A 144,179-nucleotide genomic window follows, 5' to 3' on the forward strand; every position below is an offset into this window, starting at 1 on the left:
TTGTTTGTTTCTACATTGATTAGCCTAATCTCACTTATTATGCATAGGGAGAGATTTTCTCTTCCTTTCTGGTAAACGATAGGCTGGCTGCATATATTCGCTGAAGGGTGGTATGTTCAGCATAAACCTACCATAGATATTTGCACACATTGTGAGATAGCATTTATATATATCTCCTCCACCTGTGTCAGTCTGACTAAACAGTAAGACATGCTCTACGCATACTCTTGCTGAAATATTGTATTCATGTATTCTTTCTGCACAGTTTAGGTACTTATTCACAGTATGAATATAATTTCCTCTCATTGTGATCTTTCTTCCCGTATGTAATATGCATGCCAATAAAGTTGGATTATGAAAGTTGGCATCAGATCTATGTCCTTCCTGTGCACTTATGGTAATTGAATATGATACTTTGACATGCAGGCTTTTTATGGTGTAACATTACCTTCCCTGTACAATTGACTCAATTTTGTATATATAGGCCTGATAAGCAGATCTACGGTGGTACAATGCTTATTGTTGTTGACATAACTGATACATATTATTTGCACAAGCAAAACAAGCTTTGAGTCAGATGAATATGTTTATGCGTAAACAGTATACTATGATATGATCAATATTTGGAACCAGCTGTAAAAATGCATATGCTGGAATACAGTACAATGACATTTAATGTGTGTTCAAATATTTTCTGGACATTAAACTACGCTTATGCACTACTTTTTGTTGAACTGTGCGTTATTTAATAAAGTGGACTCCTTACGCAAAGTTAGTCCTACAAATACCTCTGTACTGTGTATACCAGGGCATTCATACTCCCCTATCCCAGACAGATATACCTACAATCATACCATACCGGATATGCCCAATCTCGTCTGATCTTGGAAGCTATACGGTTATGGGCCTGGTTAGTACCTGGATGGGAGACTACCAGGGAATACCAGGTGCTGTAGGTTTTACATATAGGAGGTGGATTGGGAGGGATGGTAACACAGCAGAGGGTAAATTCAGCACAGTATTTGCATAATTTCATTCCCACACATCCAGTGTTTTGTAATGTCAGCAAATCATATTTTGTCTGACATATAACACTGCACAACAATGAAAATGTTTCCGATGTGAAAATAGTTACTTCTAATTGATTTCAGCATGCAAAGAATGAATATGACATTTAAATCTCTCAGTTAGCCCTGAGTTCCGAGATATAGCCCATTTATGACGATGTAGGGGTATTCCTAGTGATGTGGGCAGAATGGAGAGAATCTTACCAGCAATCTGCGTTCCGTGCAGAGGGGGCGGGGCCTAATGACCCAATTAAATGAATCAGTTATTTGCCCCCTCCCCTATTCAAATATATGCGATTCACAGGATTACCCACACAAGATAACTGTGGTGCACTGAGTGACAAGCATAGTGAGCGATTCCACCAAGACATTTCAGCAATGGAACAAAGATATCAGGGTAGGTGATCACTACTGTTGGACAGTGACAAGAGATGCCCCAGAAGAGGAGTACAAGCGACAAGCAAAGAGAAAGCACCCCCATGAATAGGCCACTATATTAGATAGTACTTTCGTATGCTGTTTGTTTGTTTCGTATGCTGTATGTTTGTTTCGTTTTGTGTTCTTATTTGTGATTGATTGAATTAAAACAACTGTTATTTATTTTCTATCACGAAAATATCAGATTATTTTAAAATAGCTTTTCACTATGACTATTACTAATGTACATACAGTATAGTGCAAGTAGTGTAGCTAAAAAAATAGAGCTAGTAAAAACATTCTGAAACCATTTCAGTTTTTCTTGACCTCAAATTAGTAATGTATGACTATTTTTAGAAAGGAAACAAATTAAAAGTATTCATTTGTTGTACAGTTTAATCAGGGTTATTAGGGTATCTGTCTCTCTACGTATTTATGAAAAAGTAGTATTTTTTGTTGGATTTTAATGTTATGTGCAAAAACATTCTTCTTTTTTAAGTTTTGAGATATATTTTCTGTGCAATATAGGTTGTTGTGTCTATATGTTTGCAATTTTTGTTTTGGGCTAGCTTATTTGGTTTATTTTTTTGTCTTTGGGTAATTTTTATAGATTTAGGTAGTTGTAGATTGTACTGTGGTTTCTGTTGCCATGGTTTCTATTATGGAAAGCTGCCGAAGCTGGTAGCGTGTGAAGTCATGACGTGTTGCGTCTGTCATGAGTCATTGACGTCATGATGTGGACAGCATCTTTCGAGAGCTTGTGATGTCACCACTCCATTGGCATTATTGCTAGACTATACAGTAGTCAATTCTGAAATCAAGGTGGCACTACTGCAGCCTTTATAGCAGTCAATAATGACATCAGAGCGGTACTATTGGTTGACTATGCATTAGCCAATTCTGACATCACAAAGGCACTATTGCTTGACTATACATTAGGAACTACTGACATCATAAAGACACTATTGTTTCTTTTACAAATGCAACTATTGACATCACAGAGGCATTATTAGTCTTAACAGTAGTAAGAACTGACAATACAATTTCAGTATTGCAGTCTATACTGTAGTAAATACTGACATCACAAAATAAGTGTGCGGGCCCCTTCCTGTCTCTAGCGATGCCGCAGCGGCCGGCGGGTGCAGTAGATTCTGGCTTAGTGCGCGAGGCATTGGGAAAATGTCCAACGCCATTTTCCCATTGATTTTGCTCGGCACTGCAGAGCAGCAGTCTGAAAACAACGGACGGGTAAGTATAAAGACTAAATGGGTGCAGAGCATACTTGCCGACTATCTGGCTGCTCCTTCCGGGAGGGAGAGCAGGGGGCGTGGCCGGCAAAAGGGGGAATGGGCGGGCAGATGTCATTTGCGGGCGTGATGGGGGGGTCACGTGATCGCATAATTTTGGTCCCACCCCGCTACATAATGCTGATAATACAGGCATTGTGAAGTAGGGGGCGGGGCCAAAATGACGTGATTCAGCATGAATCACATCACCGCTCCCCCCCCTGGGGGGGTTTAACAGGTATTCGCGGTGGGGCCGGGGGGGATTGGCAGCAGTTGGGAGGCTTGCCTGCCTTTTTGGGGGACCGGGAGCTGCACCTGTTTATCGGGAGGCACCCGGCCGAATCGGGAGGGCAGGCAACCCTGGTGCAGGGTGTGCGATGTGGGCCCCCTGGACCCAGGGGCCCTTGTGCATCCTGCACCCATTATAGATACGCCCCTGCTAACATCACAAAGGCACTGTTAGAGCGTTTACAACAGTAATTACTGCCATCACAGAGGCACTATTGCTTGAGTAAACAGTAGTAAAGTCTGACAACACAAATACATTATTGCAGCATATACAGTAGTAACTACTGACATCACAAAGGCACTATTGCTTGACAATACAGTTGTAAATACTGACATTACAGAGGCACTATTGCTTGATTATACAGCAGTAACTAATGACATCACAAAGGCACTATTGCAGCTTTGACTATAGTAACTACTGACATCACAAAGGCACTATTGCTTGACAATACAGTTGTAAATACTGACATTATAGAGGCACTATTGCTCGATTATACAGCAGTAACTGACATCACAAAGGCACTATTGCTTGACAATACAGTTGTAAATACTGACATTATAGAGGCACTATTGCTTGATTATACAGCAGTAACTAATGACATCACAAAGGCACTATTGCAGCTTTGACTATAGTAACTACTGACATCACAGAAGCACTATTGCTTGACAATACAGTAACTAATTACATCACTATGGTAACTGTAACTAATTACATCACTATTGTAAGTGCAGAACAGAAAAGGATCCCTGTTCCATTCAAGCACTATTGAAGCAAGAGCCAAGAAGTACACGCTGGAAGGTCAGGTTGGGTGGTCCTGGCAGACGCTGCACATCAAAAATGGTAAGCCTATTTAAGAGCATTTGTTCACATGTAAAGTTTGTTGTATTTGTATCCTGACGACGGGGTTGCAGACCCCGAAACGTTAATATGTACTTTTTTCCCTAAAACTTTGGAAATAAAAGACTCCGAGTGACGCCTTTTTGGTATGCTATATTTGGAGGTTTAGGCCCCCTCAAGGAAGGCACCAGAGCGAGTTACCCCTTTTGGGGCTCCGGAGTGCCGGGATTATTGGCTTGTGTATATATATATATATATATATACACACATACACAACAGAGATATATACATTCAAATGGGATCATTAGTATAATTTCCATGCATTGGTTACAAGGCACAATGGGGGAGCTGTATTAAGTGCCAAAGCGCTATTAGCACACATTATGTGCGCTGATACCGCTTCTCCCTGATGTATGATCGGGGGGTTTGGCGGTAAATGACAGGGGCGCTATGCGCCCGTCATTATCGGCGCTGCTATCTACAAGATAGCAGCGTTGATCGGCAGGGTATGTATGAACAATCAGTTCGCCTGACCGTTCCACCCGCTGTAGCTGTCACTATCGACAGCTACAGCCTGGCGATGCTCTATCCCGACAGCAGGGACAGCGCTGACCCTGATGTGGTGCTGCTGGCTCCAGGGCTGCACACGGGGTCTTGCGATACTTGCGAGATCCCGCGCATGCTCTGTCTAGCCGGCCGTATCCGGCTGATACCTATGCCCTCAGGCAGGGATCGCCGGAGGGGGGAGTTAACGCCCCCTATCTGGCCGATGAGATGTTCATACTTCTCATCGTTAGTGCTTCCTGCTTCGCCTCGATAAAGAGGCGAAGCTGGAAGCGATATAGCGGCACTTCCCGTGCCGCTATAATACATCTCCCCCAATGATCTCTATTGTTACATGCATTTTCTGAAAAGTATCAGTGTATTTTCATCAACTAATAGACCTTACTAACTGCTTTGGGGCTCATTTACATTTGGATGTTAGTCAATTTTACAACAAACCTCTCAAATGTAGCAGTACACGTCCACTTTACCGCCACACTCATAGGTGTTGCTTTCACAATCTCCCTGAAATGCTTTTTCAAAAGTAGGAAAGGTCATTTCTGACACCACAAAGGCACTGTTGCTGCTTTGACCAGAGTAACTACAGACATCACATAGGCACTATTGCTTGACAACACAGTAGTAAATTCTGACTTCACAGTAGTGATGGGACATCGAAAGAAAACATTGGAAATACCAATGTTTTTAACATTGAATACAAAACATTATTTAAATATAAACATTGGTCCTCTGGAACCGATGTTTTCCAATGTTTCTGTGTTTTGTTTTTCCAGCAAACTCTATACTTAAACATATATTATATAATACACTTTTATAATAATTCTTAGACTGTCTATCTTCATGGAGGCAAATAGTAATTATATATATACAAATGGTGCAAAAATGATAAGGATGTATGCAGTTTTAGAAGTAAAGTAAAACATGTTTTGTGGTAAATAAAACTTGTTATTGAAGGTGTCTTGCAGTCTCAATTTAATTTCTCTTGTTGTTCATTCTTCCAGACTTTACTTTGTCAGCCTGACCCTCCTCTTTCGTTTTTTCTCTCTGTCTCTTCTCCACTCTCAGGGCCTGATTCAGAGCCGGACGCTCTGACCAGAGCACTCGCTCTGAATCAGGGCCCTCCTACCTAAACTTGGAGCGGCCTCTTGGACGCTCGCATAGCTGTGGGTTACCACCCACAGCTTATGCAAGCGACCATCGGGCTTGCGACGAGACCCTGCGGTAGGGTCTCGGTGACCGCAAGCCCTGGAGTGATTTTGGTTCTATCAGAGCCAAAATCACTCCCACTGACATCACTAGTGATGTCAGTGGGGCCGGACCCAGACGGTAGGCGTTCCCATGGGAACGCCTCCGTCTGGCAGCCACGCCCCTGGCACACTCACCAAAGGGGGCGTGCTGTCACTCACCATCGACAGCACGCCTCCTTTGGTGCGAGACCCATAACGGCAGCTACCCCGTCATTATTCGGGTCTCGCACATGCGCACGACGGAGCTCCTCCATCGTGTGCATGCGCACTAGGGCACCATCGACCCGCTTGCGAGCGGGTCTGAATCAGGCCCACAGCTTAAGTCTCTGTCTATATCATCAGTGCACATACTCTCTCTCTCTCTCTCTCTCAGCTCCTCACCAATTATGTCACTCCAGACACCGCTGGCCACACACATGGTGATCTGCACACAATCAGCCGATGTGTACGATTTGTGTACAATTTCTCTTGAAACTCTCCCCGGCAGCTCTGCACACGATCTCCACACAATTTGGTGTCCAATCTTCAAACCATATCTCCTGCAGTCAGACTTTCACAGTGCATCATGTCCTACATTGTCAGATCTGCCCTACTGCACGGCAGATCTGAAGATGCGATGTGCGACCAGCGGGGCCATATTTTACACGATCTGTCGTCCGAATGTGTCAGAATCGGCCAGATCGGGTAAAATATCGCTATGTGTGTGGCCAGTTAGGCCCGCCATACACGGTAAGAATTTTTTATACGATGTGCACGATTTCGATCGATTGTAATGATCAATTGTGCATATCGTGTGTGGTTTGGCATGCTGTACGACGGTGTAACAGGAGTGACAAAAATGGAGTTTTCAAGCCATTTTGATGTTCAGTGCTCTCAGTCGGTTTTGCAATATATACAGATTGTGACACAGTCTAATATATGTCAATATGTTTTAGAATGCTAACTAGTTAGCTATTACAAATGTATTGTTATGAGACAACATATACTTAAGACTGCGTCAACATGGTTTTACCTTCAACTACGCACCATAAATGTACTCAATTTCTAAGACAACAGTGCCCCCTACTGTCTCAATCTACTTGGGTGTATTGCAAAAGATGACCTTTATACCTTTTAAAATGCCTATTCAGGAGTTTTCCCCTCAGCATCTAGCCTATATTAGCTGTACTGTGTCAGTGTGGAAGGAGCCTTATTCCTGGAACCACACTGACTGCAGAAGTGCCAGGAGATCCCGTTTGAATGTAATCCAGTCTCTAGATGCTGAGAGAAAGGCTCCTGGATTTTGCTGATGTGATTGCTGTATCTACTGAATGAATCGACAATTGTAGCTAAGTATATTAAATTTACACTTTATATTCATTTTGTTTGTTTAAGTATCATTTCTGGGAATCCACCCATCTGGGATCTTTTAGATTGAACCCACTTGTAACATTTGGCGAGCCAGGTAGGAGATCCCATTTGGACCCCCAGCAAAGTACTGTATATTGTATTTTGTAACAAAACGTTTAAGCAATTATTCAGTAAGAGAAAGAGGACAAGTTTTCCTTCATGGCTGACTAGATCCGGACCCTGGGCTGACATGATGGAAACTGCCTGTAAATACATGTAACCAATCAGAACTGTAACGCCTTTAGTTAGATTTAACAAGGGAGGTGCAAACGGATAAAAAATCCTCTGTCTCATAATTGAGTGAGGGAGGTGTGACCTGATCAGTCACAGAGTGTATACTGTATGCCACAGTATATCTATATGTTGTCTGTTTACTGTCTTTGTGTTTGTGTAACTGAAACAAACAAGAATAATGCATTTTAAAATTCTTAAAAAATTTTGTAACATTGTAAAACAGAAATTAGAAGTTCAGCTGGCTGAGTTCCAAAGAAAGCATAATGTTGGTTTTTCACTGCCTGAGAGTAAAAATAGTGAAATTTTGCGTAGACCCATAAATGTTGGGAAGAGAGAAGGGAGTATAAAACCTATGCAGAACAATGCAGTGATAAGAAAGCCTGTCTCACAGATAGAGAGAGTAGGCTTGAATTCACATTGTCCCATGAATTCCCAAGGGAGGGGCAGTGAGGGGTTTCATTACTTAGCAGCTACTGAGGGAGAGAGATCAGATGCAGCTGCCTTTGAGAAAGAAAGTTGTCAGGTACAAACTTTGAATGTATCTGAAGATTCTTGTAAAATTGCAGATATTGATAGTCACACATTGTTAGAATAAGAGTTTGATTCTGAATTGAATGGCAACAAATGTGTGCATGAAGTAGCAGAAACTGAGGTTTCTGACAAAATTACATTGGTTTGTGGCACTCCTGAGGTGAAAGATAGTACACCTGAATTACTACATACTGCCCCTGTGTGTGGTAAACTGAACAAGAACCAGGAAGTGTCTGAATGCCCATTAGAAAAGGTTGGGCTAAGTGATGATGGGGGAGTGGTTATGATGCCCAGTGATGATTGGGATTTACCCAGAGGGTGGAAAATGGGCAGGATTGCAGTCAAAGACCATACCCTTGAGACAGAGAACTACCCCCATGATGATCATGATTATCAGAGAGTTACTGTGAAGTTTCACAATAATGAAAATGCATGCTCAGCAAATGATGTTTATGAGTTATCAGCTATTGATGAGACAGTAGTGGTGGGAAACACACTGATACTGATAACCAGTGAGCCATCACATATGGCAATGCACAACAGCTTTGCACCCACAACATACAAACTGAGTGGGGAAATGAAAATGTTGTTTGATAACAGAGAGCAACAGAGAAAAATATGGGATGTAAATAGGGGTGTGCACCGGCCACTTTTCGTGTTTTGTGTTTTGGTTTTGGATCTGGATCTTTCTTTGTGTTTTGGATCTGGATTGGTTTTGCCAAAACCACCCTTCCGTGGTTTGGGTTCTGGGTTTTGTGTTTTGGATCTGTATTTTTTTGAAAAAAAGCATAAAAACAGCTAAAATCACAGAATTTGTAGGTTTTTCTGCTCCTATGCTATTATTAACCTCAATAACCTTAATTTCCACTCATTTCCAGTCTATTCTGAACACCTCACACCTCACAATAGTGTTTTTATGTCCAAAAGGTTGCACCGAGGTAGCTGGATGACTATGCTAAGCGACACGAGTGGGCGGCACAAACACGTGACCCATCTAGGCGTGAAACTGCAGTGGCAGACAGGATGGCAGATTGAAAAACTAGGCCCCAAACTGTACATAATGCAAAGAAAAAAAAGAGGTGCAAGATGGAATTGTCCTTGGGCCCTCCCACCCACCCTTATGTTGTATAAACAGGACATGCACACTTTAACAAACCAATCATTTCAGCGCCAGGGTCTGCCACACAACTGTGGCTGAAATGATTGGTTCGTTTGGGCCCCCACAAAACAAGCTGGCAATTAATGTGTCCCTGCACAAACTGGCTCTACGGAGGCAAGATGTCATCCTCATCCTCCTCATCCACCGATTCCTCACCCTCTTCAGTGTGTACATCCTCATCCTCACAAAGTATTAACTCGTCCCCACTTGAATCCACCACCACAGGTCCCTCTGTACGTTCTGGAGGCTGGTCTCCCTGGAAGAGCTGATAATTCATTTTGATGAACATCATCTTCTCCACATTCTGTGGAAGCAACCTCCTACGCCTTTCGCTGACAAGGTTCCCGGCTGCACTAAACACTCTTTCGGAGTACACACTGGAGGGGGGGCAACTCAGGTAAAATAGAGCCAGTTTGTACAGGGGCCTCCAAATTGCCTCTTTTTCCTGCCAGTACAGGTATGGACTGTCTGACATGCCTACTTGGATGCTGTCACCGATGTAATCCTCCACCATTCTGTCAATGGTGACAGTATCATATGCAGTGACAGTAGACATGTCAGAAATTGTTGCCAGGTCCTTCAGTCCGGACCAGATGTCCAAACTTGGTCCTGCCTGCCCTGCATCACCGCCAGCGGGTTGCTTAGGATACTTAAGTTTTTTCCTGGCAGCCCCTGTTGCGGGAGAAAATGAAGAAGGAGCTGTTGACGTGTCACGTTCCGCTTCAGCTGACAGTGTGTTCACCAGCAGGTCTTTGCACCTCTGCAGGCTTGTGTCGGCCGGAAAGAGAGACACCACATAGGCTTTAAACCTAGGATCGAGCACGGTGGCCAAAATGTAGTGGTCTGATTTCAACAGATTGACCACCCTGGAATCCTGGCAAAGCGAATGAAGGGCTTCATCCACAAGTCCCACATGCTGAGCGGAATCGCTCCGTCTTAGCTCCTCCTTCACTTTCTCCAGCTGCTTCTGCAAAAGCCTGATGAGGGGAATGACCTGACTCAAGCTGGCAGTGTCTGCACTGACTTCACGCGTGGCAAGTTCGAAGGGCTGGAGAACCTTGCACAACAGGGAAATCATTCTCCACTGCGCTTGAGTCAGGTGCATACCCCCTCCTTTGCCTATGTCATAGGTGGATGTATAGGCTTGAATGGCCTTTTGCTGCTCCTCCATCCTCTGAAGCATATAGAGGGTTGAGTTCCACCGCGTCACAACCTCTTGCTTCAGGTGATGGCGGGGCAGGTTCAAGAGTGTTTGCTGGCGCTCCAGTCTTCGGCACGCAGTCGCTGAACGGCGAAAGTGGCCTGAATTTTTTCGGGCCACCCAAAGCGTCTCCTGCACGCCCCTGTCGCTTTTCAGAAAATTCTGCACCACCAAGTTTATTGTGTGAGCAAAACATGGGACGTGCTGGAATTTGCCCAGATGTAATGCCCGCACAATATTGGTGGCGTTGTCAGATATCACAAATCCCCAGGAGAGTCTAAGTGGGGTAAGCCACTGGGCGATGATTTCCCTCAGTTTCTCTAAGAGGTTGTCGGCGGTGTGCCTCTTACTGAAACCGGTGATACACAGCGTAGCCTGCTTTGGAACGAGCTGGAGTTTCTGAGATGCTGCGACTGGTGACGCTGCTGCTGTTGCTGCGTAAGGTGATACATCTACCCAGTGGGCTGTCACAGTCATATAGTCCTTAGTCTGCCCTGTTCCACTTGTCCACATGTCCGTGGTTAAGTGGACATTGGGTACAACGGCATTTTTCAGGACACTGAGGACACTTTTTCTGACGTTTCTGTACAGTCTCGGTATCGCCTGCCTAGTGAAGTGGAATCTAGACGGGATTTGGAACCGGGGACACACTACCTCCAGCAATTGTCTAAATCCCACTGCACTAATGGCGGATACCGGACGCACGTCTAACACCAACATAGCAGTCAAGGCCTCAGTTATACGTTTTGCTTCAGGATGACTGCTGTCGTACTTCATCCTCCTCGCTAAGGACTGTTGGAGGGTCAATTGTTTAGTAAAAGTAGTGGTGTTCCTACTTCCTCTCTGGGATGATGAACGACTCCCAGCAGCAGCAACAGCAGCAGCGGCAGCAGGAGGCGTAGCAATGCAGGATCCTCCGGAGGAATCCCGGATAGGAGAGTCAGTCATGCCAGTGACATGGCCTGCAGGACTACTTCCGATCCTGACTAAGGAGGAAATTGACGAGGAGGGAGTTGACGGTGTGGTTTGCAGGCGCTTGGATACAACAGGACAATGGGATTTAGGTGTCCCTGGACTGCTTACGGTCTTAGCCAAAGTTTCTGAACTTGACAGTAACTTATTATGAATGCGCTGCAGGTGCCGTATAAGGGAGGATGTTCCTAGGTGGTTAGCGTCCCTACCCCTACTTATTCCACCTTTACATAAGGTACATATGGCAAGACAGTTGTTGTCCGGATTTGGATAGAAATATTGCCAGACCAAAGAGGTGGAATGTTTGGTCTTCTGCCCAGGCATGACCGTGATAGGCTTTTTCATCCCACGGACAACAACTGTCTCCCCCGGAGCCTGATTTAAACAAACCACATCACCATCAGAATCCTCCTCGCCAACTTCCTCCTCAGCGCCAGCTACACCAGTATCCTCATCCTGTTGTACTTCAACAGTGACATCTTCAATTTGCATATCAGCAAGTGGACTGTGGGTGCTCCTTTCAGCACTTGCAGGGGGCGTGCAAATGGTGGAAAGAGCCACCTCTTCCCGTCCAGTGCTGGGAAGGTCAAGCATCGCAACCACCACCACACTTGGACTCTCCTTGGGGATTTGTGATATCTTCTTAGAAAGCACAGTTCTTCGCTGTGCTTTTGCCAGCTTAACTCTTTTGATTTTTTTAGTGGGAGGAGGGCTTCCATCGTCATGTGAAGCTGAACCACTAGTCATGAACATACTAGGGATCGACCTTAGCCGTTCCTTGCCACTCCGTGTCGTAAATGGCATATTGGCAAGTTTACGTTTCTCTTCAGCTGATTTAAATGTTTTTTTCAAGGTAATTTTCCTGAACTTTGTCATTTGGGATTGTATGTGCCCTCTATTATGACATTGGGCATCGGCCTTGGCAGACGACGTTGATGGCATGTTATCGTCTATGTCATGACTAGTGGCAGCAGCTTCAGCACTAGGAGGAAGTGGTTCTTGATCTTTCTCTATTTTATTTTTATCGGAGAAAGTTTGGTCCTCCATTTATGTTATATCGATTTGATATATACGTGCGGCTAAACACAGAAAATATTTTTTTTATTTTTGCTGGAGAGTAGTGCACTTTGTGGGTTACACCAGCCTTTAAGAAATGAGCCAGCCGGCTCTTTACTTATGGGACACAGGCGCACGCTTGGCGCTGCTCCTTTGTTGATGCACGTGCGGCTACTGCGCACACAATTCACAAACACAGAAAATAATTTTTTTTTTGGTTTGGACTGGAGTGTACTTTGGGGGTTACAGCACCCTTTAACGGTCAAGCCAGCCGGCCCTTTACTTATGACACAGGCGCACGCTTGGCACTACTTTGTTGATGCACGTGCGGCTACTGCGCACACAATTCACAAACACAGAAAATATATATTTTTTTGGTTTGGACTGGAGTGTACTTTGGGGGTTACAGCACCCTTTAACGGTCAAGCCAGCCGGCCCTTTACTTATGACACAGGCGCACGCTTGGCACTACTTTGTTGATGCACGTGCGGCTACTGCGCACACAGTTCACAAACACAGAAAATAATTATTTTTTTGGTTTGGACTGGAGTGTACTTTGGGGGTTACAGCACCCTTTAACGGTCAAGCCAGCCAGCCGGCCCTTTACTTATGACACAGGCGCACGCTTGGCACTACTTTGTTGATGCACGTGCGGCTACTGCGCACACAATTCACAAACACAGAAAATAATTTTTTTTTTGGTTTGGACTGGAGTGTACTTTGGGGGTTACAGCACCCTTTAACGGTCAAGCCAGCCGGCCCTTTACTTATGACACAGGCGCACGCTTGGCACTACTTTGTTGATGCACGTGCGGCTACTGCGCACACAATTCACAAACACAGAAAATATATTATTTTTTTAGCACTTGGGGGGAGCACCCCTGATGGACAGAGCACTCCCTGGACAACACTACAGCACCCCTTTAGGACTGGGACACTGCACAGGACTTTGGAGTGGACACAGCCCCTATGGAGAACTGACTGCACAACACAGTGCAGCCAGCCCCTATGGACTTTGAAGTAGTGGACACAGCCCCTATTAACAACAGCAGCACAGCACAACACAGCCAGCCCCTATGGACTTTGAAGTAGTGGACAACAGCAGCACTACACTACACTACACTACACAGCCCAGCCAGCCCTAACTCCCACCCTCCCTCTTCACTGTCCACAGCCGAGTGAGAAAATGGCGCCGACGCGGGTACCTTATATAGGTTCCAAAACCCGTGAGACTCGGAAGGCGGGATGATGACGTTTTGCCTCGATTTCAGATCCGAGTCAGGCGGGAAAAGTCGAGCCTGACTCGGATCGGACTCGTATCGGGGGGTTCGGATTTCAGAAATCCGAACCCGCTCACCCCTAGATGTAAACACTGTGTTTTGTATTGCAGAAAGTCTGATTGTGAATGGTAATAAAGATCAGACCCCAGTGTATTCCCTGATAAGACCTTATCAGTCAATTGTTTTAAATCAGCTTACAGATGCACAGTCACCAACAGCAATTACCAGAGCTGACATGTCGATTGCTGAGGAGTTTAAAGCAGAGAAATGGATTGTGCATAACAGCGGCATGCAAGATCAGACTTTGATACATGGACGATGGTACTTACAGGAAAGAATTCGCATGAAGAGACAAGGCCCTCACTTTGTGCCAGTTATATCACAGCCAACTGCTGGGCTTGTCAAGTTTAAGTCATTGTTGCCAACGTTACCAGGACTGGATTATAGTGCTGCCTGCACTGATACAGAACTTTTATGGACTGTTGCTGCAGCAATGCTGCCATCTTTGCAGACTGTCAGGCAGACACGTGAAGAAAAGGAATTATTCCTGCTGCAAATAAGTGCGAGACCAGTACTGGTGGCAGAATCGTATGCCAAATTAAAGGAACACCAGCTGCAACTTGTGTGGTGCAAAGATGGATCAGACACACTGAGAATGAAAGGACATTTTTGCACAGACAGCTGGGCCATGTTGCAAGGCTTCACCACTTGGATGCCGACATGGAATCAGGACTGGCAAGTCCACAGCAAAGTTATCTGGGGTGGCACTACTCTGTGCATTCGTAGGCCTGTGTCCGTGAGCCATCTCAATGCCCACGCTGGACTAGATGGCAATACAGTTACGGATGTACTGGTTCAAGACAGAACAGTGGCGCTTACCCCTGGAGAGCGAAGAGAACTGTACAATCTGGGAGAAATGGCTCATGTGCAGTGTGGAGAAATGGCTCATGTGTGCTGAGGAGCAGAAGACAACTATACCTGGGCCCAGAGAAAATAAATTCCCATGACACAGTTGCTGGCAAGAAACATTGTGGAGAAATGCAAAACTGATCAGCTGTGGAACTACAAGTAAAAGCAAATAAAAGACATGGGCTCTATACACAGAGGAGAAAGAGCAGGACAGGTGTGGCAGATAGCTTTTATTGACCCTGTGCCCACTGGACGTGGGGGAGTCAATTCTGCTGCACTGCGATGGACACCTACTACCTTATGGTGATTGTCGCTCAGCCTCTGTACATGCTAATACATATGCCCATAGTCTGAATGGTGAAATTCATTGCAGACGCAGCACTGACTGTGCAAAGACTTGTGAAACTATGAAGCTGATGTCACATTAAAGCAAAGCCTTCTTTCCAACCATGGACAGAGACAATGCAGAAAACTGTCATGTTTGACAACAAACAATTGAGAAGCTTTAAACAAACACAGCATAGAGTACACTGGAGGGTCATTTGTATTTTCTTACTATCCACAAACAGCAGAGTGTGAATGTGTGAATGTTTTGTTTAAGAGAACTGTACATTTCTATGTTACATATAGATTAGATATTATAGTAGGAAATATACATCTGTTTATTACAGTATAGCAGCTAATTAAATAAAATGTTTATTTCTGTTTATTTAGTTAAGATTAAGTAAGGGTTAAGGTGTAGATTTTGTTGTTAAGCAAATACACTGAGACAGTTAAGTTGAAAGAGTACATCTATAGGACTGATGTATTATATTGTATTAGATATTGAGACTCACCCTGATTTTCTTTCTTTTTCAGGATATGTTATCAAGAAAAATGACGTCCCTCATGTTTATTCCGGGATTTTGATACAGAAGCTTTCTTGTGATATTACTGTATATCAGAGACTATATTACAGTGCCAAGGACAACAGTGAAAGACTGTTAAATTGTATGGATTCATCCACAGTGCAAGGGTGGGGAGATACGGACTTTAAATCCATTGGAATGTGGTGTGATTCTCACACAGGACAATTACCATCGAGGACTCAACATGTTTTATACATGTGTGTTTACCTGATAATGTGTATTACCTTAGTACATTATAAGATAAAAGGGTGCCCAGTAAAAAATACCACAAAAGTATTGTGGTATGTGAGGGAAATAATAAAAGGTGGGCAGAGGAGATTACCTGAAGGATATTATTTTGTATGTGGACATCAGGCATATAAGTTTTTACCATGGGGAGGATCCGGTAGCTGTACTATGGCCCGGTTATCACCTGCAACATGGATTCAGAAGAAGTTAGATGTAAAAATAATGCCCACTCATATGATGCATAAGAGGCTTTGAAACAGAATAAAGAAAGGGCTAATGATTTGGTCTTCATACCTTGGTATAAGAAGATGGGTATGGCTTTAACTCTCTATGGGTTACAAGTTGAAAATGCACATAATATAGAGGCATTGGCCCGGTTATTTGACAATGTAACTGATAACATTTTATATGTACTAGATATAACAGCTGATACTTTACGGTATCATGTTAATTAAAATATTGAGACAACATCAATTGGTTTTGGATTATCTGACAGCAGCTCAAGGAGGTATGTGTCAAATAGTGGGTCCCGCATATTGCAGACAATTTTAGTGACCCTATAACAGCACATATTAAGGAAGTACATAAGTTAAAGGAAGAATTTAGTAAAGCTCATAATGACCCAGAGTATGACCTAGATAGTATAGGATGGCTATCCTGGCTAGATCCAGCTAATTGGTTCTCTGGGATCAAAGGGTGTTTCATGGGAATCTTACATTTAATAGGATATATTTTAATAATGATTTTAGCAATATATTTGGTGAACAAATGTGGTATATGGTTATTAGGAAAATTTTGTTCTAGTGTAGAAAATGTTAAATCATATCCTGTTAAGATGATAACTAATACAGGAGAAATTTGGAAGGTATATGGTGCAATATCACCTGAGAGCAAGGGTGGAGTGTAACAGAAGTGACAAAAATTGAGTTTTCAAGCCATTTTGATGTTCAGTGTTCTCAGTCGGTTTTGCAATATATACAGATTGTGACACAGTCTAATATATGTCAATATGTTTTAGAATGCTAACTAGTTAGCTATTACAAATGTAATGTTATGAGACAACATATACTTAAGACTGCGTCAACATGGTTTTACCTTCAACTACGCACCATAAATGTACTCAATTTCTAAGACAACAGTGCCCCCTACTGTCTCAATCTACTTGGGTGTATTGCAAAAGATGACCTTTATACCTTTTAAAATGCCTATTCAGGAGTTTTGCCCTCAGCATCTAGCCTATATTAGCTGTACTGTGTCAGTGTGGAAGGAGCCTTATTCCTGGAACCACACTGACTGCAGAAGTGCCAGGAGATCCCGTTTGAATGTAATACAGTCTCTAGATGCTGAGAGAAAGGCTCCTGGATTTTGCTGATGTGATTGCTGTATCTACTGAATGAATCGACAATTGTAGCTAAGTATATTAAATTTACACTTTTATATTCATTTTGTTTGTTTAAGTATCATTTCTGGGAATCCACCCATCTGGGATCTTTTAGATTGAACCCACTTGTAACATTTGGCGATGCGCGTCCCCGCCGTCGTACATCGGCATCGTAGATCTTATGGAAAATCCATAAGATCTGCGATCCGTCATGCTGTTAGATAGGGAAACGAAACATCTTGTAAGATGCATTGTTTACCATTCACAGCAGCATGTGATGCATCGGGCTGATTTTTAAAACGTACCAAGGTATAGTACACTTTCAAATCTCCCCGTGTATAGGCCATAGACACCGCTGGGTGTGTCATGAAGTGCACATGCAGTGAGTGCCTGACAGTGACACTGTGAGACTGACTGTACACAGTTACCAATAGCTGCAGCAGCCAGACACCCCAGCAGCCAACCAGGGTTCAGTGAGAGAAGCACCAGTGACAGTGAGCCAGGGGTGGGACTGTCCTATGTATTGCAGCTGATTGGCTGACCAGACTGTCTTTCACTCTGTCAGCCACCACCCCCAGCAGCAGCATGCACGCAGCAGTAGTAGCCCAGTCAGTGTTTTGTACACTCTTCTTAAGTTGTAGTTGAATATAAAACAAGGAGAGAGCCAGCTGGCAGCTCAAAGCAGTGAAAGCACCACACTGTCACAAAAAAAATAAAAAACATTGGAAAAGCATCGGGGGAGAAATCTTGCGATGGTGATGAAACATTGGATCCTAAACATTGCAGGGTTGAACATCGAAACAATTTGACCGATGTTTCCGATGAAACATCATATGATTCCCATCCCTACTTCACAGAGGCACTATCAGAGGTGCCAAGAGAGGGGGGGAGGGATGGGTACTAATTACTTGGGCCCGGGCTTGTTGGGGGGGCCTAGGTCCTATGCCGCCCACCCTTCCTCCCTCCTACCTGTTGTTGCTGTGCTGCAGTGGGAGACTACTTCCACAGAGCAGCAGTCTCCTCTCCTCTGCCTGTGGGGGGGGGGGGAGTGATCACAATGATCGTGCCCCCCCTGTATTTGCGCCGGGCTAAGGGGCTCACAGCGTCCTCCTCCCCAGTGCTGCAATAGCGGTTTATTGTTTTCTAAGGGGATGTGGCCGTGCCTCCAGCAATTAGGCCACACCCCCGATAGTAACGGGGCCTGGGCTGGCTCTCTATGGCTCTGGGCACTATTGCTTGACTACAGCCACACCAAGAGAGTAAGTGAGGGGCGGGTACTAATTACCCTGACCTGTCAGCAGCCTTTCTCTCCAGTCCAACACACACTGCTTTGTGCTGGGCTACAGTGGGGCTAGTGAGGCTGCTGCTGCTGAGCAGCAATCCCCTCTGCCAGCGCAGAGTTTGGGGGGAGCTATCACACTGATCATGCCCCTCCCCTCGATTTGCCCCTGGCTGAGGGGTTTAGAGCACCCCCTCTCCAGTGCGCACACTGCAATTAGTTTTTTAAGAATTTTTTTCCACACCTTCCAAGATTAGGCCAAGCTACCTGAAAATAACCGGGACCATGCCGACTCTCTACAGGCCTGCTTGACTATGCAATACTGATATCACAGAGGCTCTATTACTGCCTATGCAGTAATAAATATTAACATCAGAAAGGCAGTATTGCTTGACGATACAGTAGTAAATACTGACATCACAAAGACACTATTGGTAGACTATACAGTAGTAAATTCTGCCAACACAAAAGAATGTTGCTGCTTTGACCATAGTAACTACTGACATCACAAAGGCACTATTGCTCAACTATACACCCATCAGTATTAACATTATAACCAGGGCTGGCTCCAGGGGTCTGAACACCCTGTGCCGGCCCGTTACTATGCGCCCTTTATTGGGGGCCTCATTACCATATGCCACGCCCCCAAGTGACATTATTTGGAGGTGTGCCCGCATGGCACGCCTCCAAATAACATCAGGCTGGGGATAAAGCCCAGCCCTCCGTCACTGGCTGGGGTTCCCCCAGCCCTCTCCCATTAGTGAATGGATGCCGCGCGCATGCATTCACACTCTGGGGGTCCGACACCGCTGCACAGCTGCGGCGGTGGGGGTCCCCAACCTCCCGACTTGACCACCCGCGGGCCACCTCGGCCCACGGGAACAGCGGGACAGTACTGTCCCGCAGAAATCGGGATGTTGGGGAGGGGTGCGCCCTCTATGGGTGGCGCCCATGTGCCACCACACTGGTCGAACACCCCTAGAGCTGGCCCTAATTATAACCACCAGCCTAGTACTATGTAGGTCCCCCTCGTGCTACCAAAACAGTTCTGACACTTTGAGGCATGGACTCCACAATATGTCTGATGGTGTTCTATGGTATCTATCACCAAGATGTTCGCAGCAGATCCTGTAAGTTGCGAGGTGGGGTCTCAATGGCTCTGGCTTGTTTTCCCAGCACATCCCTCAAATGCTCGATTGGATTGAGATCTGGGGAATTTGGAGGCCAAGTCAACACTTTGAACTTTGTCATGTTCCTAAACAATTATTAAACAATTTCTTTGCAGAGTGTCAGGGTGCATATTCCTGCTGAATAAGGCCACTGACATCAAGGAATACTGTTGCCATGAATGGGTGTAATTGGTCTGCTACAATGTTTAGGTGGGTTGTAAATGTTAAAATAATATCCACATGAATGGCAGTACTCAAGGTTTTCCAGCAAAACATTGCCCAGAAATTATACTGCCTCTGCCAGCTTGCATTTTTCTCATAGTGGCATAACTAGGGGGAGTCGAGCGGGGCACATGCCCTGGGCTCTGGCGGACCTAGCAGCAGGGAGGGTGCTACCAGCCAGGTCAGTGCGGTCCGTGGCACTACACACTAAAACAAACACACCGCTGCCGGGTAGTACATTCACTGACAGTGAGTGTACTACCCGGCAACGGTGTGTTTGTTTTAGCAGCCAATAAGAGTCAGATTCTTATTGGCTGCTGCACCCAGGGCCGGCGCAGGGCTGGAGCTAACTTATGAGCTCCACCTTCCAGCTCCTGCAGTGGTTGAAGGGATAGACATCATGACGTCTCTCCCATAGTGCCGTGTGGGACCGGAGGAGCGACGGCAGCGGGCACTGGAGCGGACATTCGAGTAAGTAGTTTTGTGTTGTTTTATGTGTAAGGAGCACTACTACAGAGGCACTTCATAAGGGACACTACTACTGGGGGCTTTGCCTAATGGGCAGTATTACTTGGGGCATTTAGGTGCATACAGAATGGAATGTTCCCAAAGTGATGAGAAATGGTGGCGTCATGTTGACAGGCCCTTTTTTTCAGTAGCCATGCCCCTTGTGACATGTGACCACACCCACTTAAGCACGCGCACGCAGCTGGGGGGGCGCCATTTTTTTTACGCTTGCCCTGTGCACCAAATACCCAGGATACACCACTGCTCATTCTGGTGCCATCTCATTATTATATATGATCTTTACCATTACAAATTACACAGCACATATGCACGTCATCTATTAACGGCGTCTGATGAGCAGTGCAACGGGTGAGAGGGGGCCACTTTGACATGCAAACTTGTCCCTGCCTCCAGCTCACAAAAGTTAGGAGGTAAGCCCTAGTACAAATTGGGCAGGTTCCCAGCACACAATATCACAAATAATAGACTAGAAGCACCAGAAAACTGCACAGCTAATCGCAGTGAACATAGATCTGTCTTCAAACTCCATGTCATTAGCCACTACTACTAGTCTCTAGTCTAGACTAGAGGAGCGACTGAGTGTGTGACCTTAGACTAGAGAGAAGCCAAGAGCCAACCAACCAAGCCGGCCAGCAAAAGGGCGGCGGTCACATGGCACAGTGATGTCACAGTTGTGAGCCTGATCACGTGACTTTGTGACGTTACGAGGATCGCTTCAAAATAGGAAGTGGTTGCTGCTGCCTGGCGGCGGCTGATGTGGCAGGATGATCGGGGACCTGCTGCTGTTCGGGTGAGAGCACGGGTCCGCCCGGGGGAAAGAGGGGGGTCACGTAGTCACCTCACAGCTTAGCTCCCTGCCAGGCGTCACCTGTGCGCAGCAGCCCCACTGTCGTAGTGGTACGGCCAGTCTCAGTGGCACCCAACCCTGACACCTATACAGCGCTGCTATATATACATGCGTTTCGGTAAATGTGCACCTCCATTCCGTACCGAGCATTCCGGTGGCTGCGTGTGTGTGCTTAGTGCTGCTGACAGTGTCCGCATGACCCCCCCTATCTCCCTCTTTTGCAGGATGTGGCTGTTTACTTAAGGTCACAGTAGTCAATATAGTTGTTTTCCATCTGTTTTACCTTTTTTATATAGTAATTGTAGTTAGTGTTATTCAGTAGCTTACAGGATAATCATGACGTTTAGGGGGCTATTCAATTGTTTGTTTATGTTGCAGTAATTAATGGGCGCCCAATGTTGCAATTCAATAGTTTTGGGCGCTCATTATTGCACTCTTCGCAGGTATTTAGCCCGGGTTTAGCCATATAAAATGGCTAAACCAGTCTAAAGTCCAGGTTAAGGTGCCCAAAATCTAAGCCTGATCTGTTAAATGCTTGGATTCAGTGGGCGGAATTCAATTGTTTTAGCGTGCCCGATCTCCCGCCTAAAGTGTCGGGAGATTGTGGGGCGCTATTCAATTGATGATGTTTATCGTACTGATTGCGCCCTTAGAAGTCAGGTTTAGCCACGTAAAACAGCTACACCTGACCAAAGTGCTGGGCGCAATCGCGAAAAGTGCTGTTTTGGCACCCGGGTAATTTTTTCGCCTGTTTCAGCTCTCATCCCCCTGGGGGTGCGAGCTGAAATGGTGCGCCAGCAGCTGATCGCTCCTGACAGGAGCAACAATTAATTAGCTCCAAACAAAAAAATGGCAGCTGCTCAATCAATCTGGTAGCACTTTTACAGGTGCATGAAAGGGAGGGATCATACCAAGTAGAAAAGAGAGGGGGGTTTAACCCCCTATTGTTCCTCAGCACACTGAATTATACTAGCAACAATATATGAACACTATATGGTAATAGAATTTCAGAGGTATTAGTTGCATGCATTTGCAAATACATGGGATGCTGCTAGGCCTCGTCAAGGCTTCTCTGTCACTAGCAGTCCCTACACTAAACTGTTCACGTCCGGGGCGCAGAGCACCCCAAAATAACGTCCAGCCCAGGACCCCCCAGGGCATCACACGAAAAATGGAAAAAGAGTCACAGTGCAGTGTAAAGTATAGAAGTGTGCAAGTAATTACTAAGTGTTAAGGGGTTAAAATGTATGTGAAAAATTACATGAATAATAAACAAACATAAAAAGGTGATGTGAAAAGTAACTATGTGTATTAAGTGGTGATGCCCTCAGGAGGCCCAGCCAGAGCAGCCTCGGGGGCCCTACGCCCAAACGCTCACCCCAAATGTAATGTATGCCAATTAAAGCCTCATAATAAAGGCACATATATATTTTTGGCAAATGTAAGGCCTCATGATAAAGGCACATAGATAAATGCATCTGAATTGAGAGCCAGCTTACCTGGGAGTCACCCCTGGGAACTCCAACTAGCACTACTAGAACCAGCATGCCCTGCTAATGGTGCAGTGTAAACGGTGCAACCTGGGTTATCTGACCTGGGTCATGCCTAAAATGAGCTGATTGGTGGTTGTGGGGCATTCACCTCCCACTTTTTATGACCTCACAGGTTTAGCAGGGCAGACCTGAGTTCAGTGTGAACAGAGCTGACCTGGGAGTTACCCAGATCGAAAGTGCAGTGTAAATGGGCCTGACCTGGGTCTGACCAGGGTTGGAACCATGTCCAAAATCCCAGGTCGGACCTGGGTTTTTGGTGGAAAAGAGGTATTATTTACTCTTATCATCATCTGAGTTTTATTAAAAAGAACCTGTCACATTTCAACTGATATTTGTTTTATACCGTGCCTAATGCACTGTTGCAATGCAGATAAATATTTTACTATGAAGCCCAGAAAATGGAGAGTAATAAAGCATTCCTTGCCTGCCAATGTGGGCACAGTGTGAAATGTCATATGCATTCTGCACTATACTTGCTGTGGAGTTGGCTTAATTTACCTGGGATGTAAGAAGACTGTCACCAAGGTTTCTTTTCCAGTTCTAGAAGAAATGAGAACATTAAGATAGCAGTGCATAGATTATAGCCAATTACAGATCAGAAAGAGATTAAATGGAATTCAGTCCCAGTAGTTGATGAAGCTGCTGTTGACCTTGCTGGACATGGGACCACTTCACTGAAAAACTCAACCAACTTTAAGGATATTATAGATAGAAGACTTGGATCAGATTTTAAGAAAATCTGCCGGTTGCTTTAATTTTCAGTGAATGCCCAGTATTAGAAGTTGTCCTGTTTCAGTTACAGGAAGTAAACCCACATGTATGTTGGCATGGATGGATGCCAGGAAATTAAAATTACTATGTGTACTGTATAACCACTTTATGTATATCAATCATGAAAACAGAAACTGTAGAATTGAATAGTGGAGTATATACTTTTTAATTTTATTTTAAAGATTACATCAGGCAGCAACAGTATGGGCACAGTGTGCTACATAATGTTTGTTAAACATGTCAACACTATAGTGATATAAATTCTATCACTTATAATTTAGCTCTGTAATATGACTGTCTTTTATTAGTAGGTTTACATGCTCTGTAATCAGAAAAATTAGATAAAGTCGGTATACATTTGAGTGTGATGTATACAGTGCTCTGTTTCCTGTCCATACTTGCTTATTAAGAAGATTCATAGGGCTATATTTACGAAGCTTCTCTGCGGGTTTCAGGTCAAAAGCATCGCTCACATAAGCGTAAGCCTGGCTTGCTTTACACTTTAAGTACTGGAGTTGAGAACCATTGCTTTAAGAGAAATCTGGAGCAGAGCCATGACGACCAAGTACAGGATTAGTGTTCAATTTACCCACATGTATAGGTAGACAAATAGTGCAAGATTTCACTGTTCAGCTCCTCATTTGTTCATTATCGGCTACTTTTATACACTGGGACTGATTCAGAGGTGGATGCAGTGCCGATATTTGCGCAGTTGTCCGATGTTTTTTGTACTGTGCATGCATACCGATGGTTACTGCCGGCGGTCGAAGAAAGAAGTTGGATGCAGAGAGAGAATTTCAGAGGGTGGTAATTAGACGTGGGGGGGTCTTGTCCAAAGTCGCAATGGCACAAGAAGCCATTTCCGTCGGACATTCTGAGCAACCATAGGCCTCCTCTAATGTCCGATGGTGCAACTATTGTGCATTCGATGGTGCAACTTTTTACGGCAGGTGGGCGTCTTAGTAGGCATTAGCATAAATTCTGTCTTGCCAGCATTTGACCTTTTATTGTTTTACTTGTAGATTGGTTGCCAGGTTGGATTAATACCGACAGTTGGGATGCAGGAGCTTAGAATGCTGGCGCCGGAATCACGTCACCTGTCAAAATCCCGGTGCCGGTATCCCGGCGGGAAGTAGTGTTGTTAGGGGGAGGCTTAGGGTTAGGCACCCCGGGGGTAGGTTGCTAGGTTTAGGCTATGGGGGGGGAGGTTAGGTTCAGGCACTAGGGAGGGAGGGTTAGATTTAGGCAGCGGGGAGGGGGTGGGATACTTACCGACAGGTGTCTGTGTCCTAACCCTGTCAGGATGCCGAAATCAGGATTCTGATCGCCGGCATCCCGCACCCAACCGACGAGGTTATTGTCTTACATGTTTAAATTTAGTTTACATATAATATATGTATCCTCCAAGGCGAGGCAGTTCATGAAACGCTAATGCTGGCCATATCAGCGTGTATGGTCATCTTCCAACCACAGTCCCAGGAGGTCTGGCCCCACTGTCTGAGTGCCGAACTCCAGTTTGGTGACCCACATATGTCGCCAAATTGGAGCAATGACATTACAGCTGCAGAATTCACTGCAAACTGTAGTAAAATAAGACTTAATATGTAGTATGAAGGTTGTTGCTATTTTGATACTTTTTTTTTTTTTATAAAACTTTTTTTATTTATACACTGCTTCCATAGTAAAAATGAAATCCTGTTGTTGCATTGAAAACTCCATGTACTTAACATTGAAGCAGAAGATACTAAATTAGATTAATTAGTTTATCATACATTTTGTTTTGGTTATTCTTTATATGTATTCTCTTTCATTCCACCATGACAGGACACTGCTGGTGAATGCAGGGGCAGTTCTAAACTTCAAACTGTAAGTTTCCATTCTACTTCTTCCACTTTAATATTCTTTCCTCAAGATCAATTTTTGTGAAATCTGTACCTTAATTATCCTAATTAGCTGTGGTTGCTAATATAAATCTAATTATATACCTGTGTCAGTAACTATCCCACTGATATATTTTCATGCATTTCTAATGCCATTAACGTTGTATACTTGTTCGTATCTTGAATTTCTTTGGAAGGCTTTTCAAGTGTTGCACTTATGTTTGTACAATTTATGCTGTTAGCATTGTTACACACTGGTTTGGAATGGCTGCCTGAAATGATAAACAGCTGTAATCTTTCACTTCAACTGACATTTACAGGCGTCCTCTTCCTTTATATCCCAGGAAGAAAAGAGATTCCCAAGGATTTGGAGATGATCCTGCTGTGGCCACCACAGGTAAGTAAGGAAATATCGTTGGAGCTAATGGGCGGAATTCAATTGTTTACGCGGGCCGGATCTCCCTACCACTTTGGGCGTGATTAGCGCAAAAAATGGCAGCAATTAATAGCGGCCCGCGATCTCCTGTCACTTTAGGCAAAGTGACAGGAGATCGCGGGCCGCTATTCAATTGCTGACATTTTTCACGCTAATCGTGCCCAAAGCGGTCGAGTTTAGCCGCGTAAAGCAGCTACCCCCGACCAAAGTGCTGGGCGCGACCACAAAAAAGTGATGTTTGGGCGCCCAAACAGGTCACTTTTCGCACATTTCAGCTCTCAACCCACTGGGGCTGCGAGCTGAAATGGTGGGCTGACAGCTGATCGCGCCCGACAGGAGCAACAATTGAATAGCTCCGTCGGGTGCGATGGGGGCTGGAAACAATTGAATTCCGCCCAATGAATCAATGGCTGCCTTGTGCTGATGAGAAGTACATTATTTCTGGACAGTTGAAAATAAAAGCTGATAATTTCCATGTTCCTGTGATTAAGTTTTCAGTGTACATATATATTTTCTTTAACAATGATCTGCTCTGTTTTTTTTTAATTATTATTGCTTAAAACTAAACACAGGACGTGAAAAAACATCTCAGTAAATTATATGGTTTAATTCTTTAACCATGATTTTAAAGATGAGTTTCTAAGATAGGAAGAGGAAGGCCTAAAGGGTAAGTACATCTTGACAAAAACTTTAAAGTAAGCTCCCGAAAGTCTGCTAAAGAATGAGCATATGTAGTAGAATTGGAATATCCTCTCCTATAGTTTCTATGAGATGTGATTATATAAATCCTTCCTCTTCTCAGTGTATGGAGGTAGAAACTCAAATGGTATACTTGTAATAAGATAAGCTAAGTCCAAACCTGTACAGAGAAAATCAAAGGGATTCATGTGAGACATACAGACTGGGGTGATGAGGGGGGATACTACTTACCCAGGTTGGCTGGAGTCTCCCGACGGGGGCCTGGTCAGTACCACATTGGGCAGGGAAAGGGATGAGCCTGCTACTGCAGCCTCTCTCCCCAGCCCAGCACACGCTGCTGTGTGCTGGGCTGCGGAGGATCCAGGCAGGCAGCAGGAGCCAGTCCTCTCTCTCCCCCTGCAAGTATTATGGGGAGGGGGCAGCAATCGCACTGGTCTGCCCCCTGGGCAAGGGAAACAAATCTGCCCCCCTTCTCAGTGTGCTGCACCACACATTGTATTTTTGTATTAAAAAAAGATGAAATAAAAAAATGGGAGGGGGCGTGACCACGTCTTGACTAGGCCACACCCCTCCCAAGTACCTGAGTCCTTCACTGCTCTTGACGGCCCTGCTTACAGAATGTTTCTCTGATAGAGGTTCTATGAAATGACGACTAACCTTGGCTGTATTGTCTTTGAATTTGGATTCCTTAGCTGAGCCCTATCCTATTTCACAATTAGAGATTGTTTCATCTGAACCCCAGGTTTGTGCTCAGAGCTTTTCAACTGATGTATCCCACTGGCAAGCAGGAGGTGGCTGTATAGTTTAGTAGGATATTGGGCATTTCAATTCCTGGAGCCAGATTAACGGTAATCCTAAAGATTCTAAGGAACATAGGGCCTGATTCATCAAGGAACGCAGTTGCTAATGTGCACGCAATTGGCCGATTGTTGCGTACTGCGCATGCATACACATCACAGAGTGAATGACAAGACGTGCCAATAGTGGCCGATGACGGGGCGTCGGCCGAACGCAGGCATGCCAGTGCATTTGAACGCCGTTGCAGGGGCGTACATAAATTATCTACTAAGATGCCCTATGCAGCCTAAGGCCCCATAGCGTGTGTGGAAGTTAGCCATTTCTGAGTTAGGTCAGACCTTGTGCAAGTGTGTGTTAGGCTGCAGTCTTGCTAAACATTACGGATGTGTGTAAGGTAAAGTGGTCGTCCTTATGTAGTGCAGCGGCGGCATATCGATCGCAATGGATTAGCATACTATCGCATTTGAACTGCATGCGTAATGGCTATTGCATTCACAGTTGCGTTCTATAGTGAAACAGGCCCATAGTCCCCCATAAATAAATCGGTTAAATGGCATTGAACAACACAGAGAAAGGTATGTAAAAAAAAAAAAAAAGTGTTTCAGATGAGCAGTAGAACTGGACAAAGCATTTATCTTCATGACATTAAAACATCAAAACCAAGAGAACAGTGGGCCTGATTCAGAGCCGGACGCTCTGACAGAGCGCTCGCTCTGAATTAGAGCCGGTCTTTTTTAGAACGGCCTCCTGGCGAGCGGCCAGGAAGATGGTCGCGATGGGCAAGACCATCACGACCATCGGGCTTGCGACGAGACCCTTGTGGTAGGGTCTCGTTGCCGCAAGCCCCAGAGAGATTTCGACTCTAACAGAGCCGAAATCTCTCCCACTGACATCACTCTTGATGTCAGTGGGGCCACCCCCAAACGGAGGCGTTCACATGGGAACGCTTCTGTTTGGGCAGCCACTCCCCCGGCCCGCCCACCAAAGGGGGCGTGCTGTCACTCAACACAGACAGCACGCCCCCTTTGTTGCGAGACCCGGAGCAACGGAGTGCCCGTCGCTATCTGGGTCTCGCGCACGAGCACGACGGAGCCGGCTCCGTCATGCGCACTGGCACACCATCGACCCAGTTGCGAGCGCACAGAGCTTGCGACCGGGTCTGAATCAGGCCCAGTGTTTGGTCCATTTGTCTTGTCTAGTCCATTATAACCGTTGCTAAAGAGGGCATAAAATTCAGGGGCAGTATCTTGGATAGATTTGCTCAAGAGATCTACATTCCGTTAATATTTCAGCATTGGAAAGGAGATAATGTGTGAGGACAATTGTCCTCCATTGCCATTTTCTTTCCTTACCCATCCTTTTTTTCTGTAACCTAGTCTGAGCAGGAAATATAGACAAGTCTTATTGCTCTGTGGTGTTTTAAGGTGCCTACACACATTGCGATGTGCTCACGATCCTACCTGAGGCACGATTTCCCCTGAACTCTCCCCAGGCAGCTCCCCGGCAGTCGTGGTCATGATTTGGAGTAAAAAATGTCCAATCTGACTTAAGATCTATCGTGCATCCAGTGCATTGTGTCCCAGATTGGCAAATCTGCCCTACAGAACTGCAGATCTGAAGATGCGATGTACGACGAGCGGGGACGCGCATCGTGATCGTGAGTAGAAACCCACTATTTGGGCATATTTTACACAATTTGTCAAAATCGGGCAAATCGTGTAAAAGAATCACCTTTAGACCTTGAAAGAGGGAGGACTATCAGTGTAGACGGAGATCCCCTGGCATTCCCATAAGGTGGCTGAGTGGCCATTTTTTTTTTATTATAAGATGTCTCATTGTTATGTTTCACCTTCTTTTTAACTTGATCCAGTAGCAGCTTTCAAAACCATGTGCATCTTCCAGGTGTTTAGTAGGATTTCAATCATAGCTCTATAAAACTGAAGTGATTCCTTGACCTAGGCTTTAGACAGAAGTTTGTTTTTGTGGTTATAGTCTTGAATGAGACATGTCCTATCTCCTGGCCTAGTATTGGCAGTACTTTAGAACTAAGGACCATGTAATTACCATCCCATTCTCTTGCAGTATGGTGATTATTTATAATGTATGTTTCAACTTTGCTTCGTCTGTTGCCTTGGATGGGAACATTATTTATTAATTTAATTTTCATTTATCATCTTAATAAGCGTAACAAAGTATTAAGATAATACAAAGAGAAACAAATTGAACAGTTGTACATTTCACATCACAAAAGGCAAATGAGTGTCATAGTTATGCACATTTTATAAAGGCTGAAAGAGCAGCATATTCAAGAAACTTAAAATTAAGTTAGAAATGTCAATTTGCAGGCATTGTGGAAATGACTTGTTATTCAATACAAAGAGCAACCTAGGAGATCTGCATGAAAAAGTAAACTTCAAAAAGTGGCAACTGTGATAACAGGACCAATATAGAAGGCTTTTAGTGTAAGCAAAGTATTGGAAGTTTTTAATGTGGTGTTTTTTTTTTCACCCTTTATATGCAATGTTGTAACATTTTCGGGAAAAAACCCAAAAAAAACCCCTTTTTTTCCAAGTTAAAAAACCTATTTCCCATCAGTACAACATCTCTATAAACATGTCCCACATAATTTAACCAATTTTTGAGCTTTTTAGAGAAAATCACCCTAGAAATGACATGTCTTTATTGGCCAAATGATACTATTTAAACCTCCAAAGTACTACTATTATTCACTGGGAGAGATGTACCAGAGGTTCTGCATTTTTTCCCCACTATTTTACCTCAAAATAAAGGCTTTTCTTACCTTTTCGCCTGCTCTCGGAGGTGCTGAGGAATTGAAATGCAAATTAAAATTGTGGTGCGATATTGCAGCAAAAGTGGATCATGGGGCACACATTGCTCCTAAATGATTCACCCCACAAGAAGAAAAAGCAAAAAAGTGGAAGAGAAGAGAAATGGACAGGGGGGTAAAGCATGCTCCTCCATTCAAGGAGGGAGCGTGTGACAATACATTGTTTCTATTTTCTTAATAAACCATCCTTTTGGAGTAGTAGGGTGAAAGAGAGCTTTTCCTGCTCTAATGCCTTTTCTGAGGCCTTAACAATTTGTTTAAAATTTTACATCTCGTCTCTCCTCTTCAGTGTCCATTTTTCTCTCTGGGGACAAGCGACTCAGAGGGTAAGATGTATTATAGTGGCATTCATTGTTCAGCTATAACTCTTCCTGCTTTGTTTCTTTTTTGAGGGGAAGCAGTACCAACGGGATGTAAGAACATCTCGTCTGCCGGAGTGGGGGAGAGAATAATCCTGCCAGAGCCCACAGTGCATTGTCTATTGATGATGCGCTGTGTCTTACCTCGCGTGAGATCTTGCAAGCATTGCGAGATCTCATGTGCAGCCTGGAGCCCAGCAGCTGCTGCAGCCAGAGACAGTGCTGTACCTGCTGTGGTGATGGGGCAACGACAGCTGCAGCTGTTGAAACGGTAAGTGCCACTGACCGTTCATACATTGCCTAGCATATCGGCTCACTATCTTAGATAGCAGCGTTAATAATTACATTAATACATGGGGGAGAAGTGGTATCGGCGCACATAACGTGCACTGATACCACTAAGCCCCAATATCGCTGGTTGATACATCTTGCCCAGAGTGTTCTGTTAGTCAGTGATCTAAGGATTTTATAATATTTAGCTCTGGTCCTGCTTAATCTGGTATTTGTGAGATGTTAAGCAGTCTGTTTGATTAGGGTTATGATTTGTGAAGATATCTAGCTGTAGCTATGGATGGGGGCTCATTATGGTCTATGTGTGACCCAGAAAACTATTTATCATTTGTAGTAACAGTATCTGAATCTCTACGGGTGCCGCCTTATTCCTAAAATACTGACTGAGGGTCAGAGCCGTAACTAGCCTTTTTGGTGCCCTGTGTCAGAGCATTGGTGCCCCCCTCATTTTTCACAGGGGCATAATGCACCCTAAAAAGGGTCACAGCCTCATGGGGAAGGGCCAGGGAAGAGATAGGAGAGGCCAGGAGATGCTGGGGATGAAATAAGAGGAAGCTACAAGCAAGAATGATAATAAACAGAAATTTGACAGGCCCAAACAGCGCCCCCTGACCTGTGGTGCCCTGTGCGATGGCATCGGCTGCACTACCCTAGCTACGGCCCTGCTGAGGGTTTTTAGAATGCAGTGCCCCCAAGCCGACTTTTAGGGGCAGGGAGGGGGTGACGCCAGCCTGTGTTCCCGGAAACGGGGGTGCATCACTCTTGTTTCCTGGAAGTGCCAAGGCCAGGATCTGCATCTGAGGATGCAGATTTCCTAGCCTCGCAAGCTTGCTCAGCTTCAGCTTACTCAGATGGCTGATGTTGATCCAGTTTTTTTTTATATATAATAGTCAATTTTTTCCAGACCGGTAGGTGTGTCCAATGAGTGCCTGATGGGGCATGTTGTATATTGAATCCCAATAATTGCTCCTTGCTGAGCAATTATGTTATGCAGACGGGTCCTGGCAGCATAACAATATTGTATAACATTGCCTTCAGCCTATGAGTATAAGGTGTACATGGAACATGCATTCTGTGTTTAGACTTGACTACCATTCCCAAGATATCTCATTATAGTATGCAAGTATTCCAAATATGGAAAAATCCAAAATACTTCTGGTCCCAAGCATTTTGGATATGGGAGACTCAACCTGTATATATAAAAAGGGTCCGGCACTCGTCCACAAATAATCAAATAATGAACAATAATGCATTGGTGCCTTCCAAAGCAATAAGCAAATATATTCACCATTCTGTGTAGTAAGTGACACACACACACACACACACACACACACACACCCACCACCGATGCAAGTACAAGCTGGTCGGCGCCAGTCTTTATTGTACAATGTCAGAAATATAAAGAAAACATAAATCCTAGCCCTGTCGGGGCACTAACTTCACAGGTAGTTCCCTCACTGCCAGAACCTGGCAGGGCCTAATGCCCTCGCCAGCAACAAAGCACAGCACAGAACTTACAGATAGGTTTTCCAAGTGTCTCTGAGCAAACTCCCTGTCTGCTCTCCCAGGTGAGACAATCAGCCCTAAACACACTAGGCTTATATTGGCCACTCTCAGGTGGAAAACTAACAAGCCTGTTACCAGGCTGCGAGAACCAAAACCTGGAGTGGCCGTGGGTGGAGCCCTCCCTCTCCTCTCACCCACAACCCCCAGGTCCCAAACCGGCTTTTCAAAAAGCCGAAACTCAAGCCTGCTACACTGCAGACTTTCTCCTGGGGATTTTAAACACATAGGACAGGAATCTGGGATAAATGTCCCTGTCACAGACCACTTTACCAGTGATCCTATAACAAAATATAAATATATATATAATGATTTTGTCTGTTTTACCTCCCAACAACTCATCAATCCCATCCCTTATATAATATATTTAATTATTTTGTATTACCCCCCTTATGTAATATATTTAATGATCTTCTCTACCCCCTCACCCCTTATATAATATATTTAATGATCACCCCCACCCTTTATATATGTATTCGTCTTCTATTCCCCCCCCCTCCCCTCACCCTTTATGAAGTTAATGATTCTATTATATATTTCATGATCCCCCCCCCCCCCCCCATATCTGTACAGTTTTAGGGGTCTATTTACTAAACCTTGAATTGAGATAAAGTGAACGGAGATAAAGTACCAGCCAACCAGCTCCTGCCATTTTTCAAACACAGACTGTGACATAGCAGTTAGGAGCAGCAGGTTGGTTGGTACTTTATCTCTGTTAACTTTATCTCCATCCAAGGCTTAGTAAATAGACCCTTAGTCACTAACCTCTACTGACTGGTGTGGGCTGGGTTCAGCTCAGTCCCCTTAACATTATTACTTGTCAGGCAGCTCCAGCCTCCCTCTCATCCTCTTCTTCTTGGGGGATGAGACGTCTCATCCCTGAGTGTCTGTTGTCAGTGCCGTCGTCACCGCTCGAGGATGGGAGCATGTGGGGACAGGGACAGCAGGTGCCAGGCCAAGACCAGTTAGAAGATCCTATGTAGCCAGGTAAGACCAGTAGGGGCCGTCTTCAAGCGTGCCGGGAAAGGAGCTGTGATGGAGGGTGTCACCAACCCCAGCTGACACTATGTGGCCGTAGCTCATTCCCCTGCCCGGTGCCGCTGCATCAGCCCATTGCTTGGATGACTACTTCACTCCTGGCTGTGGATCCGCCATTGCTTTTGAAGAAAGAAAATTATTCACATGCAGGCATCATTAGATACTCTGCTATAAAATTAATCTAACCAACTGAGCACCAGGGACTTCAGTTTCAACAAGGCACACTTTTAGTTTAACAATTTATAGGGCAAACTCAACAATATTGGACACTTCCTACTTTTTCCTTCCCCATAATTTTTATAATAACATTCCCTATAACCTACCTAGCTGTTTTAATATAACCACTCCCTACCTTTTTACTACTCCAATGTCAAACTGGTTCTAATTGCCACCAGGCAAGATGCACCTGGCAATGCATATTATAATTACAGATACAGTATGTAATTATCATTATCTCTCCTATCCAATTAGTCTTTGAATTTGAGGTTGGGGAATGCAATTTTGCACAGACTATAACAAACTGTATAACGCAATAGATCTGTACAAAAGCAGTTTTTCTCTATGCATCAATAAGTGGATGTTCTGCGGATAAGATGTAAGCATGCTTAACATAATCCTATTGGGAAAATATCTCTTGTATGCTCATGAGGGTGTGTGCCTAGGGAATAGTTATCATTTCATGTTTGTAGTATACTACTACTACCCAGAGAGAAGTCTTTGTACAACATTTTATCTTATTAGGTATATTTGGTATATGGTAATAATACATAATTAAATTGTTAAATGTGTTTATTGCTTTGCAGGCAGTATGTATAATCTTACTAAGAGAAGAAAAAGTGTGCAGCCTTCCTCCATTAGCACACATGCATTAGCAAAGAAGAAGAATTACTATTCTAACTTCCATCTTGTAGTGTGCCATTGCTGAGTAATGCTACATTAAAAAGTCATAAGCCTGTAAAACATTTTATTTGCCATTTAGTGTAATGTAGCCTGCAGGTGAATCTACTGCATTTGTCAGCCAAATGCTTTCTAAGAGAGGAAGTCCACATGTCATCTACAAGCTATAAAAAGGTACTCACTGGAAGCTACCACCTTCTATGGCCAGGATAAAAATGGATGCTAACAATCTCATAAAAAATTGGATTATTAGGAGACAAACAACATTTTTTTTATTTTTTTTTGCTCTGTTCCTCTCTCACTAAAATCCACTAAAGTACCAGCTGTAGCTATTGTCATACATTCAGCAATGCCCTCTTCATTGAAAGAACGAGAATGGCTTCCTTTAATATGGACTTGGCATCCCAGGACAAAATAATGATTTATATGATTTTATTTAGTTCAGTTACACTGATGTGGTGTTTGCATTAAGTCAATGCTGTCCAGGTATTACACTATGAAGGCATGTCTGTTCTAGCTTATTGGCAGGCAGAATATTGATCAAAAAATCTACAGAGCTTTCAGAGAAGCTGGATCATTCCTGAAGGATGTGAGAATGCTGATCATGTTTTGTTCTTGTTTGTATTGGATCTCCTCCATGTTTTATTTCATTGTCTATTCCCTTCTTGTATTAAGGCGGGTATCCACTTATAGATATACAAACGAGAGCACGATTACGACATTGCTGTCGTGCTCTCGTTTGTATATCTAGTGATGTGCCTAGGCTGAATGTTAACTCGTTCAGTCCAGGCACATCCCTCATCCCTGCACATGCTGAACCTGACGAGATCGTCAGGTTGACCAGCATGTACGGGCGATGTCGGAAACGACCAGCGGGCACGCACATTGCTGGTCACTTCCGACCCAAACATGCACAATGCATGCGCGATTTGCAAGCAATTGCACGATAACGGCGTCGTTGTCGTGCAATCACTTGGATAAATCGCTAAGTGGATACCCCCCTTTACTTTTACTCTTTTATATAATATACAGACCGTATTTGGTACATACCCTAAACTGCAGTAACCATCCAAAAGTGACAGGATATCATTTAAAAGTCTAATGTGCTCTTTGTTCCTTAAAGGATGCCTGGGAGAAGGTACACATTAAATTTGTAACTAGTCACACTGGTGCTGAGCAAAAAGATTTATACAGACCATAAGTTATCTTGTCTGTGTTGCCCTACATTCCACAACCTCACGGATTTGTCAGATTTGTTCAAGAAGGTTCTCTTGGTCACAAAGGCTGCAAGTTGTTCTGTTTATCTATATAGTGCCTACAATTTATACACAACTGTACAGAGAAACCCACTGAAACGCAGGGAGAACATACAAATGTCCCACTGACAGGGCCCTGCTGGGGAATTGAGCTTGTGACCCCAGTGGTGTGAGGCAGTAATGCTAATCACTTTGCAGCCATACTTGCCCAGGTGACTACACAGGCCTGTATTAAATATGCAAACTGAGACTACAACACTGAGAGATTATCAACAAATTCAATTGTACAGTTACCAGCTTTTGAAATATTACAAGTTATTGCCACATATATGGAAAAGTAAAATTCCTTAAAATGCCCAATCCCCCAGGCAAGGAGAGGATAATATATACTATCTTATAAATTGGTGCACAATGTCATACCCTATTAACTAATCTTCATGTGCAATCTACCAATATGCAGCTTATACTTTTCATGTACAGTAGTGATGTAGCTTCTTTTCAACAGTCACTATGCAAAGAAAAAGGATTATGCTGTCCACAGTTCTAGTTTGCAGCTCACTTTCTGTGCAACGGTTGAAAATAAGGGAAACTAATTAGCAGTATAACTGCCAGTAGTTGTCCCCAGTAATGTTGTGAACCATGGTGAAACAATCCCACTCATTTCAGATGCAAGGATTCAGTTTTCCAGGTGCTCTTGCATTAGCTCCATGTCTTAGTGAAAGAGAATAGACCACACATCTGTCCAGCCCAATGTTCTGCTGTGCCCAGTCTGTTTTTTTTTTTTTTATTTAAGGGGGCAGGTGAGATTGCCACATGTATTGGGGATATGTAGCTATAACCTAATGCAGGATTGCAGTCCCTATTATTCTCCATGGGAACTGTGTCTGGCCTGTTTACCAAGTTCTGCACAGAACAGCATTTCAGAGCTCGGCCTTGTTGGCTGACATAACTTCAGAGCTCGGCCGTGTTGTGCCTATGCAGACCTTTTCATGTGATCCCTTTCCCGTCCGCTTTAAGATTTCGCAATATGACACTGCAACGTGCAAAAGGCAGTGAAGTGATATCGATCACTTCACTGCCAAGGTCTTCGCAGGGAAAGCATGATCTTACAAGGGGCTGTCCCTGCTAGAGCATTTTTCTACATAGGACCTAAGGTAAAAGAGAGTAATAAATGTGTGGATATGGACTGAAGAAAATTCAGTGGCATACCCCAAATATAGATACAATGACCCCCTAATGTCCAGCAAACTCCCAGATTTGAGTAAGACTTCCCACACGCCCATGAGCGATGCAGTGCCCCCACAAGGGTAGCATCACTGGGTAGCCAAAAGCATGATGATGAAATGATCCCTGTCATACACCTTGTTCCACAAACTTGGTTATGCACGTGATCTGCCATCCTTCATATCTCTTCTCATCTCTCAGAAAGGAGGCACGCAAAGTGTGCATATAGGCATGCCATCACCTGAGAGGCTTTACAAGATAACTCTAATATAGACATGTACTTTCGGGTAGCGCAAAGCAAGATAAAATAACAAAAATATACTTTTCTCTGTTCCCCTCAATCCTCCATTCTGGTGGGTACCTTGGTGGTCATAAATGCCCAAGCAGATCTTAATACAAATTGAAAAGATATGACAGTGCTGCTAGAAATTTGAAAAACACGCCCCCCCAAGCAGGAGAGTGTTGCATGCTCAGACCATTATAGCCAGCAGGGGGAGTTGTTGTAACCCGAAAAATTGTGAATACCACAAATGTAAGGTGCTGCCTTTGTGTTGTGTACACAATACTCAAAAGTTCAGTAACAAATTGGCAATAAACCAGCATAATAAAATATACACGCATATAGTGAAAATGCTGCCGCATACACTGGGTAGTCTCCCAGGAAAGATATCAAAAGAAACAAGCCTAAAAGCAATTTTAAGAAAATGCGGCACATGCAATGCAATGTAAATTAACTGGAAAAGTATTACCAAAAAATATATCAATTAATAAATAAACAAAAATAAATAAACAAAGCTGTCTGTGACGGAAACGCGTGTTAGGCTGATAACCAGAGATTTGCCCTTTATTGGACCTTTTTATTACCTACCATCTTGGATTTGAGACTTTGTTTCATCAAAAACCGGAGGATTACATACAAGCAAAGCCTTGCCGGAACCCTACCATTTGAGAGCATTCTACAGCCAAGGGACTGCACAAGCTGCAGGTTATTCCAACCCTGCTGGATTTCTAACATTGCACCCTATAGGACTGAGAAGGCACCCAGTAATTATATTTAGAGCCCCCACTGACTATTTACAACACTTTTGTAAAAGATGGATGGGTCCCTCATCTCTGGTGTTTTAAAATACCCATTTTACAGTATTTCTTCTGAATACTATGTACATAACCGTATAATCGTGTTTGTTATAACATTTGATTATGCATATTAAACTTGCTTTTTATATATTTGCATAGGTCGCTCACACAGTATTTGTTTGTTTTTGTTTATTAATTGATATATTTTTTGGTTATAAATTTCCAGTTAATTTACATTGCATTGCATGCGCCGCATTTTCTTAATATTGTTTTTTGGTTTTGTTTCTTTTGGACTTTTTGTAAAAAAAAGGATTAGGGGAGCAGAGGTGCTGTAAGTAAATTGGAATTATTTTATTTCTTTTAATAAAATTCACCTAGGACAACATTTTACTTTTGGATGTAGTTATTCTTCAAATGCGAGTCACGGGACTTGGGTGTTTTTGTCAATATACAGACATGTATGCAGATATTATTTTTGTCCTATAATTTCAATGAGATGGCATTCAGTCAAATTTGATATGGGCAAGTGCATTTTAAAGTGCACAAACAAAATAAAAATATTCAAACATGCAAACGAGACCTGACAGTCTCAAAGTCCTATAAATCTCATGAATAATGTAAGACTTAAATGAAGCTAGAAGCAGTGTTTTAGGAAGGGGATGTAATCTAATGAAGGGTATCGGCAGGATTTTTTTTTTCCTACTTTTTCCAATGTGCGCATTTTAATATGGACCCCTAATCCTGGTAATGTAGGTATGAGTGCTTTACAAGAGCAAAAGCGCAATGTGGGCATGTATTTATGTGTGGTTGAAATTAGACTAGTTGTTATCCCGAGTTATAAGTATAATTTGTTTCTTCCATCTTAGGTGACAATATTCGGGAGTTTCTGCTCAGCCTTCGGTACTTCAGGATTTTCATCGCTCTGTGGAACATTTTTATGATGTTTTGTATGATTGTGTAAGTATACGTAGATGCTATTGTTTGAGGATGTTCTTCGCTACAAAATAATAAATGTTGTAATTATGAAATTGGGAACACTGATTATAATTAGATACATGAGGGTGATTCTGCACATTGATCAGATTTAGAATATTGAGAACCAACAATATGAAGAGTAATGTCAATGACCAAAATAGTCGCTGAATAGTGTACAAAGTGTTGGTGGTTGCACCTGTGGAGTTGAATGGTAATTATTCAAAGCAGATTGATATGATGTAATCCTAAATTAAAACAGCTTTTAATGTATTATCCTATAATATATTAAAAGCTATGTTTTCATTTGATTACATACTATAATTAAGACTTTTATTCACCTCTTGTGGATCTCACCCTGTTTTGAAGTCTGAATATATTAAAATTTGTCTTGACATCACATATATTATTCTATGACCTACAGCATGTTTTAAGCAACTTAAAACTGGGCTCCAGCTTTTTAATCTTTATTTATAACATACTGATCAAATTTATTATTATTATTATCCTTTATTTATGTGGCACCACAAGGGTTCCGCAGCGCCTTACACAGTACATAAACAAATGAGCACACAAGAAAACCGATATTAACAGTACAAACAATGGAGGACAAATACATGATTTATATATTGCTACCTAACACTTAAATAAGCCGCATGGTGCCTGTAACCAAGGTTTGGGTGCTGTTGTAAATTAGAGTATAATTAAGTGAAGGAGAAGCACATGAGGGAAGAGGGCGCTGCTCGTGAGAGCTTACATTCTAAAGGGGAGGGGGCAGACAAACATGGGTGACACTGATGGGCTGGATACAAGGGTCACAGTAATATAATATCCATGGAGAGGTTAGTCTAAACTTAAGAGGAAAAAACGAGTTCAGCAAAATTGCACCAAGCCTCATGATTTGAGGGGTCATCTTGCTGCGTCGCTCGATATGGCATAGTTGGAGTGGATAAGCAGATTGCATGTGGAGATCAGGAGGGATACGGGCAGCATTGGAGATCCAGGTGCAGGCACAATCCATAGACATGATGGAAATGTGGTGGTAGATAAAAGCAGAAATTGCTGATTTGTTAAATTCTCCTTCTGTTCTCCTGTTTAACTCGTGAATAACTCTGGCTTCAATTTAAATGTTCTATTTACACTTTAAACTAAGCACTTCAATTCTAAGCACTGTTGCTGGAGCAGCCTCGGCTATGGCAGCCTAATAGTGACAAGAAAAATAAGTAATAAAGTTTTTTTTTAAAAATAGCTGAAACAAATGTTGCATTTATATTACACTGATGATAGTAAAAGCCTTTTTTTGTTCTTGGATACATAAAGTAACTGAGACATAATTGAATAATTGTATCAACACTGCCTGGTCAAGTCTTTCTACACTTAATACATTAATCTTAATGTACTTCCAGCAGTTTTAGTAGAAAACACTACTTGGCGCTTGTGCTTACTTCAAATGCAAGTTTGACTTCAAAGTATATGAAACCTTTCAATACCATTGAAGCCTTCATTATATTTATTATTCTTTAGAAGAAAAACAGCTGGACCAAATTCTAATATGACATTAGGGTACAAGTACTAGGGTATGTGTGTGTGTGTGTGTATATATATATATATATATATATATATATATATATATATATATATATATATTTGGACTAATGGTACAGGCAGCACTCCACAAAAAAAAAGCCAGAGACTTCAATGTGTGTAGCAACGTTTCAGATGCCTTACTGCATCTTTCATCAAGGCTTAAATAAGGTACATAGCTTCTTACCTTTTATATAGGCACCCAGTATACAAAACAACCACCAAGACAGACTGCAGAGCGTCTCCGGGTCCCAGGCACAATGTCATAACGCAGGGCCATTCCTGATGATGTCACGCGTGTCAATGCACACGCACTTCAAGCAGGGAAGCTCTCCACTAGCACCACTAATGAGTGAAACCCCTACACCATGGAAACACTAACAACAAGTAATCACATAAATGTGGCAAAATATTACAGCACCAAGAACACAGTATTTAAATGCATGCAAAAGTATCCTAGTATTAACAATATATGAGACGGTAACATGTCAATTAATCATATACCATGAAAAAATCTATTAAGAAAAAAAATGTTTCATAATCAAGTATTCATTAAGGCCCACAGGAACCACAGTGTTCAACCGGTGGATCCAGGTGGCCACAAGTTGTAGCAGCATCTTGCCTCTGTCACCACCTCTAACCATCGGTGGCACATGGTCAACTAATTTATACTTCAAGGTGGCAAGAGAATGTCTGGCCAATACAAAATGCCGGGCAAGTGGCTGGTCACTGATCTTACCCTCAAGGGCCAAATGGCCGACCTATGTTGGGCAGGTCTCTCTATGGAAGAGCAAACTGTCTTCCCTACCTTTTCAAGTCCGCATGGACATTTAATGACATATATGATGAACTTGCTAGTACAAGTAAGCACATGTCTAATCGGAATTTTGAATCCAGAATGAGGATGTGTAATATAAGCACCTACTTCCGGATGACGACGGGTCACACAACCAGTACATCTATAACAACCAGCGGACCTGGACAAAAAATGTTGTTGTGTCTGCATAGCTCTATCAGTGACATAATTTCTAACGAGCCAATCCCTAAGGTTTTTGCCACACTTATAACAATTTATTAAGCGGGATCCACTAAGGGAAGGCATGTTGGTGTCAGAACAGATGACCGGCCAAAACTTCTTGGACGTTTTGCTAATCATCTGACTAGCAGTAGAAAAGGTGCTAACAAAAGGAAATACAGGTTCTGGTTTGATATTTTTGCTTAAGCACTCATTACGAGGAATGGACATGACCTTGTTTCTGGCTGCTTCCAAGTCCTGCCTGGAATATCCCCTAATCAAAAACTTAGCGAACATAATATTGATATCTGTTTAAGCTTGAACTGCATCAGAGGTCACTCTCCAGGCCCTAAGAAACTGTGAAAATGGTAAACCCTTTTTCATGGGTCACTATAAGAGAAATAGACTATTGACATCAGCACTTGAAAAATCCATTATTGATGTTACCACCATGAAAGCTCTCAGTACGGAACATCCTAGAGTGCCTTTGATCTATTCGTTACCAAAGATCCACAAGAGCCTTGTTGATCCTCCTGGGAGGCCAATTATTTCCGCACAAGACTCACTGTTTTCAGTGATTTCTAAATATTTGTATTTTTATCTACAACATGTGATCCAAGCAGAGGAGGCATATTTAAGGGATACCACAGATTTGCTCTTAAAGTTACAAGGTTACAGCAAAAATATCAAACCAGAACAACCTGTATTTCCTTTTGTTAGCACCTTTTCTACTGCTAGTCGGGTGATTAGCAAAACATCCAAGAGGTTTTGGCCGGTCGTCTGTTCTGACGTCAACATGCCTTGCCTTAGTGGATCCCGCTTAATAAATTGTTATATAAGTGTGGCAAAAACCTTAGGGATTGGCTCGTTAGAAATTATGTCACTGATAGAGCTATGCAGACACAACATTTTTTTTTGTCCAGGTCCGCTGGTTGTTATAGATGTACTGGTTGTGTGACCTGTCGTCATCTGGAAGTAGGTGCTTATATTACACATCCTTATTCTGGATTCAAAATTCCGATTAGACATGTGCTTACTTGTACTAGCAAGTTTGTCATATATGTCATTAAATGTCCATGCGGACTTGTATATGTAGGGAAGACAGTTTGCTCTTCCATAGAGAGATGCCCAACATAGGTCGGCCATTAGATTGACCCTTGAGGGTAAGATCAGTGACCAGCTGTTTGCCCGGCATTTTGTATTGGCCAGACATTCTCTTGCCACCTTGAAGTACAAATTAGTTGACTATGTGCCACCGATGGTTAGAGGTGGTGACAGAGGCAAGAGGCTGCTACAACTTGAGGCCACCTGGATCCACCGGTTGAATACGGTGGCTCCTATGGGCCTCAATGAATACTTCCGTTTTGGCTTGTTTTTGATTTTTTTTTTATATTTATATATTTCTTGATTTAGTTACAATATCTGGCTAATATGTGTATTAGGCATTGCAATTATATTGAGTATTTTTATTAAGTTCATTTAATCTCTCGTTGTTTTTATCATATTTTTGTAGTTGCATTTGTGGTTTTTTCATGTTGCAACTTATATTTATGTGATTATGACATTTTTTTTTCTTAATAGTAGATTTTTTTCATGCTATATGTTTAATTGACATGTTACTGTCTCATATATTGTTAATAGGATATTGTTGCATGCATTTAAATACGGTGTTCTTGGTGCTGTAATATTTTGTCACATTTATGTGATTGTTAGTGTTTCCATGGTGATGGGGTTTCACTCGTTAGTGGCGCTAGTGGAGAGCTTCCCTGCTTGACGTGCATGCGCGTTGACGTCATCAGGAATGGCCCTGCGTTATGACATCGTGCCTGGGACCCGGAGACGCTCTGCAGTCTGTCTTGGTGGTTGTTTTGTACACTGGGTGCCTATATAAGGTAAAAAGCTATGTACTTTATTTAAGCCTTGATGAAAGATGCAGTAAAGCATCTGAAACTTTGCTACACACGTTGAAGTCTCTATTCTTTTATTTTTTTGTGGAGTGCTGCCTGTACCATTGGACTATTTGGGGGGTATTTTCCTCCTGGGACCCTTGCACCCCGGAATCAGGACATTTATATATGGAGTGCCAATCAAGCAGATTGTGTGTGTGTGTGTGTGTGTGTGTATGTATAACCAAGATAATAATCAAGGTGCACTCCCCAGTGACTTTCCATCAGTAGCAAAAACCGTAATTTATTTCTTACAGCATAATCTCAGGTTGTCACAAGTCGACGTTTCGGCTAGCAGACGTAGCCTTCCTCAGGACAGACATCCCAAACCACCAAGATAAACCCATGTTGCACACTATGCTGAGCCCTCCTCTTATACCCCCAAGGCTAATTATTAGCCATACCCCCAAACCGTGGAATCATGGGGCAAACTATGTAAACCAACACTTTAATCTAATAAACAGCATACCAAGTATACTAATCTATCCTCACTGGCATCCCTAAGCGGGCTGAACCATGGTTCCAACCTTAAATTATGCCAAACACGCTGTAACAGCGTGGGAAAACCACCTCGCGGCTAAATTAGCGGTACTTCCGGTTTGCTTTCCACCGCAACCGGAAGTCGCCATCCGATGCGTTCCACGGAAGTATGGTGTTTCACCTCCAAATGGCTCCCTAAAGTAAGGGAAACGTGCTAAGCTGGAACCCATATACCATGAGCGTTTTTAAGCACCCCTGTAGGTGTATTAACAAGAAAAAATCATATACTGGAATTATAGATAGTAAATATACCTAATAACTATTACAGGGTTTAGAGAGAGGCTTATCAGCATAGTGCAAAGTTGGAAATATGAAAATGTAAAAACACAAAAAATAAAACAAATATTAATACAGATAAACGTACTCTACATACAAACACACACCCCCAAAAAACCCCTGGATCAAAAGTAAGTATAAAGATAAATAATCAAAGAGTGATTTCATCCCTCGATTAATTGAATTCTAAATACATATCATGCTCAATCAAAAAAAATATAAATAAATAAATATGCAACTGTCAGACATCAGATTGGCCTATGAAAAGGGGAATACCGATAAACCAGTATATGATTTTTTCTTGTTAATACACCTATAGGGCTGCTTAAAAACGCTCATGGTGTATGGGTTCCGGCTTAGCACATGTTGCCCTTACTTTAGGGAGCCATTAGGAGGTGAAACATCGTACTTCCGGTGATTGGAACGCATCGGATGGCGACTTCCGGTTGCGGTGGAAAGCAAACCGGAAGTACCGCTAATTTAGCCGCGATGTGGTTTTCCCACGCTGTTACAGCGTGTTTGGCATGATTTAAGGTTGGAACCATGGTTCAGCCCGCTTGGGGATGCCAGGGAGGATAGATTAGTATACTTGGTATGCTGTTTATTAGATTAAAGTGTTGGTTTACATCGTTTGCCCCATGATTCCACGGTTTGGGGTTGTGGCTAATAATTAGCCTTGGGGGTATAAGAGGAGGGCTCAGCATAGAGTGCAACATGGGTTTATCTTGGTGGTTTGGGATGTCTGTCCTGAGGAAGGCTACGTCTGCTAGCTGAAACGTCGACTTATGACAACCTGCGATTATGCAGTAAGAAATAAATTATGTTTTTTGCTACTGATGGAAAGTCCCTGGTGAGTGCACCTTGATTATTATCTTGAACATGTGTTGATGCTGCCTTGGAGGAAGCATTGGGGAGCACCCCAGGCGGATGTTTAAAAACTTTATTTGTGTGTGCCGATATTTTGGTGTGTGTATGTGTGTGTGTATATATATATATGTATGTGTGTATATATATATATATATATATATATATATATATAATCGTGTGTGTGTGTGTATATGTAAATATAATATACACACACGATAAACGGCCGTTTTTCGCAAAAAGATTAGGCGAAAACGCAATTGGCGAAAAAAAAACTGGAGATAACTTCTCTCCATTCCAGACCAGGTGAAAAAAAAAAATGCAAAATCCCTATTTTTGGCTAAAAATGTGGAGATTTCTTTCAGAACCCTTTGGACACCCTCCCTAAATTACCCCCCAAAAAAATTGTAAGTTGAGCTCTTTGGTGAAAAACGGCCGCTCAAATTTTGGGTAAAAAAAAAACAAAAAAAACATTGAAAATGGTTTTAATGTATTGGGTCTGATTTTTCGGGGGACGGTATGGATGTGTGAAGTATTTTAAACATCGCACGCGGTTGCAGCAGGTGGTGTTTTCCGGTTTTTAGAATTGCGTTTGTACGACACGCAAATATACTTGCACCCATTTTAACGTACCCCCAATTTCCGTGGAACAGTAATTTCCTGGAGAAAAAAATTGCGTCCTATCATTTTCAACGTTTTTTTTTTTTTTTCTTCCCCACCCAAAATTGTGCGGTTGTTTTTCGCCAAAGTGCGCAACTTACAAATTTTTTGGGGGGGTAATTTATCATTAGGGGGGGGTGTTCAAAGGGTTCTGAAAGAAATCCCCACATTTTTAGCCAAAAATAGGGATTTTAAATTTTTTTTCCACCTGATCTGGGATGGAGAAAACTTATCTCCATTTTTTTTTCGCCTGTTCTTTTGCAAACAACTGCAGTTTTCGCCGCTAATTGAATACAGCAAAGGAAAAATGGAGTTGTTGCCCATAGCAACCAATTGTAGTTCTCATTGCTTAGACCAGGGGTTCTCAAACTTGGTCCTCAGTACCCCACACAGGTCACGTTTTCCAGGTCACCCAGCAGGTGCACAGGTGTACTCATTACTCACTGACACATTTTAAAAGATCACAGGTGGTTATAATTATTTCACTTGTGATTCTGTGAGGAGACCTGCAAAACATGCACTATTTGGGGTCCTGAGGACCGAGTTTGAGAACCTGCGTCCTAGACTGTACTGAATACATTCTAGCTAGAATCTGACTGGTTATGGGTACCACCTCCACTTCTCCTTCAAGTGTATTCTGGATCGAACAAAATTGTATATACTGTCTGCTATAACATTAAAGATCACGTTATTTAGGATGTGAAAACTCTGGTGTGCTTGGTAGATTTGTTAAGTGGAATACAAGTAAGTAAATGTCACAGCAAGTGAGGAGTAACTTCCATTATGAGCTACTAAAATGTTAAGAGTTTGGATTGTGTACAATGAGAGACTATATAGAATACATTTAAAATGTTAAGTCATGTACTGTACACGTAACTGCTGCCATACATTATTTATCATATCTGATCTTGTTTTACAAAAAAAGTGACATCAAGTTGAATAAAAAGACTAAAGCTGGCCACACACTAGACCAACTTACATTCAACCAGCCAACTTGTTGATTGGTTGGAATGAAAATCTGGTAACATATGTGAGTAACTAATGATCAGCAATTTGCTCCTAAATGCCAGAAAACAGATGAAAATGGTCGTTCAGACAAGTTTGAACAAATTGTTTAGATCAAATATTTAACAAACAATAATTTTTGGTCATTTTACAGCATTTGGGAGCAAATTGCTGATTGTCATTTGCTTTCATACCTTACCAGATTTTCATTCCAACCAATCAACTAGTTGGATGGTTGGACAGATCTTTAAATGTGTGGCCTGCTTAACTCTTAATTATTATTGCATCTGCAATGAATGAACTTGGAACACAGTCTCACATAAACATGTTTTTCAAAAGTCCATAGCATCAAGTAAACTATTGGAAATTTACTGTGTCATTAATCATTTCCTCTAGAGAAGCAGTATTCATTGTGACGATGATTACCCTCTATAGACATGCTATTGCAACATACATCCATTTGTAGCTGGAGAACACGCTATAAGCCTAGTATTGGTAAACCTTGCAAGTTACATGAACACTAAGCAATGTCTGTTATTCTTCACTTGTGAAATATGGCCATGATATATGTAGCATGATACTTTCTACTATACATTTTGTACATTCATATATTAATCTTCTTATGTCCTTCCTTTCAGGTTATTTGGTTCATGAATATACTTGGTTCCCGTGAATAATTCTCTTTTGGCTATGCTGGTTTTCTAAATCAGTCATCTTCAACAACACTCTGATACCAGTTTACTATTTCTATAGTGAACACCAAGGCCTACTTATTTCCAGATACTGGCAATCTTGTATATAATGCACTGTCTCTTATGTGGCTCACACAATTCTGTAGCATCAGAAAGGTTAGCATTACTGGAGATTCAGTCAAAAAATGTTCCTACATATGACTTTGGTATAAGAGCAGGAATGATAAATAGGATTGTAGAAATGTGAAATGAGTTTTATGCTAAACAATATTACAAAACCTGAATATGCCCTGCTTCTCTCAGCTCTAAACATTTCCATGTCTTAGCACTAAATCATACTGTTAATGTTGTAGTGTTTCTCCTTCAAAGATGGGCAACACAAAATGAAATACATTTTGTCATGCCAAAATGTCTTGCAGTAAAATCTGTGTGTGATGAGTTTGTATGCACATGTGAAGCACATTGGGAAAAAAAAAGTTGTTTGTATTTTCTATGCCTGATTTATTTCTTGTGAATTTGATATACCCATTTAATGATTTGTTAATTGTCTTCATATCTTGGTGTCTTTGCTACTAATTATCTACATTTTTTTTTATTTTTTTTTAACAAGTACATAGCAAGCAGAATTCAAACAGGAGGAACAGCAACAACTCAGTTTAGATATGAAATGCTATGATTATTTAAGTTATAAGGGTATTTAAAAAAAAAAAAAAAAAAAAGCCTTTCTGCTTTACTCTCAGTAGCAATATGCAACTGTCTGAAATGTTTACGTGTGTAAACCAGCCCTGGCAAAATGCACGTCTCCTGTTCTTCCAGGGGGTAATCTGCCACGGGAATACGTTGTTCTGTTTTTCCTGTCCCTCTCCTGTTCACAGCACTCTTATCAGAGATATACAGCCTAGCACTGCCCACAGCACCAGGGATATTTCAGTTATAGGGAGCCCTGACAACAAGTACAGCGCTGCTTTTATTTCCACTGTGCTATTGTATGGTTACTCTCATCCCCCGTTTACTGCAAATGGCAAACGGGGGAAAGCAAATACCCACATATATTTGTGAAGACTGTAAAACAGCCTATGCACTATTAGCGTTCCCGCTAGGCTGTTTTAGCGGGGCGTGGCACCCTGCCCTCCTTCTGGAAGGCAAAAAGCACCCTGCCCTCCAGGAGGAGGGCAAAAAGCACCCTGCCCTCACAGCCTGCGGGTGCCGTTCTCACCCGCGGGACGCAGTGTCCCGCGGGTGGAGAAACATGCGGTGTCGCGGTGACGTCCCGGTCACCGCCGGAGAATAGACGCCGGGCGCATGCGCCCGGCATCTATTCTCCCTTACTGCAGCGCTTGGGGGCTGCCCGGCATGTCCGTAAGCACCGGGCACGCCCACAAGTATGACGAAAAGGGGACGCGTCTTATAGACACGTCCCCTTTTCATGACCACGCCCCCTTTTTGGGCGCGCGCGCCTTCGGCACACGCATAAGGTTGCCCTCTCTAGCTCCGGCGCCCTGCCTGCCGCCGGAGCTAGAGTTAACACTACACTATCACCTTTATTGAAAATGGTATCCACATATGTTCAACATATATTGTAGTGGTTTTTTCTTTTCTTTTTTTTGCATATGGACTGATCACAATATACAGTAGCCCTGTAAAATCCATATTGGATATAGGACACTTAAACCATTTACACTGAACTCATTTCCATATACAGACATCTACAATCTTTGACAAGTAGTGATATATTAATGTACTTACTATATGGTCTGTGGTGTATCTTTTAACCTGAATGCTATTTTGTTTATCAAATTACCCAAAAGATATTTCACCTTCGATTGCACATTCAACCTCCCTAAACTTTACCCCTTGGTAATTATATCACATATTCTTATACAACTTCTATATATTTTTTTCTATAGGGTAATTTATAAGTATACTCCTAGATGATTTTTATAATATAGGGTTAAACAATTAAGGAGTGTTATACACCGAAATATTCACAGGGAACCTTGATTTCTCTGTGAATCTTGTTCATGTTTATTAGTGCTGTATTGATTTTGAATTCTAAGGAAGTAATAAAAGTTACATTTTAATTGAGACCACATAAAATATAGTGACAGTGTGCCCCTCCCTTTTTCTTTTTCTCTATATGCTTGAATGTTTAATCTACACACCAGTTAATAGACTGTGGATGTTTTGCATTGCTTTCATTTATATGAAGGATGCTGCACTACTGTAAGACTCCTAAATGTTAACATTCTTTGTTACTGAATTGGTGTCACTTGTTGTTTAGCCCATTTCAGCTTTAGAATCAAAATAATTTGATTATTAATACACTGATGAGCAACTTTATTTAAATAAGTTTACAAAGGGCATATTTCCCATGTCAAAAATAAAGGTAAGGACAAAGATGGTATTTTAATAGACACCACTCCACACATACATTTACTTTGACTAAAATTGCAGTTAATGTGTTTCTGTAAGGTAATGACACAAGATGGATAGCTTTAATAAAAGGATGCTTATAAATGAAAAACATTGGATACATGAGACTTTTATTGTCTTAGGGGGCGCATACATCAGAAATCACAAAAAAAAAAGTTCACCGATTCTGCATTCACTTAACGATTTTCCAATCCACCAATATGTGCTGATACACTGCCAATATTTACCAGCAATATGCAAATCATTTTCACCAAAGAACGGATCTGCCAATCGTGAAAGAATCTTTATTTTACTACTAACAATCTGCAAAACGGCTAATCCGTACCATACACTAGCAATCTACAGCAAAATCCAACATGTTGGACAACCTGATTCCGATCGCTTTTTGGTTGGAATTGGCAATCTGTGAACTCCATTTATTGCTTACACAGTCCTCTGCAAAACACAGAATTGCCCCAATTGTTTGCTGATGTATATCGGTGCCTTAAAACCCACTATTATGCTTTGCTGTTGTCAAAAATATTTCCCAGTAAGAGGAATATGGATGATTGGTTCAAACCTTACCGTTGGTTTGTGAAGTTTATGCATTATATTGCGACTTCAATGTACTTGCAAGGTGTGTATACGAGTAGCAGTAACTATTAACAGGAAAAATGATCTCATCTAATAGACTAAATGTAACAGTTAATTATTAATGTTGTAAAACTGTATTTATGATCTGTCCAATAAAGCTGGGTACACACCTATACAATTGCTGGCCTGGTCACCCGATACAGGGTGATCGGGCTGACAATTGTATAGGTGTGTATGCAGTACTTTTGCATGAGCTTTAGTTGATCAACAGCTTCTAATGCTCCTGCAACAGACATGATCGTGGACTGTTTAATATTTGTCGGCCCAACTTCCTGATCCCATAGAAGCCTGTACACACTGAGCTATGTCTGCACAGTGTGTACAGGCCTCAAGCAGGGGACACAACACTTGGCTGATTGAGGAGCGTTTAACCGATCAGCAGTGATCAAATAGGTGTGTACCCAGTCTAACAGTCATACTATGTTACAAAAGTCCACCAACTGAGCCTCATATAAGTGTTAAAGTAGTTAAGTTGTGTTGTCTCCAAAGGCAACAAATCAATAAATTAAAGTTCTCTAAAGAAGGACAATACATTTAAACTATCAAACAAAGCTCAGATTGTGTGCTCATGCAGTATAGAAAGACACCTTCTTTGTCCTCAGTGAAAGACAACCCAATAGTGCTTGCATGTATTGGAAGTACGGCATTGTGCCAATATATATAAATTAGCAATGCAATTTCAATGTAGTATAACGGTTTGATAATCCATGATTGGGAAAACGGTAGTTTTGTTTTTAACTGGCTACAGGAAAAGTTTGGTTAAAACATTGCCTTAATTACTATTACATTTATAGACAATGGCATTCCGTTTACTGGCTGGCTTCACTTTTTACAATGTCACCTACAAAATTCCTGGTGTTTTGTGGGTATTTCTGATTTCTACCTTTCCCATATAATATAGAGAATAAAAACAAAGATTATATGCTACATTTCTTTAGCTAAACAGTCCTATAGGTAAATTTACAAAGATGGAGGTGTTGCCCATACCAACCAATCAGATTCTGGCTAACCTTTATCTTGTACAATCTAAAAAAATAAGAGCTAGAATTGAATTGGTTGCTATAGACAACACCTCTACTTTTGTAAACCTACACTTTGGTAAATGTACCCCCTAGTGTTTCAGGAGGTGACATCAGTTTCAAGACTTCTTCAAATGAATACCTGTATTTGTCCTTTTAGGGAATGTAAACAAATGTGATAAAGTTGTTTATTAAAGTAGTTCAGGGGGCACTTAAATTCCCATGTATTTTTCTGCAATTTTAATGTTGGAAATTATACTGACAATTATAGTACAGGTTGATTCTCCCATATCCAAAATGCTTGGAATATGTGCTTACCATAATGAGATATCTTGGGAATGGGACCCAAATCTAAACACAGAATGCATTTATGTTTCATATACACCTTATACACACAGCCTCCAGGTAATTTTATACAATATTTGTAATAATTTTGTGCATCAAACAAAGTTTGTATATATACATGAAAATCATTTTTCATATACACCTTATATATAAAACATATACCAGGACTGTATGTTAATAGTAAAATCCCTCTATTTGGTGACGAGAATTGGTAACTATACGTTGGACATATACGTTATACCTAAAAAAGACAGAGTGTGATTAACATTTATTCAAAATCCGGAAACATTTGTAGGAACAGGCTATTTTTACCTTTATTGGAAAGAGAGGCTTAATGTTTTATATGCTGTAATCTGTTTTATTTGTTTAACTACATGTCAATGATTCATTGAGATATTTTATATAATTGTAATAAATTCATTCATATTTCTTACTAACATTGTATGGGTCGATTATCTAGCGCTGCTTTCTTGTATATTGGGTCTGACAAACCCTCTTTTTTCAAGCAGCTTCTTAGTAAAACAGTTCATTCCAGTGCCTGTGTATTCCCCCGTTTTTCTTTTTGAACACCTTATACATAGCCTGAAGGTAATCTTATACAGTATTTTTTTATCATTTTGTGCCTTAAGCAAAGTTTGAGTACTTGAACTATCAAAAAGCAAAGGTTTCACTATCTTAGTCATGCTTAAAAAAAAAAAAAAAATCTGTATTTAGGAATATTTGGATATGGGAGACTCAACCTGTAATTTTAAAGTGCAACAGTGCAGTTTAAAACAATCCTCACAAGAACTGGACATTTTGTATGGTTTATGAATGACAGCTAGAACTGACACCACTGTTTATACGGAATCGGTATGTAATGCTGGTGGCTGTTTAGCTGCCGGGTTGAAATTCCAACAGCAGCAGCCTGGTGGGTCGAAATTCCAACAGCTAAAGGTAAGTATCCTAACCCTCCCCTCTCCACCCCCTAACCCTCCGTTAGAGGTACCTAACCCTAACCTCCCCCCAGTTAGTGCCTAAATACCAACTCTCCTGGCGTGGTACCTAACTCAGGCACCCCCCCATCCCCTGTGGCTACACGCTAAGACACCCGGCTTACCTTTGCTCAGTATGCCGGGAGTCGGGATTTAGTGGTGGAGCTAATTGTAGGCGTCAGGATTTTGACGCCTATCTTTAGCCCCGTCTCAGGATATTGGGGGGCGGGATAGCGCCTGCCGGTATCCTGACTGCATCCCGTTTATACATTTTAAGGCTAATAGTGAAAAGGTTTTGTGATGTCTTCCTAACCTGAATGAGTATGTAATTAATGTTAAAGATATAATCGAAGTGACTAAAATAGCACAAAATAAAAATGTCTAATAGACAGCAATACTTTGCCAGTACTAGAGTCCATATTTTATGTAATGGCTGTGATGAGGAAGGGTGGCAAATACATAAAGTTAAGGGTAACTTATCAGCTTCATCCTATCAATTTAAATAATGGATAAATACTAAGCTGTTGTGGGCAACTTACTTGATATGTCTCCTCATAAGGTCCTTATGCTCATGTTTCTAAATGTAATTGTATCCTCAAACACATTTTTTGTGTTATTGCATATTACGTTTGATCCCAAAGGGAGTATACTTCTATATATATTCTAGTAAAAAAATGACTGCACTTGTGTCTGCAGTGTAAGAGATTCCGCTGTGCCCATGTCACTAGGCCACCTGAGACACTGCGTGTGCGGCTTCTTCCCAGCACCCACAGACTGACTGAACCTTTGACAGCTCAATCAATGCTACTGCTCTTGACACTTCCGCTTCGGGGGAGGGAGCTGTACGTGCAAACGTCCGTGCGTGACGTGCGTGCTGCCCAAAGGAATTGTGACGCAAGGACGTCGCCTCTGTGGCGTCACAAAGCGTGCGGCGGCGGATTTCCCGTCGTGCCTCGGGGCTCCCGGTCGCTCCACTCCAGCTGGAGAGACGCGTCTGGGAGTCTCCGGTATCCAGGGCTCCCGGTACCCGCCGGGCAACTGTGTGTCCCCCTCTCCGGGAACATGCCGCGCCGCCCTCCGCAGTGATCCCCGGACAGAGGCAATGACAGCGGCTCCGGTATCCCCGCGGGAGATCAGGGAGAGGCTGCTGCAGGCCATCGATCCGCACAGCAATGTGAGTGGCGGGGCCGGGGTGCTGGGCGGGTGGCTGGTAGCTGAGGGGGGACCGGGAGGCAGCGGCAGTGTAGCGGGAGAGGACGGCTCATCACACAACGGCCGGCTTTGGCCACTCACCCTGGGCAGGGGACAAGCAACGACCGGTCACACTCTTCCCAGCACCGTGTAACCCCGGGCAGGTACATTGCCGCGTGTGACACCGGTGATCAATGGGTGACAGCAGGTGTCAGGCATGTGCGGGGCCGGCCCGGGGACCTGTTGCTGGGGGGGGGGGGTGAGTGTACGCGGACAGCGCCGCCAGGAAGCGGAGGATCCGGCCCGTACAGCGCCCGGTGACCGCGGATGAGCCCAGGTGCTGCCGGTCCTGGGGCTCTTGTCGTCTCCCTCGTGATCCATAGCGTGCCCCCGGTACCCGCTCCCTGCCCACGCCCGGCACTGGGTGCCTGTAGCTTCCAGGAAAGACCGAGGCTGTGGCCTAGTTCCTGTCGGTCAGATGCAGCTTGCCCTTGGAGGAGGAGCCCAGATGGCAGGGGGCTAAGTGCAGTCAGTGTGCCCGGTGTGTGTGTACATGGGGAGCCCATACAGTGTCACCTGGCTCTGGCGTCATCACTATCACACTCCGGCGTGTGATCCCTTCCTGCATACTTACTGCCTGACCCCCACATGCATGTGTCACACTGTGCTCCATGTGCGCAGGTTTAGTACTGTATGTAAGTAATGTGTGAGTGTGTCTTCTGACGTGTGGAGGACACCTTGGTTCAAGCCTGTGTCACAGTAGGTATATGCTGAGCATTGTTACAATTAGTCTCTCGGGTCTATTTATCAAGCAGTGAAATGTGTGGAGAAGTTAGCCATAGCAACCAATCAGCTCCTACCTATAATTTTATAGACCGTACTTGATCAATGCTACTTCAAAGCTGATTGGTTGCTATGGGCAACTGCTCCACTGGTTCACATCTCCACACTTTTCACTGCTTGATAAATAGACCCGTCAGTTATTACTGCTGTAGATCAGGTGTTTGGTGTCTTTACCTCATTGAGTACTGTTATTTAGCACCAGAGCACAGGGTCTTCAGTGTCCAAAATCCATGTTTCCTTTTATTTCTCATTTTATTGACCTGTTGGTGTTGAAAACATTGTGTTCCCAACCTTAACTCTGCATCCAAATGTTGTTCAGCAAAACATTTGTGTTACTGTAGGTATACTGCAAATGTTTTGACCCCTTGTGTGGTTATGTCAGTTGTATTGCCCCATTGGTACCACAATATAACTCATATTCTTGTTGATAGACCTTTTTGGCAAGTTTCATCAGATAAAGCAAAAAAGTAACACAATCAGTTTGTGCAGACGATAAAACGCAACAGACAAGGAGAGGAGCAATGATCAAAAATTGCATGGGCACATCCTGCACTTCACAACACTGATATGGCTGAATGACGATCGGACCGTTTTGCTAAGCAAACTATCTTGACCATTTTCTTTGTGCTGTGGAAGATTCTTTCATGTCCATACACTGAAGGATTATCATTCAGAATGGACGTTTGATCAGATCCAGAATGAGTTCTATGCAGTATATGAGCAGCTTAAGAAATGGACTCTAAAGGGCCCAATACACTGTGCGATGTGCATCCAGCGATGCACGATCCGACAGCCGACATATCTGGTACTCCCCACACACTGAGCGATCCGCTGCCCGATATGCCGGCCTCTCCCCCCGCATAGACAAGCATTAGATCGTCCTTGGATTCTCCAGATCTCTTGTGCAGACAGAAAGAAAGATCTGGAGGAGCGAAGGACGTCCTCACAGGAGCGCGCAGTGGCCAATATCATGCCCACACACGGAATGATATAGCTGCGATATTGTTCCAATCCGTCGGATCGGCCGCTATATCGCTCCGTATGTGGGGGCCTTAAGGATTTGGCAACGTTTTGATGTCTTTGAAGATGCTGTGGCACAAAAAAAGTAGTGTGTCCGGATTATTACATTTCTTTTAGCTGCTTGTTGCTTGCTTTGACATTGTCTGCTGTTAAGATGTATGCTGAATACTACTATTACTTTAATACACATCTGTGGTTCCCAAACTCAGTCCTCAAGCCACCCTAACAGACCAGGTTTTTAAGATATCCATGCTTAAGCACAGATGACTTAATTAGTACCTCAGTCAGTTTTATTATACAATCTGTGCTTAAACATAGATATCCTCAAAACCTGGAGTGGTACGGTGCCTTGAGGGACTGAGTTTGGGAAACCCTGACATACACTGTTAATGCACCCCAGAGCAGAGGATGCCAATTTGGGATGTATTGTAAATCCTATAGGTAAATGACTGTCCTCGCTTGCTTTATTTTGTTTGGCCCACCTGCACACAATCAGGCCTCTGCACAACCTCAGTGTGTTGTACATTAGAGAAACTGCAACCTAGCAAACATGATGGCAATTTAAGTAAGGTACAGATTCATAAAAGTATAAACAGGCGTATTTAACTAGCAAACATGATGGCAATTTAAGTAAGGTACAGATTCATAAAAGTATAAACAGGTGTATTTAACTAGCAAACATGATGGCAATTTAAGTAAGGTACAGATTCATAAAAGTATAAACAGGCGTATTTAATTTTTTAAGGCGCGCTACAAAACTGTAGGGAACTAAAGCTTATTTTAAAAGTGTGAAGGGTCCACAGACAAAAAATTCAGGTCATTCAAGAAGCATAAATGCAAGAATAGCATGAAATTAAACTGCCTACTGTATATAAGACATTATTATGTAAATTTTATAATAAATGTTATACAGGACAGTGCAAGAAGCATGTTTCAAGGATACACAGGTGGATGAGGTAAATGCATCACCAGCATATGAAAAGCACAACACTTAGGGTTATTTATCAAAGCAGGAAGAGTGGTAAGTGTTCTCCCCACGCTGTAATTGTCGGGCATTCCGCCCAATAATAATCTCCTGCCACCCGGCAAGGTGACGTGCTGAAAGTTGTGCTGCACTGCTTCCTCTCAGTCTTTGCAATGCAGCCGAAAGTTGCACTGCGCTGACATTTCTACATCTGCGTCACAGTGACAGACGGGAGGGCAGAGAAGATCCCTCCCCCTGTATAAGGGGAAGGGTGCCGCGGTTGCCAGTGGGAACAGTAACTGACAGAACTGTGAAGAGAGTGGTCCTCCTGTAACTGGGCACCCTCCTATGTAGCCAGCAATTGGGTGCTATTAAAAAAATAATATAAAAAAAAAGTCCCTAAAAAATGTGGCAGTATCTGGGCCCTGTTTAAAAAATGTGTCCAAAAAGCAATTATTGGGCAGTATCTGGGCACTATTTATTGCGGATAACACACGGCTACTTCTTGATGCCACCCAGTTGGCAAAATTCTCTGGGGAGAACACTGGTTGGATAAAATTGTAAAAAATAAAATTGCCAATCTGCTCATAACTATCATTTTTTAAACACATCATGTAAAATGGAAGCTGATTGGTTAATACTTTTTCTCTCACAATTTGATCTCTTTCCCAGCTTTGATACATACGCCCCTAAGGCCCAGATTTATCAACGAGTAATATTTTTGTCACCCGTTACTAATCTTAAATGGTGCTCCTAACTCATTTTTCAGACACGACAGTTAGGAGCTGACTGGTTGGAGCACCATTTATGGTTATTAACGAGTGGCCCTAAATTAGACACCGTAGTGCATTTTTAAAAGACAAGTTCTATCTATCCAGCTCAAAATCGTGATAGTTAGATGTTGTTGTAAAACCTTCATATTTGACTTAAAGGTAAATTCAAATGCCTAGAACTGCAGGTGACAATGTCCTCGTCAAGTTTCATGTAGTTATCTAGTACAGTGTTTCTCAAACCCTTTCCCCAGGACCCCTGACAGTTCATGTTCTCCAAGTAACCTATTGATCTTTGGAAATGTGACGGTTAGTAATGACTTTACCTTTGCACCTGCTAGTAGCTCTGGGAAATGGTCATTGGTTCGTGAGTACACCTAGTGTATGTGAACAACGTTATTTACAGATGTATCGCAGCAAATCGGATGCAAAATATCTTGCAGATATATATATATATATATATAATATAGTTGGCATCTGCCAGTGTGTACGACCTACCTACCCACCCATATGCTGGCCACACGGAGCAGTCAAAATGACGCCAACACTGCTGCTTCTGGCCAGACACAACGGGGTTGGCCAATTAAGTGTGACAGTCACATACTTGCCAAAATCAATTTGTTGGCCAAGTGTGTACCCCACATTAGGGATCCTGATGTGACAGTTTGAGAAACACTGATCTAGTGGAAAATAGAAAGTTTGGGCCCTTACAGGAAGTATCTGTTGTTCCATCACCCCCCTCCCATATGTTTCATGCGTGCTATGTTAAGTTTGTATGCATAATGTGGTGACAGTTTGTCTACATATCTAATTATAGAGCACTATGGTTAGTTCGGTTCACAATACAGTCTGCCAGCTATAAAGACTTCTTTATATAATATTTTTTATGTTTGGATATGGATGGCCACTTATTGTTATATGGGAAGGACAGTCCTGGAGTTTTGTGTTCAGTTCCAACCAGGATGATATCTGTGTGAAGTTTGTGTGCTCTTCCCCCATGTGAGAGTTACTTCTGGGTACTCTGGTTTTCTCTTCTAGTCCACAAACACAAGGGTAGCTAAATAACTTGTCACAAAATGTGTGTGATGTAGGGACCTTAGATTAAACTCCAATTTCATAGGGATTGTAAATTTTTGCATGTTCTCTGTATAGCACTGCATAATATATTTGGTGCTATATAAATAATGTGGATGATATGTTGTAGATTTATATATTTATTTTTTTAAATTCTTCTTTCATTCATTGCCTTTATTTTTAGGCAACAAAATAATACTTGACCATTTGTTTCCAAAGAGATGAGAAAAAGCCCTACTTGATGACTGTGGTTCAGGCTGTTTCCTTACTGTATGTAGTTTGGTTTGTTGCCTCTGATTTATGCAGTGTTGGTCATATGGAACTTATTTGGAAAATACTTGCATATAGTTTTTTTTTTACCACTAATCTGTATCGAAATGCTAATTTTTTCCTACTAAAAAAATGGTTATCATAATACCCCCTTCCCTTACATGAATTACGAGGGACCACTGATATTGGTTCTTCATAAAAAACATGGATTGTTGCACTGTACATGGGAACGTATCATCATGCCCGCCGCCATTGCGACGTACTTCAGTAGGCCAGAGACGTATTTGCGGTTATTAGGGATTTCCTAATATTGTTACAACAGCAAGCTAAATGTGAGGACTGACTGTACACTCCACTGTGACAATCTAAGCAAATCAGGTCCTTCTGTATTACAACCATGTGTGGAACACTAAATCCAGGTAAGTAGTATAGAAAATTGTAAATGTATTTCTTTTATAGAAGATAAAATTGGCCTTTTGAAGAAAAATATATTGTGAAGAGTCAACACACACTTATTCTCTCAATATATATGTGTGTTAATTTATTCAATTATTTATTTCAGGTTCTTTTGTTTACTAAAGTTAATCATGGTGGTGTTAAGTGCCTGGTTTTTACTCTCCATATATACAGTGCCCTCAAGTATTGGTATACTTTAAATATAGATCACAAAAGTAATGAAGAAATTACACCAATAAATGGACAAAAAATACCTTAATATAGGTAATTAATTCCCCCTGCAAAACAACATTTGGACCCAAAGTTTTTGGATCCCATGTTTTCAGTACTTATTACAGTCTATTCTCAAATGGATAACGGCACAACGTTTCCTATAATTTTATAATGAAGTTGTAAACACATTGGACTGTTCCTAATGCAAAATGTTTACATTATCGATGGTGTCGAATCTTTAGATGGGTTTATCACAAATTTTTGTCTGCCACCTCTGGAGGCTGTGAGCAGAAATGTATGTGTGCGCCTGCAGCTATACGTGCCCGAACAGAGCAACAATTGAATTGCTCCTTCGGGCGTCCCAAAGAAATAGCCGCTACAAAAACAATTGAATCACTCCCTGTGTGTACATTTCTGAGCTTTCTTCTTCCAGTCGGAACACTAGTTTTCTATGGCGATTAAGCCGAGACTGATATGACCACTGCAAAATGTTGATTTGTATTTCCTTTCAACAATTTTTTTATTTTCAGCTCTAGAACATCAGTAATTCACTGCCATATATCCCAATATGAGGCTCCTTTCTCTTTGTGCCTCCATATAATGCCTAATATTCTGATGGTATGAGTGACCAAAGACTCTAATTTTGCTCTCTTCTGACCATCGCACCTGATTACCAACCTAGAAACATACAGTTTGATAGCAGGCCCGAAAACTAGCATCTTATCTGTCCTTTTTTGGGACAGTGGAATTCTTTATATTTATATTTTCTGTTAAAAAATAAAAAAGTAAGATATCAAGTATGTATTGTAGAAACATATCCAAATTGAGTTTGGCAAACCCCAATCTACATTTGTTCTTTAACTTTTTCAACTAACATGTTGGCAATATTTTATGTTTTTTTGGAAGAGCCCAAGATGTTATTACACCGCTGTTCCCCCAACTGTGACCCTTTAGAGATTGGGTATTTTTTTTCTAGTTGTTCCTTCACAATTATCCTCACTGTGCATGTATACAAGATAAGCTTGCGTCTCCTTCCTGGTAAGCTGCTCATTGCTTTAGTGGCTTAATACTTATTTCACTAATAGTGTTAACAATTGTTTTAAATACAATCGCTGATTTGTGAGGATTAATAATCATTTGTCTGTTCTGTCTTTTGCTAAAGTGAAGGATGACGCGCTTTTTATTTTTTTTGTGTGTTTCCAAACTTAAATATTTAAGTGATGCTTTTATTTATCTGTGCTGTGTAATAGAACAGCATATGTAGATTTAGATACTGTGTAATTAATGTTGCAGTGTTGGTTTTAGGTGTTTCTAACATTTGATCTCTAAAGGTGCATACACGCGTAACGATTTTGTAACAAACGATTTTCTGACAGATTTTCCCTTGAAAAAGTGAACTATTTTTACGATGACTGAAAAATGTTCCTTCCCTTAATGAAAATCGTTATGTTGGACAGTCTGAAATGAACGATAACTACAAACGGGAGCGCGCTTGAATGATTATCGTTCGTTAAAACACAAACTGATTTTTTGAACGATAACGACAAATCATTCAAAAAATCGTTACGTGTGTATGCACCGTAACAAGTACTATGCTCCCTGTGTAAGAAGAACTTGGAAGCTCTGTAAATTTCAGACCACAACCTTGTTACCTATGGTATTTGGAAGAGTTTGGAATTTTGATAATACAACTGGGAACAAATGAGCGTCTCTGCATTGGAGGTGTCATGGAGTGTGTTTGCTGATTATTGTTTTCCCCAAAATTCATTTTGATGGTAACACATATATTAAACTTGGGGATGAGGACACTGGTTTTTTTTTTTTTTTTTTTTTTTTTTTTTTTTTTTTTTTTTAAGATGTTTTAAGCTGAGCATGGATAACGGTTTCTAGCCTATTGTACAAGCTTGAATGTTGTTAATTCTTGTGTTGGTTCTAGCATGTTTCATAATAGAACAATTAGAGTGTAAACGCCAGTAAACCGTATTTGCGTAATTCTGTTGCTTCAGTATTCATTAGCACAATATGTAACTTATTTTATTTATCACTCATATAAGGCTTACCAATGTAATGACCTAGAACCCACTGTACATTATAAAGCTGCTAGAAGTCTCTCTAGATTTCCTGCACACTGAATCTCTGTCCTCGCACATTTCTTAGGTTACAGAACTTCTCAGTAACTTGTAGTCTTGAGGGTAATGTAGACAAGCTAGAAAAATCAGGAGCTCTTGCTTTATGTTTTGTCCTCTTATTGTAGAGTTTGGGATTCAATCCAATTAGGTGTGAGTTTCATTAAACTCGCATACATTGCATGAAAGCGCGCGCACCCAAGAAATGAGATCCAATTAGAAATGCCAGTTTGCGTTAGTCGCAGTGAGGGAGTGTGATTTTTCTACAAAATACGACCTGGGAGAAGTGCATGGAAAAGTGAGGAATCACCCTGTACCCCCAAAAAGTGACAACTGAATTAGCAGGACTATATGGCAGGCTGTTAGCTGTCATAGGGGAAAGTGTCATGCGTGATTTTTGCACTGTTTATTATAAAGGTGGAAAAAATGATCATGCAAGTGTTTTTCAGCCAGTCTTTCCAGTATGTCTGTATAGTAGTTTTTCAGTGTTTTACAAGTTTGTAAAAAGTTGGAATAAACACTTACCTCTCATCTGCAAGTTCTAATACCCCTCTCCAATCAATACAACACTACCTCATCATTTAACCGATTATTGAGCAATTTAGGGAAGTTTACCTGAAAGCTGGCATGTCTTGATTGGACACATTATGCTATTTAAACCCCTCCAAGTGTGTTATTAGTCATTGGGAGGGGGTGTACAAGAGGTTCCTCACTGTGCCTGACTTTTTTTTTTTATATTAAAATTAAGATTTTAACTACTTTTACCTGCAATATTGTGCCATGCTATTTCTAGAAGTTTCAACAACAAAATAATGCTGTTTTTTGAAAATCAATTCAGTAGTTTTCGTACCAACTTGGAACAAACATGTCGTTCTCATGCAATCGCTTGCAAATCGTGCATGCATCGGGGATGTTTTTGACGGAAGCGACCCGCGATGTGCGTGCCCGCGGGTCGCTTCCGACTTCGCCCGTGAATGCAGGTCAACCTGACGATCTCGTCAGGTTTTGCATGTGCGAGGATGAGGGATGTGCCGGGACTGAACGAGTGAACGTTCAGTCTAGGCACATCACTAGCTACACAAACGACAGCACGATTGCAATGTTGCAATCGTGCTGTCGTTTGTATATCACTAAGTGGATACCACCCTTAAGACTTAAGTGCCATCCGCGATGTTAGCACATGTACTAAGCATTGCAGCACTAGTTTAGTCAGATTTCTGCTATCACCTTAGGAATGTGAGAGCAAAAATCCTTTAGTCTGGATTAACAGCACTGTCAATTGAATAGCTCCAGGAACTTTTTCCTGGTGCTATTTAACATCGCACTGCCTCGAATCAATCGCCCCTAAACAGATACAACGTTCATATAATATTAGTATAGATGTAATGTAAGCAATTGTTCCCTTCTACATTAGCAGGTGTTTGGCTTCGTACCTCCTCTTTCCAAATGTGGTGTTTCATTAGAGTTATCTGTTCAATGAATGAAGCTGAATTAATCCAAGAGGTGGGATGAGACAATTTAATGGAGGCTGTTTGACATAACCTTTTTCTGTATGTCAAACTTCATTCCTAACTGTGACTTTGAAAATAACTGCTCCCATTTGCTTACATTTAATAAGAGTAGTCAGTTACCTTTTATGTGGTCCTCTGCATGGAGTTTGACTAATAGCTGGTTAAAACAGTCTTTTACTGCCAGACATATTGCTTCAGGTATTATTTATTTAAATAATCTTTTACTTGGGCTGTATTGTGGACTCAAGACTGACTAATCTTATGAACCTGAGCATTGCTTGCAAGATTATATCCTTAGTTTTGATACTACAAAGTTTCTTGAGCACATTTGCCCCATCCCTACATTTAATACTTTTATTTTCGGCCTTAATGTGGCAAGTTACTCACACCTTAAAAAATGTGACAAGATAATCCGAGATATAGTGAAAATCGCTGTTGCAAGGTAATTTAGAGAGAACCATATGTAGTGCAGTTTGGTCTGTGACCATGTCTCCGCTTCACTTTTTTTAATTCCTGTTCAATTACAGGAACAACTTTAATATATGAAGTGATGTACACCGATCAGCCAAAAGATTAAAACCACTCAGTTGAAGTGCATAACATTGATTATCTTGCTACAGTGAGGACCCCCATACACCTACCGCCAGAAGGGAAACGCCGGTGTATGGGGGCCATGACACCTATCAAGCGGTGTGATACATTAGACCGCAAATGAACTGGCGGTTTTTGAAGTTGATGTGTTGGAAGCAGGCAAACTTAAGGATCTGCGTGATTTCAAACAAAGGCCAAATTGTGATGGCTAGACGGAGTGTACCCGGTATGCAGTGGTTCGTTCCTACCAAAAGTGAACTGGCAACAGGGTCATAGGTGCCCAAGGCTCATTGATAACTGTGGGCAGCGAAGGCTGGTTTGATTCCAAAGAAAAACTACTGTAGCACAAATTGCTGGAAAAGTTAATGCTGGCTATGAAAGGTACAGGGTCAGAACACACCGTGCATAGCCGCAGATCTGTCAGTGTCCATGCTAACCTCTGTCCACGTCGAAAAATGCCTACAATGGGCATGTGAACGCCAGAACTGGACCAAGGAGCATTGGAAAAAGGTGGTGTGGTCTGGTGAATTGTTTTTTTACCTATGTGGACGGCTGTGTGGGTGTGCGTTGTTTACCTGGAAAAGAGATGACTCCTGGATGCATTATGAGAAGAAGACAGGCTTGCGGAGGCAGTGTGATGCTCTGAGCAATGTTCTGCTAGGAAACCTTGGGTCCAGTCATTCATTTGGAAGTTACTTTATTTTGACATATGCCACCTAAACATTGTTGCAGACAAAGGGCGGAATTCAATTGATTATTCCCCTCTTCGCACCCGACGGAGCTATTCTATTGTTGCTCCTGTCGGGTGCGATTAGCTACTAGCGCTCAATTTCAGCTCGCAGCCCCAGAGGGGTGCGGGCTGAAATCGGCGAAAAGTGTCCTGTTTGGGCGCCCAAACGGCCCTTTTCGCAATCGCGCCCAGCACTTTGGTCGGGGTTAGCCGTTTTACACGGCTAAACCCGACCACTTTGGGTGCGATCAGCGTGAAACGCTGGCACAATTGAATAGCGGCCCGCGATCTCCTGTCACTTTAGACGGGAGATGCGGGCCGCGAAATCAATTGAATTCCGCCCATAGTACACCTTTTCATTGCAATGGTATACCCTGATGGTAGTAGCCTCTTTCAGCGAGATAATGCCCCTGCCACTCTGCAAACTTTGTTCAGGAATGGTAGGCGGAACATGACAGAGTTCAAGGTGTTGACTTGGCATCCCAATTCCCTAGATCTGTATCCAATTGAGTACCTGTGGGATGTGCTGGAAAAATAAGTCTGAGTCATGGAGGCCCACCTCACAACTTACAGGACTTAAAGGATCTGCTGCTAACGTCTTGTTACTAGATACCACAGGACACCTTCAGAGGTCTCGTGGAGTCCATGCCTCGATATGTCAGAGCTCTTTTGGTGAGACAAGGGGGACCTACACAATATTGGGAAGGTGGTTTTAATGTTATGGTCAATGAGTCTATATGTGAGAGTTACAGGAAGAAGGGCCAGCATTTGATGTTAGTGTGTGAAATCAGAGGTTGCCCATATACATACGTAAACTCACTGCAGCAGTATCTCTACAAATGGGGAAATACAATGAGGGTTTAAATCATTTGCAGGGCCAACTAGGTGAAAAAATGTAAAACTGTAAGCTAAACTGTTTGTGCAGTGGCACACTGTTGCTTTCTGTGCAAACACAGGGCTTTTAACCTATATCATATGAAACTGCAACAGTGATTTTCACTATATATCTGATTATCTTCTCACATTTTTTAAGGTAACCTCTGCTAAGGCTCTATCAGCACTTAAATGGTTTGTCGTACTTGGCTTTGAGGTGGTGAACATAATTGAGCTGCTGTACATCGGATTTTAAGTAAACGGTGGATCATAAGGGGGAGCCCCTTATTTACTTTCAATTTCAGGTCTCAAGCTTTACCCTCTTCCCACTTGCCTGTGTTATTATCACCAGTGGTCCTCGTCTTTTATCTTTTGTCCCCTTCAGCTTCTCCATCAGTTTTCTCGCCCATACGATGGGTACAGAATCGTCTATCTTGTGACTTCACCACTGCATGTCCTACCCTTCCCGCTGTACTCTTCATTCCCTGGTTTACTGTAATGTGTTGTATTCTTGCTATATGTATTTATGCATTGGTTTACTGTTTTGTATTGTATTTATTTTATTTGTGTTAATTTATCTAAAAAACTGTGTAGGCATGAGCTGAATAATACATTTACAATTTCTGAAGTACTTCTACTTGACCACAACATGTCCACCATCGTGCTCCCTTATCTGTGTCGGATTGCCATGCTATTGGGTCAAGGAGTGCTTCTCTAAGCAGGCAATTGTGAGCAGGGCTAGTGCTGTCACAGTAGCTCAGTTGACTGCAGGAAAGTTCTTAACTTGGCATTCATTCTCTTCTCAAGTACCCCGATTAATTTCTCAGTGTGATAATTAGCCAGAGAAAATACTGTTCATGTTGAAGGAAATGCTCTATACATGAGCAGATGATACAATATAAGTAGATCTTTGTGAATCTAATAATAAAAAAAAAAACTAGCATTTACTCATTGAGATCCAGGCTGGTGCTACTACATATCATCAACCACCATCTCCATTTTATATTCCCTTCCAGACTAGTCCCTTGTGTCTTGTTTGTTGCTCATTTAGGTGTTGTTCTGGGTACACACCTGAGGAACCTGGCGGCCGGCCGACGTCAAGCTGACCGAACGGCTGATTTGGTAAGCAATGCAGTTGGCCGCTCGATATGTCTGGCCAGACATCACTACTGAGTGGGCATTTAAATTTGCCCGGCTAGTTGTGACAACCATGTCAATGGTTCCTGCCACCCGTGTAACGAGTCGGTTTGTGGGTTTCCCGTACACACCGTCAGATGTGCATGATATGCCTTCACGATATATCGTATCTGCCGTGCAGCACAGCCATCACAGTATATCTGTGGTTGATGACGTTCTCAGATGTATGTCGCGTGTACTCGCAAGCCTAAGTACGTCGGCTGTATGAACGATATATCAGTGTTTACCCAGCATTAGCCTTGTAAGTATGAGCTATCTGATAGTGTTGAAATGTTTGTAGATGTGTCCAGAACTGTAATATCCTCAGTTGTACTATGCTGCTGAATATCTGGTTTATAAATGGAATGCAACATTTGAGGTCTATGATCTTTCATAGTTTTTGTGTTCCTCCTTCACATGAAAGGGGTAATGGATTGTGTGGACTATTTATCAGATTTGTGCATTCTGTCTTGTGACCTGAGAATTCTACAACCCCAACTCTGTACTCTCGTCACTTGGTAATAATGTTTAGTGTGAAGTTTTTCCTGTGGGTGTTTTTTTTTTTTTTTGAGTGAGTAGTGTTATGTTGCTTTGTAATGGAGTACACATTATATAAAGCTCTCGTATGTGTGTATGTGTATGTATATATATATATGTATATTTATTTTTTACATTACTGATGGTCCTTCACAAGCTGGGCTCGTGCTGAGTTTTTTTTATATTTCTAAACTGATCTTCACAACCCATATAAATTAAGGATCGATGTGGACTGATACTTTTCTTGCAACATTTAAAGTAGCAGAACTTCAACCATTTTTTTAAATCTTTTCCCCTTTCCCCCTCCTATTACCCATGCGCCATTCACAAGCAAAGTTTTTGGATTTCATAACTGTGTGGCCACTGATGGCACTTAAGTGGAGGTTACATTATCCAGGTGCTATCTCAGGGCTTCTTTAGTGGCTGTTGCAGCCTGTGATCAATTTGTAAGTTGCAAGTGACAAGCGGTGTCAACTTCCTAGTTCTGTATTACAGAGGTAGTGGTGCCCTTGGGAAACTGGCAGCATGGAGTTATACCAATGGTTTCTTTAATGGCGTGGAAGATACTTGTATTGCAGATTTTCTGGATCACCCAGGTTTCTGTGTCACACTAGTACTCCAGAATCTGTGACCCTTCTAATAGGAACATGAACAGCTGTTGTAATGGTTTGTTTTTCGTGCACCTTAAACATTACATTGGTGGTAGGAGGCAATTCGACTGGCAAATGTACTGATCTCTACTGTTAAGTAATTTATTATGTATGCATTTGTGTCCTTGTATATGGAGTAAGGTGTATTGTGGCATGGGGTCCCCCTACTTTAATATACTTCTAAATGTGCAGTGGTAAGAAAATTGACGGTCTGCAATATTGAACAATTCTTTATCACTGTAAACCTGTTTGCTGTACATATCTCTTTATCCCTTTTCAGCTGGACATCTCAAGCTCTTATGTACTGTCCCTTGTCACTGGTTTGTGCTAATCAGTTATAACTTGATCGGTCCTATAAATAGCCTTCAGCTCACTATTTATAGAGGACTGACCCAGGGCATTATGGGACAGCAGCCCTGAACTGTAAACAGACTAAGGTGCTGTGTTATGTGGTTAGTTAACCCCTTCTCAACATGGATTACAAGGTTCTACATTACTCTTGTGGGTGGTTTCCATTGTGGGATTTTTTTTTTTCTCTCCCAATGTGTTTTTTTTCTTTTTTATATTTTGTAATTCTTCCAAGCCCCATTGAGAAACTAGTGGTAACTTGTGTTTTTGTATTGGGATCATATGTTTTCGCATTTGTACGTGTTTGGTATGATTGGTTGGATACGCCACTGGTGAAAATGTTGTAGTGTGAATATCCTTCCTCTTTGGACAGAATTGTTCGACCTTTGACTTTACTGGGTGCGTATAAGAAAACTGGTGCAAATAAACTGGTGTGGTTAATAAAGCTATCTTAATGACATATTAGGCTTGGGGACTTTCATGAAGTATATTAAGTATTCAAGTCTGTTATTAGAAATAAGTTTCTTCAGGGTCCATAGGGCTCCACAGAGAGACAATGGGGGGTGTAAGTGGTACTTGGAGGACTGGACGTTTGCCTGTCCCAGGATGCTCAGGTGTCTGGCAGGAGGAGCTGGATCACTGTTAGAACAGTGGGGCTGCTATTAAGCAGTCCAAGTTTTAATTTTATTTTCATTTTTACTACAGTGCAGCAGCGCTAGACAGGCCTTTTGGACGTCTGCACTTCTGCTCAATCACCCCTCCGTGGCGCAGCGACACCAGCCCTCAGCTAGGTACTTTCGGCAGGGCTCCAGGGGGACCTAGCTAGCAGGGCTCCTCGGACCCTAGACTGCAGCCGGGACTCAAGGGGGACTGGTAAGGCGGATCGCTCCATGTGGGGACCTGCGTCTGTGCAGTCTGGTCTCAGGAGACAGACCGGAGGCGCTGATGTGGATCCCGGTTCGTCCGGTACTCCACTAGACCACCAGGGCATTACAAATAGTGGTGCAGGGCACAGATTAAGGCCAGGGACCTAAGGGTTAATGTCAGCACAGGGGAGAAGGCCCTCTCACTGCGGCCCCCCCCCCCCCCGGCTCAGGGCACCATTCCACTGCGGTCTTGCTGCTCCTCCCTCACCCTCTGCCCTCTCTGAGACTCACGGCAGTCATTTTCTGCATTCAGGTCTCCAGGAACACTGGGTCCAGTCGTCTTTTATACCTCTCCCAAGAACCAGGTCTATACAGCGCTATTTCCTACCGGCCGCTGTGAGCTGTTTAGTTGAATTTAGTGCCCACAGCTTTGTATGTGACTTGTGCTAGCGCTGCTGTCTATTTTTTCACAACTGTCAGCTTATACCTTTCCCTTTCATTATAACCTTGAAATACTGAGGTATAGGGGGTTTATTGTATCTCACATCTACCTATACTTGTGAGAGCTATCGGATACTGTATATGTGTTGCGCACTACACTCTGCTATATTGTACATATATCTGGGTTGCTCACTGCACTGTGCCAGATTGTGTGCTACATTATCCTTGCTGCTATGTCTAGCAAAGGCAAGAATAACAAGCAGCCTGCTGCTCCCCCTCTGGTGTCTTGCAAGTCCTGTTTAGCAGGCTTAGCTTCAGAGGATCTCATTCAAGATGGTCTATGTGCATCTTGTTATATAGCACCTGGCCCCTCAGCCCCGGCTTTCTCTCCTCAGGACTCCCCCTGGGCTTTTTTCATAGGTGTTAACAAAAATTGAGGACCACCTAGCGGTCCCTGTGGTAGCTCCCCCTATGGAATGGCCGCAGCAGGTACTCCCTGCGAATCCTTTGCTTCCCCCATGGGTAGACATACTTGCTACCTCTACAGCCTTTCGGCAAATTCTGCAAAAGGAGAAACCCTTACCTAGTAAACCTACTAAGCGTGCTGTGTTAGCTTCCCAGTCCACCCAGCTATCAGATTCTGATTTATCATCTGGGGAGGCTGAAGATGCAGACCTCTCTCACTGTGACTCCCCTTCGGGTGACTAGGGACCCCCCTCTAAAATTAAATATTCTTGCACTTGTAAGAGCAATAAAATCTATTCCTCCAATAGAGACATAACCCACTCCGAGGGCAAAAGAGCCACTATTAAGCGACAAAGTAGTTTTGCCAGAGTTTCTTCACTCGTGTCAGCTTTCTGGGGAGGCAAAAGCCACTGAGAATTGGGCAGAGGCCCTAGAAGATACATTTCCCTCTGATGCTTTGAGGGAACAGCTGTCCTACATATCTCACATTAGAGATGCAGCCTCCTATTTAGGGGAGGGGGCTTTGGATACAAGTCTCCTAGATTCCAAGGCATCTGCTACTTCTGTGGTAGCCTGCCGTATTGTTTGGCTTCGCTCATGGAAAGCAGATTCGGACTCTGAAAAGGCTTTGGAGTCTCTGCCTTATTCTGGAAAGATACCGTTTGATCCAGAATAGGACAAGATTGTGACTACCTTGGCAGCTTCCAAGACTGCATTCTTGCCCTCTGCATCTACTACAAAGCCTCAGATGTCAACTTTTAGGTCCTTTTGTCCCCAAGGATAAGCTAACGGTCAGTCCTTTCCACAGCAGTCTGCATCCACTAAGGCCTCCAAGTCTAGGACCAAACAGGTCTGGGTGGACGTCCACCTATTAAATCTGAGGACAAAACTTCAGCCTGACTGGGTGGGCCTCTCCCTGAGGGCTCTCAGGGTGGGAGGCTGACTGCTTCAGTTCGCCCAGTTCTGACGTCAGACCACCTTAGACGCCTGGGTAAGAGGTGGTCTCCCATGGGTACGCTCTCGCATTATCTGTGAAGTGGACCTTCCATTTTTGCATACCTCTTTCCTCTGGTCTCCCTTCCTCGAGTTCTTTGGAAATTCAAGCAAGAGGGGGGCAGGGTCCTGTTGGTAGCTCCGGCTTGGCCGAGACGCTATTGGTACTCCGATATTCAAAGTCTAAAGGGTTTTCCAGCTCTGTGGTCCAGACCATGCTCAGAGCATATAAGCTGGCGTCTGCCAGAATTTATCACTCAGTGTGGCATACATATTTCCAGTGGTGTGCTACTAGAAACTGACCCTCAGGTTTTTAGGGTTTCTAGAATCCTAGCTTTTGTTCAAGCTGGATTGGATCTTGGACTCTCTGAAAGTGCAGGTCTCTGCTCTGTCCAACTGGTTCCAGCACAGAATTGCTCCTCTACCGGATGTTCACACCTCCCTGCAAGGTGTTCTACATATACAACCTCCCTTTGTCCCTCCTGTGACTCCATGCGATTTGTCAGTGGTTCTCAGCACACTTCAGGAACCTCCATTCGAACCCCTGGATTCAGTAGATGTCGACTGGCTCATTGCGAAGATGTTTCTTCTTGGTCAGTCTGCGGGGGTGGGGGGACCTTTTAGGATATTTGCCTGCATAAATGACGGGACTTTTATTTGTGGAGCAGTGGTTATTGTAGATTAAGATCTCAAAATAGAACACTGATATATGCAGGAGGAAAAGTTACCTTGGTGTTTCGTTTACTGGCAAAAAAGAGGGGTTTAATTAACTTCCTGTGTTGAAATATGTCTGTTAATAGTTTTTTATTAAGTTTGTTGTAATACTTTCATTTACTTAGTTAAGAATCCAGGATATATGGATGTGAATTTGTTATATACTAAATAAACTGAACAATAAAGGGTGAATCATTCAGTGAAAGAATTGTTAAGGGAGTTCTCATATTTAAGGGATTGGTGTATTTTTAGAAGATACAACATAAAAACGATTTAAAACCTATACCATCATTATTACTATGCATACTTTTAAAATATGCTTTTGGTTTAAAGATTGAAGGAGTTACATTTTCTACACCTGTTTTTTTTGTAAAATTCTAACGTCTGAAGTTTTCACATAATTTGCGTGTTTTGGTGCGCTCCCAGTTTTCACCATCCTATCTCAAAAACACGCAAAAACGCATGGTGCGAAAACTGTGCATGGTGAAACCAGCGAAAACTACAGCACATTTTGGAATCAGCCTGTACCCCATAAAAAGCCTAACTGACATTGGAAATCAATCTAGAAGTGTATTAGTGGACCTAATAAAAGTATTTTGGGTTTTTAATTAGTCTGTTTATATGCATATTTGTAGAAGTGTGGAAAATGATAAGCAATAGTTTTTTGGAGAAAATGGGTGCAATTCAATTGTTTTGGTCCCTTCTCACGCCCGATGGAGCTATTCAGTTATTGCTTCTGTCGGGCGCGAACAGCTGTTGGCATTTCAGCTCGCATCCCCCGTAGGTGGCGAGCTGAAATGCGTGAAAAGTGACCCATTTGGGCACTCAAACTACACTATTCGCGATCGAGCCAGGCACTTTGGTCGGGTGTAGCGGTTTTACGCTGCTAAACCCGACCTCTTTGGGCGCTATCGATGCGAAGATCTGCATCATTTCATTTGTGCCCTGCAAACTCCCGTCACTTTAGACGGGATATTGGGCGCGCTAAAACAATTGAATTGCGCCCAGTAATTACTCCAGTTAAATTGGGTGTACATTAAATTGGGTGCAAATATATTTTTGTCTTAAGAGTGTACTTCTAAAAAAATTACTTGTCATTATTAGGGGGGTATTCAGTTAAATCCTTTCTCTCTTCAGGGTCCATAGGGCTCCACAGGGAGACCTTGGGGGTGTAGGTGGTGGTTGAGGACTGGGCACCACGCAGTTTAAGCTTTAGCTCCCAGGATGCATTGGTCCATCCCCCTATACCCCTCTCCCGAGCCAGAGGCACCTCAGTTTCGTTGGTGCCCGGCCAGAGTCAGGTCACCTTTATGCAGTGAGCTGCTTAGGCATCCCAAATAGCTTTTTATTTTTATGATTTTACTTATTTATATTTTATACTGTGCACGCAGCAGCAGACTGTTCACAGGACGTCTGCGCTGCCGCTCCGACACCCCTCCGGGCGCTACATCGCCAGTTTCGACTGGGGATTTCGGCGGGCATCCCAGGGTCCTCGCTAGCCGGCCCCGCGGACGGACCCAAACTGCAACCTGGACGACAAGGGGACAGGTAAGGCGGGTCATCACTCGCGGTGACCCGTGATTTGGCAGTCATACCTCCGATCTCAGGGAACAGACCGGAGGCTATGAGTGTGGACACAGGCTCCGTCCAATGTGATCCAATATGCCATCAGGGTACATATGGAGAGGGAATCCAGCGTCTCGGTGGGTAAACAATCAGCATGGGGAGGTTTGCTTTCCCCATTAAAGCAGCCCCTCCCCTCAGCTCAGGGCGCCACTCCTCTGAGGTCTCACTTCCCTGAGCTGCTTTCCTCCAACCACGCTCACTCAGAGGTCTCCGGCGACCATTTTCTCTCAGGCACAGCCACAGCGCTCTCAGGGAAACGCAGGGTCCGGTTCCCCTACATACTGGAGTTAGTGTATGTAGTGCTGTAGCCTACCAGACACTGAGTCTGTGTAGTTGATTGTAGTGCCATATTGCAGTTATATGTTTCTGCATTGTATGTGACTTATGCTAGCGCTGCCTGTCTCTCTCTATACTGTAAGCATATATCTTTCCCTTTTTCTCTGACTTTGCCCTAACATAACCGGTGTATTCAGGGTTTTCTACTTCAGGGTCCATAGGGTATCCACAGGATACCTTGGGGTATAGGTGTGACGTCAGTCGCAGGGCACCAAAGAGTTAAGCTTTCAGCCTCCCAGGATGCACTAGGTCCCCCTCCTATACCCCGCCCCCGGGCCAAGGCACCTCAGTTTAGTTTGGTGCCCGGCCGGAGTCGGGTGCACCTGTTGGAGTGGGGGCTAGAAGAGCCCCTGAAGCTTTTTCTTCATGCAGCTGTGGCTGCATATCTGGATGAACAGCATGGACAGTCAGTCCTGACGTCCATGCTGTCTTCCCTACACCCCGCCGGTACCAGAACGCCGGTACTGATCCGGGGATGCTGGTGGGCGTCTGGGGTCACAGCTAGCGGTGACCCCAGATGCTCCGGACCATGGCCGGATTCAAGGGGGACAGAGGTAAGCAGCGGGGTCCCGCGGTGGGTCCCCGCTGATCACATGGTCCTAAGTCCCCAGGCAGGGGGCTCCCTGGGGACTGGCTGCAGCGTGGAGCCAGGCGACCAACCTGCGCTTCCACTACCCCCTGGGACAGCGGACCGCAGCAGAGCGGTAGCGCTGCGGCGTCCCAGGGGTTAAATGCATGCCAGGGGAGCGCGCCTTCCCTGTCTCACAGCCGGCGCCTCCCCCGCTGCACACAGCCCTCTCTGCACTGTGCTGACTGGTCCTGTGTCAGCGCTCCTCCCCCAGGCCAGCTTCTCTCTGCTCCTCGGCGGCCATCTTCTCTGCAACGCATGGTGAACGCTGCTGGAAGTCTGGAAGGAAGCATCGTGGTCTGGGTCCCCCCGCATACCTCTCCTCCGCTGTGGCTCAGGTCTGTGTATGCAGCGCTGTGTCCTACCAGGCCCTGTGTCTGTGTAGTTGAGTGATCAGCGCTGTTAGTGCAGGAATTGTTATTTCTCTGCATTGTATGTGACTGTGCTAGCGCTGCCTGTAACTATTCTTCTCTAAACTGTCAGCTTTATTACTGTCCCTGTTCTTTCTGCTAAAGCCCTTGCGGTGCGGTGCTGCAGGGTGGTCTCTCGCCTATTTAATACTTAATTGGTGAGAGAGGTCACATACGTGGTGCCATCATGTCTGAAAGTGATTTTCCCCTCCGGCTACAGTGTACCACGTGCAAAGTACCGTTAGCGGAGGGGGAGGGTAGCGCGGAGGGCCTTTGCCGGCAGTGTTGTCCATGGCGCGGCCTATTACGGTTACAGCACCGGTACAGGAGCCGCCCTGGGCTTGTTTCGCTCAGGCGTTAACAGCTTTAGTGGGCCAGATAGCTCCGCAGCCCGCGTTTACTCCGATGGGTTTGTCCCAGCAGTCTGTGGTGTCGTCACCCAGGCAGGGGTTCCCACGACAATTGGTGGTACCACACAGTCTCCCTATTTCCCCGCTCCCGGGTTCTCAGGAGCCAGCGTGGGTTAACTCCCTGACGAGTTCTTTACAGCACTTGTCGGATGTGTTGCAAGGGGAGTCTGTGATGCGGCCTCATAAAAGGCCGGTGGCGTCTCTGTCCGCTCCTTATGAGGATGACGAAGGGACGTCTGATGATGGGGAGATTCTGGATCCTTACGATCAGGAACCTTTCCATACTAAGGACGCTGATGCTAAGTCCAAAGTATATATTCCTGGACTTATTCGGGCGGTCCGCACAGCCTTGGTGATTGAGGACGAAGTTCCCCCAGCGGCTAAATCTAAGTATGCCTTTTTCAAAGATGTGAAGGGCGATGCCACAGTCTTTCCTCTTTCGGGTCAGTTGGTGGACCATTTAGAGGAGGCGTGGAAACAACCTGGCAAAAGATACCAGCCGCAGAGACGCCTGGCGGTGGCTTATCCGTTCGCGGATAATTATTTTGCTAAGTGTGAATCCCCTCCACAGGTGGATTCTCACGTGACCCGTCTTGTCCGTAGTGCCACATTGCCGATGCCATCCATGTCCTCCCTTAAGGATGCTACGGACCGCAAGGTAGAAATCTGCCTGAAGTCCGCTTATTCCCTTGCAGGGGGGGCAGCACGGCCGGCTATGGCCATTTGCTGGGTTGCCAGAGCGATGGAGCGCTGGGCGGATTCATTAGAGGCTTCTTTTGAATCCGACTGTCCGGCCGAACAAGCGGAGTTGATTGGCAATCTCCGTGATTCGGCCACCTACATCAACGAGGCGGCTCTAGACATTAGTACTCTGGTGTCTAGAATTTCTTCAGCAGCGGTAGCTGCTCGTCGCACCTTGTGGCTGCGATCCTGGAAGGCGGACGCAGATCCAAGAAAGGTCTGGAAGCGTTGCCGTTTACCGGAGAAGTTCTCTTCGGTCCGGATCTGGATAAGATTGTGGCCACGCTGGCGGCAGCCAAATCTGCTTGTCTCCCGTCGGCCGCTGCTCCTTCTGGTTCTGGACCATCGTCCTTTCGGTCATCTAGGGCCCAGGGCAGGCCCAAACCACAGTCGTTTCCTCGACAGGCTGGCCCTAAGAAATCGGTCAAGCCCCGGAAACAGGCATGGAGTACCAGACGTCCGGCCCCCAAGCCAGATGACAAGCCTGCGGCCTGACGGTCCGGGTCTCCCCTTGGGGGATCCCAGGGTGGGAGGCCGCCTGCTGCAGTTCTCCCGGTGTTGGTCGTTCACTACGACAGACACTTGGGTTCTGGAGGTGGTCTCTCACGGGTACGCCCTCTCCTTCCGGCACAGACCCCCGGCTCGATTCTTCACCACGGGTCTGCCATCAGACCGGAACAAGGCTACGGAGCTGCGGAAGGTATTGCACACTATGCTCCAGGCTGGAGTTATAGTGCCTGTTCCATTCTCCCAGAGGGGCCAGGGTTTCTATTCAAATCTATTTTTGGTACAGAAACCCAATGGGTCATATCGTCCGATTCTCAACCTCAAAGCACTCAACAAGTCTTTGCGGGTCCCGAAGTTTCGGATGGAGACCCTACGGTCCATCATTCTGGCGCTGGAACCTTGGGACTACATGGTGTCATTGGACATACAGGACGCTATGGCGGTCATGGCGGCTTCTCTGCGGCTGCAAGGAGTCCGCATGTTGCCGTACTTGGACGACCTGTTATTGGTGGCAGGATCTCCAGAGCTCCTGTTACACCACTTGGACCTGACCATTGCACTGCTGCAACGGCACGGCTGGCTAATTAACTGGCAGAAGTCCACTCTAATCCCGTCTCGGAGGATTCTGCATCTTGGAGCCTTATTGGACTCGGGACAGCAAAGGATCTTCGTGACGGAGGACAAGATCTCTGCTTTACAGTCAAGGGTGCGCAGTTGTCTGCACAGCCGCCGGGTGTCCTTACACTCGGCGATGAGCTTACTGGGCTCCATGGTGTCGGTGTTCGACATGGTGGAATACGCCCAGTTTCACTCTAGACCTCTGCAGCACCTGATCCTGTCCAAGTGGAACGGGCTGCCTCAGTCTCTGAAGTTCCAGACGATTGTGCTCACCCCGGAGGTTCGCCTGTCCCTTGCGTGGTGGTTAAAGATGACCCACCTCAACAAGGGACGTCCGTTCTGGGTTCCAAATTGGGTCCTGTTGACAACGGACGCCAGTCTTCGGGGCTGGGGAGCAGTTTCGGGTCCACACTTGTTTCAGGGCAGGTGGACACCGACAGAAGCGGAGCTTCCAATAAATATCTTGGAACTCCGTGCGGTCTTCAATGCTCTCCTGCAGGCACAGCGGTTTCTCCAGGGTCACCCGGTGCAGGTCCAGTCGGACAATGCTACCACCGTGGCCTACATAAACAGGCAAGGAGGAACTCGCAGTCGGGCGGCTCTCGTAGAGGTCTCTCGGATCCTGGTTTGGGCGGAGCGCAATCTTCCGGCCATATCAGCGGTCTTCATCCCGGGAGTGCTAAATTGGGAGGCGGACTTTCTAAGTCGCCAGGACGTTCATCCAGGGGAATGGTCCCTGCACCCGGACGTTTTTCAACTACTGGTGGACAGGTGGGGTCTTCCAGAAATCGACCTCATGGCGTCCCGGCACAACAACAAGTTGCCGGTGTACGGGTCTCGCACAAGAGACGAAGGGGCGTCTCTGGTGGATGCTCTGTCCGTCCGGTGGACGTTCAGGTTCGCATACCTGTTCCCTCCGGTCTCCCTTCTTCCACGGGTAATCCGGAAATTCAAACAGGAAGGAGGGACGCTCCTGTTGATAGCTCCCGCGTGGCCCAGACGGCACTGGTTCTCAGACCTTCAGGGTCTGTCCGTGGACAGTCCTCTGCGGTTGCCGCTACGACCGGACCTTCGGTCTCAGGGTCCTTGTCTTCACCCGGACCTGACTCGGCTGTCTTTGGCGGCGTGGCTGTTGAGACGGCCATGCTGAGGTCCTGGGGGTTTGCCAGCTCTGTGATGCGTACCATGTTACGAGCTCGGAAACCGTCTTCCGCGAGGATATACCATCGCGTGTGGCATACGTTCTTCCAGTGGTGTCGACCGGGAGGTTATGCACCGCGGGAGTTTCGTCTGTCTCGGATTCTCGCCTTCCTGCTAGCGGGACTAGATCATGGGCTTCGCCTTGCTTCTTTGAAGGTACAGGTTTCGGCCCTATCTGTCTGGTTTCACCGTAGGATTGCTACAATCCCGGATGTGCGCACCTTTATGCAAGGTGTTCTCCGTATTCAGCCGCCCTTTGTTCCACCTGTGGCGCCTTGGGATTTGGCTGTGGTCCTGAGGGCTCTCCAAGGACCGCCGTTTGAACCACTGGGCTCAGTGGATATTAAATGGCTAACAGCTAAGACTGTTTTCCTTCTGGCCGTTGCTTCAGCCAGACGTGTTTCTGAGTTAGGGGCTCTTTCTTGTAGACCCCCTTTCTTGGTTTTTCATGGGAACAGGGCAGTGCTCCGCACTCGGCCCGAGTTTCTTTCCAAAGTTGTTTCCCAGTTTCAGGTTAACGAGGAAATAGTTGTTCCGGCCTTTAACTCACCGGGTCTGTCCGTGGGTGAGGCCTCTTTGGATGTTGTGCGGGCCTTAAGGACTTATGTTGACCGCACTTCTTTGTTTAGGAAGTCGGACGCTTTGTTGTCCTCTATGGCTTCTGTAAAAAGGGTTGGCCTGCTTCAAAGCAAACTTTGGCAGCCTGGATCCGTATGGCTATTTCTGAAGCTTATCTTCATGAAGGCCTACCGGTCCCTCCTTCTCTGAAGGCTCATTCCACTAGGTCTGTGGGTCCTTCGTGGGCAGCTCGACGTGGTGCCTCGGCAGTTCAGATCTGCAAGGCTGCTACGTGGTCTTCTGTCCATACCTTCGTGAGGTATTACAGGTTTGACACCTTCGCCTCTCAGGATGCTTCCTTCGGGCGGCGGATTCTCCTTTCTGCACAGGAGCGTCCCCACCCTTAAAGGATACTGCTTTGGGACATCCCCAAGGTATCCTGTGGATACCCTATGGACCCTGAAGTAGAAAATATGAGATATGGTAAGAACTTACCCTTGTTATCTCTATTTCTACGAAGTCCATAGGGTTCCACAGGACTCCCGCCCTGTCGCACCTGTGCTGCAGATGGGCTTTGCTCTGGTCACCGGTTTTCCGTCTCCCTCTGGTGAGAATGTGATTCTTGTATGTGTCCAGATCTTTGTTCTCTCTCTTCCTTCTCCTCCTCCGGCCTATGGCTTGGTAACTAACTGAGGTGCCTTGGCCCGGGGGCGGGGTATAGGAGGGGGACCTAGTGCATCCTGGGAGGCTGAAAGCTTAACTCTTTGGTGCCCTGCGACTGACGTCACACCTATACCCCAAGGTATCCTGTGGAACCCTATGGACTTCGTAGAAATAGAGATAACAAGGGTAAGTTCTTACCATATCTCATATTTTTCCTGTGCCTCACATATATAAAACTAAGTACAAGTTGAGTCTCCAATATCCAAAATGCTTGGGACCAGGGGTATTTTGGATATAGGAATATTCCGTATTTTGGAATAATTGTATACTATATTGAAATCTCTTAGTAATAGAGCCCAAATCTAAACACAGAATGCATTTGTGTTATATACAGCTTATACACACATTATACCCAGTGTCATATTGTGTGCCATATTGCTCTGCAGCTATGTCTAGCAAAGGCAAGAGTAATAAACTGGCATCTGCACCCATACTGCTATCATGCAAATTATGTGCTGCAGGCTTAAGTGATACAAGATGTGTTATACTCCAGCGCCTGTACAAGAGCCCCCCTGGGCTGCTTTCTCTCAAGTGCTGGCTACTATTGTGGACTGCTTAGTGGTCCTGGCTGTAGTTTCCCCTATGGGGTTATCGCAGCAGGCTGTAATTCCCTCCTCTGGGGTTGCCACAACAGGTTCAGGCGATACAGGTGCCTCCTGTACCCCCCACCATGGGTAGATGTTCTCTCTAACTCAGTGCAGAGTCTGGTGGCTACCTCTACTGCCTTTCAAACTGTTGCAAGGTGAGAAGCCCCTACCCTGTAGGCCTTTTAAGCGTCCTGTGTTATCTTCACAGTCCACGCAACTCTCAGAATCTGAAGTATCGTCTGAGGAGGCAGAGGATGCCGATCTCTAACACTGACTCCCCTCTGGAGGAGGATGAGAGTTGATCCAAAATTAATTTTCCTGCCTTGGTATGAGCTGTCAGATCCATCTTACGAATAGAAGACAACGAGCCAGCCCCTAAATCCAAGCACCCTCTATTTAAACGACGACAAAGTGGCTTCAGCAGACCTCCTTCTATCAGATCACCTAGCTGAACACATCTGCAGCCTGGCAGACGCCTGGTAAGAGGTCTCACAAAAACGTCTGACCTCCTGTTAACCCATTCCCTTTGGCTCATTGTTCAAAATGGGATACACCCCCCCCCCCCATGCCGACCGCCCGCAGTGGACTCCCATGTTACGCGTTTAATTAACAGTGCTACGTTACCTATCCTTGCAGTAACCTCTTTGAAGGATTCTGCTTATAGAAAGGTGGAATCTTGCCTGAAATCGATATACTCTTTCAGGAGCTGTTGCCCGTCTGACCATGGCTATTGCATGGGTGGCCAAGGCAATAGAGAGCTGGGCTGACTCACTTGAAGACTTCTCTCAGAGGCTTCTAGGGATCAGATATCTGTTGTTGCTCATATTCGAGATGTAGCGTACTATATTGGAAAAGCAACATTGGATGCCAGTCTCCTAACCTCCAGAGTCCCAGCTGCGACTGTCTGCCCGCTGTACCCTGTGGCTACGCACATGGAAGGCCTGCAAGGGTTGCCCTACAATGGGGAGATCTTGTTTGGCCCAGAACACGTTGGCAGCATTAAAAACTGCATTTCTGTCTTCAGCAACTACTACAAGGCCTCGGACAACATCTTTTTAAGTCTTTTCATCCTCAAGGAAAGCCTGAAGGTCAGTCCTTTCCTAGGCAGTCCGCTTCAGATAGGGCCGCCAAACCCAGGACCAAGCAGGCCTGGAACATCAGACACCCTGCTTCAAAACCCGAGGATAAACACTCAGCTTGACGGGACGGGCCTCCCTCTGGGGGATCCTAGAGTGGGAGGTCGACTTCTTCAGTTCGCCCAGTGCTGGTGTCAAACCACCATGGATGCTTGGGTAAGAGAAGTGGTCTCTCACGGGAACGCCCTCTCATTTCTTTGACTGCCACCCCACCAGTTTTTCTACACAGGCCCTCCTTCAGACCCGTACAAGGCCCTACATATCCAGAAAGCCATACAGTCCTTGCTGCAAGCAGGAATCATTGTCCCAGTCAGCGAGGGACTGGTTGTTATACTCTTTCTTGTTCAGTAGCCGAATGGGTCTCATCGGCCTCTCCTCAACTTCAAAGCCCTGAACAAATTCCTCAGGGTACCCAGGTTCAGGATGGAAACCCTACGCTCCATCATCCTAACTATGGAACCTGGGGACTTCATGGTAACTCTGGATATTCAGGACACATGCCTACATGTACCTATAGCGCCCTCACATCAGCACCGGTTTGCTATACTACAGCAACACTTTCATTTTCAGGCTCTGCCTTTTGGACTAACCACAGCTCCACGGCTATTAGCCATAATTTTGGTTATCATGGCGGCCCGCCTACGTGGTAAGGGTGTCCGACTGTTACCATATCTGGACGACCTCCTGCTCCTAGCAGGATCCCCAGAAGTGCTTCACAGCCATCTGCAGCTAACAATTGCTTTCCTGCACAAACACGGATAGTTGTTAAACTGGAAAAAGTCCTCCCATGAATCCCTCTTAGAATAATTCATCTGGGAGCCCTGCTGGGTTCTCACTGTCAGAGAAACTTCCTGACATCAGACAAGATCTCCACACTTCAACTACGAGTGCGCAGATGTCTCCACAGTCGCCGAGTTTCGACCCACTCAGCAATGCAGGTTCTGGGATCCATGGTGTCCACCTTCGACATGTTGGAATATGCTCAGTTCCATTCCAGACCTTTGCAAAGGCTGATCCTCTCCAGGTGGAACGGGTTACCCCATCGGATCAAAGCTCAGACGATGGTACTCTCTCCAGAGGTGTCTCTATCTTGGTGGCTACAGACATCTAACCAAGGATCCTGGACTGGCTAATCCTAACAACGGACGCTAGTCTCCAGGGCTGGGGCACTGTGACCGGTCAGCACTCCTTTCAGGACAGTTGGACATCGGTCAAATCAACCCTGCCAATCAACATATTGGAACTTTGCGCTGTCTACAGCCCCCTCAAAATGGCCCAGCACATACTCCACGGAAAATCTGTACTGGTTCAGTCTGACAATGCCACAAGTGTCTTACATCATCAAGGAGGCAGTCACTCGGATTCGGGCAGCAATGACATGTCACGCATTCTGACATGGTCACCTCCCGGCCATCTCTGCAGCGTTCATTCCGGGAGTTCTCAATTGGGAAGCAGACTTTCTCAGCCATCACAACGTGCATCCCGGGGAATGGTCCCTTCACCAAGTGGTGTTTCAACTCCTAGTGAACAGATGGGGCTGTCCCAGAGGTGGACCTCATGGCCTCCCAACACAATCACAAAGTGTACGGGTCCAGGGCAAGATATGCCGCGGCAACCTTTTGTAGACTCTTCATCAGTGAAGTGGACCTTCCAGTTTGCATACCTCTTCCCTCCAGTCCCCCTTCTTCCTCGAGTTCTATGGAAGTTCAAACAAGAACGAGGCAATGTCCTGCTGGTGGCTCCAGCTTGGCCCAGACATCATTGGTACTCAGATCTTCGGAGTCCCTCTATCGACACTCTGTTCCTGCTGCCTCAACGACCGGACCTGTTGTCTCTGGGTCATTGTCTTTACCTGGACCTGGGTAGTCTGTCTTTGACGGCGTGGCTCTTGAGATCCAAAGGATTCTCTAGCTCTGTAGTCAAAACTATGCTCACAGTGCGTAAGCCAGGCTCTGCTCGCATCTACCACAGAGTGTGGCATACATATTTCCAATGGTGTTGTACTAGAAGCTACGACCCCATGTGTTTAGGATTTCCAAAGTCCTGGCCTTTTTTCAAGCTGGATTGAACCTTGGACTTCGCCTGGCCTCACTGAAAGTGCATGTCTCTGCTCTGTCCATTTGGTTCCAGCGTAGACTTGCTCCGTTACCAGATATCCACACCACCTTCCAGGGTGTCCTCCGGATTCTACCTCCCTTTGTCCCTCCAGTGCTCCTTGGGATTTGTCAGTAGTTCTTCGTGCCCTCCAGGATCCTCCATTTGAATCACTGGATTCTGTGGAACTCAAATGGCTAACAGCAAAGACTTTCTTCTGGCTATAGCATCTGCCAGAAGTGTGTCAGAATTAGGATGCGCTCTCCTGTCGTTCCCCCATTTCTAATAAATCACCAGGACAGGGCTGTTTTGGCTCACCCTTGTTTCCTTCCAAAAGTTGACACTAGTTTCCACATTTTATGAGGAAATTGTCGTCCCGGCCTTTCAATCACCAGACCACTCGGCAGGTGAGGCCTCCTTGGATGTGGTCCATGCCCTCAGGATATATATGGAACATACCAGTTCCCTTCGGAAATCAGATTCCTTATTCGTGCTCTCTGGATTTCACAGGAAGGGGTGGCCAGCCAACAAACAAACATTGGCTAGATGGCTTCGCATGACTATCTCACAGGCTTAAACATAGGCAGGCCTTCCTGTACAGGCTACTGTTACTGCTCACTCTACTCGTTCTGTGGGTCCTCTGTGGGCAGCTCGCTGTGGCGCCTCAGCTAAGCAGCTTTGTACGGCGGCTTCGTGGTCCTCTGTCCATACCTTTTTTGAGGTTCTATGTCTTTTGATATCTTCGCCTCTCAGGATGCTTTCTTTGGGCGCCGGATTCTCCTCTCAGTGCAGGAGCATCTGCCCACCCTTAAAGGACTGCTTTGGGACATCCCCAAGGTCTCCCTGTGGAGCCCAATGGACACTGAAGAAGAAAATGAGTTATGGTAAAACTTACCTTTTGTTAACTGTCTTCGAATTCGATAAGGTCCACAGGGCACCCGCCCTGACGCATCTGGCTTCATGTGGGTTATGTTTCTGGTCACCGGTTTCCCTTCTCCGTGAGAGTGATTCTTGTGTGTTCCAGTCTTCCTTCTCTCTTCTCCTCCGGCTTTTGGCTTGTCACGAACTGAGGTGCCTCGGGGGTGGGGGGTTATAGGGGGATGGACCGAAACATCCTGGGAGCTAAAGCTTTAACTGCATGTTGCCCGGTCCTCAACCACCATCTACACCCCCAAGGTAAGGTTTTTTTTTTTCTAATATATATTTATTTTATTTTTTACATAATTAGTCATGGGGGGTGGAAGTGTCCAAATGGTTCTGAACTAAGTGCTAACATTTTTACTAAAAAATAGGGATTTTGCTTATAAAAAATTTCCCCTGCTCTGAGATGGTGAAAACAGTTTGCTGGTTTTTGTCTATGGAGTTTTTGCACATGCTGATACTTTAGCAGTAGGATTGCACGATATGCAGTTTTGTGCTAATAGTTTATACCTACAAACACTCATCACCAAAACGTGGCTTTTCGCGGCTAATTGAATCCGGCCCCTAAGATTGTATGCACTAAAATTTAAGTTTACTGTATTAAACCTGAAAATGTTCTTTCACTGGTAGTGTTCATTCACTGGCTGATTCACCCTACTTGTAGAATAAGTAAGTGTGTGTGTGTGTGTGGTGGTCCCATTTGTTCTTAGATTGAGCCCAGTGATTGCATTGAGTGAAAAAATATGGGTCCTATCTGAACATTTCTAGGTCCCATCATAATTTGTGCTTTTGAGATCACCATGTGCCCTTCAGACCTCCCCACATGCCCCCTAAATGCATGTTAAAGGTCACCATGATCCTACATGTAATATGACTTGTCTGTGCACAAAGCCCATAGTGAGCAAGCCATTAGCTACTAGGGGGCATATTTATAAATTATGGGATATCCCCAAATAACCACAAATATCAGATATCTATTGGGGTCCCCAGTTTTCAAACGCAAATGTATCCCTAATGCCAAATTAACTTAGCTTGGCCCTGGTAGCTAATGTCATCTTCACATGATATTCGCCATAGTAGCCTATGTGCTATACTTTGCAACATTTGCACAATGTCTGAATGCACATGTGCAGTAGTGTGGCCGGGTTCCGAACTCTGAAGTGATCACATATGCGAGCATGTGTATGGCAGATCTTATCACATTGTACTAAATCTGAACAAGTACACCTTTCTCTGCTCCTCTGTAATGCTCCACATCTGTACCATTAGGTGAGATCACGAACACTGACCTAAAATTTGGCATAGTCCAGTCATAAATAGATTTTCTTTCATGCATTCTTTAATATGTACATTAGATAAAAATACACCATAAAAATGCAGGCTTTAAATCCTTTTTTTTTGTTTTTGTTTACTAATGCTGTATTCAGAAGGTTCTCTGCTTGTTGCAAGAATGTGATAATTATATTGGTTTTTTTTTTGGTTTTTTTAACCCACTCCCTGCAATCAGTACACATAAATACATGACTTAAATATGGAGTTGTTTGTATATAAGGCTTATAAAGCTGGTCCTGCTACCCAGTTTCTTTATCGACTGATTTTGATTGGAATACCGGTACCATTGAAATGGTACATGGCTATTATATAAAATGTATGCACAGGACCGGATGCCATTGTTTTGAAAACATTTCATGTGACTCATGTTACATTTCATGTTAATTTTTAGAAGTTTAAAAGCACCACACACACATTAAGCTGAAATTCAACACTTTAAAAATATGACCATAATATTTGTGGCAGGTAGTCATAATGCTTAGAAGCAGAATTTGTTTTTACAAGCTTTAGTAGTTAAATGTTATTGTTTATATGCGTGACTGATGTTACAACAGAAGGGACTTCTATATTTATTTAAACCTGCTCTCCTAATTATTTTTACTATATAATTGTTATACTATAAGACCCTAAACTTCTGATTGACACACACACACAAAATATGAATCTTTACCAAACTATACTTAATATCAAATTTGACATGTGCCTCACATTACATTCTTGTCCCCAGTTAGATATTGACGTTAACATTTTTAATTACGATGTGTAGTTACAAAATTTTTTCCGTTACTATTGATAAAATTACTTTTCATGTAAGTTCATGTGGCAGCAACTATGAAACTACAATTTATAATTTCGGGTATAAAATTTGTGGGAATTAGACGTTTTTGCATCCACTTAAACAACTTCCATATATGTTCAATATTTACACATTCGGGAAATCAATACACGAAAAATATATAGATTTTTCAATTATCACACAATATACTACAAACTTTTAGCAGCATAATATACTAAAATGTTAGCAGTTATGTGATATTAAATTTTTTATATCTTGTGTCCCATATTGCATGGAATGCCCCTTTTTATACAAGAATAATTTGCTCCATTTCTCATCTAAGTCTATGAAATGGTCTATAATCTGCTTCTCTTTCTTCCAACAGATACGTAACATGGTGGCTGTGTTAGAAGTGATCTCCAGTTTGGAGAAGTATCCCATTACCAAAGAGGCACTGGAGGTGTGTTTGGCATTTGGACATTCGTATATGTATAGGCCATTGTATTCCAAGCTTTGGTGAGCGGGTTTAGATTGAATTCTGAGTACTGCTTTTTTTTTCTTTTTTTTTAAATAAACAGCTATTGGGTTAATGAATAAGACCTGTTTTTTTTATTGTCTTCTATGTCCTTTCAAGTATATACTAGGATGAACTCATAAGATTTTAATGTTTGTTTATTTTGCTTTATTCCTTAGGAAACGCGATTAGGAAAATTGATCAACGATGTCCGCAAAAAGACCAGCAATGAGGAGCTTGCCAAACGTGCGAAGAAATTGCTGCGTTCTTGGCAAAAGCTGATAGAGCCAGTTCAACAGAATGAGCAGTCTGCCAGGGGCACTGCTAATCCACCAGGTTCAGCTAATGGAGGTGGTGCCCAAAACTGTAAGGTGGAACCAAACGCAACTGCACTGTTAATTGGGAAGCCTATTCAGGACCTCAAGGTCAGAAATGATATCCAGAAGGCACACTCTCCCAAGGCTGAAAAGGTGACTAGTCGAAAAAGAAAGCTAGTAGTTCTTAAAGATGGTACCCAGGGGCCTGCTTGTAAAGTGGTCAAGCCCAGCCATGAGCTGTTCCAAAACTCCTCACCTCTACCAACAAATGGTATTGGAGGTAGTCCCCCTGAAATCCTACTTAGTCCGCTTGATGGCAGCTCACAGACTAACCGGTTGGAGACTGAAAATGATAAGCATGGCAAAATACCAGTAAACGCTGTCAGGCCTCACACGAACTCACCTGGACTTGTAAAACACCCAAGCACTTCCTCTTTGTTAAAAGTGGCCGTCCTACAGCAGCACAGTGTAGGGTTGGAAGATGTCCATTCTCATCAGCCACGAAGTCCCCGTTGCTCTTCCTTCAGCCCCCGTGGCACTAGAGCAGAAGTAGTGGCACGGCAGCACACCACATATGCACCAAAGGGTTCTGCGCCCAGCCCTTCCCACAGGCTGCTGGCTGTAGACACTGCACATACACCCTCTTACCAATCCCCTCTGCGCCCTTCAACACCCCCTGCCATAGCAAAAAGACTTGAGTCTCCCAGAAGAGATACAGCAGTCTCTTCACCTCACAGATCTGTGGAGCAGCTACTCCCAAGTGACTGCCATCACCAGCAGTCATCCAGGATACCACAACAGCACACCCCACATGGACCCCGCAGCAGTCATCCTCATACGGACCCTCAGACACCACGGAGTGGCTTTTCAGAAGAGCCCTCAAAAGTGGACAGCGATGATGCAGCATCTGGTTCAGACAGCCAAAAGAAAAAAAGATCCCGTAATTGGGGTGAGCAAGAAGGGTATTCAGTAGATGGGACTGGCAAGCAGACACGATTAAAAAAGGATCGTAAGTTAAAATTTAATGTTAATACTAGGGAAATAAAACCCTTAACTCTCAAAGATCCAGCCCACGCTGAGAGTTCTGCCCCTTCAGAACAGCACAGGACTGAGACGGACAAACAGGACCCCAAATTAGGACTGCCAAGTCCCTTTGAACAGACAAACTGGAAAGAGTTGTCTCGAAATGAGATCATACAGTCCTATCTCAATCGTCAGAGCAGCTTGTTGTCTTCCTCTGGTGTACAGACACAGAGCGCACATTATTATATGTCAGAATATTTAAAACAGGAGGAATGCACTAAGCGGGAAGCTAGAAAGACTCATGTTTTAGTGCCACTTGCCCTCCCCAGTGAGCTGCCTGGAAGAAACAGGGAAGTAACTAGTGCTGACTTAGAAAGACTACATGACCAACATTGGCCAGGTGTTAATGGCTGTCATGATACACAGGGCAACTGGTATGATTGGACGCAGTGCATCTCCTTGGACCCTCATGGTGATAATGGTAGATTAAACATCTTGCCTTATGTTTGCCTAGACTGAGCACCTGTCCCAAATCTGCTTTTTCATATCTGCGGTTTTCACTGCAAACCATGGGTTGCCTAGCGACCGCTGCTCAAAACAGAAGATTTAAACGAGAGAGGCGTTTCCCTGTTTGTTTGGATGTGGAGGGTGGGGTTGTAGAGAACCTGGAAGAGAAGATTTGTGTCCACTACACCCTGGGAATTACCTTCCCCTGCCGGCGCTCCCCCTGTGTCTGTCACACCCGTTCTTTTGTGCTAAATGCTGCTACCTGTTATCTCAAAGGAATACAGAAGGGGGTAAAGAAATGCAATGAAAGGGGGTAAATTTGGAGTTTTGAATCTACTATAGCAAGTGAGCTATAATAAAATACATGAAAAATTCAAGTGTTAAGTTTAAACCTACCCTTAAATTGCAAAAAGAAGTGAATATGTCCGGTACCTGGAAAAGGGCTGGAATAAAAAAAAATTATATATATATATACGACAGGTACCTAAAACTTATGTGAAAGAGGATTTAATTAAGTTGACAATAAGTTACCATAACAGAGTATGCATTTATTTATTTGAATTAATGGTTTTTCCTTTTTTCAGATTTTATTTCCATTGAAATTTTGACAGCAAAGCGTCTTTTAACAAGGGGCGCAACATAAATATATAATTCCAAGCATCACAACTGGTCCCTGTATTGTTAATAGGGGAAGAGTCTTAGCGATCATTCATTCCCTTCTCCCAAAAAAGCTAGTTTTTGTTTTTTTTGCCTTTTTAAAGGTTTATTCTACACATTTACCTTCTAAAATGCATCTGTATAAGATCAGATCCCTAAGCTGCTGCTAATCACTACTTAACATTAATGTTTAGAAGCCCCCTATGTAAGTAAAAGACAAAATTCTTTCAATCTTTTATTTTAAAACAACATATTACCATATTTCAGTGTTTTCATCACCCAGAACGCTAACATAAGCTGTAGTCATTCTACTCCTAATGACACAATTTCTTCAGTTGACCTTCACCTCTAAAACTACAAGGTGACAGATGGTGCTACCAGCTTTAGATAGTCCAGACACAAAATAGGGCCGGTTTGTATGCTGGGAGAAAAAAAAATAAAACTAAACTTTAAAACTACTTGCTACCATTCCTCTAGATGTAATCTGCCTTATGGGATCTCCATCATAAACGCGATTTTTTTTTTGTTTGTTTTTTTGCAAAAAAAATAAAACATCAAAAAAAACAAAAAAAAAACAAAGCCTTAGTTGAATGTACAGTAAGACTTCTGTATTTCTCATATGCAGAAGGGAGCAACTTTGCTAACTTTGGTCCTCTCGGTGGACAAATTGTGATATAAATGTGGAAACCATAATAAAAAAAAAAATACAGTTTGTGTAGTCTGATTATTCAAAGGTCCCTGCGAGGTATATGTTTCTCAGATATTTCATCTAAAATTGCCAAAATGTGGGGTTTATGCTCTAAAGTTGAAATGCGCTCCAAAGGTTTACGTAGCTTGAAATTTGTGAAAGCTGTCTGGGCAGATTACTTGGACAGGATAAATTACTATTCTTGCATCACCTCTGGTTATTTCTGTTGGGATTGAAAGAAAGGAAAAATAAATTTTTATCAAAATGTGTTTTTCAATTGCATAGTTTGATCTATACCAGAGTCTTAACACTTTGTATAACATTGCTTTTTTAATTAATCTCATTTTGCGATTTCAAATACTCATAGGGGCATATCCAATTAGCGGCTAATTGTTGTGCTGGTCGTGATTCAATTAGGGGGGATTCCACGCACGGGTGTACCTGAGACCCCTTGCGCGAGTCCCCACTGTCGGACTTTACCTCGCACCTCATGTAGGTGCGAGGTAAAATCAGTGTGAAGCCGCCTTATTCGGCCTTGCGCGAGAGGGTATAACACACTGATTCCGCAGTTCTCGCGGAATCAGTGTGTTCTCGTGCGGGAGTCCCGGTCTAATGACGCGGGGAAATAGCTATTTAATTGAATAGCTAATCCCCACGTCGCGGGACTTTTGCCGGTGAAATCCTGCGGCTATTTGAATATGCCCCTAAGAAAGGGTTTTAATAAAAAATTAAATTATTACTTTGTAAATTGAAACAACTTGTATCCTTTCCATAACAAACAAGCAGCCATATTTTCAAAATCCGCATAAAGTCTATTCATTGTTAATTATAATTAACATACTAACTCGCTGCACATGCCGGAGCTATTCACCAAATCAGCTGTCTCTGCGAGCGGCTTCACTTGCACTTGTGTTACCTACAGGTCACGCATGCATACAAGAGCCCCGACGTCCAGCAGAAGAAGCTGGACAGGGGTGGAGGGATCCAAAAGGATCACTCAGCTCTGAGCGGGAGCAAACTGCATCTGAAGATGGTGAACACTCAGTCAAGCTCCAAAAAATATTGTGTTTTTCTGAGCTTGATGATTTCTGTATGTATGGGAACAGTGGGCTATTCCAGGAGAGAAAAGTAAGCAGGAGATATCTGTGATATCTCCTGCTTTACCTTCTTGATGAATGGCCCGATAACTTGCAGGTGAAAATCTTAATTTTCACCTGTTTTTGTACAAATTAAGTTATGATGTACAGCTGTATAATAAGATAAATATTCCGGCAGAAACTTTACAGAATATGAACGAAACGCAGCGATGGCAGGTGTATCCTTTTTACCAATATAATTCATCTCCCCTCCGGTGGGAGGAACACTTGTTTGCAAACATTGGATCATATTAATAGTTGCTGCACACATGAGCAAATATTACTAATTTGCAGGTAATAGTAAATGTTTTTTGAGCATTCTAACATGTTAGGCTTTCGATATGAATTACACTCAGATATAAAGTTTCTGCCTGAATATATACTGCTGTATACAAATATTGCTTCTAGCAATATTGATGCTATATTATTGAAAGGATGCACTTGAAGTTTGAATTTAACTTTTTTTTTTTTTTTTTAATCCAAACCATTTCTTAGCATTTATTTGAAATAGAAAGTAGGATTAATTAAAACAGCGCTGTGAGGTTTATATATATTTGACGTTCTCTAAACTGACAAACATAACCAAGCGTTATTTATTTTATTTTTTTCTTGCATGTAGGTATTTTTTTTTTTTGTAGTAATAGCCATAATATACCTGACCATTTTTACTTTTTCATCCATCTAGGGGATGCCTTAGTGAAGGGTGGAGTCGGACACTGGCTAGTTGAGACTAGATCCCACCCCTATATAACCCCTCCACTTCAACTGTAAGCTCAGTTTTGTTTGTTTTGGTGCTTTGGAGTAAGGCACTGGCTAGGTCCTAGCTTTTAGTTTTATTTCTTTATTTTGATGTTTGTTTGCTAGTGCTTGTTGCCAGGAACTAAGCACCCAGAGTGGAAGTTATATAGATTAGAGGTCTGTGTGTCACTAAATTAGAGTCCCTGGGTCTCTCTCCATACCAGACACATACCAGTCTGCTTGCAAAGAGAAGGTAAGACTTGTTACAGAAAGTGTAAAAATCGTATTGCCATTATGTACTGCTTCCCGGCACAATGCTTTTGAGCAGATTGGCCGGGCTTCGCATTCACTGTAGAGCCGGCTTGACTCTCACCTCCCCTGGCTTCCACAGCACCACGCCGCTTTCAGTCCCCAGCGGTTTCCTTGTTGGGCTGCCTGAGTGGTTACAGAGTAGCAACTTGCTGCTGGCTTTGAGGAGAGAGGAGCTTGCTGCGATGCAGGACATGGCATTGCTGCACGTGTAGTCGCACAGCGGGTGACCTAATCAGGCCGGGCCGTAGGTAGTTTCCGAGGAACGCCGGAGGCTATGGTTAGCCTCCCCCAGGTATGTATTATCAGTAGTTCAAGCTACTGCAAAGCCAGGCATGAGAACGGCTGAAGTCTGTGGGAAGGAGCTCACAGCAGATACTGGGGGATAGAGGCTGCCAAGTTAAGCAGTGTATTTAACCTTGTGTTTTTTGGGCTTATAGATATCTAAGCATATTTTACTGCACTGATTTCTCAGAAATTTAGGTGGTAACATACAGGGGTATGTGAGATTTATTTGCCTTTTTTTTTGCCTTTTTTTTTTTTTTTTTTTGCAAAGAATTTGGTCTTTTAAGAGTCATGGTTTTTTTTGTATTTAACAGATGGGTGAATTGGCTCTTTTTTTTTTTTCTCTATTCAGTCAGTGCTACACTTTTTCCATGGCAACTTAGGTAGCTATTTATTTTGATTAGACTTGTCTGGCTTATCCATACTGAAAGACAGTCAAGGGTTCCAAAAAGTACGGACCCAGGGTCGCTCTGTGCTGGTTGTTCACAGGGGTTTCATTATCAGGAAGTTGTGCCAGATCTATGGCTGACTCCATAGGTGACGTCACTTTCAGGAAAATTTGATACCCTGTGCTCAAGCTCCTCCTTTGTCTGATCCCTCGGTAGACCCCAGAATATGGGACGATGTCTCGCTCAGATGGCGACGTCCCTAAATAAAATTATAGCGTCTGCTGGGGCCACAGCTGTTAAAAGACGTTCAGGCCATTCCTCAGTGGATTGTCTTGGAGAAGAGGCTTCAGCTACCTCTTCCCAGGATAAAAGGAATTGGATTATGACTGGGAAGGCACTTCAAACTGAGTGGGTGACTCCCATTCTGATTCAGGAGTTTCTATGTTGATAGATGCGGTCACAGAAATTTTGCAGCTATTCCAGAGACTAGTTCAGCTTCTTTCTTTAAACGTAAGAAGAAACATGTATCTGTTTTCCCAGAATTTTCACATTTTGAAGAGATACTAAAAAGTCTGGTTAAAACCTGATTCTAAATTTTGTATTCTGAAAAAATGTAAGTGTCTTTATCCTTTTTTCGGAAGAGGATTCCAAGCTTTGGGAAATTTCACCCATGGTGGATTCTCCTATTGCTAGGTTGGTCAGGAATACGGTTATTCCCACAACTCCGTTTGTAACTCCTAAAAATCCTATGGATAAAAAGAATGAGGCTGTACTTAAGTCTTCACTTTGTCAGGAGTATCGCTGCGGCCAATTCTGGCCAGCGCCGGGTTGATAAAACCTATCAATCCCTGGCTGAACCAGATGATTACTGGTTTTCAATCTGGGGAGGTGTCTGAAGCGAACTCCTTAGCTGATCAGATTTCGGAAGGTCTAACCTAATATAGGTGACTCTTTAATATACTATTCAGGTACAGTCTCATATTTCAGCCTTGGCTGCTTCCAGAAGGCAGGCATGCTTTAGAGGCATTGCCTTTTGAAGGAGGTTCTTTGTTTGGTCCAGAGTTAACTGAAATTATTTCTCAGGGTACAGGAGGAAAAAGTCTTCCTGTAACTACACCTAAACCAAAATCTCCTAGGTTTCGGACTCAAGGCAGAGGAAGCTTTCAGACTTTCCGAGGTGTGCCTAGGGGTCCTGAAGAGCGCCCTTTAGGGGACGAGGTGTCCCCCAGCACCAGTCTCCCTGCTGCTTATCTAGCAGGTCAATCCACATGACTGTCACGGGACTGGGACCCATTCTCTGGTGGGAGGCTGCTTACTAAGATTCCGGGAAACCTTGGATTCAATCCAATTCGTATTTTTGTGTAAGTAAGCTAGTAACCAGGGGTTACATTTTGGATTGGGAGGGTCCTGTTCCATAAATATTATTTTCCATTCCTCTCCCTGTGGTGGTTGCAAAGGGGCGGCTCTCATACAGGCAATTTCTGTGCTTTCCGACTCTGGAGTAATTATTCCAGTTCTAGTATTACAGCAAGGCATGGGGTTCTACTCCAGGCTTTTCTTGGTAGACAAACCAGACTGTTCTTTTCGTCCTGTTTTCAACCTTCGGGTTAAATGCTTATCTACATTTAGAAAAGTTCAAGATTGGGTCATTTGTTCCATGGTGGAAAATACATTTCTGGCTTCCATAGATATCAAGGCTGCTTACCTCCCATATTCCTATATGTAGGGGTCATCAGCATCTTTTGCAGTGGGGCATTTTCAGTTTCAGGTTCTGCCATTTGGTTTGGCCACTGCTCCCAGAGTCTTTACAAAGGTTATGGCACACATGATCTTCCTACTCAGGAGTAGGGGAGATAAATATGTTGGCTTATCTGGACGATTTGTTGCTAAGGGCACCCTGAATAGCCCTATTGCAACAACCTCTTCAGATTACCTTAGGTATGCTGCAGCAATTTGGCTGGATCATCCATTTTCTCAAATCAAATGTAATTCCATATCAGGATGGTATTTTTGGGTCTTCTCTTCCTCTGGCAAAGATTCAGGATCTGTAATCCAGAATAAAGACCATTTTACAGATGCCTCCTATCTCAGGGCTTTGCAGATACTAGGGCAAATGGTGGCTCCTTTCGCCAGATTTCATGACTGTCCACTACAAAACTAATTGCTTCATTGATGGGGTGAAGCCAGATCCTCGATTAAACGGGCAGATGTTCAGATTATCTCTGCAGACCCGGCAGTCTCTCCTGTGGTGGTTACACAATGCAAATCTGAACAGGGGTTGCCAATTGTCTGTAATAAATTGGACCATTGTCACCACAGATGCCAGCCTAACAGGCTAGGGGGGTGGTGGTTCTAGACACACAGGGTCCTTGGTCTGTCCAGGAAGCCTCTTTCCATCAATATACTGGAATTAAGGACAATACGATATGCCTTGATTCAGGCCATCTAAGGAATTAGTGCGAATCTAATCGGACAATGCCACGGCCCATGCTTACATGAACATGCAGGGTGGCACATGCAGCTGGCAAGCAATTAGGGAGCTTTCTCATATCCTTCATTGGGCAGAAATTTGGGTTCCAGCTATTTCAGCAATTTACATTCTGGGAGTGGACAACTGGGAGCGCGGACTTCTTAAGTCTCCACAGTGTGCATCCAGGGGAATGGGAATTGCACTAGAAGGTGTTTGCTAAAATAGTTGCCAGATAGGCCCTCCAGACATAGATCTAATGGCTTCTCGTCTCAACAAGAAGCTTCCAAGGTACGGATCTCTGTCCCGGGATCCTCGGGCATCTATGGTGGATACCATGATAGCACCTTTTCCAGCTGGAATACACCTTTCCTCCTCTGGTAATGTTACCAAAGGTAATTCAGCGGATTCGATCAGTGTTGGAAGACGTTCTATATAGTCTGCCCCTGCGCCAGATCTGTTGCTTCAGGGTCCATTCCATCACCCCAATTTGCTTTGTTTGGCTTTGACAGCATGGTTCTTGAATCCAATATTTTGAGGGCTAAAGAGTTTTCAGAATCTGGTGAAAACCATGACACGGGCTCACAAACCAGTTATTTCCCAGATTTATCATCTGATATGGAAAATATGTACTTCTTGGGATACAGCCATGGCTAAAAGTTTTTTGAGAATGACACAAGTATTGGTTTTCTCAAAGCTGGCTGCTTCAGTGGTTTTAGACCTTTTTTGTCAGATGTTGCTATGGTATACTGAAGTAAAATTCCAAGCATTTCAGAAGTGTCAAAGGTTTTCTTATTGACAATTACATTAAGTTTATGCAAAGAGTCAATATTTGCAGTGTTGACTCCTTTTTTTTTCCCAAGGACCTCTGCAATTCGCCCTGGCAATGCTGTCAATCAACTTCTGGGCCATATACTGACGGCCGCCCATATGCCTAATCAATGCTTGGAGTTTGTCAGTAATGTGTGTTTTTGTTTGTCTGCCTTGATGATTGACCACAAGTTCTCAATGGGATTAAGGTCTGGGGAGTTTCCTGGCCATGGACCCAAAATGTTAATTTTTTTTTTTTTTTTGTTCCTCGAGCCACTTAGTTATCACTTTTGCCTTATGGCAAGGTGCTCCATCATGCTGGAAAAGGCATTGTTCATCACCAAACTGTTCTTGGATGGTTGGTAGAAGTTTACTCTTGGAGGATGTTTTGGTACCATTTATTCATGGCTGTATTCTTAGGCAAAATTGTGAGTGAGCGCACTCCCTTGGCTGAGAAGCAACCCCATCCATGAATGGTCTCAGGATGCTTTACTGTTGGCATGACACAGGACTGATAGTAGCGCTCACCTTTCCTTCTCTGGACAAGTGTTTTTCCAGATGCCACAAACAATCTGAAAGGAGATTCATCAGAGAAAATAACTTTACCCCAGTCCTCAGCAGTCCAATCCCTGTACCTTTTGCAGAATATCAGTCTGTCCCTAATGTTTTTCCTGAAGAGAAGTGGCTTCTTTGCTTCCCTTCTTGACACCAGGCCACCATGGTTAACAGAGGAAGAACAATGATTTCAAGCTCCACCCACCTTTTTTAAAGCTTCCATTCTGTTGTTCTAACACAATCAGCATGACCGAGTGAACTGCAGCCTTGTCCTTGTCAACGCACTCACCTGTGTTAATGAGAGAATCACTGACATGTCAGCTGGTCCTTTTTGTGGCAGAGCTGAAATGCAGTGGAAATGTTGTTTTTGGATTAAGTTCATTGTCATGGCAAAGAGGGACTTTGCAATTCATCTGATCGCTCTTCATGACATTCTGGAGTATATGCAAATTGCCATCATGAAAACTGAAGCAGCAGACTTTGTGAAAACCTATATTTGTGTCAGTCTCAAAACTTTTGGCCATGGTTGTAAACAATAAGTTCAACCTGAAAGGTTCCGAGTATCTTATCTTTTCTGCAAGAGGGGTTGGTTAAGGGTCTTAGATTGTCCTCTCTTAACGGACAAATTTTGGCCCCAACGATCCTTTTTCAGAGACATTTGGCTTCCATTCCTGAAGTTCAAACCTTCTTGCAGGGTGTTCTTTGCATACAGCCTTCATACGTCCTACCGGTTCCTCTTTGGGACTTGAATTTAGTTTTGGAGGCACTTCAAAAGGCACCTTTTTGAGCCTTTTGAAATCTGTAGAATTGCGATATCTTACTTTGAAGGTTTTCCTTTTTGGCCATTGCTTCAGCCAGAAGTGTATTTGAGTTACCGGCTGTGTCCTCTAAATCTCCGCTTCTCGTTTTTCATGAGGATAGGGTAGTGTTACGCACTAAATCTTCCTTTCTTCCAAAGGTGGTATTAGCTTTCTACATTAACCAGGATATTGTCCTTCCAGCTTTTCACCAGGCTTTAGTAACTAATGAAGATTCTTACTTGGCACTGTTGGAAGTGGTACGTGCATTAATCATTTACTTGGACTGTACTGCATCTTTGAGGTGTACAGATTCCCTGTTGGCTTTGATTGATGCACCAAAAAGAGGCTGGCCTGCCTCGAAAGGATCCATCGCTAGATGGGTCTCTTCTGTCATTAGGCAGGCATATTTGTCCTTGAATGTGACTGTTGCGGCCACAATTTGGGACCACATGACTCGTGCTGTCAGGGTTTCTTGGGCTGTACATCATGGTGCCTCGGTTGTGCAGCTCTGCAAAACAGCTACCTGGTCATCCGTACACACTTTTACAAAATTTTACCTCTTCCATACATTTGGCGCAAGGATTGCCATTGTTGGGCACAAAATTCTTAGAGAGGTCAGTTCCGACACGTGTCCCATCCCCTTAATTGGCTTGCTTTGGTATATCCCAGAAGTAATGGCATTCCCCAGATGGATGAAAAAGGAAACAACATTTTTACTCACCGTAAAATCTCTTCTTTGGAGTCCATCTCGGGGATTCTGAGATCCCTCCCTTGTTTGGTTTCGTACTAGATAGCTGTGGTCTCTGGTTTCTCAATTCTTCCGTGGGTCTTTCTCTGGCTTTATTAAACATTAAACTGACCTTACGGTGGAAGGGGAGGAGTTATATAGGGGGTGGGAGCTAGAGTCAACTAGCTAGTGTCTGACTCCACCCTTTACTATATAATAATCCAGATGTAAGGCATCCCCCAGATGGACTCCAAGGAAGAGGTTGTATGACACATTGGCTAAAACAAAGCCCAATATTACTTACAATTTCTTTAGGCTAGGAGTGATTATGAATTAAGTTGTAATCTGTTTATATTTGGAAAGTTTTTAGTAAGTGTACTTGATGCACTCTACCTTTTTTATTTCTATGCACATTTGTATTTATTTAAGGTGGAGCTTTTATATTGGCATTACTATTAAAACTTTTTTTTTTTTTTTTTTTAGTAAGGAACAGTATCCAGTGACCATATAATGAAAACTTAATCTGCCTAGTATTCAGTTTTGTTGCTGTTTGACAAAAGTGGCTCTTTTACATTAGTGCCCTTTATTATACATGTATAATACATGTTTGGTGTGATGTTACTTGTCTAAGTCAGAACCTTATTTACTTCATCACAATTAGTGTGTTAATCAAGTTGCATAAGGGAAACCCTAGAACTTTCACTTGCGTGCAATGCCCCCATATTCTTTTATATGGCTACAAACCTCTCAGAAGGGTGGGAGATATTCCTAATTTAAAAATGCCATTACGTTATTTAGTGAGGGGTGGGAACACAACAATGTAACATTCAGATGGGGCCTAATATGTGTATGTGTAGGTAATGCTTTGATAAAACAAATATAGAAAGAGGGAAGACTATCCTTTAGTTGAGGTATTGGAGGTGAATAATTTGTAGGGTGTTGGGGTATCTAGATCTAGCTAAACTGACGTTTCCAAAAACACTTCAAAAAGAAAATGTTTAGTTAAATTGAGTCAATGTGTTAGATGTTACAATATGACCCCGTTCCTTAAAGTAGTTTGAATTTTGTGTAGCAATCGCTGAATCTTTCCTCACCCCAACCCACCTAAAAATGAAAAATTGCACACAGGAGGCAGCAATTTTGTAGGTTGAACTAATATTTGAGGTTGTAGCGTGTCAGTTTGCACTTGATGAATAAAAGTTGACTAATGAATAGATCTTGGAGTTGCTCAGGAATCACCACTAGCTCTAAAGGTGCCTATTCACTAGATGATTAAAATGAGTGAGTGACCGATAACTATATTCGATAATCGTTTGAGATTGTTTGTTTCAAAAATTGGTCTTTTAGACATCTATCATCGTGCAAACATGCTGGTCAACCTGACGATAACGTCAGGTTCAGCATGTTGGCAGATGATTGTGCCTACACTGAACGACTGCACGATTACAATGTTGTAATCGTGCAGGATTTTGCCTGTCTTCTAGTGGATAGGCACCTTAAGCGGCTTGAAGTTTTTATTTGTTTTTCCTCAAGGTCAAACCAGCGAGCTTAAATAAACCTGACCTGGAGCTCTGACTCAACATACTAAACTGAAATTGTCACTATGTATTGAGCAGTATTTCCACATGATTATACCCATGAAAAACATGCAGTTTAGGGTAGCCGGGAATAAACCTATTTGGCTGTGATGGAGCTAGATACTAGTACATATATATTTGTACTTGCATGTAGGAGATGAGAACTTTTAACTTGTGACTTATCTTTGCTTGGGATGTCTTTGTATATTTTATGCAATGTTATCTCTTCGGAGCAGACTAGAGCAAATTTGTGATCTCCTCTCTTTACCCTTTCTGGAAGGGAAGGATTGAATCTGTTAATCTGACCACACCACTAATCATGTCACACATATTCCTTGCGACTGGACCATGGTGAGAAAATTATAGCACATTAACTAGACTGACTGGAAAGCTCTGAGAGGAGAGAAAAGGTATGAGAAAGAGAGTCAATGGCAATTATGGTAAAGGGTGAGCTCTGCAAGCAGTCTGATCTACTCTTCATAGTTACTGGATAAAAAAAAAACACACAAACTAGTAACCGCTTTGTATTCATTATTAAATTCATATTGGGGAAAAAAATTAAATAATCAAGGTTAGTGCCCTTAAGCTGGCCACACACAGTGATATGTTACCCGGTCTGGCTGATTCCGACACATTGGAATGACAGATCGTGTAAAATATGGCCAAATTGAGAGTAAATTGTGAGTCCCCACTCAAGATGCGCGTCCCCGCTGGTTGCACATCGCATCGTCAGATCTGCCTTGCACTAGGGCAGATCTGACAATCTAGGACACGATAAACTGAAAGTTTGGATGCAGGAGAGATAGTTTGAAGATGGGCCACCAGATCGTGTGCAGAGCTGCCGGGGACAGTTTCAAGGGAAATCGTACACTTTGGCTCATTGTGTGCAGATCGCTATAGGCAAACGCAGGGGGGGGGGGGGGTTCCGTCTGCCTGGAAACCCTTTTCCCCAGCATGATCACAATAGAAATAGTAATATAATGGAATTTTACTAGCGCTGCATTTTATTCTCAATATCATAAATGAAATTAGCACCACCTGTGGATCTTTTAACATGTATCAGCCAGTAATATATACACCTGTGCACCAATTAGGGGATTGGAGAACATGCACTGTTAAGGCCCCCATACATCAGAGATTGATTGCAGCAATTGTGCAATTTGCAATCGATGGTGTATAAAAATCTTTCCCTTTTTCAATCGATTGTGGCAAATCTGCAATCGATTAAAAAAGGGAAAGATTTTTATACACTATCGATTGCAGCAATCGTGCAATTTGCAATCAATCTCTGATGTATGGGAGCCTTTAGGGATGCACTGCTATAGAGCCCAATATTTACATATATGTCCAGGGCAGTGCTAGGTTCTTCTGCTGCTCCCCCAGACTCCCGAACTTGCTCCCATGCCCTGGAATGGAGCCCACATCTAAAATAAAAACATTCAGCTCAGGCAGGATGGCACTACTGCTGCATCTAATGACTTCCTGTGATCCTGTATATGCTGGAATTATGACACACAATACACTTTGTATGATGCATATTAAAGCTGTATAAGTGCTAATTATGCCCTCTTCATGGACTGGCCACGCTCACTCTAAAATCAGGCATTTTTTTCTACCCCCCCCCCCTGTGTTTGCCACTGTGGGCATCATTATTTCCTTAAAAGCACAGATCCTGATGCACAACGTTCTTAAGAAAGTAATATCCTGTTTACTTCATGTAATATAGGATAGCTTGCAGGATTAATAGTAACAAACAAATGAGAGCCAATGGTGTGAAAAATAGGTATAAAAGTATGTATGTGTATGTATGTATGTATGTGTGTGTGTATATATATTTATAAATATGAGTGTCTGATTGTGATAAACTGCAACCACTGAACGGATTGTGATGCTGTTTTCATAGTTGTGTAGGTAATTTTCCTAGATGGGTTTTAGGCTAAGGATCATCACGATTGGTTGTCAGAGGACTGTTAGCAGGGCTACGCATGGAGGGGTCCCCTGCACTGCTCTTGACAAGTCTAAATTTTCAGGCCTATTTTTCAGGTTTTGCTGTGAGCAATGAGAGTAGTCCAGAGCGTGCAGTAAAGAGGGCAGCTGCCACCTCAGGAGACCCATTACAAAAGTGCTGGTGTACCTGCTGTTCAGGGACCCATTATGTGTGGTGATTGGTGGAGCTCCCTGTAATCTGGGGATGCTGCAGCACTGTCCTCAGTGACGAGAATACCGATGGGCAGTCACTTAGGAGGACAAAGGAGCCAACTCGTCCCTAGAGGAAGTTGCTGTGCAGGTGGTGTGGCACAGTACAAGGGAGCTGGTGTCCAAGTGGCAGAGATTACCAGAGTGCAGGCCACTGAGGGAGGGAGCTGGCTGCCTAGGGTGAGACCGATAACACTTCCACCCGAGCGGAGCCAGGTACTGCAGCTAGTAGAAAATATATACAAGTAGCGGTCTCTAAAAAGTGCCTTTGTGTATGGCTCTCAGAACAGAAGTCTTATAGCAGGGGTAGCCAACCCTGGGCCTGGAGAGCTACCAACAGTGCATGTTTTCCAGGTCTCACAAAATTACAAGTGAAATAATTAGCTCCACCTGAGGATCTTTTCAAATGTGCTAGTGAGTAATGAATATACCTGTGCACCTGCCAGGTGGTCTGGAAAACGTGAACTGTTAGTAGCTCTCGAGGACCGAGGTCTACTACCCCTGTCCTATAGAATAGATGGAAAGAGACTGTCCTCGTATGTGTGTATATATATATATATATATATATATAATATAATATATAAATCCTCCCTCATATTTATGCAGGAGATATGCCTTTTCTTCCAGGGCAGCGGGGGGTTACTCAAAATCGGTAGCCTCCCGGGAAAGTAGGCATGTATGACCTGGTGTCTACTGATTAAGCAGCGGATGCAATGCTGATATTTTTGCAGTTCGAGCGATTGCTATTGCGCATGTGTGAATGCTGCATTGTGCACATGCAGCGATTGTATTGCGATTACTTTCGTACAGAAGAACCATTCGCAAAGTGAGTGACAGGTAGTCAGCGATTGGGAGCAAGAACAGGGGAGTGGTTAGAAAAAAGTGTCTGACCGTTTAAACGATGTTTCAGGGGCGTGCATAAATGATCTATTGCGATCTCCTTTGCAGCATGAGAGCTCTGCGTGTCAGGAGTGGTGTTTGCGGCTGGTCAGACTTATATGCTGCATGACTGCCTGATACCGATGTTCACGTTGACGGATAGCAGTGGCTGCCCCTATACGCTGGTAACTTTTGGAAGCATTAGCATATTTTCACAGCTGCGATTGCAATAGCATCTGTTGCTGAATCAGGCCCTCTATGCACAGTGTGGTAATAGTCTCTCCTGTACGCAGTGTTAAGATGTAGCTGCTACAGAATGCTGTTGGCAATATGGGACTGCATCAAAGGTCCAGATCTAGCTCCTAATGCGTTACTAAGCACCATGTATTTTTTGTCAGTATACTGGCTAATGAAGATGGATGTTAGCTTAATAAAGCAGAATAAAAAGATTTCCAACTTTCTTCAAACCAAATAAGGGTTTTTCATGAATCCTCCAACTGAATGATTGGTGTGACAAGTGGGTGTTTACAGTTTAGGTTTTTTAATAAGAAAATGGTTTACATTTGAGTCTTTACCAGAGAGTGTTAAAGTATTGGGTATAAATGGACAACTGTGGCAGTGGGGAACTATAAACAGGCCACGTATCCATAAGGATTTGAAAAATGTGCAGTGCTGTAAGTTCTCTTGTTTGATCTACTCAATTAGGAAGCTGGGATTTCCAAACTTCATGACCTGAACCATTGCATGCACAGTAACATTACCCACTGTAGCCTATCAGGGCGGCAAGATTGGTAACCCAGCTGGTAATGTCTTGTCACTAAACCAGAGGTTCCCAAACATGGTCCTCAAGGCTCGCCAACAGTTCAGGATTTAGAGATATCCATGGTTAAGCACAGGTGGTTAAATCAAATTGACGGAGGTATTAATTAAGTCACCTGTGCTCAACCATGGATATCTCTAAAACCTGAACTGTTGGGGAGCCTTGAGGACCGTGTTTGGGAACCTCTGCACTAAACAACTTTTTTTTTTTTTATAAATGTAAGGACGGAACACCTAGTGCATTATGTGTTTTTATCTTTCTTTATGGAGTAGTATTTCCATGTTCTGTATATTTTTCTGCAGATACCAAAAAATGGTGCAATAAGAGCTTCCCTCCAATGCTATTGCTGAGCCTAGCCCTCTCATTCTATGGTCTAATGCAGTGGTCTCAAACTCTGTCCTCAGGACCCCACACAGGTCACATTTTCCAGGTCACCCAGCAGGTGCACAGGTGCAGCCATTACTCACTGGCACATTTTAAAAGATCCACAGGTGGAGCTAATGATTTCACTTGTTAGTCTGTGAGGAGACCTGAAAACATGCACTGTTTGGGGTTCTGAGGACCGAGTTTGAGAACCTGTGGTCTAATGAAATGTGAGTGTGATGTAATGTAGGGATGGTTAAAACTTGAGGCTATATACTCTTATTACACAATAAGTTTTACTGATCCCTCATTTGTATACAGATACACATGTGATTGAACACTTTCTGACTAAGAACAATTTAGGCTCCTTACAATAGGGTGTTGCTATCAGCCATACATCACTTTTGCAACTTACTGAAAAATAAAAACTAAAAGTAAGTTTACATAACATTTGACCTGGTATAGGAATCATCAGTTTGTAGCTTTATAATTTTGTATTTCCTCCAACAAGCTATATTTTAGGATTTGCTTGTGTGAGATTCTACTGCTTCAGGAAGTCTAATGGAGCGTACACACGGTCAGATTTGTCAGACTTGTCAGATTTGTCAGATGAACGACTGAACGATTAAACGATTTGGACGATTTGACCAAAGTTTTGAACGATTTGAACGATTGAACGATTTTTAACTGCATTAAAATGAATGGAATCGTCCAAGTCTGACTGCAAACCCATCAGATGTCAGATATCGTTATCTGACAAACGGGAACGCGCATCGTTGATCGTCCATCGTTCAGGCATGTCAGATATGAACGATTTTTCATCAGATATGAACGACTGAACGATTTTTAAATCGTTATCGTCCATATCTGAAGAAAAAATCTGATCGTGTGTATGCACCATAAGGGGTCTATGTACTAATAATGTCAGCACTGCTGCAATTATTATGTATCCATCTCGCCGGAAATATTTTCATTTTCAATGAAAATATCCCTGCTATGTACAAAGAGAGACTCTCAGGGACAGCTGTTAACCGCTGTGCCTGTGAGCTATATCCCCGGCATTTAGGAGAAGTCTGTCACAGAAGTGAAAGACTTCTCCGGGGAAGCTGACACTGCGCATGGTGTCAGCCTCCGGAGCCGGCTGCGGGAAAGGGATCGAAAGATCTCTCCTGCACCTGGAGCCTCCATAGGCTTACAGTAGTTACACCATCTGAAAATGGTGTAAGCTACCGGGGCTAAACTCTTAAAAGCTTAGCTTTTTTGGAGTTTAGTACATAGAGGTTAGATCGTAGTCCCCATTGACAATAATGGGGACTGCGATCTGAAGTGCTAATAGCACTTGGCTGGAGATTTCTATAAAATCTCCTGCATTGTGCTTTTAGTACATAGGAGCAATACATAAAATTATACAGAAACTGCAATTTCTGCATAATTTTATGTAAAAATCAGCTTGATACATATGTCCCTAAGTAACATATTGGTCTGGCTTTCAGGTAGTCATTCTTTGGGGGAGAGGGAGTTCCTCTTTATAGCTGAAATTGTGTGTGCTCTTATATGTGTAAGCTATTTACTCTTTTGGGCACAAGTGGCTGTCCCACAACCAAAAGGAGGCGAAACCATTCATTTTGATATAACCACATGTACTCAGAGTTTGGGAGCCACTACCCTAATTTGTGCCTCAATGTCTGCAATGTGTTAAGGTGCATAGACACACAACGATTTTTTTTAACTATTAACGATATCGTTCAATCGTTGAAAAAATCGTTCACTTTCTGAGTTAAAACTCATTTAGGAGTGAGTAGGAAGCAGAGAATTTCCTATGTCCTTTATCAATGTAGTGAAGGTTCTCCTTAAACATCTTAACAAAAGTATGGAGATAGATCAATGGTTCCCAAACTCTGTCCTCAAGCAACCTAACAGTCCAGGTTTTTAGGATATCAAGCACAGTACCTCAATCAGTTTGATTATACCATCTATGCACAAGCATGGCTATCCTTAAAACCTGGACTGTTAGGGTGTGTTGAGGACAGAGTTTGGGAACCTCTGATCTACAAGATACTTATCTCCACAGCTCAATATAATCAATTTCTGAAATGTCTAGTTCATCACAACCAGTGCACCTGTCTCCTGTTCAGAATTTCTACTTCTCAAAGGACCTTCACCATGGTGCTGGTAATTTTCACAGATGCTCTCAGAAAACAGGTAATTACTGTATTGCCTTATAATATTTATTGCCTTCTAACATTGTTGTGACTGTAAACAAGGCAAGACAGCTAAGGAGATGACTTTCCTACATCAATACAGCCTTCTCTTGAGACATAGCATAAGCCACAGTATCATTGACATTATAAACATTTTTCTAAATGCAACAGCTAGCGTACAAAAGGCCTGCTTCGGAGATGGATGCTAAAGCAATTTTCACGCAGATTGAGTGATTGTTTGCCATTACGTGTGCATCGCAGTGCGCGAAGGCAGCTCTGTGATCGTGCAGGCCACCGAGACCCATCGCAGAGTAATTGACAAGAAGTGAGCTTTTGGGGGTGGTGACGGGGGAGGGGGCAGCAAAACACAGATGTGCCTGGCGGTTTGAACGCTGTTACATGGGTGTATATAAATTAGCCACTTCTATTGCACATGCAGCTCTGCGTGTCATAAAAGCACCCAAGGCTGCGGAGGGTCAGACAGCTGCCGATGTGCTTCAAAGTTACCGATGTTTACGCATGTATGCGTGGTCGCACGCAGGTAAGAAGGCTGCAGTGGGCATATTTATGCTCAGGTGATCTTTGCTAACAGCATATTTTCTCATTTGCGTTCTGTATGAGATCGCGTTAGCGTCCATCTCTGAATCAGGCAGCTGGTAGTAACAAGGGATTGTCTCCTAGAAATGTTCTCATCTACTATAGGCATTTTTTGTTTAGCAAGATGGTGTATGCAAAACCTCCACCTGGATCTGCTCACGGAGTGGGAGTCTGTTTCACAACTCTAGATCATGTTATCAGACTTACCAAGGACACAAGGAATACCTTGGATGGTGGCTGAATCCAATGTTAAAGGGTCAAGGCATGTCTCTCTCGGAGCCAGAATGGCTATTGCTCCCCACCAAATTCAGTTCCAAAGGATCTAGCTTTTCTATACTTAAAGAGGGATACAGCAGATGGGATCTGGCAGTCAGACCACCGGAATACCAAAGGTAAGTAGATGGGTTAGGTACTCGGGCGAGGTTTAGGGTGCGGGGATGATGATGAGGAGGTTAGGTTTAGGCACTGGGGCGGGAGGGTTAGGATACTGACCGACGGGTGTCGGTATACTAACCCTCTCTGGATGCCAGCATCAGGATTTTGAATGCAGGCATCCCGTACCCATCTCCTTAAAGGCGGGGTACAGGGCATGTGCTTCAAGTGTTAAGGATATCTGCACACAAATATTTTGAAAATTATGGCATGCAATTCAGCACTTTTAACCTTAACCTATACTGTCTTTTCCGACAACTGGACTGTAGTTGCTTCTATAAACTGACACTAAGCAGGACTAGGGTGGTGTAAGTGGCAAAAGTCGCAAGGTCCTATCGGAAAACTTTTTTTTATATCTATTAAGGGTTTTGTCGAAAAAATAAAGGGGAAACTGGTTCAGAAGGACGTAAGTGTAGTGAAGAGTTACAATGCAATCAAAGAACTGAATTGTTAAAAGAAAAAGAAGTGACTTACTAAGTGATCGTACAATAAGGACATCAGAAAATAATAGATAAATGGTATTGGGAGGTATGTGCTTAACTAGCAGACATAAAGAGAGGCAGAGGTTGCACAGCACCGTACATTAGACTAGCTTGATGTCTAAAGAAAGTGGGGAAGTAGTGTTATGGTGGACCATAAAGTAGATCATTTTTACAGTTGGGGGAATTAGGTGGCTGCAAAACGATCATTTTAGGGCTTGATTCTCGAGATGTGCTCCATTTTGTAAGCCTGCCATATGGCTTCCTTTAATTGTGGGAAATGGGAGTCAGGTTTGCTCTTCTCCAATATCAGGTAATCTGACCTTTAGTCATATTTAAAATGTATGATTCTAGGGCAGAGAGAGAATGTGAGGGAAATAGGGACTTCATTAGTAACGTAAAAGATGAATTAATGAACAATCTTCCATGTGGGAGCTAATGTCATATCTCTTTTTTTTTTTTTTTTTTTTTTTTTTGCTGATCTTGGAGATATTATGAAGGTGGAAGTGACAAGAGTGGGAAAGGGACTGAATATGTGGTTTGAAGGACAGAGGCGAGGCGAGGCATTAGAAACAGGCTGAAATTTGTACACATCTTCTAAAACTGAATTTTGAATTTCTCAAAAATAGTTGGTAGTTAGCAATGTGTGGTGAAGCGGTATCTTCAATCATAGGCTATATGTATATAAATGACAAAATACAGTAACAGGGTGTAGTGCAGTCAGTTATACCCCTTTTCCACTTAAATTCTGGGTCTGACCCAGAGTTGGAACAAAGTTCCTATCTGGATCAGACCCGGAATTTTGCCGGTGCTGACTCGGGATATTCCCGAGTCGGCGGCGCTCACATCGGAGTCGGGTCTGCATAGACCCGGCTTTTCCGGAGTGAAAGTGGTCGCTTGGAGATGACGTCATCTCCAGATACCACTGAAGGCGGACCAATCGGCCGGCTAGCAGCGCACTCCGGGTCATTGTGATCCGGATAGCGATGTTCTCACAGCAGGGTTTCACGGGCTACACCCGTGTTAAACCCTGCTAGTTACCTGGGTTGGATTGCCGGGTCACTCGACCCGGCGATCCAACCCTCTCCCCTTTTTTTTTTTTTTTATATTTTCAACAAAGTTTTTTTATTGAAGCATAATAAATATATGACAGCAACTCAAACGTAAGCACATACATTTTTTTAATAAAATGTTTTACAGCAAAATAACCATTGTCCGGTATTCAAATACAGTCAATTACCAACGTTTTATACAATGGTAAACAGATAAAATAAAATAAGATAAGACAAAACAGTGCGAGCCCGGGTCTGCAGCACCAACTTCCATATCCAAATTATGTAGCATTAAAGGAAATTAGGGGGTCCCTCTCCCCTTTTACACCAGGGAGCTGCCCGTGTTAACTCTTCAAAAACCCGGGTTTTAGCTCCTGTGTAAAAGGGGTAATATGCAACTAGTAGTCCAAAGGTAATCATGTCATAGCCATGCATATGGTGTAGGAAAGGCATTCCAAGCTATCTAATATGTGACAAATCAGAAATACCACCAAAATGCCCCTTTTATCTTTGCACTTACTACTGTATAGGTTTATTGGTGTCTATCAGATCCTTAATTTCTAATGTTCAACAAGACATTCCAACCCTTTCAATAGACAGAGGAAAACCAGAACAAAAATAATGTGGCTTATTACCTTTTATATAGTGCATATTCCACAGTGCTTTTGCAGAGAATGATTGGCCATTCACATCAGTCTCTGCCACAGTGAAGCTTACAATCTATTTTCCTTCTCTCTCCCTCTCCCGCTCTCTCTCTCTCTCTCTCTCCGACAGTGCTGAGGCAGTAATGCTAACCATTGAACCATCAATGCTGCCAGTGATGTATTTAATAAACTTTTGTCAGCAATTAAGAATAAGAGAAGAAAAAAAATATCTGATTTCTTTTTAATACTCCTTTCATACTTGCTGCAATAACCTGGGTTATTGCACGTGAATGTGCAGCACCCGGGTTACTGTGCAGTGCGAAAGGGCCAGGTTGAAATAAGATTGTTTGAGTGACCTGGCATTTCAACGCTGGTAATGAGCAGGGTTGAACTCAGGTTCAACCATGCTTGCGTTGCACTGTGAATGGGTTATCTGGGTCGATGCAACCCGAGTTCCGTTTACAGCATAGGAAGATCAGCACGTGATGGAGGTGACACCATCAAACCGGCAATAAGCCGTGTCGGGCAGCCAGTCTGAAAGGGGTCTCAACCGGGTCGCACCTGAGATGGAAGCCTGAACATTTTGGGTGCAACCCGGCATTGCAATTTGAAAGGGGTATTTGATTTCTTAGTAACCCCTACCTATCATTAGTGTAGGTTTCATTTAAAAAAAAAAAGTGTGACTATATATATATATATATATATATATATATATATAATGTATGTAGATATATTATAAAAATTGTGATGGAATAGTTAAATATTGATTAGACTAATTGAGTTTAATATTATGGCTAACTGAATTGCTACTCAATATATAAATGAAAAGTATCCAGCAGTGACTTTTTTTTTAAGTTTTCCGCAGTGAAGACGAAACCAAATTCATCCTAGGGTAACGGTGTTTCCCCATGGAGGAGCTGTGCTGCTGATTACTTATCTTTCCCAGGAAGTGATGTAACATGGAAGTGCCCGATCCAAAGAAAACGCTTTTTCAACAGCCATTCATCATTCATTCATTTCGAGCGCATGGAAGCATGGTAGTGTCATTGGAGCATCTGTCAGGTGTATTTCCAACGATTACTTCGCAGATGTTCCTATAAATTCTACTAAGAAAATAAATCTTCAACACCAATTGTATTAATCGTATGCACTGTGTTGAAGGCATGTCATAGTAATATGGAGCAGGACGTATCTATACACAATGCAATTGTAAATGTTCCCACACAACAGAATCTGATAAACACACGGTGATTTTATTTTAATATAACCGCCTCCTAACTTAAACATGAAGGACAGGAGCATGATCACATTAGTGTGTGTGTGTGTGTGTGTGTGTATATATATATATATATATATATATATATATATGTATGTATAGTCTCCGGAAATTACGATTTTGTTGAAATGGATCATCCCAGCGGAAGTGGCATCATTGTGAAAATGCTCTATCCCCTCCCATTCTCTTGACGTCTCCAGTTCCACGTCTTCTTGTGTGTGTGTGTGTCCCGGGCCGGTGTGCGGCTTCCCAGAGGGGAAGGAGGAGGAGGGCCGTGGTCATGGCGGTGGTGTCCGCTGCAGCTGGCGGTGGGCCAGTGCAGGTAGCCAGTGTACGGGAGGGCGCCCGGGTGGCGATGCTCTGCGTTCTCTGGTACTCTGTGAGCTCCGGCGGCAATGTTGTGAATAAGATCATCTTGAACGGGTTCCCTTACCCGGTGACTGTGTCCCTCTTCCACATCATGGCCATCTGCTGCTTCCTGCCCCCAATGCTCCGGGCCTGGGGGGTCCCCCACACCCAGCTGCCCTCCCGGTATTACCGCTGGTACATTATTCCGCTGGCCTTTGGAAAGTATTTCGCGTCCGTGTCCGCGCATTTCAGCATCTGGAAGGTGCCTGTGTCTTATGCACATACAGGTAAGTGACCTGCGGGTAAAGGCTGTGATCGGGGTGTTGGCTGCACTGAGAGGGGGGCTCTGATTTAGGTCCTGCATGCTGCAGTGGGGTGGGATGCACGCAGGTGCCTGTGATCGGGAGGTGTGACTGCGTGTCGGGGCATCAGTATGGTAACGTAAGGGATGCATGGGGCTGTGATCAGAGGAGGAGGTGACCCCCATTATTATACAGTGAAGCTCCTGTCAGGGTGTCACTCACACTAGTATTAGGACGAGATTCGTGTAACCTGTCTTCGTAAAATAATGTGCAGGTTGCAGCTGTTGGTGGGATGATACTTTAGAATGTGATGTGGGTTTGCTAATTAGGTGGGTACTTTAGAAACTTCTGACTATTGCATTTATTTTTCTAACCTACTGGAGACCACATAATCAAATATTTGTTTCTGACTTTTTGTTCCCAGCCATATGGTGCACATTGGCAAAATGTAACTTTCAGGCACTCGAACTACAACTGATAATGTTGCATGGTACCAAAAGGAAAGTGAGAGACAGATGTATTTAGCTCTGGGAAGTGATAAATTGGAGAGTGATAAACGACCAGCCACTCAGCTCCTTAACTGTCATCTTATAGGTTGTGTTTGAAAAATGACAGGAGCTGATTAGTTGTTCATCACTCTCCACTTTATCACTTCCCAGAACTTCATACATCTGCCCCTATGTCTGCAATAAGAAAAATGCATTTCTGTTTAGTAGGGATTTGGAAACACAACTAGCTTACATTGTTTTGTTTTGTGAAATAATATATTTGAATGTAACTAAAAAGGACTAGGAGCTCTATTCAGCATTAGTGTCACTGTTGTGCTGAATATTTTCGTGCAACACTGACCATTTTTATTTAACAATTCTTGTATCCCTGCTAGTCAGCATTAAACTTCACAGGGACAGTGTTTGCGTTAATACGCTGTCCCTGCAAAGTTCCCGGAGGCATTGTTTTCTGAAGTCTAAAAACAAAACAAAACAACCTTCTTTTTCTTGTTCTGCGCGTGCTCAGGCTTATAGTCAGACATGCACTTCATATCAGTGCGAATAGTCTCCTCTGCAGTTTGGTCAGCGGCAAGTATGTACAGTACAGCTCCATGTACAATGCTTTATATTAGTCTATATAGATTTATATTTGTGGTTATCTATCAAACCACATGTATAAAAGTATATAGATTAATTTTAACACATTTTAATCAATTTAGACACATTTGGGTGGCTGGAGTTGTACATACTTGCTGCTGGCCACACAGTAGCGAAGGAAACTGGGGTGGAGTTTCAAGATCCTGCAGGGACTGATGGGAAAACTTACTGCTGCCCCTTCAGTTTTCATGAAAATAAAGGATTTTCTTCATATAATACCATTCTGAGATGGCATTATATAAAGTCAATGTTTATGGAGTATTTCAATGTTTTGTTTGCTGAATAGCAAAAAATGTTTAAGCACTGTAGAGAGCAATGGCTTGCTCTCTACAGTGTGATACTCTTCGAGATAGGTATTAACGGAGAAAATAGTTGCATTAACCCTATGCTGAATAGTGGAAATACTTTAAAATAAAAAAAAAATGCGGAAAGGCTTGTTTCTGCATTAAGTAAAAAATGCATTGCTGAATAGACCCCTAGGAAACTGCCTTCTAGCAGGCACTGGAGAATATTGTGGAGATTAGAAGAGAATGGAGGTTGTCATCTACAAATGGAACAGTTAGGAAAACGGAACATGCTTCATGCGTGGTTGGATGGTTTTGTTCTCGCATGTATGGTTTATTTTTAGTTCCAGCTATTCTTGCTTGGCTTCTTTTAGGTGTTTTATATAGCCCAAGATTGCTTTGATCAGCAGGCAAGGAATATAGTTGTTTTGAAAACAAGATTCCTAAATTCTGTCTTTGAAACTTTTTTTTTTTTTTAATAGCTACCACAACTTTCACTTACCTCCCCATTCCCAGTGGCTCCCAAACTTTCTTTAATCACAGCGCCAAGAGTGCCAGCATTTTTAGTTATGGCACCCATGGCCAAAATAATCTTTTTGAGCAAAATGATGAAATTAAGTAAATTGTGTTCACCAGTCATTCTCAAGGTACCCACACGCTAACGATTTCCCTTGAACTCCCCGGCAGCTCCAAGCAGTCCTGGAGAAATGATACCGTGCATAGTGTTCATTTTGACAAACTATCTTCTAACGACCTATCATGCATCCTTAACGATTTCCAGTGCGTCGTTAAAGAGAGTCCCAGATCTTACCTGCAGTAGGTAAGATCTGAAGATCCGATTAAAGACCCGTGGGACCGTGCATCGGATCATTATCGCTAATTGGAAACTGCATGATTTGCACAAATTTAAACTATTTATTGTTACGATGCATTGAAATCGTGCAGATAATCTTCTAGTGTGTGGGCACCTTAAGGGGTCTATATACTAAGCTGTGTAAGGAGATAAAGTGAACGGTGATAACAAGGTACCAGCTAATCAGCTCCTAACTGCTATTTTTCAAACACAGCCTGTGAGATGGCAGTTAGGAGCTGATTGGCTGATACCTTATCACCGTTAACCTTATCTCCTAACACAGCTTAGTAAATAGACCCCTAAGGCTCATACACACTGGACGATGTGCTGTATGAACGATATTGGTGAAAGATTTCCCTTGAACCTTTTGTAGTGCAGGACAAACTATATTGGGTGTACACACTGGAACATATCTTTCAGTGAAGTCATCCTGCCACATCTCTGAACAGGTAATTCTTGACGAAATCGTCAGATTGACCTGCATGTACGGACGAAAATAGACATCGTTAACTACCCGCGGGAGCGAGCATCGTTGGTCGTTCACTGCATACACACTGAACGATATGATATATTATTGAACGATATCGTTATCGTTCATAAAAATGTCTAGTGTGTATGCTGCGGCTTTAGGTTCAGTTATCTGGTGGTAGAAAGAGATGTGCTTCTAATTGTTCCCATATTTTGATAGGCAAAACCAGTGCTGGTGGCTGCCAGTCACATTGACCAAAATAATTTTATTTGATACTGAACCACCAGCCCGTGGCACCTCAGTTTGGGAGCCACTGTCATACCCCATTACCTCCCTTTCTTAATACCTGCTGTGTCTGTTCTGCTCCATCTATTTGATTTATTCTTCCAAAATGGTGCTTGAAACTCACATTTGCAGATATTAGACCACATGTTCTCAAACTCTGTCCTCAGGGCCCCAAACAGTGCATGTTTTCCAGGTCTCCTCACAGGACCACAAGTGAAATAATTAGCTCCAACAGTGGAACTTTTAAAATGTCACTGAGTAATGAATGCACCTGTGCACCAGCTAGGTGACCTGGAAAAAACGTGAATTGTTAGTAGCTCTTGAGGACTGAGGTTGGCTAACCCGGGAGTAAACCATAGAAAATCAAAAAAATCCTAAAATACAGGATCTTCCTGAAATTATTCACACATTTAGAACACATTGAGTGTATCCACTATGGGATTATGGCACAGTCATAACTTTTTTGAATATCTGCTTTTATATTACAGTAAAGGCCACAATGCCAATATGGGTTGTGCTATTGTCAAGAATAATAATGAAGGAGAAACAGACCACCAGGGTGAGTGTAGAGTGGACAACACACTACTGAATAACTTGGACATAACCTGATTTATTGCTTGTCTAACCTGCTTTTCATCTTAACACAGGTGTACGTGTCCCTGATTCCAATAATAGGAGGTGTCCTGCTGGCCACAGTCACGGAGATCTCCTTTGACATGTGGGGTCTGATCAGTGCTTTGGCTGCCACCCTCTGCTTTTCTCTGCAAAACATCTTCTCCAAGAAGGCCAGTATCTCATTACCTATTAGCCATTCTTTATTTATTAACAGTTTCTTATACAGCGCAGCATATTCTGTTGCGCTTTACAATTGGAAACATAAATAGAACAAAACTGGGTAATAACAGACAGATATATAGGTAGGAAGGCCCTGCTCGTAAGCTTACAATCTTTATAAAGAATAATTAAATATAGCATCCTGGTTTCAGTCAAATCCAAGGCATCTGCTCTGCTCCACTCCATTATTAGGGACAACTTAGACATTGGGCAATCGGAATAATACATAAGCATCTGCAGAATGATTTTCATAAACATTTGCTGACTGATGTGTTGCTGTATATAGGTGACATTTCATTTTATTATGGCAGTTCTCAATTACATTGCTTTAAGTAATCATAGGTGTAAGATTCTGACCATGTTATACTAAATTTATATGAAATATATACTGTAGTAGATCTTTGACCTTATGTGCACATGTAAGGCCTATCTTTTTATATACAAAATCTGCAGGTTCTAAAGGATTCTCGGATACATCATCTGCGGTTACTCAACCTCCTAGGCTGTCACGCTGTCTTTTTCATGATCCCCACATGGGTGCTACTAGACCTTTCATCATTTTTAGTGGAGAGCGATCTGGTGAGTTGACTTTCTAAATCGTAGGCATTGATAGAGATGTAATATTGATTACTTCCTGTTTTAAAACATCGGCAAATGGGAAGTATCTTTTAAATAAATCAATCCCTTTAGTGGAGTATGTGGACAGCCATACTTTATCTCTACGGGAAACACACATTCAAAGATAGTTGGATGAAGTCAGCATCTAGGCGGCCGGGATGCCGGCGGTCAGAATACCGGTGCCAGAATCCCGACCGCTGACATCCTGATTGTAAGGGTTAGGCACTATGGGGAAGGATAGGATTAGGCTGCTGGAGTGTAGGGTTAGGGTTACCGTGCGGGACAGGTCGGTTAGGGGGAGGGTTAGGATACTTACCTAATTTTGGGATTCTGACCATCGGGATTGTGCAGTCTGTATTCTGATCACCAGCATCCCGAACACCCCGGATTCCATACCCAAACCAAGATTACCTGTACTCAGGAGCCTGTAGGTCATGTCTAGGAGCCAGAAAACCAGTTTATACTTCCTACCTGTGTTATTCTGTCTTGACTGGAAATTGTTTGGAGCATCTGTGAATCAGTCACTGGCCCTAGAATTCAAAATGTACAGCGTTCAATAGGCATGTAGTCTAGAAGATCCATATATATTTCCAACTAATGTTAATTTAGGTATTGTTAATGTTTATTTTTTAAAACCTAAAAAAAGACTGGTTTTGCACTTTTTTATTTTTCTTGCTTCCGATTTGTCTTCATATATTTAATTTTTGCATTACTTTTCTCTTCCTGCCATCCTACCCAGGCTTCCGTATCCCAGTGGTCATGGACACTTCTTCTCCTAGTCATAAGCGGGACCTGTAATTTTGCTCAGAACCTCATTGCCTTCAGCATCTTGAATCTTATAAGTCCTCTCAGTTATTCTGTAGCAAATGCCACCAAAAGGATCATGGTCATTACAGTTTCTCTCATCATGCTTCGTAATCCTGTAACTGGCACCAATGTTCTTGGAATGATGACTGCAATTCTTGGGGTCTTCCTATATAACAAGGTGAGTGCTGCTTTCACATACAGATGTGTCAAACTACACCTTTCCTCAAATAGCCCCGATTAGCGTGCCATGGACTTTGCAACAAAATAATTATCTTAAATGCCTAGAAAAATGCTGAAATAGGATAAATGGGTAGATCATTAAGTTTCCAGTGATTTTGGTAGGAAGTTGCATTTCTATTTCTCAACTAATCAATGTTTTTGTTAGAATTAAATTTCAGCTGCAGATTACGATTTTGTTTTTGCAAACTTACTCTCCAAACCGCAATATAGTTTGTAATTCAGCAATCTCCATTGGTCCTGAGCTCCATGGTCATTGTATATATTTGCAGGCCAAGTATGATGCTAACCAAGAAGCAAAGAAGCAATTACTCCCTCACGCATCGGGAGAAGTCCAGGGTTTGGACCACCACCGTGAACTTCCTGAAAAGCTACAGAATGGCATTACTTCCTTTACTCCTGGAAGGGACTACCAGTATGGTCGAAGCAACGTACTGACTGATCACTTTCAGTATAGTCGGCAGAGTCACCCCAACGCACACAACAGATATGATGTCTGAAACATCCATATCCATCTATTTATATCTATTGAGCATTCCCACCTCCCTTCCTGCGTCGCATCACTTAGTCCAAAAAAGAGAGGCGAATTCTTTCCTCCTCTCCAATTTGCCTCCCCTTTTATTGGTTGGTGTGAAGCAGCGCCGCTGCTTGTTAATGAGAAGTGAAGGAGCTACAGGAAGGAAATCTTCTATGAGGCATGGTCAAGTCTTTGGTTATGGACTGTATCCCAAATGTTTCTGTAAGACATTAATGTTGTATTGCAGATTGTAGTCTATCTCCAGACCTTCTGAGGAGGTTAGTACTACTCCTGATTGTCTTGAGGCAGCCATTTTTTTTTTTTTTTTTTGCACATCAAATGTATAAACAGACTAAAAGCCAACTAGTGGCTCCTTTTTGTATTTTAAAAATGTACACAAAGTGGTTGTGAGTATCCTTACATATTTCTGTCTGAATTAGGGTTTAGATTAATGTGTTTTAATTAGTGTTCAGAGTGTGGAGTTGAAGGTCTCCTCTGCTGATGTACTTCTAACTGCAAAAAGAATCCATAGCAGCCAATTGGATTTTAATACTCTTATCCTATTTGACTTTGTACAATTAAAGATAGCTGATTGGTGTGGATTACAAGATCGTTTTGTAGTTACATGTGCACCATTACCATTTTGCACATAGAAACCAGCACAATTGTCCCTTGAAAGAAAAATACCCTAGGGCCTAATGTAAGGAAAATAGCACAACTGAGATGTGACCCACAGTGACTAATCAAGCATTGGCTTTCATTGGTCTAGGGCAAGATAAACTATGAAAGCAAATTTCTGATTGCTGTATATTACAAATATGTGCTATTTATGTGTTGTTACATAAACTACATGCGGTGGTTGGAGACTGAATCCTCTGGATCTTTTCAAATAAGATTGTTTTTTGCAGAGGCAAATGACGGGTGAAGTGGGTATAGCTGTAATATTTGTGCACATAGCTGATAAATCCTACCTTTAGCTAAGCTCAGGCAGCATTTGTTTACAGACTGTTTTGAATGTAGATGGTTAAACAGATGGGTGAGACTGTTACATGTATATATACCTCCCAATATATTGTGACTGGAAGGAGGGAAAGTATGTGCACACCTGAAAAAGTGGGTGTGCAGTACGCCCTCGTATTGATGACTCTGGGGGGCGTGCCCAGCACTCCAGGAAATGCTGTGCTGCCTGTGTAGATGCCATATGATTGAGTAGTGAGTGCTCCCCCCCCCCAATATTCCTCCTCCTCATGGGCAGGATGGCGGAAGTGCCTGAAAAGCGAGACTGTACTGCTCAAAGCGGGATGGTTGTGGGGTATGTGTAGAAATAAAGAAAAGCTAATATTAACCATAGCAACCAATCAGAACTTTGCTTTCATTCTCTAAAATACCCTGGAAATATTACCGCATAAATTCAAACTGAACAAATAGGTATTTATCTTGGTTATGTCTTTTTCTGGGTCGACAAAGTCTGCAAACTAATGGTCATTGGATATATAGGGATTCCTGTTAATGAATGGTCCACTTTAAACAGAATGGCATATTTTGGGTTTAGAATGTAATGCCTTGCCTTTCCCTTCACTTTAAAGTATTATTGTTTTACACAACTACAAAAGTAAAGGCTGCCTACTAATGTGTTGCCTTTTCCTATGCAGCTTATGTGACTGACAATAGTTATCACTAGTTTCAGTATGTGTAACAATACAACATTTCCATATGTTTTTTTTCTTGAGCACAGAGAGCCCATTTACCTATGCTCATGTGAGCTTATTTTGAAGAGCTGCCTTATTGGACAGGCTTTATGATATGTGTCCATATTGTATGTGTAGTGCAGAGAAGATCAGACAAAGTAGGGAAGGCTACATTACTATTGCTGCTAGATAAATGATGCTTGTTTGAGATGATTGTCCTATGTTGGTATATTTTGTTTTCAATGACAGTTGTGCATATCACAGTAAACTGTCACACTGACGCCACAAAAAATTGGGTCAGTACTTTATTTGAGAACAACTGACAAAATCAGGTGAACCTGACAGGTGCTGCTGGTCTGTGGCAAAACATGCAGCTGTGACAGAGCCACTGATATCCTACCCTCTAGCTCCCTATCAACATAAGGTCCTGTTGAGAGAAATCTATACTCCAAACACCTGCCCTTTCAGGAGCTAACATCATGCAGACATTTCTGCTTTCTTTGGAGGTTTGCCTGGTACCAATAACTAGAGAATACAATCTTTTCTTTGCTGTATTTTAGTAACAGTGGGTATCCCATGGACGGAATCCCCGCTGCTGCTAATCAGGGAAAAGGAAACTCTTTACAAAGACAACTGAGTATTATCCCCTTTTAAAGCTCAGAACTATTATTTTTGGTACTTGTGTACTTTACGGACTCATTGCAGAGAGAACCCAGTGAATGTTTTAAATCTGGGGTGGGAAGCCTTTTTTTTTCCTGCCGGGGGCCATTTTGATATATATAACAATATTCGTGGGTCTGGTGCAGGCCACGCCCCCTCCATGTAATGCCACATGGGGCGGGCCACAATCGCCGGTGATTACAGCAATGCCCGGGGAGCTGTAAGGGCAGCAGTGTGGCCGTCTGAAGCATCCTAAAGACACTCCAGGCCGCACTGCTGCATAGATTCTGGCTGCAAGGTGCCATTCTGGCTCTGAGGGCCAGACAAAATGATTCCGGCCCCCGGGCCTGAGGTTTCCCATCCCTATTTTAAATGGTACTTGTGTATTTTACGTACACAAGTTACCGAAAGTTGTCCCAACCTATAAATGAAAGTTGTCCCCTCGCTGCGCTCGCCACGCTTCGACCTCGCCACAAGGTTATGTTCCTCCTCTATGCACACTTGGATGGTAGGTAATGACGTTGGACAGGGTCCTCTCCGTGAAGGGGATTTAGACATTACCATGATTGATAATAATGAGTGTAGGACACTTGGGTTCTCTCTGCAATGAGTCCGTAAAGTACACAAGTACCTTATTTGTTTTCTACTTAAATAGAGTTTTATCACATGAATATTTCCGATATTATTTTAACAATACATAACATAATTGTGTGTCTAGTAGTTAAAGAGATCCGCATAAGCCTAATACAGATGAGTAGGATGTTGTAGGATTAATATATAGAATCCCAGGGCTGTCCAACTAGTGGAACTTTTAGGCAAATGTAGTTAAGTAGCTCTTAGTACTGGTTTAGAAAAACTGAAGGTATTTGCTTAAAATTGATGTGTAGCTATTCTAAACTGTGTTTTGATACCACATTTTAATTTACTATTCTGGAGAATAAAAATATTAATTTATTTTAGGAGTTCTAAATAAAAGTTGCATTTTTAGGTGCTATGAAAGTGGTCAGAATAATTCCTACTTTCAGTACATATAAGATTGAACAAAGTCTTTCAATGTGTGTTACATTAGAATATTACATAGATATTATATGCAGGTTTTCATAAAGTGTACCTGAAACTGTTAATGTTATTAGTATTTGGGGGGGAATAAATAAACCAATTCCTGTACCCCTCCCCCCTCATACTGCACTTTATTAAACTAGCTCCTACTTTTAATCATATCCCTGTGAGACCTTGAAAAGCAGCCATTAAATAAAATTATAATTCTCATTTTTAGTTACCAATTTCACTAAGGAATATTAGCCATTTGCTAATCCATTTTCGATTATGTACACCCTACATTTGCAAAGTTATCTTGTCAGAGCAAAACCTATGTGGAAATGTGTGAATGCTCCTTACCATCTCATTGCGATTAATGTGTTACCATTGAGAAGACTAAATTTTCAAATGCCTTCGATGCATTGAAATGGAACGAGAATCATTAAAAAAAAAGCTCACGGACTGTCTTGTTTAGTACAATGATTTGTCTATACCAGGGGTAGCCAACCTGGTCCTCGAGATCTACTAACAGTTCACGTGTTCCAGACCACCTAGCTGGTGTACAGGTGTAGTCATTGCTCACTAACACATTTTAAAAGATTCACAGGTGGAGGTAACTATTTCACTTGTGATTATGTGGGGCAACCTGGAAAACATGAATTTGTTGGTAGCTCTCGAGGACCAGGGTTTGACTACCCCTGGTCTATACTCAATTGCTCAGCATGAATGCCATGCGTTAAAAAAATGTATCCTTACATGATTTTTTTTTTTTTTAAATTCGTGTGTAAATCGCCTTTTTTTAAATGGGGAAAAAAAATAAAAATAAAGGTTAGCCTCCCCAGATTTCTAATTATAAGAAATCTGCAATCGGTAGTAACTGCCTGTACAGTGTGCCTCTGTGAGAATTTAATTCAATCAGTGTAGAGTGCTAGAACTTTTTTTTTTTTTTACGCTAATGATTGGCTGTTTACAGATACTGTGGTTTACCACAAAGGAAGTAATTTTTCGCATGTCATTTGTGGCTACAAATATTCAGCAACAGTGTCACTGTATAGTTGTTATCTTATCTCACTAAAATGATTCAATCCAGTGCTGCTTTGGGCTTTATTTTGCTTTAATAAAGCAATAAAATGTGTGTATGAAATTATATATAGTATATATTCATATGCATACACCACTTGTACTCATGAGAGAGGTGGAATTAATTTGTTCAGTTTACTTTGAAAAAAGGGTTTAGCCCTATAGTTTTATATCCATCTCAATTCAAATCAATGATTAAGACTGTACAGGAAACAACAAATGCCCCATGTCTTTTTTTTTTTTTTTTTTCATTTCTGGTTTAATGGTTTTGGGGTGACAGCTACTTCTGACAGTACTCAAAATATATATATATCAGGAAGACTTTATACACATTGGTTATCGATTCAATATAGCTCTCAACCTAGTATTGGAAGACTCCAACTATATGTGAATAAGTCGGCAAAAATAAATTGTATAGAAGTTTTGTCAAGACTATTAGAACATTCAGGTTTCACTTTATGTATTGATTTTTTTTTTTATTTTTTTTTTATCCAATAGAATAATTTACTTAGCCCATTTAATTGCTAAATTCTAGTTCTAATCATGTATACTGAAGGTTATGTGTGCATGCTGTACTTGGGCCCTTCACTACTTAAAGCTCCCCCAAGCCATAACCAGACTAAGTACAACACTGGCTTTATATGTAGAATGATGCTATTTATTGGCAGATTGTGTATATATATTAATAAAAAAAAATAAAGAAAAGGCTCTACCGTGTTATGTACATATGATCATTAAATGTGTCATATACAAAAATGAAGCGTTTTAGTGAACAATTTGATGTGTTTGCAATTATATTTTCAATCTTTAACTGTATAAAGAAATTTTTATTTTTATTTCATTTTTAATTTTGGGTTTAAGGGGACTGAATTAATTTTTTTTTTTTTTTTGGTACTGTGAATCGTGTCTTTTTATTTTGCCTGTGTTTTATGGTTTGTGTCCTAACGAAGGAAAACCAGAATAAAAAAAATGCTTATTTATTACTGATTTAAAGACCTTTTTCTTTCTTAATAACCTTTCTTTGCATTGCCCCCTGATTAGGATATATGTTTACATTCGTGTTATTTTTATGCAGTATTGCTGTCTGTTCAAATCATCTACAATTTATTACATACGTAAATGTCCTAGCATTAATTTTGTCACCTCCAACACTCTTGGAGCGTGAATACTTGTGTACTTTGACTGAACCCACACAATTTTCAGTCAACAAAGACTTATTTTGAGTCATTAAATCCACTATGAATATCTATTTTTTTTTTTTTTTTTTAATGAAAAATAATGGGATTTTTAGTATAAGCTTGACAATGGGTATATGCAAGATGGACTGATCTATAAATGAAATAGTCCATAACTGCTTGGTAGGCCAGTAATTTATTAGAATTAATATACTGTTTTCAGGGACAGTAAGATGTGAACTTTTAAAAAAAATTGCCATTTAGCCTACAGTAGAGTATAGGAAATTTCAAGTAGGATCTCTTGCATTTCAACATTCCTAGTCTGCCTAAATAAAATTACTTTTAACAAAACTATTTAAAAGTAGTAGGGGATACTTTCTCCAAAACCATAATTTTTACTTTTTTTTTTTTTCATTAAGGTCTGTTTGGTAAAAGTAAGCAAAGGTACATTTAGCAAGGCTTAAGGTGGTTATCCACTTATAGATATACAAACGAGAGCACGATTACGACATTGCTGTCGTGCTCTCGTTTGTATATCTAGTGATGTGCCTAGACTGAACGTTCACTCATTCAGTCCAGGCACATCCCTCATCCCCGCACATGCTGAACCTGACGAGATCGTCAGGTTGACCAGCATGTACGGGCGATGTCGGAAGCGACCAGCGGGCACCCGCATCGCTGGTCGCTTCCAACCAAAACATGCCTCGATGCATGCACGATTTGCAAGCAATTGCACGATAACTATGTCGTTATCGCGCAATCGCTTGGTTAAATCGCTAAGTGGATAGCCCCCCTTTACAATGGATTAAATAAGTGTGGGCTTTTGTCTATTCAAACATCAAGAGAGACTCCAAGATGTATCTGAGATGGGCACTGTTAATTAGGTCACATTATCCTGTTACTGAGAGGAGCAGCACTAGAGAAAATGTGGGAATATTCTGTGTGGGCAATAAAATTTAAGTTTCGCTTTCTAATTATGCCTGTCCTACTAAGTGGAGATGCATGAAACCTAAACAGTGGAGAAGATGACCATAGCAACCAATCAGCTTCCACCTATCATTTTACTGAGTGGACTTGATAAATACTACCTCAAAGCTGATTGGTTGCTATGGGCAACTTGTCCACTTCACTCTATAGCAGGTTTGATACAATTCCCCCTTTGTGAACTAACTGCTTGACGGGCACTTTTTTTTTCTTCTTTTTTAACAAAATCCGGTTAATCAGAAACCAGCGCTATATAAATCTCACAGTATGATGGACGGTTTTAGTAATAAAAATAGATGAAAATTTATTCAAATGTTTAGTGGTGCATATTAAAATAAAAATTTAGTATCCAGATAAGAATTATTAGCATGCATGTATAAATACAGTACTGTGGAAGTGTTTTATCCGTTACTGATAGTGGCCTATTGGCCTTTTTTTGTTTGGGTGTATTTCTGGTGTGAGGGTATCTTTCAGCCATATCTGAAGGAGGGATTGCATAATCTGAAAATGGTGTTGTCATCACCCTGTAACATTCAAAGATCAACAGGATTCCATACTCCAAAACATCCTGGAAAAGGAGAGAAAATCCATTATCTATCTTTGTATCTAGGACTGATTATTGGAGCACCACGATTGCTGTTAATATTGTTTACACTATATCTGAAATACGCAGTTTGCTGTTATTATTGACTGTTTCACAATATATACATATTTTTACTGTTTAAGCGAGTGCATTTGTCCTTTTTTTGATGTATAAATAAATACATATATAAAATTCCACAGTATGCACAAAATAAAAACGTGCAATAAACTCCCAGATCGCTCCAACTGGAAATAGGAACCCCCTTCTATGTGTCCAAAGGATAATATTAGCAGCAGGAAGATTTACCAGTCTGTGGTCATAAGTTCTCAAGATATCCTTTAGCATCCACTGTGATGTGCTGAAGGTTAATGAGATGTAATCCATGTGTGGTCTTTAGCATTGCAATCCAGAAATCCTGTTCCAAGGAGTTGGCAAACAGATCCAGAGTGCATCCAGTGAGTCTTTGGCCTATACTCCTGAGGGATCATACCCCAGCGAAATGCGTTGAGGGGCTTACGTTATACACTCCAAAGACTCACTGGATGCATAGGAGGGAGGTCCCTACTTCCAGTTGGAGTGATCTGGGAGTTTATTGCACGTTTTTAATTTGTACATACTGTGGAATTTTATATATGTATTTATACATACATGCTAATAATTATCTGGATACTAAATTTTTATTTTAATATGCACCGCTAAACATTTGAATAAATTTGCATTTATTTTTATTACTAAAACCGTCCATCATACTGGTGAGATTTATATAGCGCTGGTTTCTTTATATATCTAATTCTGTAACTATTACAAGGGACTGACTGTATGTAGTCGGGAAGCCAGCGGAACTAATCCCGACCGCCGGCTTCCCGACTGTTTTATCCCGGCGACGGTTAAATGACAGTCGACTTAGGGTTAGGCTAGGGGGAGGGAGGGTTAGGCACCCCCAGGGGGGACTTGGGTTTAGGCGGCGGGGGAGGTTAGGTTTAGGCACTTATAGGGGGGAGGTTAGGGGGTTAGAAATAGGCTAGTGAATACTTACCTTCGACTATCAGGATTTCCTCCTATGCCGGTGTCGGGATTCCAACCGCCGAGCAGGGGTCCGGCGGTAAATTATACCGATTCCGGACAGACTATCCCTTTTCCAGCTGCTTTGATTAACAGCGCGTCTGCATTACTTTTTATTAAGGTTAATCCGAAAGATGTAGCTTGTATTCCCCAACATCCTACTGTTCCAGGAATACTGATTTTATAATATGGTATGGGACAATTGAGTAGACCAACTTTCAGCTTCCCTGCCAAACAATACATGTCATCACTGTTGCCATATTAATGAGCATGTTTGGTTGCACAGATGTCTGGGTCATGCCCTTGAAGAGCGTATTTTACCCATCGTTCTGATGCGTGTACAAGGTACATGTGTGTCCAATGCCTCCATACTGGCATGAAAATATATCTGCTTAAAACTACTTGGAGAAACTGTTCTGCTCTGAGAAATTGTAGAATTGTTTTCTCAGGAATACTCCATTTGCTTCTATTGGCTGTATAGTGTGCAAATGCATTTTGTTACTTTGAGCTTTCTTCCAATCCAGTCGCTGACCTCTCTGGCCATGAAGAGCAGACAACTCTCAGGCCAAGCAGCAGATAATACGGGGGCACAATGTTCAATGATAGTGCATGCTTACAAATGCCATGTGGCTTGTGATTTTGTCCATAATAAAGCATATGTAGAAGCTTTGTTTCTTCTCTGCGAGAAAAAAACAGATTCTACAATTAAACTGTTGCAGACACCAATCTGCATGTATGACCATCTCTAATCCTACTAATCAGTTGTGCAGCAAAAGCAGATAATTTTTAGTGCTACATTACATGACTGGACAATTCATTTAGGATCGAGTTGGGCTCTATGAGTCGTTTTCACAGTGAATTAGCACAGCGATTGCATCTGCAGTTCAATTCTAGACTTCCATTGCATTTTCTACAAAAGTTAACATTTTTCTACTTCAGGGTCCATAGGGTATCCACAGGATACCTTGGGGTATAGGTGATGACTGGCATCGGGCACCATAGAGTTAAGTTTTCAGCCTCCCAGGATGCACTAGGGTCCCCCTCCTATACCTCGCCCCTGAGCCAAGGCATCTCCGTTTTGTGTGGTGCCCGGAGTCGGATGCACCTGCTAGAGGGGGGCTTAGAAGAGCCCCTGAAGTTTTCTTCATTGCAGCTGTGGCTGCACATCTGGAAGTACAGCATGGACTGTCAGTACTGACATCCATGCTGTCTTCCCTACACCCCCGCTGGTACCAGAACGCCGGTACCGATCCGGGTATGCGGTGACCCCAGATGTTCTGGGCCATGGCCGGATTTAAGGGGGATTACAGGTAAGCAGCAGGGGTCCCGCGGTGGACTGACTGCAGCGTGGAGCCAGGTATTAACCTGCGCTTCCACTACCCCTCTGGGACAGCGGACCGCGGCAGAGCGGTAGCGCTGCGGCGTCCCAGGGGTTAAATGCATGCCAGGGGAGCGCGCCTTCCCTGTCTCACAGCCGGCGCCTCCCCCGCTGCACACAGCCCTCTCTGCACAGGTCGACTGGCCCTCTGGCAGCGCTCCTCCCCCAGGCCAGCCTCCTCTATGCTCCTCCGGTGGCCATCTTCAGAACGCATGGTGAACGCTGCTGGAAGCCTATGATCGGAGGCATCGTGGTCTGGGTCCCCCCGCATACCTCTCCTCCGCTGTGGTCAGGTCTGTGTATGCAGCACTGTGTCCTACCAGACTCTGTGTCTGTGTAGTTGAGTATCAGCGCTGATAGTACAGGAATTCGTTTTTCTGTGCATTGTATGTGACTGTGCTAGTGCTGCTGCCTGTACTTTTAATTTCTTGTCAGCCTTATCACTGTCCTTGTTCTTTCTGCTAAAGCCCTTGCGGTGCGGTGCTTGCAGGGTGGTCTCTCGCTATACTAGCAAGTATTGGTGAGAGGGGTCACATACTTACCATCATGTCTGAGAGTGACTTTCCTCTCCAGCTTCAGTGTACTACGTGTAAAGTACCTATAGCGGAGGGGGAGGGTAGCGCGGAGGGGCTATGCCGGCAGTGTTATTTATTGGCGCGGCCAATTACTGTCACAGCACCGGTGCAGGAGGCGCCCTGGGCTTGTTTCGCTAAGGCGCTTACAACCCTGGTGGGCCAGTTAGCTCCGCAGCCTGCGTTCTCACAGATGGGACTGTCCCAGCAATCAGTGGTGTCGTCACCCATGCAGGGTTTCCCGAGACAATTGATGGTACCCCACAGTCTCCCTATTTCCCCTCCCCAAGTCTCTCAAGAGCCTGCGTGGGTTAATTCACTAACAAGTTCTGTACAGCACTTGTTGGATGTGTTACAAGGAGAGTCTGTGTTATGGCCACATAAGCGGCCGGTGGCGTCTCTGTCTGCTCCTTATGAGGAAGACGACGTGACGTCTGATGATGGGGAGATTCTGGATCTTTCGGACCAGGAAACTCTCTGTACTAAAAAGACGGACGCTAGGTCCAAGGTGTATATTCCTGGACTTATTCGGGCAGTCCGCACAGCTTTGGTGATTGAGGACGAAGATCCTCCGGTGTCCAAATCTAAATATGCCTTTTTTTAAGGCTATTAAAGGTGACGCCACAGTGTTTCCTCTTTCGGGTCAATTGGTGGACCATTTAGAGGAGGCGTGGAAACAGCCTGGCAAACGGTACCAGCCGCAGAGGCGTTTGGCGGTGGCTTATCCGTTTGCTGATAATTATTTTTCTAAGTGGGAATCCCCTCCACAGGTGGATTCTCATGTGACACGCCTAGTCCGTAGTGCCACATTGCCCATGCCATCCATGTCTTCCCTAAAGGATGCTATGGACCGCAATGTGGAGATCTGCCTAAAGTCCGTTTATTCTGTAAAGGCTCATTCGACTAGGTCTGTGGGTCCTTCGTGGCCAGCTCGACGTGGTGCCTCTGCAGTCCAGATCTGCAAGGCGGCCACATGGTCCTCTGTCCATACCTTTGTGAGGTATTACGCGTTTGACACCTTTGCCTCTCAGGATGCTTCCTTCGGGCGGCGGATTCTCCTTTCAGCACAGGAGCGTCCCCACCCTTAAAGGATACTGCTTTGGGACATCCCCAAGGTATCCTGTGGTTACCCTATGGACCCTGAAGTAGAAAATATGAGATATGGTAAGAACTTACTTTTGTTATCTCTATTTCTACGAAGTCCATAGGGTTCCACAGGACTCCCGCCCTGTCGCACCTGTGCTGCAGATGGGCTTTGCTCTGGTCACCGGTTTTTCTATCTCCGTCTGGTGAGAATGTGATTCTTGTGTGTGTCCAGATCTTTTTTCTCTCTCTTCCTTCTCCTCCTCCGGCCTCTGGCTTGGTACGTAACTGAGGTGCCTTGGCTCGGGGGCGGGGTATAGGAGGGGGACCCTAGTGCATCCTGGGAGGCTGAAAGCTTAACTCTATGGTGTCCGATGCCTGACGTCATCACCTATACCCCAAGGTATCCTGTGGAACCCTATGGACTTCGTAGAAATAGAGATAACAAAGGTAAGTTCTTACCACATCTCATATTTTTATTTCTAAACACCCCTGTGAGCAAGTGAAATGTAGCGTTCCCGCTAGGCTGTTTTAGCGGGGCGCGGCGCCCTGCCCTCCTTCTGGAGGGCAAAAAGCACCCTGCCCTCCAGGAGGAGGGCAAAAAGCGCCCTGCCCTCACAGCCTGCGGGAGCCATTCTCACCCGCGGGATGCAGTGTCCCGCGGGTGGAGAAACATGCGGTGACCCGGTCACCGCCAGAGAATAGAGGCCGGGCGCATGCGCCCGGCATCTATTCTCACTGTCTGCAGGGCTTGGGGGCTGCCCGGCGTGTCCGTAAGTGCCGGGCACGCCCCCAAGAGTGACGAAAAGCTGACGCGTCTTATAGACACGCCCCCTTTTCCGATGACCACGCCCCCTTCTCGGTCGCGCGCGCCTTCCCTCTCTAGCTCCGGCGCCCTGCCTCCCGCCGGAGCTAGAAGGAACACTAAAATGGTAAGGAAAAATCTTTATTTTAATGTAAAATGTCAGGTCACAGTATAGAACCTCTGGTACACCACGCTCAATGAATAATCATTCACTTGGAGGCAGCACTCAATGGCACCCTTTGCGACCCTGAGCCAACCTGTTGTGTCATGGCAGCAGTAGACGTGTGGAGAGCAGCACTGAAGCTGCACTGCTGGCTGCAGGGTGTCATTCCACTCAATTGTTTTTCCCTCTTGACTTGACATATCAGATCTTATCACAATTATGGACCTGGTAACCTTGGGAAGTCTTTATTGCTACAGCCTGGTGTCTTGTAACGGTTTCTTTCCATGTCCTACAGTTTTTGCCTGGGGGAAGGTTTTTAAAGAAAGATGCTTTCCTGTAAAACATTTCCAGGTGATTGAAACCTACGAGCTGGAGCTTTTAAACACAAGCCCTCAAATTCTATTATTTGCTGATATGAGTGACTGAGTAGGGTTAGGTATACAAATGCCTATTTATGGAGAGAGAGAGATGAAGCTAAATGAGTGAAGCACCAACCTCTCAGGGGAGCAGCGTAGTTTATGGGTAAATGGCTTATTTTATCCAAAAAATTTTATGGTTTCAAATTATGGTTTGAGAACAAATAATCTTCATAACAATGTATATAATCAAATTTAGAAATGATCCAGCTATATGATTATACTGTATATGAAAATCCATTAGTAAAATGCTAGCTAATGCGGACAATTTTTTTTTTCTTTCAGTGTAAGCTTAGAGAGGATTTTTGACTGGTTAATAATGTTCAGAGAAATAGTTTTATGGTTATCTCATCTCTGCCTTGCCCCGAGCACACACATTCCCAAAGGGTTCAAATTATTATTATTATTATCCTTTATTTATATGGCGCCACAAGTGTTCCGCAGCGCCGTACATAGAACTAATAGGTGAACAAGAAACAAGTAACTTACATTACAGTGCAGGACAAGGACACAACTTCTATACATTGCTGAAATAGTGATTAAAGCACTCACAATAAGCTGCTGGGAGTTGGCAGTCCCGTGTTAGGTGCCCTAATGGGGAGTAGAGAGTAGAAGAAAATGTAAAGAGAAGCACATGAGGGAAGAGGTCCCTGCTCATGAGAGCTTACATTCTAAGGGGAGGGGCAGACAGACAGGCGTGACACAGAAGGGGAAGATGGGAAGGAAAGAGCATGAGGTGGGTTAGGATGAGTGCTGAGAGGCCTTGATGAAGTAGTGGGTCTTGAGAGCCCGTTTGAAGATTTGTAGAGAGGTGGAGAGTCTGATAGGGAGAGGGAGAGCATTCCAAAGGTAGGGAGCAGCACGGGCAAAATCTCAGATGTGGGAGTGGGAGGAAGTAATCAGTTGGCAAGAGAGGCGGCATGCATTAGTTGAGCGAAGTGGGCGGGCGGGAGTGTGAAGGGAGAGAAGGTCAGAAATGTATGCGGGAGAGGATTTGGTGAGGGCTTTGTAGGCAAATGTAAGAACCTTGAATTGGCATCTGAAGGGGAAGGGGAGCCAGTGTAGGGCTTGAAGGAGAGGGGAAGCAGATGTAGAATGTCTGGAGAGGAAGATGAGCCGAGCAGCAGCATTGAGAACAGATTGTAGTGGAGAGAGGTGAGAGACTGGGAGGCCAGCAAGGAGAAGGTTACAGTAGTCCAATCTGGATATGACCAGTGAGTGGATGAGGGTTTTAGTGGCATCCTGGGTGAGTAAGGGTCTAATCCTGGAGATATTTTTTAGGTGAAAACACAGGGCTGCGAGAGGTGCTGAATGTGCGGTTTAAAGGAGAGGGAGGAGTCAAGGATAACTTAAGACAGTGCACTTTAGGGCTAGAGGAGATAGTTGTGCCATCAATAGATAAAGAAATTGTGGGAAGTGAGGTAATGGAAGAGGGTGGAAGATGATCAGCTCAGTCTTAGACATGTTAAGTTTAAGAAAGCGCTGGGACATCCACGAAGAGACAGCAGAGAGACAGTTGGAGATACGGGTAAGGAGAGCTCAGGGGTGGAAATGTAAATTTGAGTATCATCTGCATAGAAATGATATTGGAGGTCAAAGGAGTTAATGAGTTCACCTAAAGATGATGTATATAGGGAGAAAAGGAGAGGTCCAAGAACAGAACCTTGGGGAACTCCTACCTTTAGTGGAAGTGGAGGGGAAGAGGAGTCATGAGTGGACACAGCGAAGGAACGATCAGAGAGGTAGGAGGAAAGCCAGGAGAGGGCAGTGTCACGTAAACCGAGAGAGTAAAGGATTTGCAGGAGGAGAGGGTGGTCTACAGTGTCAAATGCAGCAGAGAGGTCAAGGAGAATGAGCAGAGTAGTGGCCCTTGGATTTGGCAGCAAGGAGGTCGTTGCTGACTTTCGTGAGGGCAGTTTCAGTGGAGTGGAGAGATCGGAAGCCAGATTGAAATGAGTCAAAGAGGGAGTGGGAGGAAAGAAAGTGGTAAGGCGGTTGTAGACAATACGCTCAAGGAGTTTGGAAGCAAAAGGGAGAAGAGAGATGGGTCGATAGTTGGAAAGTATGTTAGGATCAAGGGTAGGTTTTTTAAGAATGGGGGAGACAAGAGCATGTTTGAATGCAGAAGGGACAGTGCCAGATGATAGGGAGAGATTAAGGAGGTGAGCCAGATGGGAACAGGCAGAAGGAGACAGGTGGGAGAGGAGACGGGAAGGGATAGGGTCAAGAGGGGAGGTGGAAGGAGGGGAGGACCGGATGAGGGCCATGACGTCCTCTCCAGAAGCAGGGGAGAAGGATGTCAGAGTTGGTGAGACAGAAGGGGAGGGGTGGTAAGGGCAAGGAGGGGGAGAAGTGCTGAGGGTCTGATGGGATATGATGTCCTCACGTATGGAGTCAATTTTAGATGTAAAGTAGGTGGCAAAGTCGAGGGCAGAGAGCGAGGAGGGAAGGCGAGGAGGGGAAGGGCAGAGTAGGGAGTTGAAAGTGGCAAAGAGACGCCGGGGGTTTGAGGACTGGGAGGAGATGAGGTTCTTGAAATATGTTTGTTTGGAGAGAGACAGGGCAGCACTGTAGGAAGAGAGAATAAATTTGAAAAGGAGGAAGTCAGCCTTAGAGCGTGACTTTCTCAACTGATACTCTGCAAATCTTGAACACTTTTGTAGGTATCTGGTGCATTTGGAATGCCAGGGTTGTGGTGTGGATCTGCGAGGGTGAGTGGTTATTGCTGGAGCAACAGAATCAAGAGCAGAAGTAAGGGAGGAATTGTACAGGGAAGTAGCTTGTTCAGGACAGGAGAGAGAAATGATAGGGGAGAGAAGAGAGTCCAGCAGGGAGGAAAAAGCAACAGTGTCAATAGCCTCAATATTACGCTTAGTAATGGTAGCCTTAGGAGTTAGAGGAGGGGAAGGAGAGAGGGATAGGTTAAAAGAGAGAAGGTGATGGTCAGAGAGGGGGAATGGGCAATTGGAGTAATCAGAAATATCACAACGGTGAGTAAAGACCAGGTCAAGTGAGTGCCCACTCACATGGGAGAGTGAGGAGGTCCATTGGGCGACACCAAATGAAGAGGTGAGGGTAAGGAGTTTAGCTGCAGAGGATTCTGTGGGAATATCAATAGGAATATTAAAATCTCCTAGGATAATGGAGGGATGATCTGAGGAGAGAAACTGAGGGAGCCAGGAAGCGAAGTTGTCAAGGAATTTGGAGGGAGAGCCAGGGGGACGGTAAATGACAGCTACTCTGAGGTTTACTGGTTGGAAGAGGCGTATAGCATGAACCTCAAATGTGGGGAATGTGAGGGCTGGTTCAGAGGGTATTAGCTGGTAGGAATAACTGGTGGACAGAAGGACCCCAACACCACCACCATGGCGACCCCGAGGCCGGGGGGTGTGGGAGAAGGCAAGGCCCCCAGAGGAGAGAGCAGCAGGAGAAGTGGTGTCAGAGGGTGAGATTCAAGTTTCAGTGATGGCTAGGAGATTCAGAGAGTTGGAGATAAAAAGGTCATGGGTGGGGACCAGTTTATTACAGAGTGACCTGGCATTCCAGAGGGCACAGGATAGAGAGATAGCATTTGTTGGGGAGATGTGAATAAGATTATCCGGGTTGCTGTAACATGGTGGTAAGATTAATTTGGGGGACCGATATGAATAGGGTTTAGTGATGGTGCGAGCACCTGAGCTAGAAAGGGAACCTGTAGGAGGTGAGCAGGGAGGGAGATGTGGATGGCAGTGGGGTGAAGTGACAGGGAGAGGAGTGTAGGAGGAGGGTTTAGTGGTGGGGTAGTAGGACAATGGGGGGGTAGAACAGGAAGAAAGTGGAGTAATGGGAGAGGAGGGGAGAGTAGGCAGACAGAGGAGGGGGAGAAGGGAAGGAGGAGGTGGAAGAGATAAGGGGGAAAGGATAAAGGTGGAAGCAGGGGGCAGAACAGAGAATTAGGTAGAGACTGAGTGAAGGAGGGAGTTGACGAAAACCTTGTCATGTAGTTTATAAGTAAGCAAGAGGAATTAAATTTGGAAATGTAAATGAGATATGAGTGCAAGAAATTTGTAGGAATGCAAGTGAAAAAAAATAAATTAAATGTAAATTTCTGGAGAAATCTAACGTGACTGTATAGAGGGCATAAACATGTATTATGTAAACATTTTTGTTAAATAAGGAACTATCAGTATAATGACCAAAATTCAAAAAGAGGGATTCCTTAATAGTAAGAGCAGTAGTTTTTGCTAACTAAGAAATACAAATAAGGTGCAATGCCCTAAGGTTGATCAGTAAATTGTAGATGTGTGGTCCTATTGCCATCAAGTAGTTTTTGTAGTAAGATAATTTGTTAAACCATCACATAAAACCAGATCAGAAACACCCTTAAATCATAGCTTTTGTTTGTGCTTTCTCTGTCCTCTGAATTCTCCTGTATCATCCTCAATCTAGTGGGAATCGGTATGATTTGAACCAGCGGTTCAAATCCAGATGCCGGCAGACCGACTGCAGTGAAAATCCTGACAGGGGATTTAGGTGAGTATAACTAACCCTAACCCCCCCCAAGTGCCTAAACCTAACCCCCCCCATCCCGTAGCCTAAACCTAAGTCTCTTGGGGGGGGTGCCTAAACCCGCCCGCCTTACCTTCGTTCGGTATAATGACAGGCGTCGGGATTTCGACGCCTGTCATTAGTATCCTGCCGGGATTTGACAGTCGGGAAGTCGGTGGTCGGCATTTTGACCGTCAGCCTCCTGACTGCATCCCATCTAGTGGAGATACTGACTTTCATCATGCATTATATTTTGGGATGATTTTTCTTTTTTTTAGGCCACAATCCATTTACGTCTCCAAAATATCAAGAAGTGCACCCAAACCCATCAATTCCCTTAAATTTTCAGTCATCTTAATATAAAGAATATTAAGCTGTGATTTCAGCACTTCAACAGTAACTAGTTAGCAAGCAAAGATTTCTTTTTGTTCCTTATGTTTGTTTTTATATGATTGAGAAGAATGGTTTTGAATTCTATGTACTAACCATCCAAGAGATGAGGTTCAGATTTGTTTTTTTCTTTTAAATTATTATTTCATTTCTTTTAATATGTAAACTAATGTTTAACCCATACACTGCTGAGGATAAATTAAGTTCGTCCTTTGCATGTACCTTAAGCCTGAAGACATGTCTCACTCATTCTCTATAGCGACAGATGTACTTTGAGAGGGAAAAAAAAGATCTCTCCTGCCAGTAATTGTGGGAGTGCTCAACAGCCATAAACCCCTTGCACAACAGGAAAATCATGGAATCCAAGGATAAGTGAAAAACTTCCCGACTTAACATCCAATAATTTAGGGGCACCCAAATTAAAAAGTGAGGTCCTCTCTTTCAAGTAATGGGACTCCTTTTGTATTTGATGTCAGGTGATCGCCAATGTTACAACGTGTTATGGGAAACATGTTTTCTGCATATGGACAGGAGGGTACTATGTGCCGTATCGTGCCCATATAACAATGGGGGCACCCTTTCTTAAATGATGCGGCCCCTTAGAAGCTACTGTCTGGTGATCACAAGACAATATTACAAAATGCCATGGGAAACTTGTTTTCTGTATATCAATTGGAGTGCACTCTCTGCCATATCACGCCGATGGCACTTGTGCACTTGGGGGCACCCTAACAGGAAAGAGGGGACTTCACTCTTTCAAATGATGTAGCTTCTTAGCATTTATTGACTAGTGACACTATACTGTTTCATTAAAGGGTTCACTATTTTTTTGCTGTACGATTCCCAGTTTAAAATATGGCAGGCCATGTTAGATTAGAATATTATTCCTACACATGGTTAATGTTTAAATTGAGGTCGTGGAAGAAAAAGAAAGAAATTAAGTTTCAAGAGCAGATTTTTATTTTATTAAGGCAACAGTCATGTCGTGGTTGGGGATCTCCTATGTACCCAGTGCCCATTTGATGTGTTGCAGATTGACTTCATTCAATTGCCTAAGGTAAGAAATGTAGAATATGTTCTAGTATGTGCAGATTTGTTTTCAGGGTGGGTTGTGCCAAAACAACAGCACAGGTAACAGAATATAAATTACTGGACAAGTAATGAGATTAATGTGTAAAGTATTGAACATCAAACAGCAACTACAAACTCCCTTCCCCTTTATTCTGGGTACACACCTAAAAGATATATCTGCAGATGATGATTGATCACCGAACAACCAGCATCTGGCCACGGGTCGTGTTGCGCCCCCTCCCCGCGGCCTGTGTAGCAAGTGTACGCACAGCATGATGTGCAGATACAGTCAGGTCCATAAATATTGGGACATTGACAGAATTTTCATATTTTGGCCTCTATTCACCACCACAATGGCTTTGAAATGAAACAAACAAGATGTGCTTTAACTGTAGACTTTCAGATTTAATTTGAGGGTAATTACATCCAAATCAGGTGAACGGTGTAGGAATTACAACGGTTTCTATATGTGCCTCCCACTTTTTAAGGGGCCAAAAGTAATGGGACTATCAACTCAAAAGCTATTTCATGGACAGGTGTGGGCTATTCACTTGTTATTTAATTATTAATTAAGTAGGTAAAAGGTCTGGAGTTGATTCTAGGTGTGACATTTGCATTTGGAATCATTTGCTGTCGACTCTCAATATGAGATCCAAAGAGCTGTCACTATCAGTGAAGCAAGTCATCATTAGGCTGAAAAATCAAAACAAACCCATCAGAGAGATAGCAAAAACATTAGGTGTGGCCAAATCAACTGTTTGGAACATTCTTAAAAAGAAAGAACGCACCGGAGAGCTCAGCAACACCAAAAGACCCGGAAGACCACGGAAAACAACTGTGGTGGATGACAGAAGAATTATTTCCCTGGTGAAGAAAAACCCCTTCACAACAGTTGGCCAAATCAAGAACACTCTCCAGGAGGTAGGTGTATATGTGTCAAAGTCAACAATCAAGAGAAGACTTCACAAGAGTGAATATAGAGGGTTCACCACAAGATGTAAACCATTGGTGAGCCACAAAAACAGGAAGACCAGACTAGAGTTTGCCAAACAACATCTAAAAAAGCCATTACAGTTCTGGAACAACATCTTATGGACAGATGAGACAAAGATCAACTTGTACCAGAGTGATGGGAAGAGAAGAGTATGGAGAAGGAAAGGAACTGCTCATGATCCAAAACATACCACCTCATCAGTGAAGCATGGTGGTGGTAGTGTCATGGCGTGGGCATGTATGGCTGCCAATGGAACTGGTTCCCTTGTATTTATTAATGTGACTGCTGACAAAAGCAGCAGAATGAATTCTGAAGTGTTTCGGGCAATATTATATGCTCATATTCAGTCAAATGCTTCAGAACTCATTGGACGGCGCTTCATGGTGCAGATGGACAATGACCCGAAGCATACTGCAAAAGCAACCAAAGAGTTATTTAAGGCTAAAAAGTAGAATGTTATGCAATGGCCAAGTCAATCCCCTAACCTGAATCTGATTGAGCATGCATTTCACTTGATGAAGGGAATATGCCCCAAGAACAAGCAGGAACTGAAGACATTTGCAGTTGAGACCTGGCAGAGCATCACCAGGGATGAAACCCAGCGTCTGGTGATGTCTATGCGTTCCAGACTTCAGGCTGTAATTGCCTGCAAAGTATTTGCAACAAAGTATTAAAAAGTGAAAGTTAGATTTAGGATTGTTTAGTTTGTCCCATTACTTTTGTCCCCTTAAAGAGTGGGAGGCACATATAGAAACCGTTGTAATTCCTACACCGTTCACCTGATTTGGATGTAATTACCCTCAAATTAAATCTGAAAGTCTGCAGTTAAAGCACATCTTGTTTGTTTCATTTCAAAGCTATTGTGGTGGTGAATAGAGGCCAAAATATGAAAATTCTGACAATGTCCCAATATTTATGCACCTGACTGTATATTAGGCATAGTCTGTGCAGTGATGCGATATGTCTATGAACGACGTTCACAGACATATCGCTGGTACATACTTGCCAACGGACACACACAATATATTAGCCGATCAATTGATCGGCCAATATATCTGCCAGTGTGTACCCAGCTTTATTAGAAGAAGTGGCAATGTAGAAAGATAGAATGTCCCCCCCAAAAAAACACTATTACTATTTTAACTGATATGAATTGTAAAGATAAGCACTGTAATTCTTCAGTCACCCTGAGAGAATGGTATGTTTCAAGTAATGCAACTTGTTATTTGGGAAATAATAATCCAGCAATAGTAGTGAGAGTTGCTTTTAGATGTTCCCTGAAATACCTCTCCACAAGCAAATAAAGAGGGACTTCTCAGAGTGAATTTGAACTGTTTTTAAGGATTAACGGTCAGGGAATGTGGCAATTAGCAGCAGTCAAGGTCAAAGCAGAAGTCAGGGCAAATAACAGTCAGGGTACAATCTCAGTAGAGGTCAGGGAAAGGAAGAACCAGTTACATAAAACAACTGTAAAATGCCAATCCCATGTGTTCCTTGGAGCAGAGACAAGTCTCCCACAGGCAATATGTGGTTGCTGAGTTGTCATGTTGTTGCTATTCAAAATACCCACCTGTTTATTCTAAAGCATGCCTGGAGAACTACTGGCTGCTGAAGAGGGGACTGAGGGCCTGATTCAGACCCGCTCGCAAGCGGGTCGATGGTGCCCTAATGCGCACGACGGAGGGAGCTCCGTCGTGCGTATGCGCGAGACCCGCATAGCGACAGCCAAGCTTTCGCTATGGGTCTTGCACCAAAGGGGGCGTGCTGTCGATGGTGAGTGACAGCACGCCCCCTTTGGTGGGCGTGCCGGGGGCGTTGCTGCCCAGACGGAGGCATTCCCATAGGAACGCCTACCGTCTGGAGCCGGCCCCACTGACATCACTAGTGATGTCAATGGGAGTGCTTTTGGCTCTGATAGAGCCAAAAGCACTCCTGGGCTTGCGGCAGCGAGACCCTACCGCAGGGTCTCGTCGCAAGCCCGATGGTCGCGATGGTCTTGACCATCGCGACCATCATTTTGGCCGCTCGCATAAGCTGTGGGTGGTCACCCACAGCTATGCGAGCGGCCAGGAGGCCGCTCCATTTTTAGGTAGGAGGGCCCTGATTCAGAGCGAGCGCTCTGGTCAGAGCGTCCGGCTCTGAATCAGGCCCTGAGTGAGGAGACCCTGCATATGCTTAGGGTTATCCATTGGTGGCTGGCTGATGGTCAATGAACTTGCCATAGATGGTGTGGGCTGATGGTTCTTAACTATCTGTGTTTTCTACTTCAGGGTCCATAGGCTCCAAAGGGAGACCTTGGGGTATAGGTGATGCAGAGTCATCTGGGCAACTTACACAGTATATTTTTTTCCCTGGATATACTTGGGTCTCCCTCTATACCCTGCCCCCGGGCCAGAGGCACCTCAGTTTCGTTAGGTGCAGAGCCGGAGTCAGGTCACTAACAAGCGGGGAGGCTGTGTAACAGCCCATGAAGATTTTTAATTTTCTTTTAAATTCGAAAAGAAGATTTCTTCTAGAGCGGACAGTCCAGGGGACATCCGCGCTGCCGCTCCGTCATCCCGCCGGCGTCGAGACGCCGGTTCTGATCTGAGGATCTCGGCTGGCCTCCGGGGTCTTGGCTAGCAGGAACCCCGTAGGATCCCTGGACTGTGGCTGGACACTACAGGGATTCAAGAGGTAAGCGGTGTGTTACCACGGTGGTGACACGCCGAGACACGGTCCTTTTCCCCCAGGGCTGGGGACTCCCTGGGGATGACAGCAAGTGGAGCCAGGCAATGAGTACTGCGCTTCCACTATTGGACAGCATGCTACAGCGTTCTGGATACACTTCAGCATTCTGGGGGTTAAACCCTGGCCAGGGGAGGCTGCCTTCCCTGTTTAACAGCCGGCTCCTCCCCGCTGCACAGCGCGCCTTTCCACCGTTGTCTGGCTGGGCTGTGGCAGCTCTCCTCCTCCGGATCCTCACCCTCAGAGGTCTCCAGCGGCCATTTTCTCCTGGCTGAGTCGCAGATCACACAGGCGGTACGGAGCCAGGGTCCCCCTACATACCTCTTCTCCAGGTGGCCAGTGTATGTAGCACTATATCCTACCAGACACTGAGTCTGTTTAGTGCCATTAAGTGCATGCCATTCTGCATTGTATGTGACTTTATGCTAGCGCTGTTTGTCTGAGTTTCACATTCCAAATTGTCAGCCATTTTACTTTCCCTGTGTCTTTTTCTCACTGAACCCTAATACAAGTGTTGTCAGGGTGTAGCCTCACAGTCTGTTATTCTGTGTGGTGAGAGACATGATTCTTCAGGGATTATGTTTGAGGTGTTATGCTCGTCCAGGTCCCTCTGCGGTCTCTGCCACTCAGCAGGATCCCCCTTGGGCGTGCTTTGCGCAAGCATTTATGGCCATTGCGGGACGTTTAGTTGCCCTTCCTGTGTTTTCCCCGCCCTCCCAGAGCCTGCTTCCGCAGACTGCCCCTATATAGGTTTTATCTCCTCCGTGGGTAAATACGATTCCCATCACGCTACAAAGTGTGGTTGAGGTGCAGCAGGGGGAGGCATCCCATAGCAGACTGGCTAAAAGAGTCTCAATCCACTCTGTATGATGATAATGCTGTATCATCTGATGATGGGGTGCTCCCGGATGAATCCTCTACACGTGAGGTAGAGACCAAATCCAAAATATATATTTCGGGTCTGATACAAGCTGTCCGGGCAGCCTTGATCATAGAGGAGGACGAACCTCCAGCAGCTAAGTCCAAGCATGCTTATTTCAAGGACATAAAGGCAACCGCGGCTATATTTCCTTTGCCTGATCAACTGGTTGAACACCTGGAAAGCATTACCAGCGGCAGAAGAGTCTGGCCTATGCTTATCCTTTTGTCGAGGACCAGGCCCGCTGAGAGCCGTGGCGGGCCCGGGTAATAGGGAGCGTGGCCTAATTGCAGGAGGCGTGGCCACGCCTCCTCCCCGAAAAAAAAAGATATGCAGCGCGCTGGGGAGGGGGGCACTCTGTGCCCCCTCAGCCCTGCTCAAAGCCAGGGGGGGCGCGATCAGTGTGATCGCTCCCCCCCACAGGCATAGGAGACTGCTGTGGCTGCTGCTCAGCAGCCACGAGCAGTCTCCACTGCAGCTCAGCACACGCTATGTGCTGGGCTGCTGTGAGGGAGGGGGAGTGGCGCCGGGCCCGGGCTCCCGCCGGGCCCCTCAGGAAGCCAGGGCCCGGGTAATCTGTACCCGCTCCCCCCCCCCTCTCGGCGCCCCTTTTGAGGACTATTTTACTAAATGGGAAATGTCACCGGCTGTGGATTCCCATGTAACACGCTTTGTTAAAAGCGCGACACTCCCTATGCCTTCACTGTCATTCCTGAAGGATACTATGGATAGGAAGGTGGAGGTTTGCCTGAAATCCATCTATTCTCTTTCAGGTGCCGCGTACAGACCAGCCATGGTTATCTGTTGGGTGGCTCAGGCTATAGAATGTTGGACAAACACCCTGGAAGGGTCCTTGTCTTCAGAGGCGACCAGGGAGCACTTGAATCTGGTGGATAACCTACGAGATTCAGCTACCTATATTAACGAGGCTGCCTTGGATGTAAGCTTGTTGAATGCTAGGATTTCCACTGCGGCCATTGCGGCTTGTCGCTCTCTGTGGCTTCATTCTTGGAGGGCAGATGCGGACTCCAAAAAGGGCTTTGAGTGTTTACCTTATAACGGGACAAAGTACTATTTGGTCCTGATTTGGACAAAATTGTGGATACATTGGCAGCAGCTAAGTCAGCTTGTCTGCCTTCTGCTCCCGTGGGGTCTCGGACTTCATCCTTTCGGACCCCAGGTAAGGTTAGAACTCAGGGCCTGATTCAGACCCGCTCGCGAGCGCACAGCGCTCGCAAGCGGATCAATGGTACCCCAATGCGCATGCGCGAGACCCGGCCAATGACGGGTGCTCCGTCGCTACGGGTCTCGCACCAAAGCGGGGCGGCTGTCGATTTTAATTGACAACTTGCCCCATTTTGGAGACGGGCAGGGGGGGGTGGCTGGTGAAACGGAGGCGTTCCCGAAGGAATGTCTGCCGTTTGGGAGCGGCCCCACTGACATCACGAGTGATGTCAGTGGTGAGCTTCCAGCTCTATGAGAGCCGAAAGCTCACTGGGGCTTGCGGGAACGAGACCCTACCACAAGGGTCTTGTCGCAAGCCGCAATGGTCGTGACCATCGTGACCATCACCTGGCCACTCACTAAAGCTGTGGGTGGTCACCCACAGCTTAGCAAGCGGCCAGGAGGCCGTCTTTAAAAAATAAACAGGGATGCCCTGATTCAGAGCAAGCGCTCTCAAAGAGCGTCCGGCTCTGAATCAGGCCCTCAGTCCTTTCCTAGGCAGTCAACCTCCAAAAAACTACCAATCCCAAGAAACAGGCTTGGAGTGCGAGACGTCCGGCTGCTAAGCCTGACGACATGCCCTCAGCCTGACGGGGCAGGGTTCCTCCTGGGAGATCCCAGGGTGGGAGGCCGACGTCTTCAGTTTGCCCAATACTGGTGTCAGACTACTACAGACACCTGGGTGAGAGAAGTGGTCTTCCGCAGACTGCCTCCCCATCAGTTCTTCTGCACAGGCCTCCTGTGCAACAAGGACAAGGCTTTGGTTATTCAGAAGGCAGTACAGTCCTTACTTCAGGCAGGAGTTATTGTACCGGTCCCGTTACCCTAGAGGGGGACGGGTTATTATTCCAGTCTTTTTCTGAACCGAACGGATCCCATCGACCTATCTTCAATCTCAAGTCCCTGAACAAATTCCTCAGGGTGCCCCGATTCAGGATGGAAACCCTACACTCGATCATACTGGCTATGGAACCTGGGGATTTTATGGTGTTGCTGGATATTCAGGATGCCTACCTGCATATCCCGATTGCTTCGGCTCACCAGCGTTTTCTCAGGTTTGCTGTGTCACAACAACATTTCCAGTTTCGGGCTCTGGCGTTTGGCCTCTCTACTGCACCGTGGGTGTTTACAAAAATTACAACGGTTATGGTAGACGCACGGGTTGTTGATCAATTGGAAGAAGTCCTCCCTGATCCCATCTCAAAAGATGCTCCATCTGGGGGCTCTGTTGGATTCCCAAAAGCAAAGGATTTTTCTGACAGCAGACAAGATCTCCACTTTGCAGACACGGGAACGCAGATGCCTCCACAGTCGCCAAGTGTCGATACACTCAGCAATGCTGTTACTGGGGTCCATGGTGTCGACGTTCGACATGGTGGAATATGCCCAGTTTCATTCCTGGCCTCTACAGAAATTAATTCTCTCCAGATGGAATGGATTACCCCATCAGATAAGGTCACAAACGATGGTGCTCTCTCCGGAGGTGCGTCTGTCTCTGACTTGGTGGCTCTAGTCGGTCCACCTCACCAGTGGACGCCCCTTCTGGATTCCGGACTGGGTCCTTCTGACGATGGACGCCAGTCTCCGGGGTAGGGGGCGCATTGACAGGTCCACACTCTTTTCAGGGATGGTGGACAGCACAGGAGTCTGCTCTGCCAAACAACATATTGAAACTTCGAGCAGTCTTCAGGGCCCTGCAACAAGTCTGACTCATACTTCACGGACGACCCGTGCAAGTTCAGTCAGACAACGTCACAATTGTGGTGTACATTAACCATCAAGTAGGGACTTGAAGTCCGGCTTCTATGTCGGATGTGTCATGCATCCTGACATGGGCGGAAGGCCATCTACCAGCCATATTGGCGATGTTCATTCCAGGAGTTCTAAATTGCGAAGCGGACTTCCTCAGTCATCACGACGTGCATCCCAGGGAATGGTCTCTTCACCAAGAAGTGTTTCAGCTCCTAGTGGACAGGTGGGGCCTTCTGGAAGTGGACATCATGGCCTCTCAACAGAATCTCAAACTGCCTCTGTACGGGTCCAGGACAAGGGACACCGATGCTCTCATGGTAGATGCTCTGTCAGTCAAGTGGACCTTCCAGTTTGCGTATCTTTTCTCTCCAATCTCCCTTCTTCCTCGAGTACTTCGGAAGTTCAAACAAGAAGTAACTGTCTTCCTGGTGGCTCCAGCATGGCCCAGACATCCCTGGTACTCAGATCTTCAGAGTCTCTCCATCGACACTCCGTTGCTGTTGCCTCAACGTCCAGACCTGTTGTCTCAAGGTCCTTACCTTTACCTGGATCTGGGTCATCTGTCTTTGACGGCGTGGCTCTTGAGACTGCCCTCCTAAGGTCGAAGGGTTTTTCCAGCTCTGTGGTTAACACTATGCTCAGAGCAAAGAAACCTGCCTCTGCCAGGATTTACCACAGG

General features: G+C 43.6%; 3 protein-coding genes and 1 pseudogene across 3 annotated transcripts; all 4 read left to right on the forward strand.

The window, feature by feature from the left end:
* Positions 1-840: 840 nt before the first annotated feature.
* Positions 841-959, forward strand: LOC148517646 (5S ribosomal RNA; annotated as a pseudogene).
* Positions 960-20,833: 19,874 nt separating this feature from the next.
* Positions 20,834-49,768, forward strand: LOC148517647 (small integral membrane protein 7-A). The gene is made up of 5 exons (XM_088478484.1): positions 20,834-20,943; positions 25,149-25,190; positions 25,549-25,601; positions 38,557-38,647; positions 47,191-49,768. Exons 1-5 carry the CDS (start codon positions 20,918-20,920, stop codon positions 47,204-47,206), a joined length of 228 nt encoding a protein of 75 aa, XP_088334610.1. The 5' UTR covers positions 20,834-20,917; the 3' UTR covers positions 47,207-49,768.
* Positions 49,769-53,542: 3,774 nt separating this feature from the next.
* LOC148517648 (mediator of RNA polymerase II transcription subunit 26-like) lies at positions 53,543-89,965 on the forward strand. Its single transcript, XM_088478485.1, has 3 exons — positions 53,543-53,822; positions 86,458-86,532; positions 86,766-89,965. The coding sequence occupies exons 1-3, from the start codon at positions 53,751-53,753 to the stop codon at positions 88,443-88,445; spliced, it is 1,827 nt and encodes a 608-aa protein (XP_088334611.1). The 5' UTR covers positions 53,543-53,750; the 3' UTR covers positions 88,446-89,965.
* Positions 89,966-110,733: 20,768 nt separating this feature from the next.
* Positions 110,734-122,655, forward strand: LOC148517649 (solute carrier family 35 member E1-like). The gene is made up of 6 exons (XM_088478486.1): positions 110,734-111,145; positions 114,685-114,755; positions 114,844-114,981; positions 115,484-115,609; positions 116,388-116,633; positions 116,965-122,655. Exons 1-6 carry the CDS (start codon positions 110,791-110,793, stop codon positions 117,190-117,192), a joined length of 1,164 nt encoding a protein of 387 aa, XP_088334612.1. The 5' UTR covers positions 110,734-110,790; the 3' UTR covers positions 117,193-122,655.
* Positions 122,656-144,179: the final 21,524 nt, after the last annotated feature.

Source organism: Taudactylus pleione, unplaced genomic scaffold (genome assembly GCF_031769625.1).
Source record: "Taudactylus pleione unplaced genomic scaffold, aTauple2 ptg000214l, whole genome shotgun sequence".
In the NCBI taxonomy this organism is placed as follows: Eukaryota; Metazoa; Chordata; class Amphibia; order Anura; family Myobatrachidae; genus Taudactylus; species Taudactylus pleione.

Excerpts from the sequence above, each read along its gene's own strand:
- LOC148517647 (XM_088478484.1), top strand. The coding sequence starts at position 20,918 with ATGATCGGGGACCTGCTGCTGTTCGG. Across the intron at positions 25,191-25,548 it reads GCAGTTCTAAACTTCAAACT|GAAGAAAAGAGATTCCCAAG; the intron begins GTAAGTTTCCAT and ends TTTATATCCCAG. Across the intron at positions 25,602-38,556 it reads TCCTGCTGTGGCCACCACAG|GTGACAATATTCGGGAGTTT; the intron begins GTAAGTAAGGAA and ends CTTCCATCTTAG.
- LOC148517648 (XM_088478485.1), top strand. The coding sequence starts at position 53,751 with ATGACAGCGGCTCCGGTATCCCCGCGGGAGATCAGGGAGAGGCTGCTG. Across the intron at positions 53,823-86,457 it reads CCATCGATCCGCACAGCAAT|ATACGTAACATGGTGGCTGT; the intron begins GTGAGTGGCGGG and ends TTCTTCCAACAG. Across the intron at positions 86,533-86,765 it reads TTACCAAAGAGGCACTGGAG|GAAACGCGATTAGGAAAATT; the intron begins GTGTGTTTGGCA and ends TTTATTCCTTAG.
- LOC148517649 (XM_088478486.1), top strand. The coding sequence starts at position 110,791 with ATGGCGGTGGTGTCCGCTGCAGCTGGCGGTGGGCCAGTGCAGGTAGCC. Across the intron at positions 111,146-114,684 it reads TGTGTCTTATGCACATACAG|TAAAGGCCACAATGCCAATA; the intron begins GTAAGTGACCTG and ends TTTATATTACAG. Across the intron at positions 114,982-115,483 it reads AAAACATCTTCTCCAAGAAG|GTTCTAAAGGATTCTCGGAT; the intron begins GCCAGTATCTCA and ends CAAAATCTGCAG.